Source organism: Poecile atricapillus, chromosome Z, assembly GCF_030490865.1.
Source record: "Poecile atricapillus isolate bPoeAtr1 chromosome Z, bPoeAtr1.hap1, whole genome shotgun sequence".
Classification (NCBI taxonomy): domain Eukaryota; kingdom Metazoa; phylum Chordata; class Aves; order Passeriformes; family Paridae; genus Poecile; species Poecile atricapillus.
Genome location: NC_081289.1, coordinates 39,139,242 through 39,261,137, shown reverse-complemented (window position 1 = coordinate 39,261,137; position 121,896 = coordinate 39,139,242). Strand labels below are relative to the sequence as shown.

General features: G+C 40.2%; 5 protein-coding genes across 6 annotated transcripts; 2 read left to right on the top strand and 3 right to left on the bottom strand.

The window, feature by feature from the left end:
- Positions 1-8,007: 8,007 nt before the first annotated feature.
- On the bottom strand, positions 8,008-37,640 carry LOC131573709 (calcyphosin-2-like). The gene is made up of 19 exons (XM_058827911.1): positions 37,368-37,640; positions 36,945-37,055; positions 34,596-34,642; positions 33,010-33,055; positions 32,774-32,884; positions 29,851-30,006; positions 27,409-27,528; positions 22,802-22,869; positions 20,361-20,480; positions 19,172-19,246; positions 17,542-17,637; positions 17,347-17,440; positions 16,013-16,128; positions 13,889-13,965; positions 12,144-12,298; positions 11,471-11,594; positions 11,341-11,368; positions 10,364-10,434; positions 8,008-9,087 (listed from the first exon to the last, which is right to left on the bottom strand). Exons 2-19 carry the CDS (start codon positions 37,020-37,022, stop codon positions 8,912-8,914), a joined length of 1,758 nt encoding a protein of 585 aa, XP_058683894.1. The 5' UTR covers positions 37,023-37,055; positions 37,368-37,640; the 3' UTR covers positions 8,008-8,911.
- A 2,113-nt stretch (positions 37,641-39,753) lies between these two features.
- LOC131572683 (uncharacterized) lies at positions 39,754-47,543 on the bottom strand. The gene is made up of 6 exons (XM_058825946.1): positions 47,410-47,543; positions 44,717-44,922; positions 43,485-43,551; positions 42,123-42,213; positions 40,897-41,006; positions 39,754-40,260 (listed from the first exon to the last, which is right to left on the bottom strand). Exons 1-6 carry the CDS (start codon positions 47,510-47,512, stop codon positions 39,968-39,970), a joined length of 870 nt encoding a protein of 289 aa, XP_058681929.1. The 5' UTR covers positions 47,513-47,543; the 3' UTR covers positions 39,754-39,967.
- Positions 47,544-52,848: 5,305 nt separating this feature from the next.
- Positions 52,849-59,394, top strand: LOC131573007 (glioma pathogenesis-related protein 1-like). The gene is made up of 6 exons (XM_058826559.1): positions 52,849-53,104; positions 55,262-55,507; positions 55,948-56,060; positions 56,774-56,856; positions 58,624-58,650; positions 58,735-59,394. The coding sequence occupies exons 1-6, from the start codon at positions 52,925-52,927 to the stop codon at positions 58,959-58,961; spliced, it is 876 nt and encodes a 291-aa protein (XP_058682542.1). The 5' UTR covers positions 52,849-52,924; the 3' UTR covers positions 58,962-59,394.
- Positions 59,395-60,930: 1,536 nt separating this feature from the next.
- On the top strand, positions 60,931-69,645 carry LOC131572795 (glioma pathogenesis-related protein 1-like). Its single transcript, XM_058826154.1, has 6 exons — positions 60,931-61,239; positions 65,887-66,132; positions 67,137-67,246; positions 67,443-67,525; positions 68,650-68,676; positions 68,759-69,645. Exons 1-6 carry the CDS (start codon positions 61,060-61,062, stop codon positions 68,917-68,919), a joined length of 807 nt encoding a protein of 268 aa, XP_058682137.1. The 5' UTR covers positions 60,931-61,059; the 3' UTR covers positions 68,920-69,645.
- Positions 69,646-73,031: 3,386 nt separating this feature from the next.
- On the bottom strand, positions 73,032-78,768 carry LOC131573485 (KRR1 small subunit processome component homolog). 2 transcript variants are annotated; one of them, XM_058827483.1, is made up of 10 exons: positions 78,648-78,768; positions 78,161-78,342; positions 77,554-77,688; positions 77,157-77,282; positions 76,972-77,055; positions 76,335-76,391; positions 75,665-75,835; positions 75,417-75,494; positions 75,194-75,287; positions 73,032-73,680 (listed from the first exon to the last, which is right to left on the bottom strand). In XM_058827483.1, the coding sequence occupies exons 1-10, from the start codon at positions 78,739-78,741 to the stop codon at positions 73,538-73,540; spliced, it is 1,164 nt and encodes a 387-aa protein (XP_058683466.1). In that variant the 5' UTR covers positions 78,742-78,768; the 3' UTR covers positions 73,032-73,537. The 2 variants fall into 2 exon arrangements, with proteins under 2 accessions (XP_058683466.1, XP_058683467.1); XM_058827484.1 differs by having other exon boundaries at positions 78,161-78,339; positions 78,648-78,741.
- Positions 78,769-121,896: the final 43,128 nt, after the last annotated feature.

The following is a 121,896-nucleotide window of genomic DNA, read 5'->3' as shown; positions in this document are numbered from 1 at the left end:
TCACAGTATTTTAAACTCCTACCTATCTAGGCACCTACCTTTGTGTTCCTGCTAGCCTGTGCAGAGTTGAAGATTTGCTCTGACTTTTCAATAATATTTTCATACTACAAATTGCTGCCATAAGTACTTGTTAAGCAAGATACAATTTGATATGCTTACTTTTGTATTAAAAGTGAGCTGTTTGTATCATTAACACAGGATTCCCTGCCTCCCATCCTCATATCTTCCCAGTCTCATATATTTTTTTCCAACTTATATTTTACATTTTCTGAGGCAAGGATTATATCCCAATGTAGTTGTGTGCACTGTGCCTAGCTCAGGCATGACATCTTTTATGCTCTTCAAAGCTAGAAAGCACATTAAGGAAACAGTCACTGACATGTCCCAGCTCAAAAAGATTCAACAGCAAAAGGGGAGGCAGAGTAGAAGAAAAAATGCAAAAAGAGATGCTCTGAGAGCAGAGATGCTGACTTAAATATACATTTAAGTTTCTCCCACTACTGTGACTAAAATATTGCTACTCCTCCTTCCATAAAAGGAAGCTCTAGTTTAAAATCTAGCAGTATCATGATTAATGTGAATATTATGCTAATCTTGGGGGGGGAGGGGGGAAAGACCACTGCTTATCAGGTTCATTTACATTTTTTAATAACTCCTTGGCTTAGGCTTTTAATATTAATTTTGAAAATTTCTTAGGAGGTTCCATGTGCCAGCTCCCTACACCCTAGAGCCACCCAGCCCTTCCCTTAGGTAAAATGTATCAAGAATACAGATAGGCAAGAAGTCCTATGGTTCATCATCTCTCCTAAAGGGAAAAGCATCTCCACATCCTGTCTTGGCAACAGGACAGTCAGCTTCATGGTATGAAGTGGACACAAGGCATTTCCAGAAGCACAGATATGACTGCAGCCTCCATTTACATTATATTAGACCACTAAATTGATACCAACTATGCCAATTCTTGTTTGATGCTTCTGAACACTTTTTATCAAGACAGATACTAGAAACCATCAATTAAAACTCAGTCTAAACTATCATGACGTTGTCCTCATTCTGGGTTGATTTTTTAGGCATCAAAACCGTCTTTTTCCACCTTTAAATTGCTCACAGATATGAGTTAAGAATTCACAGCCTACATTCATGCTGCTATCAAATAGTCTCTACAGCCCAAGAGTAAAATTCAGTCTAACAAATTATCAAAAAGACTGTCTTTGAAGTCGAAATGCAAAGGAAGAGTTTGTAGTCCATGTTTATTTGGAACTAATACAGCTGCAGTTTTAGTACTCTTTTCATTTTAGTGAGAGAAAAATACAATTAAACCAAAAAGAATACTATAAAGTTAGTAATTGTGCCATAATCCTGACTGGTGACTAAAGCAACCTTGTAGACTGCTCCTTCGGGGTGAGAGGCAGTTCATGGGTTTATGTATTTTTTATGGTAGTAGCTTTACGGGGGAGGAGGAGGAAGGCACTGCAGACATTAATATAGTAGCAAGTTGACAAGGGAGCCGAAGAAAAATCACCTGGAAACAGCAGTCCTCCACTCTGTTTACTGATAACACCTTTCACTTCACCAGGTTAGAGGCAGCCTAACTTAAGGAAAAGAGGAAAAGAGAGGAGCAGGAACTAATAGACATCCTACATCCTGAACACTGTTGTAGAGAAGCTAGCTTTGGCTTGTCTTACCTGCATTCTAATGCAATAGGGAGTACTACACACCTCAAAGTCTAATAAAGATATTTTCACTTGACACAAAGATTTTCCATATATTCCATTTCCATATGGTATCAAAAATAAGCAATGGTTAAATACCTGCATACAGTCATATTACATTTATTAAATGGGTATTAAATATGACTATTTATATACAGTGGCTGACAAAAGCTTCGGTTAAACACTTTACATTTTGGTTCAGCTTCCCTTTACCCCTGCTCTTAAAAAAATAAAATTTTTCAGTTCTTTTTTATTTTCCATTAAAGTTTCCATGTTTATGCTGTGGAGTTCACTAACATAAAACAAAACTGGGATGGAGAAATAATACTTCTAGTTAGGTAAAGCTGATGCAAACCTGTTAGGAGCCTGAAAAAAGTGTAAGCACAAAGCTCCCACAAAACCGAGACACTCACTCCAGATTTTCCAGCAGGAACATCTCCCCGTATCTCAAAGCATGGTAGAACTTCACGGTTTCACTTCAACTGAAATGATACAAGAAAAATCACTTATTGAGAAGAAAATTTGTAAGTTAAAATCACAATGTCAGCAAGACTTAATAACATCAGGTTGTGAAAGGAAAGAGAGAGGGAGGAAAGACATTTGATATAAAAGTAAGCTACATAATGCAAGTGCCTCACTAGCAAGACCTTAACCAGAGCACTGCACCTCATGTAGAACATTGAAATCAACACAAGGAAAATGCCAATTGGCACTGATGGAAGAAAAATGAGAGTGGTCTTCAATCTGTCCAGTTAATGCAATTTTCCTAAACAGCTACATTTAGGAATTAATATGCAATATTTAGCAGACTTCAGATCAAAGGGGATGTAATAATAGTTTTCAAAGCTGTTACATAAGGGAAGGATGGGATAGCAGAAACAGTAATCAGCTTAAACCATAGCAAGAAATATTCAGGTCAATCTGCAAGCAACTTGTAACAGCAATAGAACAGATTACCTGAGAATGTGGTGGAGTCTCCATCACAAATAAGAAAGCAGCACAACTGGGATTTTTTTCCAGATAATACAGAATAATGGAGTAGACAACCTTGTAAAATCTCTTCCAGACAGATTTCTTCTGACTTTATGTGAAGGAATAGTATTATAATATAATATAATAAATATTAAAGACTAGGAATGCCATTGCAGCTACTGTTTGCTTTTATCAGCCCTGTCTCCTATCCTTTTCCCCAGAGATTTTTCTTGCTGGATGTTAGTTCATATTTTGATTTATTTCTGAACATATTTTAGTATTATGGCAGTTACTGAGGAAGCTCATCCAAGAAGGATGCTCCCAAAAGAAAAGTTTGGAGGCATACCAAGCTAAACTGGAAAGAGAACTTAGAAATCACATAGTCTCAAACAAGGGGCAAAGTATCAAAAAATAAACACAAAGAATATGGAAAGTTAATTATCTGGCACTAACAACTGATTCACTTCTCACTGCTGAATTTTTGGAGTGCCTATTTCCTGTGGTTACTTGGGTCTATGCAACAATAATATCTAGAACAGATATATCTCAAAAGCATATTAAACCTGTAAAAAGCAGAATATTATATATTGGTTTAAACTGTATTGCTACATCAGGCACTTCCAAAATGATTGTTCTAAGAGAAAAATAAAAGCACTGGTTTGACTTCTGTTGCCGTTTCCTTTGGTCATGAAACATTGACAACAGAGAAGAAATCAAGAATGTCTAGAGGATGAAAACAACTGCAGTATTCACAACTGAAGCCTGCAGTTAATCACTGCATCTGCAAGGCAAATGCTATTGTCAAAAGAAATTACTTCAGGGGAATAATTTTACCACTGTGAGTGCAGGATTTAATTCATGCCAAGACAAATCATAGGATCCCAGAATTAGACACAGGAGTGATTAAGTGTTCACTTACTCAACACAAGTTGTAAGAAAAAAAGGAATATTGCTTTAACATAAATCTCTGAAGCTGTCATTTCAGCTTGATATTGATATTAACCCGTGCTTTTCTGCAGCAGAATGGGGTTTACTATAGCAGAATGGGATTTACTATAGCAGAATGGGTGTGAAGTATCCAGCAGTGTAAAGCAGTTATCATCCATTCTGACAGTGGCAGAAAATGTTGATACTGAAGCTTCTGTGCACATATCCAATTAATTCCATCCAAAATGTAGCACATGAGAGAGAAGAAAAAAAAAATACCCAGAAAAGAGGTAGTCAGATATCCTAACTCCCAGGTAAATACAACAGATGCTCTAATAAACATTAAGAAACCTTCGATAAACAGATCTAGTTTTTTTTTCTCAAAGGTATTTTTTTATCAGCTTTAGACCTCAGGTTCCTCACAGTCAAAAAGGGACACCACGAAAGTACAGGAGTCACAAAATACAAATATTTCATAAGGTCATCATGCAAGCAATGCAAGTCTTCCCACATTTCTTTCCTAAGAACCTTCCAATCTGGTTAACATTTTGAAATGTCCCCTGTAGAACAAATAACCTAAGTAGACCTCTTGCATCACTGGAGATGTCTGATGCTTACAACAGAGTAGTTCTGACTCAACTTCTCAAAGACAAGATGGTTAACAACACGAAAAGCAAGTACTGAACTATCTCAGTCTGAATTGCTAAGTATGAAGAAGGAGGATAAACTTTAGAGTAATATCAAGGAAAAAAAGCATATGATTTTCTACTTTCTTCTTTCCTGCCACAGAAACGAACCTGTTTCCTTCAACACATCAGAAATCAGTTCTAGGCTTTTTTACTGTGTAGAGATAGCATGCTCCAAACCAAACAAAAAATAAAACTAATAAAAAACCACAAAAAACACACACACAAAAAACTCCCTCATACAATAAAAAACCAAAATGCACAAACTAAAATAACCCAACCAACAAATTAAATAACCAATGCCCATAAAAACAAAAACTCAAAACTCCAAAAGTAAACAGCATATCTCTACAAACACACTGTGGTAGATACATTTTTAATGTTTTTGTTGTTCTGGCCACAAAGATGCACAAAATTTGATCACCTGGCAGTAACTTATGGAGGAGAAATTAGTTTTTGAGTGTGAATCAGTAAAAATGCCTCCTCTCAGCAACAAAGCCACCCCTGGTGAGGATGCTGTATTTCTATTAGCAGGCAAAGGTTTCCTCTGTGTGCCTGTGCTGCAATTTTTCAAAGTGCTCTTAAACATTCCAGGTTACAGTGTCAGTGCATATTCATTTCATGAAGTAGTTACAGACCTTAAGAAAAGGAGTTAAATCACTTAACTAATTTCTACTTGTCTTCTGGGAGCCTGCACATTTAATAGGACAAAATACGTTCACACCATAATGCACTGCTGATGTTCTCAATTGCAGCAAATTGCTAGAAGTTTTTAGCAGAAGTGTAAAGCATGGTGGCATGAAGACAACTAATTTATTAAGCAGTGAGTTTCAGTGAAGATTCTTCTTTGAGAGCCCCACTTTAAATAAGAACCCCACTCTAATTTTGGAAACATGGGCAATTCCTAAAAAGATAGCAAATGTAGAAAGTTTTGTTTGAAGCACATTTAAAGGCAGTAAACCCAGTAGACATTTCCAGATGATTTTAAGGCTACAAAGCATTGATTAAAGAAAAGGATTCAGGTTCATTAAATGTTCACAAGTAAATAAGAGCAAGTCAGAGCACAATTAATCAGGCCATTGAGACAACTCTTAATGAAAAATCAGACACCACAGACCTTGGTTTGAATAGTTACTGTGTTTTTCTACTCACGGCAAGCATGGTGGGCAAACCTTTTGAATTTGGTTTGAATTCTTTGCCACCATCTGAAGTTTAGACAATGAGAAACTGTGGGCAGATAAAAGTGACTTTTGTGAATACCATTAAAAATTCACCATAGACATCACATCTGATGAGGCTACAACTGATCACAGAATCAGTAAGGTTGGAAAAGACCTTCAAGATCACAGAGTCCAACCTTTGACCAAACACTACCATGCTCATTTCTTGAACACTTACAGGAATGGTTACTCCACCACCTCTCTGGGTAGCCTGTTCCAATGCTTAATCACTTTTTTGGGGAAATTCTTTTCCTGATGTCCAATCTTAACTTCCTCTCATTGCAACTTGAGGCCATTTTCTCTTGTCCTGTTGCTGGTGATCTCGTAGAAGAGGCCAACCCCCACCTGGCTACACACTCCTTTCAGGCGGTTATAGAGAGCAATAAGGTCTCTTCTGAGACTCCTCTTCTCTGCACTAAACAACTCCAGCTCCCTCAGCTGCCCCTCATATGACTTACTCCTTAGACCCTTCACCAGCACTGTTGCCCGTCTCTGGACATGCTCCAGCACCTCAACGTCCTTCTTGCAGTGAGGCCCCCAAAACTGGTGAGGTGTGGCCTCACCAGTGCCCAGTACAGGGGGACAATCCCTGCCCTGCTCCTGCTGGCCACACCATTGCTGATCCAGGCCAGGAGGCCACTGGCCTTCTTGGCCACCTGGGCACACACTGGCTCATGTTGGTTGCTGTCACCAGCACCCCCAGGTCCTTTTCTACCAGGCCACTTTCCAGCCACTGTGTCCCCAGCCTGTAGTCCTGCTTGGGGTTGTTGTGACCCAAGTGCAGGACCTGGCATTTGGCCTTGTTGCCCAAGTGTAGGACCTCATACAGTTGGCCTCAGCCTATTGATCCAGCCCAGATCCCTCTGCTGAGCCTTTCTACCCTCCCACACAGTCTGCAAACTTACCAAGGGGGTACTTGATTCTCTCCTACAGATCATCAATAAAGGTATTAAACAGGACTATCCCCACTACTGAGCCCTGGGGAAAACCACCAGTGACCGGTCACCAGCTGGATGTATCTCCACTCACCACCACCCCCTTGGACCAGCCATCCAGCCAGTTTTTTACCCAGCAAACTGTGCACCTGGCCAAGCCAGGAGCAGCCAGTTTCTCCAGAACACTGTGGGAAATGCTGTCAAGGACTTTACTGAAGCCTAAAGCTCCCAAAACCTTTCCCTCATACACTAGGTAGGTCACTTGATCATAAAAGGAGGTTGAGTTGGTCAAGTAGGACCTGTGTAAATGACCTTGTAGCTAATAGAAATTATACAAATAGCAGATTTCACATAATTACCACAGTACTGCTTTAATTTTCTGGAAAATTTTGACCTTTAGAATTTATCTTAGATTATCCTGTTAGGGATCTATCTTCAGATAAAAAAAAAAATAAAAAATAAATGCAGGACTACCAAAGCTATCTTCTTTTAACAGCACCTCATTTCCATGATAACAAAATAAATTTGTGGCAGATATGAGCTATACAGCTTCTTCTGACCAGCAGCCCCACTTAGTATATATCTATTTGTCTTGAATTTTTCCATTCCATAGGAAAATGTGGAACAATTTTCCTAAAAGCTTCACAATAAAATTAAACATTGCATAAAGAAATATGTCAATACCTCATTTCACAATCACTTCCATTCATTAAACTGAGCTACAGTTTTATCTGTTGGTACAATTCTCCTAAGTGAAAAAGTCTAAATAGAGCACATGATTTCTTTAAAAAACTAACAAAAATGTGACTTGGTATTTTTGCAGCTATTTGAATGGACATGTTAATAAGCAGATCCCTCTACTACCACCTAAAGCTTCCCTTCTCAGAACTACCTGCCATTCTCAGGTATGAGATCACCAGTTCCAAGAACACTAATTAAAAAAAACCTTTCCAGTGAGAGAAATTCCAGCAGGAACGGGGAACAAGAAAATCATAATGAGTCAGAATTCTTGCTTATAATACGTATTAACAAAATCTGCCTTTCCCTGTAAAAATACATACAGACTTTTACAGCTCCAACAGAACCCCCCAAAATCCCTCATTTGATGATTTAGAGTAGAACCTCCAGTACTTGTTACATCTGAGGCCAGGTCAAACCATCCAGACATAAAAACACACAAGTTATTAGAACAAGGAAATACTGTATCTAAACTATGCTAGTCAGCCACAAGGGACCAAAGTCTCTCATTTCAGCATCCATCCCAGCACTGCCCTTTAATTCCTATGAAACACAAATTCTGTCTCAGAGGAAGATTCTTTTAACCACAGACTATAAATTCAAAACCAGGCAGACAAGCTTAGAGGAAAGTTATAAATTTTAATTGCATAGGTTTAAGAAATGCAGTTCAACATACAGTTAATTTCAGTGACAGGTCTATGAAAACCAAAGTCTTTCTCTCATTAACGATATATTCTTATTTCTTAACACAAAGAATTTTACAGAATTAGCAAGATGTATTACATTGAGAATTCTACCTGTCAGAACATCTGAAACAGCAAAGAATATTTTAATATATGATTTAATTTTTGTGATGGCAGAGGTGGTTTTTTTTGGGCCTTTTAAAAAATACTTTACTCTTTCATATTTTCAGAGTAAATAGAAAATGCTATATATCAGTTTGACAAAATATTTAATTGCTATGTTTTAGTTTAAAAATCCCAGCAATATAAAGAAAACAGATATTTAAATATAGATTATTTGTTTTGAAAACCACTTAGCAAAATACAGGAAAGGAAGATAAGCATTACAAAATACATGTGTGATTACTAAAACCTTTGAGATTCAATGCTCAGCTTCGGATGCCTGACCAAAATGACAAAGCAAGATCAGTCAAGACACTGCACAGGCCAAGGGACTAATGCTGTGAACATCTCTGCACTTTCAGTACATCCTCAAAATTGGAAAAGGATGACCTGCTCTCTTTCAAGCTAAGTACCTGCATAAGAAAAAATAAGCGAGACAAAGAATGCTATAAGAAAATTTCTGAAGAAAAGCTACAATTCATATTTATGCAGTCAAATCTAAAGCTTTTCACAATGCATCATAAAACAAATTTTTCTCTTGCACATACCCCTTCAGGCATTTTACTATTCTAATTCTCTTATTTTAAAATAGGACACTTTATTTTAATATAAAAAAATATGGCTTTTGGTATGGGAAACAGCCTTAATAATTTCCAGTGAAACGTCATGAACAGCATTTTTATTAGAAGAGTGGCTACCACAACTCAACACACACTCCATGAAATTTGCCACAAATTATTCTGAAAGCATCTTAAGTTTTCTGTCACTGAAATCAGTTTAAGACACTAATTATAAAGGACATCAAGACTTAATCTTCTCTGATTCAGCCATTCCTTGTTTAGAAAAGTCCCTTCTTCTTTTTTGTCATCTTCCACTCTAAATTCCCCATGAATTCCTTAAGATATTAGCAAAATCATCATCATCCACAATTCCAAAACTTAATCCTTCATAGTAATCTTCAAACTCAGAATAGGACACTTCATTGGGGTTGCTGCAGGACTCTCCTAATGCTTCTAGAAATGAAGATTTCATTTCTTCTTCTGCAGTTTTGCCTATAAAAGTTTTTATATTAAATACATTTTAAAGAAGAGTGAATATGTAGCATTTAATATACTTAAGGCACGAAAGTTTCAAATTTTAGCTTGCAAATAATTTTTTCATGCACAAATTCAATATTCTGATTTCAGAATTAAGTCATTGGCTTACTTATTACCACCTGAAGAAATTACCTTACTTTAATAGCATGATAGAATTAAGTATCAACAGAAAACATGGGGTTAACCAGTCACAATGAATTATGAGATCAGGAAATTTTTTTTTCTTCAAATGATTGCAAGAGCTGCATAATGCATTTGCAAACTAAAATTCTGAAGTTATCTTGTAAGAAAGCATGTTTACTGTAATAAAACTTGAAAGTTCTGGGAAAACTTTAAGATGGAAATAGGTGTTTGAAAAGTGTTCTGCAATTTACATCTGTGTCCTAGCAATTTTATAGAGATAATACTCAGGATAATTTCATAGCATTGAGAAGAAAAGTACAAAAAATATGGCATTACAGCATTGGAAAAAAAATCACATATTGTATTCCATACCCCCATGTGACTTCATGCGTTACTATTAAAATCACTGGCAATATAAAAAAAATCCTCTCTTCTACAGACAAAAAAGAAAGGGTCATGACAGCATGGAGACTTTCACAGCTCCCAGTTTGGTATATGGGGTGTTGTTTTTTAAAACTGACAAACAAATATTTAAAGTCTTATTTTTCAATGGCAGACTTTAAAAATTTTTGAGAATCCTGAAGAAATAATGAATAAACCAGCATTTCCTCTGCAAAGGATGGCAAACCTGTCCCAGAAATAAATTAAGTTCCTTCTGAATAAATCATTCAAGTGCTGAGTACATTCTGTGTCAGTTGGAATCCTTGCATATTTTGATGGAAAACAGTAATGTGAAAATAAGAGTATTCTACTAAGTGAAAATTATTGGTATCATATTTGGCACTGAAAACTTACAGATGAAAGCTGAGAAATAACTGCTTACAGAGGCAGGGAAAAGAACTACTCTGCACACAGGCAGTATTATCAGCTTGATAGAGAGCAAGTATTAAAACTGTACATGAACTCCATTACTACTTATTGTCATGCTCTGGAGAGACTAATTTTAAGTCCTCAGATGAAGAAAGTTCCCCTTTAACAGCTCAAGTCTAAGAAAATATGAAAACAGTTCTTATTTCCAACCAGTTTCTGGATCTGCTGTCTCTGGTAACAAGACGACTTCTGTAGTTTGAGATTTTGGTTTGTTTGTTAGTTTGTTCATGTGAATTACCTGTCAATGCTACAGGATGTTTCTTTGCACAGTAACATTTTCTGACATCTACCATAGGCACACATATAAGCCTATAGGGGGGAAAAAAGTTTCATATAAGCATCTCAGGGGAAAAAAAATGGAAAGATTAAAAGATCAAATACACTTAACTATCTAGGTACACACTTTTGGATCTTGCACAATGGATTATGTCAGTTTACCTATTTTATGTAAGGTACCAGATACCAGAAAAACATTCTAGATTATGAAGTTTCATGATTATTTTACCTCAACACTTTTCATATCAAATGTGTGTCCCCTGGTCAAAGAAAAATAATTGTCTTCTCTCCCTAATTTCTATCTCATCCTCAGAATGAGAAGTTTAGCTGCTTTCCTCCTGCCTCCTCCAATTATTAAGATTCTGCATCATTCTGACAGAAGCCTCCTCAGAGCCTCTCTAGCACTGCTAAGAGCAGCTTCATTTTCATTTGTTTACTCAAATACATAGGCTTGATACATAAGGCTAGGAGATTTGGATCCTCCATGATTGAAAGCATGAAAGTATATGTCATTTTTCTTGACTTTGATATCCACTTGCTACTCCTTTGGCTGGTTTGTGGTAAATATCTGATACTGCAAACAGCTCTACATTACATTACAGACAAATAACAAGTTGCATTTCACACATAACATGTCTCACAAATATGACTCTTACTGTAGGTCTCAAAGGAGGCAAGTATTAATGCCTCCTATTTCAGGCACTGCAGGAAGAAAGCCTACTCATGCAGATTTGCCAAAATTTGTCTTTTGCAAAAATAAGGAAACAGACTTTTGGAAGAGATCATCTAAAGGTGTCAGATGCTTTATACTCTGGACTGAACTATATGAATAGCACATATGCGTGAAAACTCAAAATAAAGGAATTATTCCTAGAATTTAAAATGAACTATTTTAACAGTCCACTAATTTACCTTTCTGTTGTTAAACTGAACCGAAGCTTTAAGAAGTCAATTTCCAGGTACAGAACTTAAGAAAAATAATAACAAAACTCAACAACTAGAATATGATGAGTAACTAACTCCAAAGTTAGACCACGTAATATTTACACTTAAATATCTGCAATAAAACTTACTTTTCTTACAAATGCTTTCCTATATTCATTCATTTCTCCAAAGATGGCATGGGTGAATTCTCCATAGTCGACCTTATCACTCTTGCTATCATCAAGAATAAGCCATAAGGATTCAAAGTCCTGCAATTTAAAAATATTTTGCCAAAGTTCTTCACTATATCCTGAAATATGACAATTGTCATAATGGAAAGTTACAGTATTCTCACAAAAACCCCCAAACCTCTAGATCCAAACTCACTCAAAGATTTGTAAAAATAATGCATGTCATCAGTGGTCACTGATGACCATAATTCATGTTATTCACAGTTCTGATAGCTGTGAGCTACTTTTACAACAAAATATATAAAACAAAGAAAAAACCTAAGTAAAGAGCATAAACTAAATTATCTTTTTAAAGCCTACAGAGAAAAAATGGATTGCAATCACACTTGCTTCTTCATGTCATGATGTAAAAAGATTGCATGTTTTTAAATATATTATTTTTTATTTTGAAGAACTTCACATAGAACTGAATGCAGAAATGCCAATATACTATAAGGGAAATTAGAAAACCACCAAAGGAAAACATGCACAACCCAGGCATTAAACTATAGATTTAAGCAAGGAAAAGCAGCAATTACATAAATTAAGACAGATAATACCCATGTTTACAGTTTCAGCTAGACTCACCCCTTCAGGTATTTCCAAATGGAATACTTTTAGAGCTTCTTTCAAGGTTGCTCGAGAAAGAAAGCCATTTCTGTTCTTGTCTATTTGTCGGAAATACTTTCCTAAGCCTGTTATAACCCGAACTCCTCTTTTACTTAATGTTTCTCTGAATGTACCTGAGGATTTTGAGAAATCAAGGACACAACATTTACCTGAAGTTGTCCACTTGCTATGGAGACAACACAGAAGTAAGGAACACCATGTCTACATATGATGGTGCTTGTTAGAAAGACATACCTGTGCATTGGGGCTCCCTTGTCTCTGATGAAAGAATGCCCGTCCAAAAGGAAACCATCAGTTATTTAACATTTGAGTGGAAGTCATATAAAGTATGTCTAACAAGCAATATCCAACAAACCTTTTTCAAAGAGACTACATAAGGAAAAGAGAAATGGCTATTGCCCTCTATATGTTAAGACTTCTGTGAGAACGGATTACATGCCATGATTTACCATACAAAGTAACTTTGGAACAACTACTTTAGAACAATACAAAAATTCTATCATGCGACACAGAGTTGTTTCTTTATTCTACAAACTTGTTAAGTGCATGTAGAAACGAGAACAAAAATTACCAATTTGGCAAAATCATTCCCAAATTATATGCAATTTCTCTGGTAAGATTTATGAAAGTCTTCAGCTAGCAATTTCACTTAGGGATGTCTGAGTTTCTCAGCTTTGTTAACAGAAGTCTCATGCTATTACCTTCAAATTAGTTGTATCTACAATTTTAAAGAAAAAAAGGGGCCAGGTGAAAGCAGGAAATTTTTTCCAGTGATGCTGAAACTCAGACATATGTTAAAAGGTGCCTTGAAGTATACACACACAGCATTTTCCAGGGAACACCAGCAAACCTTAGATGTAGTCAGATAACTGAAAAGTTAGCTTGTGTCAGTTATTGCAAGGGGAAAATGGAAGATTAAAAAATAACCCTAATAACCCTAATTATTATTCCAACAATTTTTTTGTAAAAGTCAATGTCCAAGCAGATTCTAGTGACCAAGGAGTGCCTACTTAAAGCAGGTTAATGACAGTAGTCAGCGGAGATTACACAAGCTGTGAGCTGCTCAGATCAACCATTTTTATTGACAGGGTTACAAAAATAATACACAACACTGTACAAACATCTTTCCACAATCTTCAGCAAAAAGCTATGCATTTGTCCTAAAGACTGTAGATAGAAACATGGTACAATTTATTTATATATTCCAGACTACACTACACAATTATACTCATGATTTTTAAAAAGCAAAATAATAGAGAATATCAAAATGCAACTTATCAATGTATAGAAGCAATGGCCAAAAGAAGTATCTAGCACAAAATTGATGGAAGAAATGAGATGGTGTTTGTACACTTGGCCAATAACAAATTTAATGACAGTGTAACATAGCATCAGTGTTATTTTTCAGAATTTTTTCAGGGATTAGGTCAACATAGAGATTAACTTTTTATTGATTACATTCATAATTACTCTGTACATTCTGCACAATCTTTACCCAGACTGTTTATCTGAAGAGATAGCAGAAAGCTTTCTTATGAGTGATTTGTGCTGGTAATAGATTCTAATAATATTCTGATAAATATCTAACTTTTGTTTAATTTAATTTACACAAAATCTTCGTAACATCGCTATTGTTCATTGCACTGAGCTGCAAAGACAGAGATATGGATATTAAAATTAAATGGGTTCTGGTAGATACAAACCTTGAATCTTCTTGAAAACTTTGCTGTCATCAACCACTTGCCTGGAACACTCTTCTTTGAGTTCCACAGAAGAAGCTCTAAAGAAGTCAAAATTAATATTGATTGGTGAAATTACATGTAATGTGACTATATTCAAAACAGATGTAGTAAAAAATCCCAACACATTCAACTTTAATTCATATATGACCCTAATAAGCACAATATCCAATTGCTTGAGTTTGAGAGGGCCTTCACAAAAGTCCTTGCTGACTAGCTGCAGATATGCAGAAATTCTTTTCTGACAGTATTAACTGGCATTTCCTCTACTAATTCATTAACCATGGATAATTCTTCCCATGCATAAAATCTCAAGAAATTTAGTTCAATCTTAATTTCATACCACTGGAAGAGTTTGTTAAAGCAACCACATTTAATCACCAACAGGAAAATAACATGAAATACTGTTCAAATCTCTCTTTAGAACACAAATAGCAAAGGTGTAGACCAAAAGCATATCTAGAAATTAAGGTTACATTTTGTGGGTTTATTTCTGCTAAGCTCCCTTCTGAGAAGGGCTTCCCACAAGTCTTCATCAGAAATTACTATAAAGGTTGTTAAAACTGCAGAAGAACCTACTGGAAGAAAAAAAAATAAATAAACCAAAAAAGTCTTACAATTATTTTAATCAGAATATTAAAAAAAAATGGAAAACTGCTTGCTCACCAGTGTTTTGCCATGACATACTCCTCCTCCTGCTTTCTGAGGCCAAAGATTTATCTCTCTGTTATCTAGTAGGACTCTTCATCTCCACTTTGAGTACCCCTCATTATGAAGTCCCTAAAAGCTTACCTACACCAGATCACCTAAACTGGAAAGTCAAGAAGCACCTGCAGAGGACAATGTACTCCCCTCTAGAACACATGTAAACCAAATGATTCATGGTTTGTGACAGAAGGGCATAGCTGCTTCTGGGAACCTGCAGTAGACCTTTTGGACTGTAGCTGAACAGGATTTTCTGTCAGTAGAGTAATGAAGGTAAGAGAACTCAATTCAAGCATTTTGCACCAGAGAATAGAGAGCTCAGTAACATCCTCATAGAGAAGAAAAAGATAGACTGAAATTTAGTTACTAATGAAAAGAATACAGAGAGAGTATAAAAAAGGAAATAGTCTATTCCACACACATAGCACAAAATCCAAAATTACAACGCATTGAGCAGGTCTTCTTTTTGGTTCTTCTATTCAGAGATAACATTGGTTCAACTCCAAATTTCACAGGTATAAGATCAGCAACAAATGAAAGAAGAAGTTGTTTACTTGAATGATAGGTTTCTGAGATGTAAAATGTCTTACATAAACTATCTGAAATTAAATTATATTGTGTTTTATTTCACTGAAACTTTGCCAAGAGGGAACAATTAGCAGTAAGCATCATACAACTATACAGTTCTAGAACCAATTGAATTTGAATTTACTGTTCTATGCACTGTTAGCTTACTATGGCTCCTTTGCAAAGCTTTCAGTCTAAAGGGACTTTAAGTGAATATTACCATATCTGAGAACAAGCTTCATGTGTCTAAACACTTGCAGAAAGAAAGTAACAGTCAAGTTCTAACAAAGTAGTCCTCACATATTGAGCATATTTAATTGAGATTAACATTAGTCTCTTCCTAATCAGGAAGGGATCAAAGTATAAGATATATGAGGAGAGGCTGGGAGAGCTGGAACTCTTTAGCCTGGAGAATAGAAGCCTTGAGTGATCTTACCCTCAAATATATATAAATACCTGACAGAAATAAGTAAAGAAAACTGTGACAGGCTCTGCTCAGTGGTGCTTGTCGACAAGAGGCAATGGGCACAAACTGAAACACAGGAGGCATATGATTTGCATATAAAAACGTGACCTCAAGCAAAGAAAATAGAACAGCTTCACATTTCAATTCTTACTTTAAAATTACTCCTTACCATTCTAGGAAGTTACAGAACTAGGCAAAATCCTCTAACATCTATTACTAATTTCTCTTAAGAACAGCCTGAATATGGATTCTGTTTTTAGCAGTGCAAGTAATAAGGTATTAGGAGCTTAATTTTTTTATTTTTGCTTAAGGAAGGTAAGGTAATTTGAAAAGTAGTTAGCAGCACTTACTTTAGATTATCCATAGCTGCTTCATCAATACTTATCACACGAAGGGTGAAGACGGGGTTCTGCTTAACACTTTCTGGAAGGTTATGATCAACACTTCGGAAAGTCAGATTGGCTCCCTGTTGGTAAAGCACACAATGATTTAAAAATAGGTTGTGTATTTTGTAAATAGAGGGGAAAGGGAAAGAAAGCAAAGCAGGAAACTAAAAGCAAAGAATGCTGAGAAGAATAAAAAAAATGCAGTAGCTCTGACTGTAATATCTGGACAGTCTTGGTTTATAAAGTCTCCAAAACTCATGAATTTGGGAGGAGACAGAGACACTGATATTGTGCAGGTGTCTCAAGCACTTGGACTTTGTGAGAGATCTGCATATCTTAATGTCAGCCCAGAAAGCAAGATTGCAGATACGGAGATTCACAGACGCAGCATCATTCCAAAGAGCTACTGAACTCGACGCAAGTGCACTTTCAGGATGACTTTATGATGAACCTTTACTCAGAACACATTTCCATCTGCAGGCTGCAAATATACACATGACAATAAAATATTAAAATCCCAACAAGTAGCTTTATCTTCCATATCATAAACTCATCTATTTCATCTTTGAAATTCTTAGGTGGCTGTGTAAACAGTTAGGATAGGCAGATGATTAGACAAAACACACTAAAAACTAATGTTGACTACTTTCTACAATCACGGTTTTCCCTCTAAGCTTCAGATTTGAAGGAGGAGCACGTGAAGAATTTGGTGAAAACAGCCTATACTTGAAAACTTGCTCAAGTATTTATAAACCATGAACACTTCACCCAGTACAGAAGTAGAGCAGTACAGAAGGTTCTATATGATTTTCAGTCAGTCATCAGATTAGCTGGTAGACAAAGTTTAACATTGTTTCATACACTTGCTCTAAACAGCTGGTTGTTTACATTTCAAACTGTAGGCCAAAAACAATTAACCTGCAATTTCTTCATTTAATAAATATTTAATCATTGCTTCGAGTTTAAAATGCCAGCAGACCTTGCAAAGATTATTTACTTTTAACAAGTATTTTGGTCTACTTCCTCTTCAGGACTCTCCTTGCCGAGTGGATCATTTGTCCAAAAAAGGTCCACACTGTCAGCAGTCTTGTGCCCTCTAGGGGGAAAACTGCAAGCTACAGCTTAATCTGAAACCTAAATTGGCAACTTCTAAAACGTGGGACAACAAAACAATCCAGACTTCTGAGAATAATTCAAGGGGAAGGCTTTCAGTCTTCTCAGAAGGCTAGATCACAATTTATAATTCAAATATTCAAATATTGCCTCCAAAAAAAGTTATTCAGCAGGAGAATACTTACAATGTAGAAGTCACTAAGATCATAAGCTTTTCCCTTTCTTTGTCCACGTTGATGTTGATAAACTCCCTTCTGAATGAAAGGCAAGGCATTTGTCCTGTGAAATAATTCAAAACTAGTACTAAAACAAATTTATTTAAGCTTCTTAGATACAGTGAAATGTTTTATAAAACCCTTTAAAAAAGTAATTCATCCTACCTGTTTTTTCCAAACTGTCGAAATTCATACACAGTAAGGGATTTGTCACATGCAAAAAAAATTCCAATCAACTCCCTACAAGCATCGTGACCATTTCTAGAAGGAAAATTGAAAAGCACCTTTATGTTTTTCATCTATACAAATCCAATTCAACCCAAAAATAAGTAACATTTATTTAGGAATCAGAATGGTTTGAGTTGGAGGAGACCTTAAATATCATCTAATTCCAAAACCCCTGGCATGGACCAGGACACCTTTCACTAGACCCCTCTGCTCAGAGCTCCATCCAGTTTGGCCTTGAATGCCTGCAGGAATGGGGCATCCACAGCTTCTCTGTGCAATCTCTTCCAGCGCCTCACCACCCTCACAGTGAAGAGTTTCTTCCTATTATCTAACTCAAACCTGCTTGCTTTTAGTTTGAAGCCATTCCCCCTTGTCCTGTTACTACACACTCTTTAAAAAAGTCCCTCTCCATCTTTCCTGCAGCCTTCCTGTAGGCACTGGAAGGCTGCAAGAGGGTCTCCCTGGAGGCTTCCCTTTTCCTGACTGGACAATTCAACTCTCTCAACCTATCTTCATAAGACAGGTGCTCCATCCCTCTGATTTTATTTATGACATTCCTGTGGATCACTCCAACAGGTCCTTCTCATGCTGGGGATCCCAGAGATGGACACAGCACTGCAGGTGGGGTCTGATGGGACAGAAGAAGAACAGTAGAATCCCCTCCCTTGCCCTGCTGGCTACATTTCTTTTGGCGCAGCCCAAGACACAGGTGGTTTAAGCGCACACTGCCAGATCAAGTGTGCAAGAAGCACACTGCTTCTCATTGGTCAGCACCCCCAAGTTATTCTCCTGCTCTCAGTATTCATTTTATTTCCAATGTCGCATGTAAAATTTATTTTTTTAAAGAGTTCTTTGACTTTTTTCTCTAAGTCACCATGAAATTCAGCTTGTGCATTTGGTCACATATTTTAATTCAATATTCCATTCTCCATAATGCTAAAAACACCTCTCAAGGCTTCATATTTTAGTATGCCAGTATAATTTTCACTGATTAACTAAAGGATTACATACACCAGGACTACTGCATACATTGAGGTATATGAACGTATGTTGCTGAATACCCAGCTATGTCTAACAAATATACAGCTCCCAGCTGCAGAAAAGCATCACTTTCAAAACTGAAAAATATGTTTATGCTACCACTACTCAAATCAGAACAGTGTAAAGACATTCTAAAGTTTAATACATAAGGAGCTATGAACAAGTTGCAAAGCCATTACTACTTATAGCAGTTGCCACATCTAAGATAACGCTAAAATAATTTTAATCAACTGAGATGCAACAGCTAAAAGCACTATTTCACACAGCCCCTGTGGTAACTGTCCTGAATAGAGCTATGGGTATGATGGTAACACAACATTGCTTACAGATCTTAACATTGTACAGTGAGACTACAAAGCCACTATGCATTACTTATGTCAAAATTTTTAGTATACATGGACATCCACACGTACTTTTTTTCTTCAGCACAAGGAGCAGAAACGTTCAGTGCAATTAATCAGTTCAAGAGAGTAATCCTCTTTCACAAATTCTGAGCACTGAAAAGCTTCACAAAATTTGTGATTACCTCGATATAATCCTACTATCAAAGCGTAGCTTGTTGGAAAGCATGTTCTCAGTTAGTCCTGATTTGGTCCTTACTCTGTGAAAATAATGCAGCATGTTAATGATACCTATATGCCCACAGATAAATGTTACATAAAACTCAACCATTTCCAAACAGCTGAAACTATGTAATACGGTATCCTTGGCAACTGGCTGAGGAGATGATCCTTTGTAGTTGAATTAGAAAGCAACTCAGAGCTGTAAAGTGCTCTGTTATTATATAACATTAGAGTACATTCACAGAGAACATAGATGTGAATGGGAAATTGTGTTTACATACATTTATAAAGAATTAACCTTTATCTCTACTACTCACCATATTTCCATGAACCAATGTGTTCTGTTGCAAAAATACCCAGGTTGGGGCTTTTGTACCCCTAAATATTTTATATTGGCCCTATTACTAGTTCCAGAAATGGAGATTTGTCTATGTGATGAATGTAAGAAATTGAGACTCATTTTAGTTGCCTTTTTTCCTTTTTTTAAGAATACAAAGATGACATTTGACGAGAAAGACTTTAGAGCAGGATGTTAAAATGCCCTAAGCAGAAATGCTTGTCTGAATGTTGAGAAAAATTAACAGAACAAAACTCAAGACCTGCAGATTCATTTAATTTTATGTATCACAGTGTTTCCTCAGGTTTTTTTAAGTCCTTGGAGCAACTAGTTCAATGCTGATAGTCCAGGAACGTCATTTAAATGCCAATAGGGTTAATTATTGCAGCAGAAATCAAAACATGCAAGAAAAGTATGATTATATTGTGAAGATCTACATTAGCATTTACAGATGCATATTTATGCAATTTATGCACCTAAGGATAGGAATCTCTAAAAGGATACTGAGAGGATTGCAAGCATCCAACCACTTGGAAAAGGCTGGCAAATCCTTGTAATGAATAATATCAATACAATACTTAACAGTGTTCTCACAGGTTTTATAAATTCTATGGATCAAACATAATACACAGAGAATTCATATAAAAAGGTCCCTATTATCTCACTAGGCAATATCAAGCACAGGAAAGCTACAAAAAAGGCCTTGCATGAAGCTTGTGGATTCAAGCCAAAACCAGAACATCTGCAAAGGCAAACAGAACTCACATAGCTAAACAAAAATATATACAGCAGAAAATTTATTTTTATAAACTTACTTGGTTTCATGGAGTGTCCTTTTCCTAAAACGCATCGGTACTATGTCAGCTCCCAGAAGTCCTTGAGCTTCCTCACAAGCATCAGAATGTGTGGACTGCTCTGGATCACTTATGACAGCTCTGACCACAAAGAGCAAGGAGAAGCCCTCTGACTATTTGTATGGCTGAATTTAAGGTCTTATATATTTTAATGCAGAAAAGAAAATACCCAAGAATAATACAGTAATACAATCTTGGAGTTATCCATTAAGCTTGCATAAATTTGTGGGCCTACTTTTTTGTTTGTTTTTACAAATTCTTAAGTCTATTTCATAAAATCAAATATACGCATTAATATTCTGGCAGTGCAGTGCTACACAACAATGTTGCATGCAGATACATATTATTTAAAGTATACTTTATGTATCTTTATATAAAATAAATGTTATTATTATGAAGGCTTGTGGGGTTTTTCATCATTTCCACTATTTCTGTAAATATTCCATCAGTGATGTTTTCTAACCACTGCTCCCTCCAGTATCAGTGATAACAGTTACTAGCACAGGCCAGTGACATCACCTCAGAACCAAAAAACAGCCCAGGTTGGAAGGCAACATAACAATCATCTACCTCCAACCCCCATGCTGTGGGCAGGACACCTTTCACTGGACCAGGTTGCTCAGAGTCCCATCCAATGTGTCATCCAATAAAAACATTGGCGCTTCCTTCCTCAAAGTGCTAACTACACAGCTGAGAGGATTTCAACATTCCAACAAGCAGAAAAGAAATAGATGAACTGGGTTTTGAACATTTTGATATTCTCTGTATCAGTTCAACAAGTAAACAAAAGAAGAGACCCTTTAAAAATAAATGAGATGCTTGTTATGCTATTGAAATGGTTATCAGAAGGGAAATAATAATTTTGTATGGCTATTATAGTTTTCTGAACTTGCTCTCTGATCTATACAGATACATCTTTGTACACATCAGTTACACTGATTGAACTTCAAGATTTGCCTATTAAAAAAAATATTCAAAACACCTTTGTATTTCTTTAAATAGCTTTTTTTCATGCAACAGTTTTGAGATAATCTTTTCTGATCAACATCCTGATATCTGATACCAATTTGTTTGGAAGTACAGGCAGAGTTATATTTGGAATATAAACAGAGAGATTTTTTAAATTAAAACTTGATGCAGCTGCAGCACTACTGAATATTGTTTTGACATTATCAACAGAAGATTTCAGAGTAGAAGAAGGAATACATGGAAAAAATAATGTAAAGCAGCAAAAGGAAGTTAAACACAGAATGGGCATCCATGATCCAAGATGCACAAAGCTGTTCATTTAATGCAAGATCAGTAGTACTGAAACAACATAACCAGCATATTTTTAAGATCACCTCAGTAATAATCTTTAAAGGGAAATAACACAGGCCCAGCACTTATCTGAAAATCAGGGGTTTCTACCCTGTATAGTTCCATAATTTTAATCCTGCTAAATGAGGATTAAAATTGGAATTTAACATTGTGTTTCATGATAGTCTTATTTCCCTCAGGCAGCCTTCTTGTCATGTCAGCTTTTAAATAGTGTAAAAGTGTAATAGACTTTTAAACAATATAGGTAATTTAAACAGTCATTGTAACAGAAACAAAGTAAAACTAAAATGGTGAACTGCAACAACATTTCAGCCTCAAAATCCTAGGATTTGATGGGCTGGAACACCACGGCAGATGACTCCAGAGATTGTAAACTATGCACAGAATGCAAAATAATCTAGACATACCCACAGATAATTTTTAGGAAGTGTAAAATAACATGAAACTATATTAAACAAGCTTGCATCTTATACTGTCATAACCAGACAGCTTGCATAAAGCCCTGAATTATTAAAGCATGCTTAAAATAGAGGGATCTTTCTGCACAGAAGTGATGCTTTCTTGAAGCTAAAGGGACAGCAATGAAGGCAGGAGATCTTACTGTACAACCTCAACTTATAATAGTGCCTTTTTTTTTCTACATGCCCAGCATTGGTACAATATTTCTTTATTCCTGAAAGGTGCTGTGTCAGTATTTATAAATTAATAAATATTACTAAAGCTAGTATTTTTAGAAAGGACAATAAATATTGAGGATGTGTAATTTATAACATCAGGCATCCATATATTTTCTTGAGGTGCAAGAGGGCTATTTTCGAGAGCTAGTGCTATTGTAAAGACCTTAAAATACGTTAAAGTATAAAATTAAAAATTATTTCCAGAAAAAAAAATAACATACGCATTGGCACTTTAAACTGATAGTTTAAGTTGTATTAAAAATACTTTCCATTTAAAGAATTTTTGCAAATAATACTACTACATTAGACTCCATAAGATGACCAAAACACCTCTTAAGCCAACCACAAACAGGTCTAAATTCTTCTGCAGGGAAAATTGAAGTTTTACATTATAAATTCATTTACCTACATAACTGATCCACCATAACTTGTTCTACAACAGCCTGTTTTCTCCTCTCTGCAGCAACATCCTCCTGCAATGAAAAACTGGCTGAGAACAAATGAAATATATAACAATAGGAACTTCAAATAAGTTACCCTTTAAGACAGCATTCAGAGGTCACAAACTTACCCATGCCACAATTAATATTTTTTTTTACATTTTTAATAGGGTTAGGGTTCTATTTGCATAAAAAATAGACATATAATATTCTCTAGTACACACTCAATTTATCTATGCATATTAGTTGTAATAAATAGGAGACTTCTCGTATTTAAGTTGACAGACAAAATCCTTATTTCTGTATTGTTTCCAATACATTTTGTAAGTACAATAGGAGACCGAGGAGACTCCCATTATTCCAGTTTTTATGGGTGACAGAGATTCCAACTAAGAGAATAAAACTTTACCTCCAGCAATATTAGTCAAAAAATTTCTTTTAAGACTTAGTCTCAGTTGCAAGATTTTTCTTTCCTGCATGCCACAACAATTTTCTGCTGAGACAGGTCAATCTGAAAAACCTTTCAGGAAATATCCTAAAGGGAAAAGGGGATTTAACATGATCTTATTATTATTTTTCTTAGAGTAACACTGAACCATAACCTTGTGCCTTTCACTGTAATGTGTGCAGGCACTGATCGTAACCTGTTACACAGAGAGAAACCAAAGCAGGATCCATCCAAAAGGGGATAGCCCAGCAGAGTATGGAGGCCACCAGCAATAACCAAGCCTCAGCACATCTCTTTATCTTCCACATTTCTGAACTTTTTTACAAATTTAAATTTGCCTTTTATTAAAAAACAAATAATTTTATATATTAGAAAATAGAGATTATTGTTACTAAGGGGTTTTATTCTTATATATTTTAGATATTCTGAAACTAAATAATTAAGATATTTTTTCTAATTGGTATTGTGTGTAAAGCAAATTCTAGAGAAATCTAGCCTTTGTGTGAATGAAGAAATGTTCAGAAAGAATGAAGAAAAGTTTCCAGGTACCTATAAAATAAAAATAATTTTAAAATAATAAATATAGATAACAAACAAACAAACAAATAAGAGATGTTATGGGTAGAATTCACAATCTTCAAATAAATACTGACTGGCACTAGTGAATAAAAAGAAAAATAAATCAAAAAAACCCAAATAACTAATGCAACACCAAACCAGTGGTTGGTTATTCCAAACTGATTTTAAGCCTTAGAAGATTTTGGAATTATAAGAGATGGAGGATTTTTCAGTTTGCTTTCATGTTTCATTTTTACACCTATAAGAAATACAGGGTGCTTTATTCTGAATTATTCATTCTTTACCCATTAACTGTTGCAACAGATATATGAAAAAGAATGATGTGAAAGAGGACACAGTGACAGTATAGAGCAGTATTTGTTGTAATATATTCCATGGACCCTGGCTTATAGATCCAAACCAGTTAGCATGCTGAAAAGAATCTGATTTAAAAAAAAAAACCAAAAACAAAACAAAAAAAAACCTTACATCTTACACTTCAACTGAATATTAGATTACTGCATGTAATCTTTCATGAAGCATCTTCCATTCTGCTCTTAGATAAAAGCTCTACTATGAAATTACAAAAATGTGGAGGGCAGAGGCAAACATTGAACTTGCAGCAGCTCTCAGTGATAAAAAAGTAGTAACTGCTGTTCCCTAAATATAAGCATTCAGAGATAACCAACCTTCTTCAGAGGTTATACATGATATTTATTGGCAATGGACTCTTTTGTGAATCACAAAATCACAGAACAAACTGAACTGGAAGGGGCCTACAAAGAACATTGAGTCCAACTCCTAGCCCTGCACAGAACATTCCTGAGTCACACCATATGCCCAAGAGCATTGTCCAAACACATCTTGAACTGTCAGGTTTGGGGCTGTGACCAGTTCCCTGGGGAGCCTGTTCCAGTGCCCAGCCACACTCTGGGTGAAAGAACCTTTTCTTGATATCCAGCCTAAACCTCCCCTGACACAACTTCAGGCCATTCCCTCAGGTCCTGTCACTGGTCACAAGAGTGAAGAGATTGGTACCTGTTGCTACTCTTCCCCTCATGAGAACATTGAAGACCACACTGAGACCACCCCTCAGTTTCCTTCAAGCTGAAAAGACCAAGTGACATCATTTGCTCCTCATACAGCTTCCCCTCAGGACCCTTCACCATCTTAGTTGCCCTCCTATGGACGCTCTCCAGTATTTTAATATATTTCTTATATTGTGGCACCCAAACCTGCCCCCAGCACTCAAAGTGAGTTCACCCCAGCTCAGAGCAGAGCAGGACAATCCCCTCCTTTGCCTGGCTGACCATGCTGTGCCTGATGCCCCCAGGACAGGGTTGGCCCTCCTGGCTGCCAGGGCACTGCTGGCTCAGGTTCAGCTTTCCATCCACCAGGAAGGTCCTTTTCCCTGGCACTGCTCTCTGGCCTCTCATTCCCCAGTCTGTCTGTCCATCCAGGGCTGTCCTGTCCCAGGAGCAGAATCCAGCACTTTTCCATGTTGAACTTCATGTGTTTGGTGATTGCCCAGCCCTCTGGTATGCCAAGGTCTCTGTGCAGGGCCCTCCTGCCTTTGAGGGAGTCAGCAGCTCCTCCCAGTTTTGTATTATCTGTGAATTTTTTTTCAGTATCCCAGTCCTGTGTCCAATTATTTATGAAGGTATTGAAGAGTACAGGGCCTAACATGGAGCCCTGCAAAACCCCGCTAGTGAACTTTCATCCCAAACCACAGAAAAATCAAGAGAAGTTCTACTTTAACATTTGACTTTTTGGTAATGATTACAGTAAAAGGACATGTTAACATTGTGTATCCTTAAGCAAAATTTTCAAGTACCTTAAAATGAAATGCCAACAATTGAGGCAACATATACAAAATGGAATTAATACACAGGCAGTTACTACTGGCAGTTTTTTCCAGTATTGTAACACTATCAGAAGCTGGACCTAGGAGAGCCTGAGATGGTCCTCAAAAGAGAGTCAGCTGGTGCTAAGCATGAGTGCTAACTCAGAATAACAAAAGGTCTTCTGAAGGTCACAGTAACACCTTGCTCAGACACCTGCTGGCTTTCTTTTAAAGCATGGCAGCTATAGAATGTCTTCTGTTTTGTGATTCTGCACTGCTCCCTTTCTCAGGGCTTTCACAGTACTTGCTTTAGCATTAAGTAGTTTTTCTTGGGATAATTCAAGACTTTTTTCCATTAACTTTAGATGATAGTTTAGATTTTTAAATTTAATCTAAAAATAAAAGCTTAAGTACTTTCTCAAAAGACTTTCTTATCATGAAAATTAACAGTGACTTCAGTAGAGCAACATCTGCATTCACTTCAATAAGACTAGAAATCAAATAAATGCTTGCAATGGTGCAAAATTCAGTGCATAGTGACAAGCAAATAAAATGAATTAAAATTACTATTTATTTTTAAAAAGTCATAAAATTTCTCATGACTTTAAATTCTATGAGAAAGTTAGAATGCAAAACCCTTTTCAGCAATACCTTCAAAAACCAGTTATAAAAGCCATCACTCTGCATATGCAAATACTGAATCATGCAATATCAAATTAAGGCTCTTCATCACTGTAAATGATCCTAAATTCAAGGCTCAGCTTCAAATGGGCAAGACTCTTACTGTTCGGTCCCAATAAGAGTAAAATTCATGGCTATGTAAGAAATTAAAGAAGTGTATTGGGTACATCCATGTAAGGAAAGTTTTAATTCTCCCCTCTGCATGCTAGTAAGTCCATGCTGGTTTCTAGACTTCAGGGCTCCCTCCTTCCTTCAGAAAGGATCTGACAAAAGATCAGAGCAAAAACAATTGAAAGGAGAGGCTAAGGGAGCTTGAGTTTGTTTAGTTTGCAGAACCAGCAGCTATGAGGCATTCTGAAGAGAAGTTACAAAAATAAGAGAACCAAACTTTATTTGACAGAAGCCAACAGTATAACAGGATGTAAAGGTTGCACACTGAGCCTTGGGAAGATTGGTGTGGACAATAGAAGGAATTTCTTCACACAGAGAATAGCATGACACATGAAGATATTGCTTAGAGACACTGTAGAAGCTCCATCCCTAGAGCCTGAAGACACAGCCAAAGTTGCTGACTCAGTGTAATACTAGCTGATGGAATTATGGAATCCATGAACCATTGAACACAGGCTCAGCTAAAAGCTACAGATCAGAGGACATAATAGATTATCCTGAGCTGGAAGAGACCCACAGGGATCATCGAAGTCCAACTTCTGACACTGAATGTAACATCATGTTTAGGTTCACTCAACCACCTTAGTTATTCTTAGTTGTATGAATGTATCTATATACATTACTCATAATTTGTGTTCTCATTTATATAGATTACCGCATAAAATACAAGCACTGCAGATAAGATTTTAAAAATGCTCATTGGATTGCTCAGTTCAACTATCATTAAAAGAAAGTTTAAACTCACATGATTTTAATGAGTGCAATTACATACTAGACCCAAATCCCCAAAGGCATAAATTCTCTTGAACATCTGAGAAGCCATTCTCCACATCTAGGTGGTTAGCAGGATAACACCAGTCAAAATACTTACAGCTTCTGATTTCCTTACATTGTGCTGCATTTTATAAGGCTTGTTTGTATAGCATTGTTGCAGGAGAGCTTTCTTATCAATAGTTACAAAATCATCTTGTCCATCATCAAGCTGTGTACCCTACACAAAAATACATTCTTTTTATAATGAAATGTAATAAAAACAAACTAAAAAACCCACACATTTTCCTCAACAATTTATTTTAAAGTACTATTTTCTTCTTTACTTTTTAAAATGTCTACTTCTTCTACTTCATGCTAATTAAAAGAGAATTTTTTTAAGCCTAGCTTTTTACAGAAACTGAATTTTATAAGGAAAGACTAGAGAGCAAGATTTGTATCTTTTGATTAATTACCAGTTTTCATTCATACTGAAATAAATAATAAATTTAAATATCTCAAAAATACTTTGTTCCTACAAGCTTTGTGAAAAAACACAGCAAGTCAGAGAAAGCAGACTTTAGTATCTCTGAGGAGAAGACAAGAACTCATCATTTTTCTGTTCTGCTCAGGAACAACCAAGTGGAAGCAGAGGATTTGCTGTTAGGCATAAAGCTCAAAGCTCATTGTAGAGTTTTGTGACCAGTGAAGAAGTTAAATACAGCCTAGACAGGGAAAAGCCAAAGCACGCTACTGATTCTAACAGACTTGTAAACCAGTCCCAGGGTATTACAGAATATTTCCTACATGGACAATATGAAAAAAAGGGATACAGGAAGTTTTTACAGAACTCAGGCAGGAGGTAGCATAGGAAAGAAATCAAAAGAGTGGGTTTTGTTAGCAATCTCCTCCAGGAGCACCTTCTTTTCAGAAAAGGTAAGTTGTTACAAGTTCCACTAATCAATCAAAACAAGTGTGTTGAAATATTTTGATTTATTCATCTAATCAGGTAGTGTTAATATCTAACACAAAACAAATTGTTCTGATAGACATTATATTAAAATCTGTGAGAAGAATTAACACACATGCTTCTAGTGCTTAGAAAGTATCTTTCTAGAATACAAAATCACCAGAAAAAAAAGCCAGTCCAAATTTTTTTCTCCTTGCATACATTTGCGATCTATTTCTTCATTTTCATATTAACTTGGCTGCTCCTGTAAATACCCATTCGATGTGCTCGCATAAAGGAGTCACTCCTTGAAAAGCAGATTATGAGTGCCATCTTAGAGTGGAATCATTAGGGGAAAAAAAAAAAAAAAACAAACCCAAATTATAACAAATCTCCAGAACAGAAAATCTTACCTGCCACCAAACATAAAACTAAACCACAAAATACCTCAACTTCTTTTTCATTCACCACTTATTCACAGAATGTTTAATAGGTTTTTTCATTTCTCTTTTATCTGATCACTAGAAGCACAACTATGAAGAGAAAGCTCTTTTAAAGCTGTCTACAATAGGTGAAACAATCTTTCTTTTGAAAAACCTTCCCTTTTTATTCTATTGAAGGTTAACAAAGTAATTTCAGTAAACTCCTTGTTATTCATCACAAACCTTTTCTCTGAAAACCAATGAGCACAATATGTTCCATCAACATTTGCATACTTAACTCTTAACTTTCCATTAAGATTCTTAAATGGCCATCTACCCTCAGCAGAATCTAGCACTCAAGCAAGTCCTCACAGCTGTTGCTTACTTAGGTTTCCTGCTTCCTTACACCTACAATGATGCATCTTTCCCTGTTCAACCACTCTGCCATCTCTTCCAAACAAGATTAAAGCTGGGTTTTTTCAACCCTTTGTTTCCCAGTTTCTCTCCACTGATCTTCCCTTCTTTGCACCTTAATTTAAAAACATGAAATGAACCTGGTAGAACTAGTACAGCTTGCAGTCCAACTGCACTGAATCTTATACAACATCAATATCAAAGCAAAAAGTACAGGTATCTTTCAATATTTTAACCCCATATTCCTTTGCATTTTCAATGTTAATAGTTCTCTAAGGAACAGATTAAATCTTTACTTTCTCCTTAAAATTTTAAGTCCTACATACAGTCCCAATTTATAGAATAGTAATTAAAATACTTTTAGATTTATAAAATAAAGAAGCTTGAATGAATTTCTGGTTTTGGAAAGAACACTTTACCAAGATCTTCCTGCTGTCTCTCCTCTTCTTATAGGCTTTAAGTTCTTCTCTATCAATCATGCTATCTTCAGGCTCAGACTAGAGATGCACTAGGAAGGCCAGTGTTACTTTCCTTACCAGAGAACACAACCATACATAAATTCTCAGAGCACTTCAGTTTCTTGCTCTGCAACAACTGAAACAACCTTCCTACAGTGTATTTCTTCCTCAACATCAGATGCTTAAATTACGTGGTTTTTATTTCCTTACAATAAAAACATGAAATTAATTACATACATGTGAAAACCTTTCTAAATAGTGTATTTAAATAATGATGTACATTTTCTATTTAAAAATGCAATTTCTACTTTGCCAGCTACCTTTATTGAAGTGTCTGGACACTGGAAGTGGTCTTTTTTCTTTTCTGCAGTTCTCTGAGAATGTTGCTTATATTCTTCCTTCATACCTGCTTCATACTGGCCATGCTTTGGTTTGGATCTGTCTCTGGCAGATGTCAAATTTTCTGGTCTTGTCTTCTGCTCCAAAACAGAATGTTAAAGCAATGAGTAATCAATATAACAGCCTCTGGCTGGTCTATTGAATGAAAACAGCATTTTTTTAGCTCCTATCCAGTATAAGGTACAAAACTTTTTGACATGATGCTTCAAATTAAGAAAAAATGCAAACAGGATGGCATATTCAGGCTTAATTTTCATTGAGTTCTTCAAATTCTACCATTTTTAAATCTAAAAAATACACACTCAAATGGTTTTACATCACTTTTAAAGAAAGAAGTCAGATTCAGTGGTACCGCCTTATAACATTACTAAAACGGAAATTCTGACATTTGATTTTTGGATGGCTGAAAACAAATGGATGGATGTTTTTTGGTCAGAAGTTCTAATAGTCTTGTATGGCAGATGAGAACTGGGACAGTGTTCCTTAGAACAACATCAGCTCCACAGATAAGTACCTTTCTAACCTTACACTCATTTCAGGGCCCTCCACAACAGAGGATGGGATCCGTAGAAAGGGCAGCAATGACACAAGTCCAAGATTCCAATTCTCTTCTGTCCCCAAGTAACTAACATCTTCAATATTTAAGTTATATTCCTCCAGTGCTAACAAAAGTAAGGTGGCCTTCTCTAGCATCTCTACCCAATCCTTGTAACTCATTTTGCTACAACAGTGTTACAGTCCTGCTGTAGAAAAGCATTTCTCAAAACTCAAAAAGATTCAGGTTTTTGAAGAGCCAACTTTCTCCTTTCAAAAGAGGATTCACATCCCTTCCCTGGTTAATTCCTGAATTATAAGAGTATATTTAAATTTTTCTTCCAAAAGTGACCTATTTTAGGAAGATTTACTTACACAGTTACTGAAGAAGCTGGAATCTATCTGGTTCAAGGAAAGCTTGGTCAGAGCCCCAGAAGCAAGAAGTGCAGAAATAAAGGCCACTCAGAGGAATATATTAAAATATTTTTAAACAGCTTGAAAATCTTCTCCACAAAAAAAAGATGTGGAGCAAGTCAGGCAAAAAAGGGAGAGAGGAAGAGGGAGAAAGAGAGACAGAGGGAGACAGAGAGAAAGGGTAAGTTAATAGAAGATACATTCCAATACATTGAGCACTCAGTATTCAAAACACAATGAAGGCAGAAAGGAATTAACAAGAGATAAAGAAAAGCAGAAAAGAAAGGGATAAAGACCCTGAGAAACAAAGCCACATCAACCTTCCATTAGCACTCTTGCAGCTTGACAGTTATACATATGAGTTTCGTTTAAAAAAAAATGGTAAAGCAAGAAGTGTAATCATAAATAGCCAGAGCCAAAAAGGCTGTAACAACTGAAGCATGTTTACAAGGCAGTAGAAAGGAAAACAACCTACCTGTAGTTACATCTGTTGTAAAACAACAGTTTTACAGTTACATCCTGAGACATGTATAAATACCTATGTTGGGCACGTATTCTCAAAACTAGCACATTCTTAGTACAGTATTTTAAAAAGACCAAAAAAACACTTATTATTTCAGTTTTTACTTGAATGAAATTGTTTTACAAGTAGAGAAACCATTTGTTTATATAGGGAAACATACAAAATAGTGATCTTGGCAGATTCACCTTGAACCCCAGCCAATCTGGAGTTATGCCCTTCAAGTTACTATATTATTTGTTTCAAGGAGCAAAGGTTAAGCACAAATTAATTTAAAATTGGTTTTCCTTCTAGTTAAAATCCTGAGGCTTTTTTTAAAAAACTCACTTGGATATTTCTTAGGTTTACATAAGTTAAATATTTTTGAAATAATGGACTTCTAATCAGTGTATTTTTTAGTAGTTTCTCCAATAAGCTAGTTCCTGTCACATAAAAGAAATTAAAACATATTACATTTTCAGACCATATAGGATAGTACTGAACTGATAAGACTTTTTGCTAGTCTGTATTTTTTCAACTTCTTTACCTCCATTTTGTTCTGACACAATTTCTAGACACCTGTTTAAAGGAAAACAGGAAATAATATATATCATGATCAAATAAAAAATTGTCACATTTATTTTGTTCATATTTAATTCAGATATAGGTGTTCAAAAGAACTCTGCATTCAACTTTCCTGCATTCAGGAAAGTGTACTAACTGAGTAATTAAATTAATTCTTAAAATGTTTATACTGGATATTGATCCTGAACAATGTTGCCCTGTACTGTAAACCAGAATATTTGCATCTGGGCTACTGTTTACCTTCAAAAGCACCTAAGACTAGGGGAGATTAAGTTTCTTAGTTATTCAGGGGGAAAAAAAAGCCAACATGATGAGGAAATTTTAACAATAAAAAGAGTGCAAACAAATTTGACATAATTCCAAAGTTTATGTCATAGTTCTGTTTTAAAGACAACAGCCCTAAGAAAAAAAACATTAAATGGCTGCAAGTAATTCCAAAAGTTTTCACCAGAAGTAACTACTGTTCCATAGAAATAATACTTAGTGCTTGTAAACATGGACTTTGTCTTCAATCATACATTTACTACTACTAATCTTTGTTATTACTACTAGTAATATATCTCTTAAAAAATAAGTACAACAAAAGGGAAGTGTATCTATGCTATGTAATTACAATGCTATATAATAAAATCGTTTTTTCTAAAGAATCCCAGTAAAAGGACTTTGCTAAAAATATTTTGGACCAACAGCACTTGGAGATATGAGCTTAATCAAAAGAAAAAAAAAAAACTTACATAAAAAAATACACGCATGCTTTTCTAAATTACTGCTAAAGGGGCATATCATAAAGATATTTGTAGTGACAGACTGACATGTTGATGCTGTACATATGGAGTTTGTAGTGACGTTCTCCATCCCGAAGATGAATCTAGTTGGCACCTATGAGAAGACCTTCCAGTGTACGGTATGTAAGAGTCCCCATCCTAAAATCACAGGCAAAAAAAGGAAAAGCAATCATAACTGTTTTATAATCAGAGTGATACTTTTATAAATTCCTGAAAAATGTGAATTTTAAAAACTTTTTGAGAAAAAAATAATTTACAATTACCTCTTCTTCAGAATCTCCAAGCCTCGTTAGATCTAGGCATGGCACCCTGAAGGGAGTTAAAACAATTTTAGCAGCAATACAATCCCTTATTTTTCTAACTGTAATAAAAGCACTGCCTATTAGTTATTACTAACTCCTTCACAAAAATTTCCCTGCAACTGGATATGGCCTACTCAGCAAATCTCTTGCTTCAGCTCAGCACTGAGCTTCTCTTCCCCAGCAGCAGAGCACCCTGGCAGCCAAAAAGGACCCTTCTTTACTCCCACATTGGCCTCTCTTCACTCTCCAACAGGAGCTACTGCAACAAGATCATAAATCAGGGATACCTTACTCTTATCTTCCACAGCACATCCATGTCAACATTCCTCTATAATCAGTCAACAGAGAGGCAACAGGGAAGCAATTGCAACATGAAATGCAAATCTTCTGAACTTTTCATGAGAGATTAACACAGTAGAAGACAACCATACTTCAGTATTTTGTTCTGCTTAAAGAAATGAAAACATCTCCAATTCATCAAAGCATCTCTGTTCCTTCTGCCTTTACCCCAGGTATATTGCAGAGCACTATGAATACGTGTGTTTTATATTTTACCACCAATAAATATTTCCAAGCAACTCTATTGTAACTTCTTGAAATAAGAGTGTTCCTTATTTTACAGACTTTTTTTATTCGACAGTGACAGACGGTACAGAGAAATTGGAATTTTTTTACTTTGGCTGGAAGAATCAAAGGTTATAGTCACATACACTTATAAAATAATTATGCACATTGGCTTTAAGGCATTTCAGTAAACAAAACTGGCTAAACTATCAATCAAGGTCCTTGAAAGAGTAGGTATTCCTTATGTGCCAAAGTCACTACAGGGTTTTAAATTTTAAAAGCACTAACAAAATTTCCCATTGCTTATAAAAGCCCTTCACAACAGTTTCTCTGTATTTTTTACTGTAATACTTGTAAAAGTGGTCAGTAGTTAAAATACCATTTTTCTCCTTTTGCAGACACATTAAAAACATTCAAGAAAAACTATGTATAAATATGTAAGCTCTGAGTGACATCCTCTGAAAATTATGGAGCCAAGTTCTTCTTGGTGGTGCCCAGGAATAGGACAAGAGGCAATGAGCAGAAACTGATGCACAGGAAGTTCCACCCAAAAAAAACTTCTTCACCACAGGTGACTGAGCACTGGAACAGGTTGCCCAGAGAGGTTGTAGAGCCTCCCTCACTGGAAATACTAAAGAACCATCTGGATGCAATCCTGAGCAATGTGCTCTGGGATGACCCTGCTTGAGCAGGGAGGTTGGACCAGATGGACCAGTGGGTTAGACCCAATGTGGTCTCTTCCATCTTTACACATTCTGTAATTACACCTCCACTCAGCCAAATTTAAACCAACTTAATTCCAAATTAAATAATGCATCAAATATTCTACTCCAAATATAAATAACAGAAAAAAAAACCTATGATGATAAATTTCATGCACTAAGTTGTACGTCACTACAAATGCAAATGCATTGTGTTAATAATACACATAATTAAATAAGCTGATCAGAATAAAAAAAAAAAAAAAATAGAAGCAGACTTACTCTGGTGGGTGAGGACTGTGTGTAGCCTGTCTATTTGGTCTCCAGCCCTAAAAGAATGACATATTATTACATACCTAGGGGATCCAGACTAAAATACATAGTTGTCCCTTTCAATTTCCTGTGAAGTATTTGAATTTAGAGCCTCAAAGTATCTGTCCAACATACTTGACTAAGACACTAATAACAAGGGGGAAAAACCCAAAACTTCTCATTGAAAGCTAATTCTTACACATCATGAGACTAAAAGACTGAATATTCATCATGACAAAGATTTCAAGCCATTAAGAATCTAGATAACATCCACATCAGCTATTAATAATACATTAAAAATAATCCATGTTCCTGAGGCTTTGTTCCGTCACTGCTCACAAGGCTTTAGGTCACATTGTCCTTGTCGGTTGGGAACCAACCCTTAAACCAAAACCACAAGACTGACAGCCAGCTGGCTCACAAGGAGCTAGCTCAGACCCCAAAGAGCTCCTGATATTTGGTGTAACTGTTTCATCTCAGCTTTACTATAGTAATAGTGATGACGATTAGGCAGTTCACTTTATCTATTTTGCAAGTCTGCGTAGCACACAGATCTCCAAACTCCACCGAGCAAGAACACAGCAAGAAAAACGACTGTCTCCTATCCCCCTACTGCTTTTGAAAACAGCTAGCAGCAAATCCATAGGGAAGGCTGCTTGGGGCAAGCAAAAAGTAACAATTCACCTAACTGGCCTCCAAATCTGAAAAAAAAAAAAAAATCAAGAACGTTCAGAACCAGGACTAACATTTTTGTTTTCACACTTTTCAGCTCATAAATCTCAGCATCACAGCCGAAGCTGAGCAGAATCCTATTTCCAGTGCCCAAGCATCCTTCACGATCTGAGAGCAAGCACAAAACTGTAACTCCTTTCTTGCCATACAGCCTTGTAGCTGCTCCCGAAACAGAATTTCGGCAACACTACCCTCTAGTGACTCCAGAACGAGTCCGGGTTTCCAGCTTTGAGAGCTCTCTGTACGTAATGAGCACCGCCACCGTGTGGTCACCTACGTAGGACCGTCAAGACACCAAAAAACAAAGCATTATATCTCATATTTATCTTTTTTCTGTACCATTCAACTGTGGTGAGGTAAAGAACACAGCTAATTCTAAATGTTAAAGCCTTAATATAATTCCTTTTCTAGAAGTCAACAAATCAGGAAGAAAGCAAACAAAAAACATTGTGAACACTGGGGTGAAGCACATGATTTCAGCATAATTTCAATTAAAGATTTGATTCTGAAAACTACCAAAAAATCATGTGAACTAGAGAGTCTAAATTTGGAAACTTAGTTGCATGAGAAAGAACAAAAAAAAGGGGGGGCAGATGAGAGATTAGAGAAAAAATTACATTTCTTTTCTTTTACAGCCTACACTAAATGCCCCAAATGTTCCTGTTGTCCACAGGTATTTAATTTTAAAAAACCTGGTTAAAACATTAACAGTAACATTATAACATTAATGTGTTATCATTTACAAAAGGTCTTTTTTCATTCCAAATCAAACTGAAAAGAAGACCAGCAACTTGGCAGTCAAACTCCAAGAATTCCTAACGGGGTCATGCAACAAATAAGGAAGTAAAATGAGTGCTCGGGGGCTGAGGGAGGATTAGCAATTAACTTTAGTTCATGGACATAAAATACGCATTATCTGTGAGAAAAATCAACTGTTACTAACAATATTAATATTTAGCTTAGCAGTAAGGAAAAAATGGCCCTCAGAATCCAAGATCATATTTGTAGGGACTATCAAAAGCTAGCCCTAAAGTTTCTACTACAGTGAGCCTGTGAGGATTGCACACCTACCCTATCCCAAAGCGTAGACTATTAGGAATACCTGGAAAACGTAATTTCCCTTCACACTGAACACAGAGCACTGAGATTAATTTTTCATGTCGACCTAAAATTATGCCTTTTCAAATTATATTTTGGGGGCTGCTTTACTGCTGTCTTGCAAAACAAAAACACAGACACACCTGTTGCCAGTTTCACCAACAGAATGAGACAGCACACAGTACACGTTCCAGCCTCTGTTGCTACTAACTGTAAGTACTAGTTCATTCTTAAATTCCCCACATTCAAATTAAGTACTCAGAGTAGCAGTTATTCTAGGATAGCTGTTTATATTGGAATTTCTCACCTTCATTTCAGAAGCTGTCGCACTAAACTACCCCTTTCCAACAAAAATAATTTCTTTAAAAGGTGTCTTCTCTATAGAATGGATTTTAACCTCAAACGAATAACCTTCTGAAGTATGATTAAAATATTTTTTTAAGTGTCCAAGTAAGGAAGAAAAACAATCACAAGCCTCCCATTGACTACCTGACATTTCTTCACCCTCAATGACAACTCAGCCTTCCTTCGAGGGGATGCAGCAACTCCTTTAACTTCCAAATCCATGCAAATTCAATGCCAGCTTTCAGAAAAAAAACCCTGAAAACCAGAAAATACTATTGAGAAAATATGTATTTTTATCCAAGTACATCTGGAGAGAAAAAAAAAAAGTTACTGCATTTGAAATAATTTTGGTATTGTCTTTAGCAAGCAATGAAATGCTGTTGGGTTCTCTTCTACACCGCCTCTTAATTTCAGTCTTTTATTACTAGTGCTTAACCAGATTCCTGTTCAAATTTATGTTATTGTCTCAAGCTTAACTCCCTCTTTCCCTTATACTTATTGATACCTTCTGATTCCATAACTAATTTGTTACCCCTTGGCAACAGCAAACCTTTTGCACTCCACTTAAACTGCTGCCTGGCTCTCCATCGCTCAATGCCCTGGGAACATTTCAGTAGCCCCGGCACACTGCCAGGCTCCGAGAGCTCCAGGGTGACATTCCACCAACCATTCCTGCTCTGCTGGCTTCCCCTTCCAGGCAGCCACTTTTGAACCAAAAGCCCACCATGTAGTTCCCATCAATCAGACATTTCCAAACGCAAGGCTGGCGGCAGTGAGCCGTTCCCGCTGCCAAGCACCCTTTCTCCCGCAGGGCTGCAGGGCCTGCAGCCGCCCAGCCCCTTCCCCGGGGCACGGGGAACGGAGATCCTCGCACCCGCGGCCGCACAGGGGAGAAGGCGCTGTTGTACTCGATGGTTCACACGCTGAGATTACTTTTATCAAACAGCAATGCTGTAAAAGGCGGAACAAACATTATGAGCTCAGCAGCTCCACGGAAATGATGCACTTTCCCAGGAGAGGCGCGGGACCCCGGCGGGCAGAGGCCGTGTCTCACCGGGGCGGTGCCAGGGCGCACGGCTGGCGGAGCGGGCCCGTCCCCACGGCTGGGTACAGCGGCGCGGAGGGGCCAATCCGAGCCAGGCCTCGCACCAGGGCTGCGCAAGGAGCGCCTCGGCGGAGCGGGGAAGCGCAATTCCCGATTGCTCCTGCGGAAATACCCTGCCCGGGGCCCGGCCGTGCCCCCCTCCCCGCGCCCACGGGCGGGTCTGCCCGCCCTGCGGCCCCCGCAGCCCCGCCGGGACAGGCGCTTACACATCACACGGGCTCTGCCCCCGGCAGCCGGAATCCGAGACCTCGGAACTGCGGCGAGAGAGCGCACGGTGCGTGTTTGTAGCCTGAGTCAGGAACACAGCCGTCACCCCGAGGTAGCTCGGAGCCTTTCGGACAAGGGCTTCAAGTGTGAGCAGCATCCAGCCTCGCGGAGGTGAAAGGCACAGCCGCGATGATTCAAACGCTGCCCCAGGCGGGGAAACGCCGCGGCAAAAGACAGCGGCACCGGTACCTGGGAGGAGCAGGACCGACCCTGCACACCTGGCTCCCACTCCATCGTTCCCTCAGGTCAATGGCTTTGACATTCGTTCACTTTCATTTATGAGGTATTCCAAAGAAAAGCCTCAACGAAACTGGTTTTTATTCCAAACAGTTTCAGTGGTCCTGAATGACAAGAGCAACATTATTTATTTTTTAAAATCAAATTGTACCCAAGTACCAGTTCTGATTCACCCGTTCTGTCTTGGGTAAAAAAATCTGCCACGTCGTGAGAAAACCTGGCTCTGTAGTTGATGAAGTTTTCCACAGTAAGGCAAAATCTCACTTAGTGCAAAACTACTAACACACTGATGTTAAGGATGTATTTCTGGATGCTGCTACTTCCAAGCCTGTGTGATCCAGTTTTAGAACCAAACACATACCATGTTTTTACACCAGAATGAACAATTCATTCCATTTCACTGAGTGACACGATAATAAATTTAGTCCCTTTAAGTACAGTACATTTCCTCCATAAAAACAAATTCACGTGCTCTTTTCCTGAAAGAATAAGGATGCCAGAAGAGTTCAGGCATCATAACTGGCCTACATAAAAGCTATGCAATTATAAAACAAAATGTAACAGTGCTGTACTGTCAGACCTACCTCTAAGGCAATTCCTGTCATTAAAGGCTGGCAGTATCATAGGTGGGTGCATTAAGTGAACAAAAAAATGAGTAACTAATGAAAGCGTGGACAAAAATGATTCTGGCAAATGAAAACAAATGCTTTTCCTAATACTGACCTAAAAAGGATATCAGGTTGGCATAAAGAGATCCCATGTCCTACAGTTCTTGAAAAGTACATAGCAACACATCTGTCAATTCTGATGTAAAAAAATAGGCATTAAAATGAATCAAAAGGTCAGACTCTATGGTACTAAAACAAATGTGAAACAAAAATACGGTACTAATGAGTATTCATCAGTTATTAGACTCAGCTGCTGAGTTTAACCAGTGACAAGTGAGGAAGAAATTAGGTGATCCAGTGTAATACATTAGGGATTAAGCTGACATACAAAACTAAACATCATTACCCAGGAGACTGCAAATTCAGACACCATTATTTTCATATAGTGTCCATGGCTAAATTTCTCTCTCCAAATAAAGAAACTTAACTATGAATGAGTATCAAAGACTTAACCCATACTGGTTTTCACACTCCCAGAGAAAATTTTTCCACAAAGAACTGAATTCATCAGTGCATGCTCTTTAATAAACTCAAGGAAGTCACAGTTCAAGTGGCATAATGCTTTCTAATTACAAAACATTTATGAAACATCTATTCTTTATAGTCTCAATTACAAGTTATTATAATACTTTAGTGAAGCATCAGATATAATTACAGTGCACTATATACAGAGTACAGAAATATTTTTATAGGGAAAAAATAAATAGAAAAATATGTAAACATCCTGAGTAAAATTCTGCTGCCACTGAAGTCTGTTATAGAATTGTCATAGATACAAGCAAAGGCAGCATTTCACCCCTCTTTTTAAAGCATATAGCAGTGCACATAACTTCATTTCAGTTTAAAGTGCATACAACATTAGAAAAAGAATTCATAAGCTTTTGGAAGTTTTACATATGCAGATTCCATTCATATCTATTGCGTCTCCTCAGTCCCATCTCTTCTTGAGATTCAATGGCATCTCTGTTTATCATTTCTTCATCTTCTACAACATCTGGCTCCAACTGATGTATTTCACATTCACTGTGTAATTCATGCTCTTCTATTTTGTAATCATTATCAATATCCTCAAGCAAATCTTCATTACAGTCATCTTCTCTGTTGTTCATTTCTTTTTCTTGAGAATGTTCAGAAAATGACTGAATGAGATCTTCAAGTTTCTCATTACAAATGTGTCCAAGATCTTAAAATTCCCAAAAAATAATCAAAATTAAAATTTACTGGTAAGGCTCTGAATTTCAGAGTCAGTTTAGAAGTAGAGTTTTTATTTTAATTTTTGATTAATTTAATTTAATTTTTTAATTTTTTTTCCCCCCTCTTTTATTAAAGCCCAAATAATGCAAAATTTCCCCAAATCTCTAATGGACCATTCTTAACATTTAAGATTTCTCTTGGGCTACTATGCAGCTCTTGGAAGTCTCCAATTGAAACTAACATACGATTTGCTGTTTAGTGTTTTATGTAAGCATTACAGCTTCAGAGGTCCCCATCTGGAAATCCTTTACCTAAACTTAGTTCCAGTACTAACAGACTGCTTAGGAACTGATGTTCCAAAAGCCTGTTTCATCAAAACATCAAAACAGAATGTGTGGTCCATCCCAGTTCAATGTCTTGAGCACCTAGTCTTAAATAAATCATGATGTATCAAAAATTTAGAATCGGATATATCTCAAATAGGAAAAATGGTATTCCTCCAGAATCAAACTAATTCCACACAAATTATCTAAGGTGTAGAAGCTGAACATTATTATAGTAAGATATATTTATTCTTTTAAAGTATAAGCTCCTTAATTATCTATCTGTCTGAAAGTTAAATTACCTTTCATCTTGTTTTCTGATTTATCCAATCCACTTTCTTTCATCAGTCGTCTAATTGATTGGAGCTGTGTCATTATTTCATCTTTCTGTTCACAAGCTAAAGCATTGACACTAGAAAAAAAAGACAAATGTTAACAGCTGAAAGATTACCTTGGAAGGGAGTGCTTGATAATAATTATTTCAATATTTCTTTCTGTGCATAAATACCATAGTTAAGTTTGTGAAATGTTTAGGTCAAGCTTTCCTTTGAGAACCGTCTCTTGAGAAGTGGGGAGGTCATGACACCATACAACGACTGAATGTCACTGAACTCTAACACTGGAGCCCCAACAGCCAAGGTCAAGTAATGACCACTGAAAGTAACAATTATCCAAAGTACTGTTATTAGCAGTACAACAATGCCTAATACAGAACTTTAGGCTTTGAAGGCTTTTCTCATTCAATGTTTTTTAACTTTCCTCCCCATCACTACTAGAAATTTGTTAGGCAAACTGGCCAGTGAATTTGCTGCTTAATAGTTTCAGCACATATCAAGTTCAGAAGTACATTAAAGAAACAATCAGGAAATTCTGCATGTTTTAACCTGTGTTTCATGAAGGATGGCAGTCTGTGAACACTTTTATTTCTAGTAGGTAAGTTAGCTAGTCTAGCTAACTTAACTAGTTAAGTCTAGCCTCTTAAGGACAGAACTTCTCTAAAACTACAAGGAGTTTTTATATTACTGTTTCCCTTGTCATACTAAAATAGACAAGTTCAATTTCACTGAAATACACACACTTCACAGATTCATTTCAAAACACAAAAATAAGCAGCTATACCTTAATAACTATTTTCTTCTTTTAATTACATCTAATAGAAGAAACTCACTCTGCTACCAAAATCTAATTCCCACAAGGGCTTTCAAGTGCTACTGAGTTTAAGTATATTTTCACTATTAGTCTCCTTTATTCAGTATTAAAGTTCATCTTGTTAAGCCACAGTAATGTGATCATATGTCTTCTGCATTTATGTTCGGTGAACAAGAGATGGGAAGTATCTGTGAAAAAGTTCACAAACGGCAGCATTGGTATTACCTGCAAAAGGCTACAGAAACAATAAATAATCAAAGAAGGTTCCTAAAACTGTTCCTAACCTATATATAAGGATCATTTTTAAGAACTCTTCGTTAACATTCTAGTGAATTTCAGTATACAGGAAACAACACTGAGATTTTTTAGAAACACTCACCAGTTTGAAAGTGGATCCAACTGAGTCAATAAGGAATTTAACATTTTCTCTGTCTGTGCTAGATGTTGCTCCAGTTCTAAAAGCTGATGCTCTAACAAAAACAAAAAAAACAATACAACAAAAAAAGAGGGAGAGGGAAGGAGAGGGGAGGCAGGAGAGAAAGAACATTGTAAAAAATGTCTTTGCAATACAAGGGAAAGAAATGTCAGGTAGTCAATGGGAGGCTTGTGACTGTTTTTCTTCCTTACTTTGACATTTAAAAATATTTTAATCATACTTCAGAAGGTTCTTAGTTTGAGGTTAAAATTAATTCTGTAGAGAAGACACCTTTTAAAGAAATTATTTTTGTCAGAAAGGGATAGTTTAGTACAACATTAGGACATTAATTTATATTTTTCATTGGACAGATTCAAAACCAGAAAGTTTCTTTCATCTATAAAATTCTACAATATTAAAAGGGAGTGGTGGGGATAAGAACAGAAGCCTTATTATGTGTGAACAGAAGTCCTTTCTACCCAGTAACCTATCTCCAATAGTGCCCAAACAGAGGACACCTTTGTAGAAACTGAGCAAGAATGTGGAGCTCACCTTCCCAGTCTCAAAAACTATGCAGCTGCAAGACTTTCTGAGATATAAGTACTATATTTATACTTAATATGTTTTCATGCGTTTGTCTATTCACACCTTACAAATACATTTAATGCTTAATGCACTAGAATCAAAAGGAGTCACTCCTCCCAAAATACAACTAAACTTTGAAGAAAGAAGAATGCAACACACAAGGATGATGAGTATAGCAAATCACTGCAGACCTGGTGTACACAGACACCAAAATATGCTGCTAGTTGTCTAATTCACTAAAACTGTGTCTATACAAGGGAGGAAAAGGTATGAAACAGCATCAACTTTGAATGTTTGTGACAAGTTTATCATTTGGCCTAGAAATCATAAATAGGCTCTATAATTGTTTAACCACACTGCTCCACTTCAATACAGTTCAGTTCTAAACCAGATCATTATATTATTTTTAAATACCCCATTTATTTAATTATATTCCATTGAAACTGAAGAAAACTGAACAGATCTTAAATGAGATAAACATCAGACATTTTAAAGGCTGTGAATCATACTGCATTACCACAGCTGTTTTAAAGAGCATTACATCTGGAGAATTTAAACAAACCTCAAACAAGCATTTCAAACATACAAAATGACAAAGTGGGTTTTTGTAGATTCCTAACTACTCTCAGTAACTTGAAAGATTGTCTTCATTTAGCCAGACTGTATCAATGAAAACATGTTTTGTTCCAGTAGGACATAAGCATTTCTGTTGACCATATGCATTGTGAATGAGTATCTTACCTGTTTCCTTTGCCTTGTCTTCTGTACTTTTTTCCTTTTTGGAGTGACTTTCTTCATGTGACTTCATCTTTAAAAAATACAATCAAGTTAAACAACTTCATCACTATTTGTGTACTAAAAACAAAACTGCATTTAGAACTTTAGTGAAAGTAAACAGCAACCATGAAAATGTGCTACATTAAAGAAACCTTTCTTCTGTGATACCTCCCTCCTGTCTTAAAATAACACTTCTGATTTTAAGCAAATACAACTGGCAAAAGCTGTAAAAGAAAGCAGTTTCAAAAAGAAGCAGAAGTAACCTTCTAGGTTACTGGATCCAGTTATAATTAATTATGATATAGTATTTATTTCTTACAGTAATAAAGATACTATCATAAAAATATTTACATTTTAATCCCACAAGCCCAAGTGTCAAGAATTGTAACACACAAAATACGGTTTTCATGATTTTTAGATCTTACACTAAACCGGGCAGCCTCTATACTCATTTTTCTAAGCTGTGATATTTTTGTCATACACAAGATTAACATGAACTGACTCCAGAAATGAGGATGTTGTCTTCACTCTTACTCCTGTTCATTTTTATTTTCCCGGAGGGCAAGCAACAATATTCCAGGTGCACTCTCAGCTTTGTAAGTCCTGTAGTAGCTCTTACTATAAATAATACATTTCAAGACTGATGCCTTTTGAAAAACAACCGATCATGTGTTCTCCTTTTTGAATTTACAAACAGTAGAAAAAGTATCCCATAATGCAAATAAACCTGCATGTTGCAACTCCATGATCAAATAAGAAGTCCAAACAAAAGGTTAAGTCTACTTATTATTCTGTCTAACTGCTAATCTATCTAAGACTACTGCTCTGCAGGAATTGTCTGCCTTCTTCCCATACTCAATCTCATGCTGAAGAATGAAAAGGAAGTGAAACACAGACGAGACTTAGGTTACAGACTCAGGTAGCAGCATGGCATAGGTTCTCACATTCTCATTTGAGGCTGCACGACGAATAAGAGTCTCACTTCCTCAAGCATCTAACAATACACAAGCCAGAAGTCCTCAAACAGAATTAGATATGCTAAAATTTTAACTTTGGACTTCACATTCAAAGTCAAACAGAGCAAGAAATGGCTTTTGGACAACCATATACATGGGCTCAAAATTAGGAAAACAAACAAGCCAAGCAGTTACATTTCCTCCCAACTACAATAATTTAATACTTTTCCTATGGCTTACCTTAAGAAGTTTGTATGCTGCAAACATTCCCACTCCAAGAGCATACAGTGGCATGAGGGTGAATGCTAACTCTCGACCATTTCCTCTTGTTCTCTCATTTTTTATCTCTTTTTCCATTGCATTTCTCATCTGTTGAATACTCTGGTAAGTATTACTGTCAGAATTCCCTGGATTCCGGTGAACTTGATAAACTGTCTGAGGACTACCTTAAAAATTAAAATGAGAGAAAAACAACAAAGTAAGAAATATAATCAGGAGTCCACAACTGGAATTAAATTGTTTTCTTCTTGTGTAATCACCTTTGTCCATCACTCTTCTAAGATGGTGTGGATAGCCTTGTATCCATTTAAAAAATTAAAAATTATTCTTACATTAACAAGATTCACAGTTAAATCTAGGCTGCAAAAACTCTCAAGCCAAGCTTGGTTTCTTTAATGTACAATTTTTAAGCTTCTTCACAGCAGCATTGGCAAACCCTTAGCAAATCACAGAAAGATATAACAAGAAGTAATTTAAATCTTGAAATGAAAGCATACTCAGACAAACTATTGATAATGCTGAAAACAGTAATAAATATTTTTTCCTTTGCACCAGAAGAACAGAGTTAATTACAAACTGAACTGTCTGGCCTCAGAAAAAAAAGGTTTTGTTGAAATACGCTGTGCTGCTGCTTTCATTATTTTGGCAGTAAACTCAGTTTTACATGGATATTCCCACAGGCTTAGAAGTACTGTACCTCTGCAAATCAAATATTTAGCAGCACAAGATTATACAATAGCCAAGAGATGCAACCTTGGAAGCCAGAAGTATTTTTGCATGTAATTTGCCTGCCAGAACAGGGAGCAGATGAGAAAACATACAGTGTCATTGTTCAACTTAGGAAACAGATTATTTCGTAGTTAAATCAAGGGTTCATGGGACATGCACATATGGAACAGTACCATCAGCTAAAGAATGCAGATGCTTGCAGAGACAGACAGCAGGGGATTGGGGATTGTGAAGTTTTACACTGATGTCTCAACTGAGTGCCTAGACTTAAAATTTCAAACGTAACGTATCAGAACTGAGTATGGCTATGGCAAGGATCTCATTCCATAAAAACTCCCAAGCAAAAGACCATTATGCAAATCACTACTTATCAATTAATACTGTAACAGTGGCATTTCAGGAACTCACAGTAACATAACTCAAGTGTACAAAGCACAGCCATGATCAGATAGAGAAAAAATTAATGCTACACAAAACCTAAATGCTCTAGCTCAGACAATCAGAACTCAAACTACCTTCATCATTCAGTGCAAATTCAGCAGGCATCGTCCTTACAGGACAAGTAGATTTAGACTTGCTAAAATTGCATTAACTAATTTAGAAATTACATTTTTTATTATATATATTTTTCCACCTTTCAGAATGTTTCATATTGATTCCTAATTTTAGATTTACACTCACCTTTTTCCTTAAGTTCTATTTGTTTTAAAAGTAAATAAGAAGTTTTACTAAAATAGTTACTATCACAGATGAAAAAGATTTCTACAGATCATACAAATAAGAATGTGGCAACGGAAACACCTTGGTGGTGTCTGGTTTTCTCCACCTTGTTAGAGAAGAGGAATGTTGAATCCTGGTGAAGTCCAGTGTCCTGCACCAAGTTTATCCCACAGAAGAAATGGCAAAGTGAGTTACTAGCCAAGCAGGAAAAGAGAACCACCCAGAAGGTGAGAATAGGAGATCTGTCTGAAATTTATTTTACTCAGTGCTGGGCCAGTACTTCAGTAGAATCACAGGCATGTGAACGGTTTCTCTTTTTTTTAGGATTTGGTTTTAAAATAATTTGATCTATAGGGAATATACGGCTACCTTATAAATAAAAAATACTCAGGCAAAACAGGCCAGCAAGAGCTTATGAAGCACAGTGTTGGGGAGGATGAAACAGGTAGGAAGATGATGGTAGCAGCTCAAGCCTCCATTTTTCTGCCAGCTTTTTCTTCCAGACAGATTTGGAGGATTACAGCAACTAGGCATCTCTCGGTTTGAAACACCTTGGAAGGCATCGTCAATGAATCACACAGCTACCTCACAAAACCAGGCTTTTTGTGATTGTCAAAACAAAGGTGTATCCTTCGACCCTGAGCTAAATCGTGACATGCACTGGTATGACTTAATATACGTGGATATTCAGCTATAGCTGCTGCAAGCAGTAAACTCTGTAACCCATTCATTGATACCTTTTCTAAACAAGCATCTTGCACTCTTTTTTAATATACTGGCGGACAGATTTTGTATGACTCTGTGCGTATATTTACTAAAAGCAACACTCGGCTTCCTTATTGCAATAGATCTTTCCCTGTGACACCTCTCAGCTCGTGTGTTCGACTGCGCCCCTCCGGGCACTGCTCGTCACACCGCCCCTCACTTCCAATTATCGGGTGTGTTCTGCACTTAAGAGCAGTTTTGGTAAGACAACACAGACAAAACCCAAAGCACTGGCGAACCAGAACAGCAGAACACCGCAGGAGGTGGGGGTGTTTAAGGCGCACGCAGGCCAGCTCGATGCGGTCTGACCAGGCCCGTGTACCCCCGGTGCCTCCCGCCGGACGAGGGCACATCCCTCTCGGCTCCTGGGGTTCCCTTCAAGCCCGCCCGAGCCCGCGGCGGCTCCCGCACGGAACCCGCGGCATCGCCCCGGCTACTACCTCTGCCGTGCTGACGGGGATCGTAATGGCCGGGGCCGGCCTTGCCGCCCCGCGGAGACCGGCCGGGCCGCCCTCCGCCTCCTCCCCCGAACATCCTGGGCATGACGACGAAGACACAGAGCACAAGCACGGCCGAGACCAACACCTGCTGCACGGCCGACAGCGCCATGGCCGCCGCCTCCCCGCCGCCTTCCCGCGGCCGGGCCGCGCCCCACTCCCCACGGCCCGGCACAGCGCCCCCGGCGGCACGGCACGGCACAGCCCGGCCCCACGGCCCGGCACAGCGCCCCCGGCGGCACGGCACGGCACGGCACGGCACGGCACGGCACAGCCCGGCCCCACGGCCCGGCATAGCGCCCCCGGCGGCACGGCACGGCACGGCACGGCACGGCCCCACGGCACGGCACGGCACGGCACGGCACGGCACGGCCCCACGGCACGGCACGGCACGGCACGGCCCCACGGCACGGCACGGCCCCACGGCACGGCACGGCACGGCACGGCACGGCACGGCACGGCACGGCACGGCACGGCCCCACGGCACGGCACGGCACGGCACGGCACGGCACGGCACGGCACGGCACGGCCCCACGGCACGGCCCCACAGCGGCAGCGACCGAGTCAGGCGGGCTCCCTTTCAAAGGCACACACGTGAGCTGTATTCCCAGGGCTGAGGGGCAGGTCCCTGGCAAATGAAAACTTTTGGTGGAAAGCGTTAAACAGAAGCGAAGAAAACGCAGAAAAAGCAGATGTTTGATGCTTAGTCCGCTTAGCGCCACAAGAGGAACATGTTAGCAAAGGGCAGCTAAATGACGTCCTGAACACACTTGGGAGCACACATTTATTCAGCAAAGAATGCCCTTTGCTTGGGTAGGTTTTAAGATAAAGGCAGATAAGGGGAGGGGTCGTGATTTTGGAAGTGATGAAGTTTTTGCAAAAGATGACACACAGTTTTAAATGCTCAGGAACATAAAAACCTTGAAAAGTTATGACTGAAAGTATGGCTTGAAAAAAACCAAAGGCCTTAGGGAGGAAAGAGTATCAGCAGCCAGTGTAGTTAACTGTGAAGTCCAAAAAGAAACTAAGAGTGAACTGAAACATATGGACAGCAGTAAACCTAAGCCATGATTCACAGCATCTTCTATTAAGATATAAAATCGGGTACTTTAATGGTAAACATTCTGAAAAACAGTCATGACTGGAAGACAAATACAGAAGATGGTTCATGTTCAGGAATCAGCTGCAAAGAAGTAAGAGGTAATAGAATGAGTTACTGGCCAAGAATTGGCACATTTACTTCATTAAACTGTCTTTGTAAAATGCCCTGATGTGTATTTAAAGCCATACCATAGGAAGAGTAAATATTTGTTTCCAGAGGCTCTCTTAAAAATACTTAAAATATTTGTACTATTGAATCTACAGTATCTGTGCATTTTTACTTTGAATTAATTTTTATGTATCAAATCAAAATCCTTAATGACCTGTTCAACAATAAAACACAAAAGGTTTCCTGTTTAATTAACATGCCAGCAATTCCTTGCCTGAAGACAAAACTGCATTTCAAATATCTTTTCAGTTGCTAGCAAGTGCTGTTACAAAGTTAATTTTCAACAGTGAAGGGAGGAAAAACTTGTCTAATGAAAATAGTTCGTATTTCTGTGCTGCAATAGAAAAAGTCAATTAAAATAAAACAGAGGTACTTGCCTAAATAAGGGAAAGTATTTCTTTATGAAACTCCAGCATATGATATTTATCTGCTGATTGCTGACTGGTTTAATCTGATTGTTTAAGATTTTGTTGTGACTCAACATTGTGCAACTATTTCACCTTTCATCCTTTGTAGACTTGGGATGCAGCTTTGGCACAGACTGCAAGGGCATTAGACGAATGCATTTTTGAACATAACATATACTTAAGTAAGAAACATCTGTACCATTCTAATTTCACATTGTTATAAATTTGTATTGTGATATTGGCTTTCGCAGATGAATCTTATATGTTAAATACTTTTTAGCTATGTATGTACTTTTTTCTTACTAACAAGTCTTAAGCTTAAAAGAATTTCCTAGGTACAAGGCAAGGAAACCCCAGAGGGCAAGGACAGTGGGGCCCAAGCTGTTATCAGGAGAACAATAGAGTCCAAACTGTTATCAGCGAAAGATATGAAGCCCAGATACCCTCAGAGGAAGGATGACGGGGCCGGACTCTTATCAACAAGTGACCATTTGCAGGAGAAAGGAAATCAAACTCCAAAATAATGCTCATCAGCAAGAATAATGATGACCAGCAAAAATAGTGCTGACCAGCAGAAAATTAAGTTGTGCAAAAGCATGATCTAAGAAGGCAGAACCAGGGAGGGGACACACTTTGAATATGCATTAAACCCTCACAGCAGGGGGGGGATAAAAAGAGTGTTCCCAAGATACCAGGTGTGTTCCTGGCAACTCGCCAGGGCACCCGGCCGTTTTAACCCTTTGCTTTATTCCTTTTGTCTCCTAATTGTCTTTTTATTTATATTAAATTCTTTTTATAATTTATTAAGTGAATCTCGTTTTTAAGAACATCTACTGGGGAGAATATTTGTATTGAAGGTCATGAAGTTTCTGATGCTGCTGATGCCATTAAATTGGTATGGTGAGGTCAGATTGTTCATTTTCACAGTGCAGAACTGTACTGAGGTTTGTGGTTGTTACATTCAAGTAAGAGTTGTCTTTGGTAAAATGTGTATGGTTTAGTGCCTACCATATAAATCAGTACCATCTGTAAACAACACAAAGATGTACATACGGTAGCAACTGGCAGCCCAGTGTCTTTTTTAATATCAAGCAATTACTGCATTATCCCTGCACTGGCTCACCTCAGTACCTTGTACAATTATTCGCTCTTCTTGTCCACAGTATCAACCTCACTGAAAGCCTCACTTCTTATTTCATTGCATGATTACTACATTAACTTTATAAAATAATAATTTCAAGTTCTCTAGTTACCAAGCCACAAGGTTCAGAATTCTTTAAGTCTGGAGATGCTGTTCAAAGTAATCACAGTAATTGCAGAATATCTGCGGGTATTCCTTAGCAATAATGTCAGTACAAGGATAAAATCCAGCCAAAGAAAGTTTTATTCCTTACAGATCTCATAAAAAAGAAAAGAACAAATAATCAACAACTAATTTTATTTCTGATTTTAACTGAATTAAATACAGTTTGGTTAGTCACATGCAGAAGGTATTGGAAGGATCTCCTAAGAAAAAGCAGATGCCTAAACTGTAATGCCCATCTTCTCTTAAGTTTGGCAGGTAACACTCTTTGGTCTAAAAACATGTACTGCCAAAGCTACAAAGTTTACAAAGCTAAGTGTGAACTTAAGTTTCGCACGTAAGTTTACAGGAGTAATCATCCAGATCACTTCAAAATTACAGTAAAACTGTCTGCATTCTAGTCCCATACAAATTGCCTCCTCTGTTAATTGTAAAACTGTTTACAACCTCATTATTACAAAATAATTTTAGTATTTTTAGCTTTTAATGAATCCAACAAAATGGCTTCTTACAGAATAACTCTTGTAGAAATTCAACACCACCACTGCCCTGTCCTGTAATCTGTTTTCTGCCCTGAGGTGCCGTTGTGTAATAGCAGCAGCAATGCATGTCAGAATATTAGTTTATTAACAGGTCTGGAAGGCCTAATTGCAGCTGCCTAATCCTGTGGACAGAATAAGAAAACCCAGCAGATCCACCCCATTTGTTCAACTGAACCTAGTAAATCAAGGTCAGACCTTCTATCCCCAACACAAGGAACAGTACTCTGTGGGGAAGTTGAGGATTCGAGAACAAAATTAAATGTAATTCCACACGTTCCAAGGCATTGTGGATATATGTAATAGGATGTAATTCACCAGTTTTTAGTCCTCTGACTAAATAGAGCATTAAGGAAAAATTAAAAATCTGGTTTTATTTTTCCAGCCATTTTGAACTAAAAGTAGGTCAGAAGTGTGAAAGTGGGATGTAAACATGGGGGAATTTTTCAAAATCATGAGGCTGTAAAGCTTCTTGCATGTACCCAGCTCATGATGCTAAATTTCATTTGAGATCTGTGGAAGGTCAGGCAATGGCTTGTATTGTCCAGACTATATAAAGTGATATCCAAATCCCAAAACTTAATTGTTAAGATCCATTGCTTAATGCTGGCAAAAGTCAAAAACTCTCTTCTTGGGAAAATATCATAGATGCTCGAGGGCAGGCTGAACTTCTGCTTTAATTACAGATAGAGTCACTAGATGGAGCCAGAAATGCAAGAATGCATTTTATAACTTAGACTATACTAGACTCATCAAAACTTCCTACTGCATAAAATCTCAGTTCATTTTCCAAACACAGAATTTCAGCTGCATACATATGTAAGTGCAAGATCACTGTACTGTTAAATTAATGGTGCAGTTTTAGCATGGTGATTTTTTGGTGTAAATTGCATGTAGTTGTAATATAATCATGGTTTTATATTAAGTCTGACGGGCAAAACTGAGCAGGGAATGAGACCCATTAACGTATTTTGCAATCTGTTAGCAACAAATTTTCCCTGTAAACCTACCTAAAACTGGGCTACAAAACCTTAGTTCTTAAAACACATGGTTCTTCTTATGCTCTTGCATATTTGTACAATTTGGTTTAGGTTTGAAAAAAAAAAAATCAGCCAGCTTGTGGAACAGTTGGAGAGACAATAAAAATGCCAATACACACCATCCTACTGTCCTGAGCAGTGGTCAGAGGTGGAATGTTGTACCAGGAGTGATAATCCTGTGGCTGCTCCCTAGGAGCACAGGAAGACTTCTCCAGTGATTTCAGGCTAGCAGGTAATAGCAAATAACTAAGGAGGAGACAATCAGTACATACTCAAGCTTGGGATTTCCAAATTTTATTTTTGTTACATGCCAAACAAGACCAGAATGTCTGTTCTGCAGCAAGGTGCTGTTCAGGAACCCATTTTTTTTTCCTCCTGCTGAAGCACAGATTTCCTGATTCTGTTTATTTCTTGAGTAATTCTGATATGGAAGCAATGTCCTGCAACATAATTGTAACTAAGCTGGGATGACTAAGAAGTGCTATTGGAAAATCAGCTAAATAGCAGATTTCTGTTTTGTCAAAGCTGCATTTTTTTATGATTGATGCAGGTTTTAAGAAAGCTGCTCAGCAGCATCTCTTCAGATAAGACCAAGAATCACAGAATGGTTTGGCAGTCACCCAAGATGGAGCACACTCAAAGAAAAGACAGAAGCATATTTGGAGTGTTGGTCCTTGCTGATATGTATGGCAAATGCCTGTTTCACACTCTACTCTTTGACTGCCAGCTATGATGTCAGATAGAGTTGTTACCTGATTAAGCAATTGCTCTTTGCTTCCTGTTTGACACTTTCAAGTGCTTCCACACCCGGGGGACAGCCTCTGAAAAACTGCTTGCAAGTATCATCTCCAGCTAAGAGATTTTTCATTTTAAAGCTTAGGAAAAAACACTGGAGAATCATGAAAATCACATTTTTCTTTGCTGCATTGTTCTTACTGGATTTCTTCACTTTCATTCCTGCTAATCTGCAATATCCCTTGCCTGACATAGAAGATGCAAAGTTCATTGAAGATTGTGTGAGAACTCACAACACATTTCGATCCAAAGTGAATCCACCAGCCAGCAATATGTTTCGCATGGTAAGGTGGTGTTTGTGATCTTTTTGAAATTATTATAGATTGAGCTACTGATTTAGCCCATCTTTTTCTTCATTTGTATTGTGCTATTCTTTCTATTTCAGTTAACGATTTCTGTAACATACATGTTGGTTCTTTGTATGAAATAGAAAATACATTATTTTTCACAGTATTATTCAATTTTAATAATTTGAAGGTAATTTCATTTTTAGTACAAGATTTAGCTACTCTCATCTTCAGACAGAGAAAAGGGCTGTGTTGCAAAAAACAGTGTTCAGTTCTTAGTATGTCATCTTCCTTTTTCTAAGAGAGATAGTAATCTGTTTTATGTCAGGTCAGGTTTCACACGATGAAGCTGTTTGGCTTTTAAAAAGTTTCTGAGTAGGCAGTCTGCAACAGGATTTGTTGAAAATCTATAATCTCCTGTTGTTTCTTCTAATCTAGAACATGTGTCGAATAAAGGGATTTTCCAGGATATCCATTTAGATACCTGATCTTCATTTGCTGTAGCAGGATTTGAAGAGTAGGGATAGTGATATCTAGGATGAAAAGCAGCTTGCTAGAAATGCAGTGAATAGCAGAACAGGTTATGGATAGGTCACAACATAGGCTCTTCAGTGGAATATATAAAGAAAAATGTGTGTAGCTAGCTGAGGGAGATAACCCCAGTCAGTGCATGTCACTTCTCTGAGCCCTCCAGCAGTGCTGCATAGCTGGAAAGGAAGTTAAATGCATAACCACATGCAGAGTATGAGTTATTTCAACAAATGGAAGCTCATAGTAAAGGGATGAGAGTACCAACAACTTCAATTTCTTGCCATGTTAAAAATGATGTTTAATTAGAAAAGCCAGTGCACAAGACCAAACTTACCTGCTCAGACCAAAGACCCAGCAACTCTGGAATAACAGCAGGATGTATATATTTAAACCTATTGAAGTAAAGGTGTACTTACACTGTGTCCAATGATGGTACTTACAAGCTCTTGTAAAATGGATTTTTTTTTTTTTTTCAGCCTTGAGGTCATAAAAGTTTTTACCAGTTCTAGCATCTCATAGCACAGCCTAACCACAGGTTGTGTGTTGCTATTTCCTGGTGTTTGATTTGGGCCTGTTAATGCCTAGCTTCATTTAATAGTGTGTGGTCTTCCTATTGCAAGACGCAAGCTAATGGTGCTTATTTACCTGTTTCACACAGATGTCCAGATGTCTCTGACTGAAGCTGCAGAGCACTCTCTGTTGCTATATGAAAGCCCTCTGAACTTGAAGATGATTGTCTTTCTCCAGGTTCTCTCTGGCCTTTCTAGTTCTAGTGTACCTTTCTTGAGGTGGAGTGCTGTGCTGCACACAGCATTTAACAGAACTTCTGCAGAATTGTGATTATATATGTGGTTTTATTCTCCGTTCCTTTGCAAAGAGTTTCTAATACTTTGTTTGCTTTTTAGTCTACTACTTTCAAGTGGTAGTAGCCATCTCCAAACCTCTTATTAGGAACGCAAACTCAATTTTTTCTCACATCCCTGAACTTGAATTTCCCCGTGCTGAACTTGACCTGCCAGCATGAAATCTGAAAGCCTGCCAGGCTGGTTTGTTAAATTATCATTTGTGCCTCTTTGGATTGGGAGTGTTTCTTCTCAGTCCAACAGAGGTGAGTGAGTCTTTTATTTGCTTTGTCCATCTGCTGAGGAGGGAGAAAAGAGGAAGAAGGAACTGAGGAAGGGAGCAGCTGTGACTCTCCCTTCTGTCCTGGCCAGCAGAACAGAACTCCTATCTGGCCTGGTAATAATTGCCAAGTGAAAATCCCTGGACAGCCAACATCTCCTAGGCACAAAGTCCCCCAAGCCTCTCTACAGCTGGAAGTTTCACACAGTGACCCCTTCCAGGTGTAGCAGCTTAAAGACTAGACTCCAGCTCTAAATATGTTAACAAGTCAGATACAACAGGACAGTGGATAGATCCTGAGTGTCTTGAAATAGCTAAGGGAGAAAGAAGATGAAAATTTGTTATGCAAGTAGAAATGTCAAGTAAAAGAAAGAAACTGAAGGCAGGGATAGGAAGCAGAAAAGGGGAAAAGAATTTGTAACAAGTTTCTGTTTAAAAATGTCTGAATTCAGCTAAGTGACTGCAATGCAGGTTATAGTACATTTTCTTCCTTTTCTACAGTCCTGGGATGCTGCTTTAGCTAAGAGTGCCAAAGCATGGGCAAAGAAGTGCAAGTTTAACCATAATATACACCTTGACATGCCAGGAAAAATGCATCCCACCTTCCCATTTGTTGGAGAAAACATCTGGACTGGTACAGACCGCATCTTCTCTGTGGATGCAGCTCTCAGGTCCTGGTTTAATGAAGTCAGCAGCTATGATTTCAGCACAAATACATGTAGTGACAAGTGTGGTCACTACACTCAGGTGAGTCTTACATGCCCAGTGCTTTATAGTCTAACATATGGATAGTCTAATATATATATGTAGTCTAATTTCACTAAAGATCTGAGTACAGGATTGGAACAGATTGCTTTAGAACAGGAATTACAGCAGGGCTTTGCACCCCCCCAGTTTATTGTTGCATGAGATTGGAAATAAATATTAGGAGCCCCAGGGATGTCAAGTTCTACTTCCAATAATGGTGGGAAGGGATTATCCCCTGGCAATTTCATTTTACAGGGGAGCCAGATAAGTGCAAAAATGGCTATTCATCCGTCATTTGTCCCAGCTGCCCTTCGGGTTAAGTTGTTCCTGTGTCAGCTGATTTAAATACCCCTGTGATACTTCCCTTCTCCTTCTTCCCTTAATGCTGTTGCTTTGGCAGTATTTGAACAGTGTGTTACGTGTTTCCTTTTGTCCTGTAGGTTATCTGGGCAGAGAGCTACAAAGTTGGCTGCGCAGTTCACTTCTGCAATACAGTTGAAAATTTTCCAGGACTGTTCAAAGCAGCACATTTTGTTTGTAACTATGGGCCAGCGTAAGTTATTTGTGCCATTTGGGGTTTTCTGGTTTGTTTTTGGTTTTTGTTTTTAAATATCCCAACGGATCTGGCATCAGATGCCAACAATGATGGGTGCAGTTGTAACAAATTTCAGAATAAGCTACATCCTCATGTCAATATCCAAGGAAAACTTTCCCTGGCCAGTGGGAACAGAACCTACTGGACATAGCTGGGACTGCCAAAAATCTCATTCTAAAAAAAGCAGGACTGCAGATTAGAGCTCAGACCACTCACCATAATGCAGATGGTGGAAGAAAATCTATTTTGACTTCAACCTGCAGGAAAAATGGGGAAGGTGTAATCTTCCTGCTTCAGAAAGATTACATCTTTCTCTGTCCCTATGCAAATTTCAAACAAGACAGTAATTTAAGAAATATAAGGAAGACAATCCTCTAGTTTATCTGGTATCTTGCAGTGTTTCTACTTACTTTTTACATGTTTGGTTTTTTAACCCAGGTGGGTAATGAGGGACTAGAGGCAAATTCTTGTATGCTTGCAATATTACAGTATTGCCTGAGAATTCTCAATTTCCAGTGGCAGGAGTCAACTTCTTCCTATGCCAGTGAGAGTTTTAATCCAATCTAGAAGGAATTTCAAACAATTACAATGACCAGTTTTTTGATTAGAGTATTCCCTCCCCTGGACAGCTTTTCAGTGGCAGCTAACAAAATACTGTTCCTGTCTTGCAGGGGGAATTACCCAAGAAAACCATATAAAGAAGGACAGCCATGCAGTAGATGCAGTAATGACAAGTGTGTAGACAAGCTCTGTGGTAAGACCAAAGTGATCAAGTAAGAAAATTGCATAGAAATAAAAGTGACATAATTAGCAGTGGAAAAACAACAACGAGTCAATTTGCACTAAGTGCATAGTGGGTCTGTAGCACACCATATAGCAACAGTACCAGACTCTGGGAGGAATAGGGTAAGAAGAAAATAACTGAAATACTTTGCTGTTGAAGGCTCTCAGAAGTAGAAGCCAGAGTTTCTGATGCAGGGAAATATCAGACTGTTTTCTCCCTTATATCTGGTCAGGAATTCAAATCCAAAATTTTAGCCTCAACAAACATTCACTGTCTAGTTCTTCTCTCCTACCAGACACAGGAAACCTATCTTCTGTTCTTTTGCATGTTTAGCGTGTCCTAACACATTTTCCAGACAACTGTATTTCTGAACTAATAATAAGACTGTACCAGGAAGCAGTTATTTCTAACTTCCACAATTTTCTTAAAAACAGCAGTGAGATCTTGCTTGTAAATCTTTTCCCTGCTATGCTCAGTGTTATCGGAGTGCTGGTGGAAACTAATTAAATGAACAGTTGTAACAGAGCTCAGAAGGCTCAGGGGATGAGGATTTTAATCAAATCTCAAGGAACAATTAATACAGGACTGGTAACCCCTTTGAAGCAGACCTGTGGCAGCTGTGGCATGTCTGACCAGTGTTGGGAGCCAGTGTAGAGCTGAACCCGCACAGCCCACTCCAAAACCCTGCAAAGATGCAACAATGAAAGAAAGGAGTATGGTTGGAGTAAAAACCTCTCTGGAGTGGAGGTGTTCCCTGAAACATCCTACCTGGGCCTGGAAGAGAAGTGAGCAATGGCAAGGAGCTCAGCCTGCTCCCTCCTCCCTTTCGCCCCTCTAATGAGCCAGAGCAACTGTGCTGGATCTGTCTCTTCAGTGTCAGGGTGTGGGCAAAGCAGGGAAGCACACAGCCTGAGCCCCGTCACTCTGAGTCTGCTCCAAACAGCAATGGACCTTTATGTCAATTCATCTAGTCCCAAACTGGGCAATGTTTTAAATAAGCAGGATAAAGGAGATGCAGCAATGTCTTAAATCAAATATAAATTTTATACAGTGGTTTAATGGGCCTGGTCTTTACTAGCCAGGCTCTAGACAGCTTTAGCTGTAGAAATTATTGAGCATTTGGTACTCTTACTTCCTCCTGTAATATCCTGGCTGACTCATCTGAATGTCTCAGACTGACACATCAGAAAAAAACCCAGAAATATCTCAAAGACTAGGGGGAGGGACAGGAGAAACAAAGTATTTAAAAGGTAAGTGTTAGATCCTACCACCTGCTTTTACCTTTTCCTCCTATAGGACAAATGAGGAATTTCAGTAGGATACACATAGGCAATCCTGCAAATGCATCAAGACTTTTAGTAAAAGTGTAGTTCTGTGATAAATCAGTAGTTATATTTCTCTGTCTGTAACTACTTAAATTGGTATGTGTAACAATTTTAAATATTAAATATTAAATATTCCATGTTTTGCTATTTTTCATTCCCTCATCTCCATGACAAAAATTCTTCCTGATACAGCTGGTTTTTCTGCTTCTCTTTCAATTCAATAAAAAAATATAAACTCCATACCAGTTGGGAGCCTGCTTTTGCTGGCCTGCTTCCCCCTTGCAGGATGTTTTTGGCATTAACTGGCATCATCAGTGCAATCAGCCGGGCACCAGCAAAGGCTTACCTCTTTACATTTAGAGCCACCATTGAATGGTACTCACATTATTTTCCTCTTCTGATCTCTTTGCAGAAAATGCGAAACGTGAGAAGCTGATAAGTACGTATCAAATAATTCTTAATGGCTTTCCTGTAAGTATGGCTAAGACTAGGTCTTAATATCAGTTTCTTCACTGACATTTAGGTTATGCCAACTGGTATCCCGACTGGGATACACAGCCCCAGCCACCACGGCCCCGGCCCCCCAGGCCTCCTGTGCCATCAGACGTCCCACCTGCTGAGCATCCACAGCCTTCTTGTGACCAATACTGCCTTAGTGTTTTAATTTTAAGGCCACTGTTTCTCGTATTGAGTGCTGGTGCTGTACTTCTAGTACAACAGAAATTTCCACACATGTTTTTTTATAAGTAATGATCAATTAAGATACTGATTGTGATCCTACCGCTGTATTACTCTCACATAATTGGCACACATTTAAAAAAAACATTTGGTCATCTCTCATTATCCAGCATAGGAAAGGCTTCTTCACTCCAGGCAAGATATAAGTGGCTATGCATAGAGGTAGTATAATTTATTGGAAGTAGCTGAAACATGCTCCTATGTCTGTACAAGCCTCTTAGCTCTAGGGGTAGGTTGCTAGAGGGACCACAGAAACTAGATATTATTCCATGCGCTAACAATCCTTCTGGAAGCCTGGGGCATCACAAAGACATGTCTGAAGTGGCACACTTTATCCAAAAGAAGCAATAATTCATCTTCATTAACCTTCAGTTATCCCAGATGCAATTTCCCCCAGATAATGGAGATTTAACTGTATATATTACTTTTTGTGAACAGGAATAAAGCTTGCCCTTTGCTATATTTAGCCTATGTGTGGCAGTGTCCATTACTCTATTGTTAGTTGTACTGTTTAGTTCTTCTCTCAGAGTTAATCCTTGTTCGTAAGGAGAAGAATACCAGGGAAAGTTGACAGAGTAAGAATTAAAGTGGTGTGTCAATGGGGAAAGCCTAATTTTAGGATGTGAGATGGTGAAAATATCTTAAATGCAGAGTAGATTACAGCCATCGTGAGCTTTCAGGCAGCAGGAAACAGAGATGGAAGATTAAATGGGCCCAGGATAGATTCTGGTTTAGAAATGGAATATCTCAGCCTCATTTAAAATGTCCAAACCCCTGATGGATTCAGCTTGTTTTAAGAGACATTTAGCCCTCAACCTGACTCCCATTGTTCCAATATATGTTTGTTAGTGAGGGGAATCTTTCAAGCCAGGAGATACTGACTGATATTAGCAATGCATAACTGTGCTATCAATATTTGAAGCTGTTTTTTTTCCTCCTTTGCTCTAAGAACAGTGACTCAAATTCCGAGCCACATTGCAGCTTGTCATCCCGCAGAATAAAAATGGGCCCAAATCAAGGTTCTTGTTAATAGATTCCTTGGGGTAGATTAGAGTGAAATGACACTGAATGGCCAGTATATAAATAAACAAATAAATATATGGATAAATAAATAAGGCAGCTTTATTTTATAACAATCTGGTTGTAGTGGAAAGGAAGAAAACATATAAGGAAAAGAGAAAAAAGCAACAGTCTTAATAGCATGTAGTTTCATCAAAAGAAGAAAATTTATCCAAAACTTTTCTGCAATACATAGTGATTGCTATTAATAGGATTACTGGGACCAAAGAAATCGTAACAAAGAAACCTGAAGGAGAGGAGAGACGACTGCCCACCACAATTAAAGAAAGAAGGAAAAAAAGAGACAAGGCTGCTACACCTCTAATCTGAACTTGTAGCTTGATTTCCTTATTCTCATAGCAGTGTTCTTGAAATATGACTCGTTTCCTGTGACTAACTGTGCTCAATAACCATGGCTAAGGTAAGTCCAGCCCACGAATCTTCTAAGCAAAATGCTGCTGGTAGAGCTAAAACCACTTCGTACAGCCAAAACACTCTGCTTTTAAAGAGCATCTGCTGGAAGAGCAGATGTTGAGAAGCACGACTGTAAGGAAGGGCTAATGACATTTGCAGTGTATGCCTTAAGCAAGTGCTCGGTGACGGAACCGGTTGAAGAAAACTTCCTCAGTGCCTGTGCACAAACCGCAGAAATGAACTGACTTTCCGCGCTGGCCCTGCGGGGGCAGGACCGGCGCTGATACTTTTCCCGGCGGCGTTCCATTGCGGTGTGCTGTAGAGCGAGTGAGTAGCAGTACAAGCACAGGCAGCGGGGTCTCAAACAGGACACTCGGCTTTGGGGGTGCCCGCCCGAGCCCAGAGCAGCCGCGGCCCTCAGCCCACAGCCCGCGCCCGCCTCGCCCCGCCCCGCCCCGCCCGCTGAGGAGGGCCAGGCCACGCCCCGCTGCCCTCAGGCTGAGGAGCTCTCCGGAGAGGGGAGCAGGGACGGGGATCGCCGGCTCTCGGCAGCGCGCCCCGGCACCGTCCCCGGGATGCCCTAGATCCCCTGCGGTGACTTTCTGCTTGCACCAGCTCTCTTCTTCTCCCTTTCCCAATGACAAGCAGATTTGCTTCTTGTGTGCTGGCTTTACTGCTCTTTTGTTATTCTTCTGATTCTTACGAACCAACGACGTTGCCTGATCCTCGGGATCCAAAGTTTATTCTGGAATGTGTGCAAACCCATAACACACTGAGGTCGCAAGTGGATCCACCAGCCAGCAACATGCTCTACATGGTAAGGGAATCTTCATGACTTATACGCAAATTTATAGAATTGCGATGCCGTTTATGATTCTCAAAGATTGCTTTTGTGATCAAATGCAAAAAATCAGAAAACAACCCCACAAAAACCGGGGGTCATAAGACCGACCGCTTTTCAAAGCAGAGAAGAAGGTTCTGATTATCAGGTGGCTTTTTGCAATTGGGTATGTGCACAGTTCTGCTCTGACTGAAATTCCTCATTGGAAGCCCAGGTCCCAGCCCTCAGGCGAGCGGTGTCGTTGTGTTGTGTGAGGAGCCTCCTGGTTGCGAGGCACCACACGCAGCTCGGCAGCCCGAGGTGTGGGGTTTTGTGCGCATCTAAGCACAGCTTTCATGCTCGAGTCGGCGAGGGCAGATCCTGTTGCCAAACAGCGCTGGACAGCTTTCTCTGAGCATTCTCTGAGCATTCTCTGCAAGGCTCTCACGGACTGAGCCAGCAGAGCGGCGGTTCCGAGGGGCTGGGCCTGCAGGGAAAGCCAAAAAACACCAAGTGCAGCAGGATCGAGTGCTGGAGACAATCGTGTCCCCCACTGCTCTGCCCCCCACCCGCTCCCCGGCCACCTCAGGAGCAACATCTGCAGCTGCCATGCAAAACACAGCCTGTCTTTCAGTGGACCACAGCCATTATCCTAATTCTGAGCTCTTTCTTTTTGCCCCGCTTCCTTACTATCTTCCATGGTCACCACCAGAAGAGGACATGGCCACAGCTATCATTAGCAACACCCCAACTGAACTTATATATATAAAAAAAGTTCATTTTCCATTTCAGACATTAAAAGATAAGTCACCCCAGGACACCCATTTGGGAGGGGTAACTGCACAGTAGTCAAACTTGAATTGCAAACATGACAGGAAACGTATTTAGTTTCTCCTCTAGATTAATCTTTTACATCATCTCTCTTCAGCTGTGCATCTTGACCTTCAGAACATGTTGGACTGTATTTTCTACATTGCTTTACTAGCCCTAAACAAACAAAATATTGTTAGGATGTGTTAAAAGTGCAGTATTCATATTTTTAAATCGTGTTTAATTTTTTCTTTTAAAAAAGTAATTAACTGAAATCTGAAAAAAATTTAAAAAAAGCAGTATAAGAGAGACAAATAAATTGCATCTAAAACAGAAACTGAATCATGGTAAGTTTATTTCAAAACACTGCAAAACCCCTAATCTTAAATGTGACCTCTCACAGAAACTATTTAATGTGGAGATAGCAGTTCAAAACATGATAAAATCTAGTACAAAAGTAAAAGCATCGGATTGGAAACAGTATTTTTGAGTGGCTTTTGGCACTTCAGAAGGGCAGAGAAGAAGATGGTGCTTTTATTTCACAGGGAACTTCTCTTTTGCTGGAGGTAACTGTCCACCTAGATATGTAAAAACTAAGATTGAATTCAGGGCATTCCCGTATTTTGGAAAACTAGTTTATAAAGAAAATGCAAAATGGAATCTCCTTTAATTGCAAGTTACAAAGCTCAACCATTGATATTTATAATACATGCATTATAAAATGAGAACATTGATCTAAATTTTTTTTTTTTTTGCCTCACAGATGTGAGCCCTTTCTCATCCACTCAAAGCACTGCTTAGTTCTGTTATAAGGTTCCTCAAAAACAGCAGTCTCAACAGTTTCATCAGGGCTTCACAATAGTCTCCTTTGAATAAGTGCTGCCTTCCATCACTTTTCACATTTTATACATTAAACTTTTCCTCCTTAAGTCAGTAAGCAACTTGTTACAAAATGAAAATTGAGAAGCAGTTCATAGAGGGAAAAAAATGTAAGTATTGTTTCTTTAAAAAGCAGTGATATCTATGTGCAGATCTCCCTCTCCTGTGCATTTTCTTCCCATGCCATTTAGTCCAATCTTTGTTTAAATGCAATATTATAAGCAAATAAGGAGCGTAACTGCAGTTAAAGATCATTGTGAACATTTCTGTACATTGCTTTTCATCTGTCAGCTAGTTTAAGCATTCACACAAAATAGAAAGTATATTTAAACTTACTATGCAACCTTAAACATAGTATTATGCATACCTTTATAAAACTTTAAACCTTTTACTACTATAGGATGAAGGAGAGGAGGTGCATGGCCTCTTAAAAAGCAGAATGTGAAAAAAAGAGACCATGAAGCACTAAGGTGCATCTCTCACTGTTGTACATCTTTCATCACGATCATCTCAGAGCCTTGACAAGACGTAAAATGAAGCTTCTGTCTTAACTGGCAGAGTTATCTTGCAGGACTGGAAGATAAGTTCTTTACAATGCCAGATTTTTTTCCTTAAAAGTATCTAAGGGAATGCCAATTGCTCACTTGAAATAAGACTCCCTGCCCCAAATTTAATACTTGATATACTGAGTTCCTATCTAAATTATTTATGTCCAAGTTTTGTGGGTGTATTTGGTTTGCACTGACAGGTTTTGAAGGTAGAGGGGGCATACAGGGGTGGCTTCTATGAGAACCTGCCAGAAGCTTCCTGCATGTGCCAGAGAGCCACTTCCCCACTGCTGGCCAAGGCCAAGTCCATCCACCACAGTGGTAGTGCCTCTAGGAAAATACATTCAAGAAGAGGAAAGGTTGTGCACAAGCAATTTCAGCCAGAGAAGAGTAAGAACATGTGAAAGGAGCAGCTCTGCAGACACCAAGGTCAGTGCAGAAGGAGGAGCAGGAGGTGTTCCGGGCACTGGAGCAGAGATTTCCCTGCAGCCCATGGTGCAGCCCATGGTAAGGCAGGATGTGACCCTCCAGTCCGTGGAGGTCCGTGGAGGAACAGAGATCCAACTGCAGCCTGTGGAGGACTCCACACTGGAGCAGGTGGAGGCTGAGGGGGGCTGTGACCCTGTGGGAAACCTGTGCTGGAGCAGGGTCCTGGCTGCAGCTGTGGCCCCATGGAGAGAGGAGCCCCCACTGAGCAGGTTTGCTGGCAGGACTGGAGACCCCGTGGAGGAGCCACTCTGGAGCAGTGTGTTCCTGAAGGACTGCACCCTGTGAAAGGGCCATGCTGGAGCAGTTTGTGAGGAGCTATACCCCGTGAGAAGGAAGAGAAGTTTGTGAAGGACTATCTCCTGTTGGAGGGACCCCACACTGGAGCAGGAGAGACAGTGTTTGATGGACAGAGCATAACCTTCAATTCATGTCTCTGTGTGCTGCTGGGGGGAAGGAGGAAGTGGAAAATCAGGACTGAAGTTATATCCTGGAAGAAGGGAGAGGTGGGAGGAAAGTGTTTCAAATTGTAATAAATACAATTAATTTCCCCAAGCTGGATCTGTTTTGCCCATGACGGTAACTCATGAATAATCTCTCCTTGTCTTATCTCAATCCAGGAACCTTTGGTTGCATTTTCTCTCCCCTGCCCAGCTGAGGAGGGCAGTGATAGAGTGGCTTTGGTGTGGCAGTGATAGAGTGGCTTAACACCTGGCCAGTGTCCACCCCACCACAGTGAGAAAATACACCCTCCACAAACGTTAAGCAAAGGAAGAAATGGAAGACATGGCTTAAAAAATATTTTCAAATCTCTGTAGATGCATTTTGGTGTGATCTTGTGATTTTCAGTTACTAACTGGCAGTCTAAACAATACATATTGTTTCAGACTTAGATGTGGTACAAAAAATGGTTACTTAGGTAAAAAATAGAATTAAAATCTAACAACCTACCTTTGTTAGATTCTACCAAAAAATCTACAAAAAGGTAGATTGTAAAATACACCTTTTCCTTCATCATTTTTGATCCATTCAAAACAATTTTCTTAGAGTTTCCATCATTTGATTAATTTAAGCTAATTAGTTCAGAGAAGGACAAAAAAGTTTCTGGTTTTTTATTTTTAAAAAAAAACTTCAATACAAAATAGTTCAGTGCTGGGTAACTTCATTTACATAACATAAAGTATAACTAGGACTACGAGCATACACTTGTGGTACAGTATCTACCAGGAGGTACAATGCTGTAATCGCTTAATCAAGGTGTGTGCACAAGAAAACTCAGCAGGAGCAGACACCACCTCCAGTGCAAACAAATGACATTTACATAGTTGCTTAAATAACCACTTTCTCTAAAATTGAATAGCAAGTGAATGAGTCATTCCACAAATATGAATTCAGCACTAATGTTTCAAGTCACCAAACACAATGATGCTCATGGGAGGGTTGAGTTTAAACTGTCCCCAAAATCCCAGTGTGCTTGTGAACTGACCTACAAGCCATGGCCTTAGGCAAATACAAGGCTACACAGGACTTTAGCATTATTGATACGGTAAGCACAACCCTCATTTTCCAGATCCCATGTAAATTCAGTTTAATTTACATTAATGTTCTGTCATGGCCAGCACAGCCTTGAAATGTCCATTGTGCCACAAACACTGTATTTGGTCTTGGTGTCCAGCAAACCAGTCAGCTAAGATCATATACCACCTCAAAAATTTCCTCAAGCTTAATCAGCAATTTAAGTTCTAATCAGAAACAAACCTGCAAGCTGATCTACCGTGTAGCTCTGTAAGTCTTAACAGAAGCCAAAAATGAATTAACCAAAAGCAGCTACACTACTGAGACCCAGCTTTTCCTAAGAGCTGCTCTTAATTACTGCACTGCCAATATAACAAAGTGATTTTTGATTGTCTTTATTTTGCAGAGTTGGGATCCAGATTTGGCAAAGACTGCAAAAGCCTGGGCAAAGAAATGTGTATTCGAACATAATATACACCTCAAAGAGCAAGGGAAAACTCACCCCAGATTTAATTATGTTGGAGAAAACATCTGGACTGGCTCACTTCATGTCTTTACCGTGAAAGCAGCCCTTGCCTCTTGGTTCCACGAGGTCGAATACTACGATTACACCACCAAGAGGTGCAGTAAAGTATGTGGCCACTATACACAGGTAGGCATTGCATTTCTGCATCTAAACCATGAATCAGCTTTGCCATTTTGATACAAAAGCTCTATATTTCTGTTGAAGATTCAGTGAATTTTTCCAGGTTCTGTAATCTTAAATATGTCTGTGCACACAAGCACTGCACTGAGAAGACCTGCAGGAGCCGGAGGATTGTCCCCTCTTCCCAGGGCTGGTACCAAACAGGCATAAACAGAAAGGGCCAGACCTCCCCTCTAAGTCAGTGGAAGCACAAATGTATTTACGTTCTAAGTTGCCAGGATCCTCCAATATTGCTCACGTAGTCTGTCATCACTGCTGTTTTATCACCCTCAAGTACTGCTGTGCCCTTGTCTCCCCTCTCCTGCTGTCATGGGACTTACTTTTTCAGGACTGCAGCACTTGGCTGCACTCTGATAGGATCCCAAAGAAAAGCTTCTGGTAGAGAGAGGATCAGTAAATAAAATAGTGGCCTTGCCTCTAGATTACCTTAGTCACGGCCATGATGTTAAAAGGCAGGACTGCAGCCCAGACGCAATCCTCCTCCCAAAGCACCAATGCCTTCTGGCAATTTGCTTTATGTCCACACGGGATTTAATAAAGGGGCAGCCAGCCCTCATAACAGCTATAGCAGATCATGCAGTCTTTTCTTCACAGGTGTGAACTCAGCTCCTGCAGCAGGAAACACAGAAAGTTAATGGATTAAGTTGGAACAAAGGGGATGAACTTTACCTTTCTCCATCGCATAAAGGAAAACAACCTGTTACAACCAGTTGTCTTCTTTCAGCATAGTTTTAACAAATACACGGTGAATTGGGTAAAATAATCAGTCTTTTTTCAGTACAAACTATGATTTTGAGATCCATCACTGCTGCTTTTCCCTGTGAAGCTTGCCAAATAAGTCCTCCTCATCCCATTTGTATGTGATAAAACAGAAGAGAGCAGGTCTTCTCCTAACTCGTCAGGTGCTGAATCAAAGCCTTTGTCACCAGTGTATCCATCTGTCTTTGCAGGTAGTTTGGGCTACAAGCTACAAGGTTGGCTGTGCTGTCCACTTCTGTCCCAAGGTGACCTACACCTCCATAACCAACGCAGCACACTTCGTCTGCAACTATGGGCCACCGTAAGGTTTTTTGTCATGAATATTTCACAAGGTTTGGGTCCTACCCTTTCCCTTCCACAACATACAAATTTATTAGATCAGTCCATTTGATCCTGTTTTTTTGTGGGGAAAATAGTGTCCAAAATAGAGAAGAATGTACACCTTTGTCCAGCCAGCTTTTTTTCATTTGCAAGAGCAGTGTTATTTTCCTTCACAGTGGTAATTACCCAGTGCATCCATACAAGACAGGAGAAGCATGCAGCGAGTGCGGTGGTGAGCAGTGTGAATACCAACTGTGTCGTAAGTAGAAGACAACCAGACATCCTCCCCAAGCACATGTAGAAGGGGAAAGAGCACACAAAAGATACTGGCAGGATTCAGGAACAGCACTTTCCTGTTCCTATAGGCTGGAAAACTGCATTCAGAAGCCAAGCGGGTAGTGATGCACGAAGAGAGGAGGAGAGCAGAAGAAGCCTGTTAAATACCCTGGGGAGTATGGGATGGGGTCTGCTCGTCAGGTCCTGGAGGGTGTGTTACAGGAGATATGGTGGCTGCAGTTAAGATGTTATTGCCCCTGCTAGAAAGTTACTGCTTGCAGAAACAGAAAGCAAAGAATGGGATACTGTCCTGTCCTGGGGGCTCCAGGTTATTATGTGATGTGTGAACTGTGGCTTGAGCTGGTGCAGGTCCAAGCAAGCTTTGTCCCTGCCATGCTGCAGTGGGTGGGGAGGGCAGCCATGGCACTGCCAAAGCTGCTCACTCCAGTGAACGTCAGCCAGGCCATCTGCTTTCCCCTAAGCACTGGGAGAGAACAAGGCTGACATGCTAGAGCTTTCATGGAGATGCAGTGCTCAGCCCAAGTCTGGCAGCCTTCCTGATATGCCTGCACTTGTAACAGCTGCATGGAGTCAGGAGGGAAGGAGAATTTCTGTAAAGATAAGGCCCTGTGCTGTGGCCATTGGCCATTCTCCTGCAGAGAGCTGAGGGTATGGTCACACTTCCTCAGCACTCAACCATTGGTGAACTAAAGGAGTGGGAAGATGACATTAAAACACTAGTACCTAAGGGATGTAAGGAAGTCCTGGATTCACAGGGCTCTTTAATGTTGGCTGCAGGCTCTCAAAACACAGGGCACAGGGCAAAAGCCAAAATTACCTTGGGACGCACACCTGTGGGGGGGCCTTCTCTACACCAGCCACCAGCAGTAGAAGTCAAAAAAGTGTGATAAACCGCTCCTCACCAGTGTCCTGAGAGTCATTGCAGAGCTCTCCTAGAGTCAGCAGGTCTTTGCTTCTTCCTGAGAAGAAACACATCAGCTGTATTTATAACATTTATATTGTGATGGTCACATTTTGTTCCCTTTTGGTTAGAGTCAAACTGCTTCTAAATTATATGAGTGCTTATTACTTCTTTTCTCTCTCCAGGAAATGCAGAGCGTGACAAAGTCATTGGTAAGTACCACTGGAATTACTGCTTCCTTTTGTTGCCCTTGTTGCAGTTGTACTTGAAAACAAGTGAATCATCTTGTTTCAGAGGATCCCAAGTGGTTTCCAGACTGGGACAGACCTGCATGTGATGAGTTCTGCATCTCCGTTATTGCTTTAAGATCAATACTACTTATACTGACAATTGTGGCCGCCTGGCTCTTACCAAAATATTGGTCTCTATTACCTGCCACTGTAGAATACATGTAGAAGATCACAAGAGCACTTAACTCATCTCTTCCATTCACATAAGTTACAGACAGCACAAACATTGGTAGAGACATTGTTTGTGTACACAGGTGATTTAGAGGTACAAAAATAACATCTTCATTGCAAGTTGTAGTTACAAGCACTCATAAGCAGCTTTCTCATTGCTGAGAACCAGTTAAAAGTTAAAATGGATTTAGATGTTAAAATTGCTTTAAAAGTTAAAAAGTTAAATTTTTTTAAAATTGGAGCAGTGTGCATGTGATCTGGTGGGTACAGGAGCATATTGTCCAGGCAGCACATCTAGTTGCAGGCAGCTGCCCAACACACCTTAGGAAGGGCTGGAAAGTGTCCAGCCCAAGAGCCAGGCCCCAGCCCACAGTAAAGGCACAGGCAGAGCATGCACCTCTTATTCCTATTTCACTCATCATCTTGCACTCCTACAGCAAGATGAAGAGTGGCCTGTATAATTTAATATTTTTTAAGGAATTTTTGGATCCCTATGAGCTCTGGCATTTGCATCCTGTGGCAGGCTGTGCACTTTCCAGTCTCACAGAGCACTTGTCATTGGTACTTCGCTTTGCTTAGAATTTGTTTTTAAACTCATGGCATCTGTGCCTAAACAGTTTCACCTGTGTTTACATGGTTATATATCACTGAAATCTTTCCTGTTGTATTTTTTTTTGAACATAGGTGTTTTACTGCTGTTTCAAACAATAAATTGTTATTTCCTGCTTCCTGTGTATGGCAATCATGAATTTACAACAAACATGAGCTAAAGCTTAACTGCTGGTGCACAAAATAACCCCAGATTCAGCTCCAACTTGCACAACACTGGAAACAGTGCTGGGAAAGATAGAACTCCAAATAAAATCACACTATGCCCATAGTTACAACTTTGGTTCAACAGCTGCCAAAGAACAAATCTCCTGGAACCTGCACATCTGGAGCAGGCAGAAGGCTGCAGGGACAGCTGCTGTGTTCAGCCTGATGTGTCCTCTATCAACCACAGTCCCTCAGCTGAAGAAAAATCTGGAAGCAGCAGAGCTGCACAAACTCACAGCTGGACCACAGCAATCCCTGTCTATACATTATATACTATCTATTTAGAAGTTTCTACACTGTGTCCCTCTGCACACACTGCTGTAGAGGAAGCTGGGAAGTTCCCCTCATCCCTCCATTTCTCTCACCACAATACCTGTCAGTGTTTCTGCATGCCCACTCCTGACCCTGACTCCTGATCTTACTACTGCCATGGATTTTAACTGAGAACATTGAAACTGGGGCCCAACATTTCTTCCATTACACTTGCAGATGGTTATCTGCTAGTACTGCTTGTACTAGAATAATTTCAATACAGCAGCATTTTTCAAAATCATTTTTCAAAATGAAAATATGGCTGGGGACAAAATCATGAATTTCATGCTTGATGTATCTTTATATGTGTACATCCTAGTTTGTTGCCTGCTGGAGCCTCCATAGCCAAGACAGCAGAGTCAGACACTCTTGTGTGAAACCCAAGCCTCAAGCTCCACATACTGCAAAGTCCCATCTGAAAACTGGCTGGAGTGTGGGCAGCAGGACATCATGTGTGGGTGCTCTCCTGCATGGGGCTCCACAGCATGGTCTCTGCCCCCCAGGTGGGGTAATATCCTTCTACGAGAAAGAGAAATGCAGGGAAGGGAACCATGTACACTGCTGTGTCCCGGGAGCTTAATATGAGCTCAGCAGGAGTTCTCCCCTGCTTAGTTTAAGTAATGTGTGGAGAAGAAACAGAAGCAACACAGAGACCTTAAAGTTCAAAATGTTAACACTTTCAATTAACTATATACTTCAGCTCTTAGGAAATCCTGAGAAAGACCTTCCTTAAAAAAACTGGGTTTAGGGGGAATTAAACACCCAAACTTTACAATGTGTCATCTTTCAAACAAACAAACAAAAAAATTAAAATCAAGAAGTGAAGAAGGAAAAAACAGCTTTGCCATTTTTAGGGATATCAAAAAATCCAGGTATTTAGCTCTGGTTGATCAAACCACTTTGAATTGTCCATTCGGCATATGCCCATTAATTCCATATGATAAATGCAAAACACTGATATGGAAATCTAGACCTCAGGTACATTTTTGCAAGTCTGCAAACTCTAAAATCAGTTTAAGAACATAATTTGCAATAGTTCAAGCTGTTCTAAAAATACAAAAAAAACCTTCACTCTTCCAAGCCCACTTTATTTTCTATTTATTTACATTTTACACAAGTAAATGACTTGTAAAATGACAAGTAAAAGTTATAACTGTACTGCCATACTCTGTCAGAAAAGACGTGCACAAAGCACCAGCAAGTGACACCATGCAGCCTCTTTCCATTCAGATATGGACTCTTGGGCAGACAAATCCTTTGGCTTGCCTACAGGAATATGAATAAGCTTTCCTGATTTTTCATTTATTCAAGTAAATCATGTCCTACCAACAATCCTTAAAACTTGTCAACAGTAAAAACCAAGAAATACTAAATACCCCATAACAAAAGGACAAGATTTCCTGAAGTGTGCTAAGAATTTTACTGGAGGGAAAGATGTCACCTAAAAGCTACATAAATGACTCAGCTGGGGGTCCTAATTTTAAAAAAGCACACCTCCTTGGAAGTAAACATAATTTAAAGCCATTCTGCCCCAAGCTGAGCTACATTTTCCTGCACTGCAACTCAGGCACCAAGAAGTTAGCTGATCCAGCTGAAAACTCCCTTTTTTAGGATAATTTCACAGCCACATTCCTGAAATTATATGCCAGTCTAAAAGAACAGTGTGAGACAAACAGCAATACACTTTAAAAACTTTTTTAAAGTTTTTAACTTTTTAAACAACAGGCAGGGGAATGTGTGCCACTCCTCTGTCATGAAAGGGGCCTGATGCAGTTCAGAACTGAGGCCTCTCCCTCCCCTAATACACTCATGCTCCTTCTCTGGCTTGTCAAACACCTCCTTACTGGGTCCATGCTCTGCACTCTTCTGCTGAAGCACGTTTGTGAGAGTGGGAATTTAAACTCAAGCATTGCAGTGTCTCCTGTTGAAATCAGTCCTCCCATTACATGAAGGTCTGAACTACCCACCAAGCCCAGAGCTTTGGTCTCCCCTTTACTCTGTCAACTGCCAAACACCAGCTGGTGTTTCTAAAAACCTTTTTGTAGTGCTGCTATCACTGAACCCATCAGATCACTACAGTTTCTGAGAGGGATGGCTTGTGGCTTATACATCATGCACTCAGTGAAAGATGCTTAAATATCATTTTCCTGCTTGATTCCAAAAGAAACTGCCACTTATGAATAATGCAGTCCCAAAGAAGAAGAGGAGTATTTTTTCCTTAACAATTAAATGCCAAGAACTGCTCACATAATTGAAAGGGCCACTTTGGGTGATGTGCCCTACCCTAGAGGTCAGGCACTATAGCTATGTCCCAATATACATGTACTGGCTATCTAACCAAATATATTCTCAATTCTTGTGTAAAAAAAAAAGGATGTGTTTTCACCTACTTGTTTCAAATAAAAGGTCACTAACCTAAAAGGCATTCAGCTCCATCCCTCTAGGAGAATCATTTCCACTGCATGTGCAGTGATCAAAATTCCAAAACCCAGCAAAAGCACTCACGAGTCATGAAATTAGTGTGGCTCAATCTCCTCCTCATTACATTTGTTTCTTTAATCTCAGATGTATGAAATGTGCACCAGCAGAGCAGCTGTTGCATTTTATTTCATCATATTTCAGTTTCAGGTAATCGAAAAACCTCTAAACTTCCTTTAAAATAGGGGAAGTACCTCAAAAAAATAAAAACACAGGAACATAATTTTCAAGACATTCTTGTAAGAAGGCAATAACTAAGAATATATTTAAAGGTAAATAACACAACTTTTTGCTTTCCCTGCAGCACAATCCCTATGTAAAGTCACTCATTTTGTACCATATTCTGTGTAAAAACCCATCAGGATAATGCTAATAAATGAGTCTATTAATGGTATGCAATGAAGATTATGGTTTGTCTAATTTTCAGATGAAACTGTGAGTTTGTTTCCTGGACAACACAATGGATGTTATGCAGTAGATTAACCAAGAATTTAAGAACATTGTATTAAAATAGTTTATTAACACTGAGACAAGACACACAAAATAATCAGCTTTTACAAAAATAAAAGCGTAATATAGTAATAAATCTTGCCCGCTTAGCAAAAGTTATCACCACAAATTGAGGCTGCATATTGTCTGGTAGTCTTTCACATAATTAACTTGAGCTTTCACCTTCCCAGAGCTCTCCGACCCAAATGTTTAACAGTCCACATCAAACTCCTCAATGTTTCTATTGTGAAACATTCCCTTTAGACAGATGGACATTATCCAAATACATTCTCTTACTTTCTCAAACAACACAGTAGCACAGATTTTCTGCACCAGCCTCAACAAGTCTGTACAGCTACTGTAGGTCCACTAATTAAACTGTACTTAGGAAAAGAGAATGATCTTTTTACTTATTCTTTTCTTGTCCACATTATACCAACAGCAAAAAATCTCCCATCTTCCAAGTGTAAAAATGTTCATTATCAGAGGTGACAAGTAAACAGCTTGGGGGGGTGAATTACTTCTTTTTCTTTTTTTTCTTTTCATCTGCTGCCATTTTTAACTTTACTTCTTCCTCAGAGAGCGCTCCTAATTTCTTCTTCTTCGCATTCTTTACCTTTTCTTTGATAGCTTCAATATCAATCTTTTTCTCAGTGGAGGCTATATGATAAGAAATACAAAGGTAACAGACATGAATTTTACTTCTGAAAAACATTAAAAGTCCACAAGACTTTACACATAAAGTATAAATGCAGTAAACTGCATCCTGTGGCATTGGTTAGAACTCATGTTACCTAATGATTTTATAGAGTATTCAAATAAAAAATTTGTTTAAACTAGTATTATCTACAAACATATTCAGTAGAATTTGAAGAACAATTATATAAAAAAATCCTATACAGCAGAATTTGAACACAGATGCCACACCCTACAGACATACAAACTATTACCATCCACTCCTTAGAACATAGATGTACTCCTCTGAAATTAGCACAGAGACACTGTCGTAGACATAGGCTTGATTGATCTTACAAAAGAAAAGAAATTAACTGCTGAGTGCTTACATGCAGAGAAGTTTTTATGGCATTTTGTCTTTCTGCAAGTAACTGAAGTGCTAAGATCCCAAACATGCCCGTCCCATCCTTATACTGTCTCTGTGGCCATTCAGTAATGGCCACTGTAAGACAAAGGATGAGGAAGGGTGGCTTGGGGAAATATGATGCAGATTTTTGACCTCTGCATGAAAACCTTTATTAAAAACTTCTACAGGGAGTGCCAGAATACTGAAGTTAAATACGTAGTGCTGAGCAATGTGGATAACGTACTCTCTTATATTCACACAGATAACGGTATTTTCTCTTTCGAGCACTAGTCATGAATTTAGATCTAACTTTCCTATCTCACACAGTTAATTGCTAAATCTAATGGTGGGTACCATACAAACTACTCTTGTCTTCTGTTCTTGGAAGACTGAAGGATTTCAGCTCAAAACACACAGCAGCCATAAAAGCACCATATTTGAGACATAGTGCAAACAACAGGATCACTGGAAATTTGCTGCCATCACAACAAAAAAAGTACTGTATCAATGCTACAAAACACATGCTTCTCAAGAAACACAAACTTTAAAGTTCATAAGAAATTGTGTAATATATTGTGTAATATGTAGGTAGTATAGCTAATAGTATATCTAATACTGTGAATATGAAGCATAATCAGTGAGAATTAAAGACTTGTTTCTCTAGTCCATTAAAAAAATAAATAATTTGAAAACATAAGCTCTTACTCTGTACACAGTGTGGTTTTACTTTAACCTTTAGGAAAGCTATTTACCCTATTTTGTACCAAAACTCAAAGTTTTTGAAGTAAGTATTGCTTTCTCTTTACTTGAATGTAAAAGTCATGGCAGCTTCACTGTAGAACTGAAAGACAAAAATTTTTGAAGCTAGTACAACCAATTGAGATTGACTCTTCAACTGAGAACTGCCATTTTATAGGTACAGAATTATTAGCTAGATGATCTTTCTACTGTCCCTGGCAATTCTAGGCACGGATCTTACCACCAGGATTTTTTTGCATGACCTTTCTTTTCCCTAGGCTGTATTTGCAAAATCACTCAGCCTAGAAATTGACAACTGAAGGTTTTAGAACAGGAAAAAAAACAAACGGTTACCTTTCTTTGTTTTCACAACTGGCTTTTCCTTTGGTGGGATAAAAGCTTTATTTCTTTCTTCTTGTCTTCTCTTGATTGCATCTGCTTGCTTTGCCTGAAGTTACCAATAAAAAGGTCAAGTAGCAATAGAGCAGGGCAAAAAGAGGAGGGAAAAAAAAAAAATCAGATTCCAAGTCAGCAATCAAATGCTTTTTAACTAGACTCTGGATTAGTACAACTTTACCTTTATCTCTTCCATTTTCTTGCGTTTCTTCTGTCTTTCTTTCAAAAAGTATTCACCACTTGCCAATTCTTTATCGATCTGTGTAAGACAAGTAGCAAGAAGCCTTAGTTAATTATGCATTATAAGCCAGATGTGTAATATCAGGGAATCAGAACATGACAGAAAAATCCTCCCCATCTCTTTTAACGAAGAACACAATTTCAGGTGCACTATACTCCTGCATAACCTGAAATAAAGTTTCAACTGACCTGGCTTTCTGGCTGTGGAGGTGGGAACGGTGTGTACTCCTTCTTGGTATTTTTCTTCTTGGGCTCCTTGCGTTTTTTCAAGTTCTTCCGCTTGAATTTTGGCAAAAACCTTTCCCAACTTTGTGTTCTTAGTTCAGGATCTTTTGCCAATTCCCTTTTGATCATCAAAGTCTTCAGTAATTTCAGAACATCACAAAGAAGCAATTAAAAAGAAAGAGTATTACAGTAGAAGCCAAGAAATTAAAAATAGAAGTTTGGCTAGACTTTCTCACAGGGAATATGCTACATTCAAACCTCCCACATCTCACTTCATTAAGAGCAGAGGGGCTTAATTATGAACAGCAGAACCAGAAAGATGTCCCAAAACAGGGGCAGGATGCACTGGAGAATAAGGTGCTTCCATTTAAATGAGGAAGTATCAAGCCAACAATCAAAGCAGAAAGTTTATACACACTTTTCCTTTGACGTTGCAGATACTGCCATAATGATGTTATGGCAACATATCCTAGTAAAATGGAGGATATCAAGAGTCAGTACTTTTATAAAGCAGCAGACTACAGAAATTCTCAAAAAGAGATTACCACACAAACATAGAAGTTATTAACATACAACTCTCTGGGAAGAAATAGTATTTTCTTGTAAACAAAGATGAACAGTGGACCACACTAACCTTGATGTTATATATGGGATGTATATTCTTCATTGTGTCCAGAACAACTTTTCTAACCTGTATTGAATGCAAAAGGAAAAGAACAGAAAGCTCAGCAAGTATTACACATGCTAATCAATTAAAATATCAGCTATAAAATATCATGCTTCCTCTCCCCACTTCTGCCTCCCCCAAAGTAGTAAGACTTAAAATTACAGAAACATTAAGGTTGGAGAAGACCTCAAAGATCATTGATTCCAGCCTTTAAAAAGCTAAAGCACAGGGTTAACTGGAAGGAACAGCAGTTCAAAAATGCCAGTAATACTGTATACACTTCTAAGAGATTCCAGCAGGCCCCACAGACATTATTTTAATGTTAGCATGGATCTTACACTGTCATGAGGAACTTGCTTTTGACAAGCATTCTTCTCCCACATTGAGAGATGCTTTTTCATCCAAGACAGAAAGATCTTAGCATCTAAACAAAATTCAGCAGCTGGTAATACTATGGACATTCATATAAATGTGGCTTACTAACACACATCTGAAAAGTCAGTGAGACACTGCCGAGGTTGATGGATTTTGTGTATTGCCCACTCTTGAGCTGGGCACAGAAGTTTGTGTTTGCTACACAAAAGACTCATCGACCTCATCTTACCTCTTTTAGCCCACTAAAGGGTCCAAGAGCTGAAACAGTGTTGCCTTGCACCATAATATAACAGTTTGTTAACAGTTCCAGGGCCTACACCAAAAAAAAAAAAAAATTAAATTAGTAAAGTATGAAGACCTGACACAAATTTGGGGGTCTTGGTATTGTCTGGTTACTACACCTATTAGAAATACCTTCAGAGTTGATCCTTTTGGCCCAAGAAGCCGTGCTCTTCTTTTTATAAATGTCTCTCTCTTCCTCACCAGAGAGCCTATCTTAATGATGTCACATGCAACATCATCCTGAAGGATACGAACTGCCTAGAAAGATGCAGGCAATGTCATCTAAATTCAAATGTATTATTCATAAGAGTCAAGAGAATACTTCAGTTTATTCTTCTCCCTTTGCTTTCAGATATATTTGCTTCAAATATATATATTATATTTTACTTGACTCACTTGAAATTCCCACATTTTTAAAATGTAGTATTTTATAAATACTATGATAGGATTTAAGTACAATATTATGGTAGAATTTAAGATAAAACTTAAGCATTATGATAGATAAAAACTTTCAGGATTTATTACAGACCTGCTCAAATGGAACACTTCTTGCCAGAAGTTTTATTAAGTCTCTAGCTCTAATGATTGCATAAGGATCAAAAGTCTTTTTAGTGGTAGTGACAGTCATGCTTCCTTCAATTAGATCCAGCGCTGCATTCACATACTGCAATATTTGAAAAAAAACACCAGTTCAATATCATAATTCAGCTTTGGCAGTAAGCCTTTAACTAACAGAATACAGATCTATTTTTCAAAATTTCTTAAGTGACTTAGCTTAAGAAAATTCACACTCACAGAGATAAAACCCAGACTGAATATATGTCACAAGGCCCAAAGCACCACCTCTCTCATCTCCCCGAATTCAAGCACAACAAAGGTGTCACTCCCTGGATGAAGAGATATTGGCAGCTGCAAATACTCTGCTGACAGCATTTGTAAAGAACTGCAAGTCTGACTACACAATTCTTCACCGATTTTGATGAGAAAAAATGACACTGCTAATTCAAAATGCAAGCACAGTAGAAATTTACAAATATGGTATGAGAAAAGCAACTTGCACTGTTTTAATTAGCTTAAGTAAGACCTGTATGCCTCAAAAGGTCAAGTGCAGTATCACAATTATTAAGATTTCATACATGTTCACCCAAGGCTTTCTGGACAAGGGGCCAGCACTCCTTCAAGTAGGCCTCTCGATACTTCGGGAACAGTGTTGCAAAACTGCTTTCTTCCAGCAGCCCTTTGGGATTATCCTCTCTTGTAAAGGCTGGCTCTTTCCATCCATCTGGCACAGTGAGAAGTTCAGATTCATCAACTGCTACTAAAGAGAAAAAAAATGCTATTATTTTAACGAGATTGATTTCATACACTGCTGAGTGCGGTTTGCTTCCCTTCTGACCTTAGAAAAATTACTGCTTTAAACTATTAAAAAAAAAAAAAAAAAAAAAAAAAAAAGAAGAAAAACCTCGAGGGGAGGGCGGGCACACCACAACACGGCACGGCCGCTGCCGGCCCCCAGCACCCACCAGCCGCCTCTACCCTCCGCGGCGCCCCACGGAGGGACCCTCAGCCCGCGGCCCTCCCGGCGAGCCGCCAGCCCCGCACGGTCCCGCATCCCGCCCCCACCTGACGCCGCTTTCTTCTTGTTCCTGCCCTTCTGCTTTTCTCTCCGCTTCGGCCCCGGCCCGGGCCCGGCCTCCTCCTCCGGCACGGCCGCCATATTCGCGCGCGCCGGAAGGGGCGGGGCCAGGAGCGGAACTTCCCCGCCTCTGTGTGGGACAGCCCGGCCGGCGGCGGCACCCGGAAACACGGACGGAAATACCCTTCGGGAATCCTGACCAGGGAAAAGGGACTCCTGACGAGACCTGATTGTTCAGCTGAATAACTTACCATTCAGTTGATGAATCTGGATAATAAATTTAAGGTTTTCTGGGGGATGCTCTGCATCCTCCTCCCTGCCCCTTCCGGTACCTGTAAGTGAGCATTTCCTTCAATGAAAGAGCAAGGATGTGCCTTCTCTCTCTTTTATGGAGGCTGTGAAAAGCCAACGGGGTGAAAAACTGGAGGAGACCTTTAAGAGCAAGAGCACTCTGAGGCAGGACAGTGTTGTCTTTGGCAGGCGTTCGGTGCATCTGTTCACATAAACCTGCACTCTACGAGGTTTAATTACCGAAATGATGAGAAAGAGATTTCTATCACCTGATCTATACCTAAGTAAAATACTAATTTAAAAATCACTTTTGACCCTCCCAAAACCTTCTCTTCGGCCCTGGCTGCTGTTTTTCCTCGCCTGCTCCATCTGCCAGCCCTTTACACACCCCTATCTCCCACAACGACCAGGACTTCCAAGGTCCTTTCTGTCTGCAAGTCTGACATGGAGTTGATGCAAGCTTTTAGCCATTTATTTTAATTTCTGTCTGTCGACATCCTTCAAACAGGGAGCGAGAGCGGTTCCCAATGAAGGGACAGAAGCTGACAGGGGATCCCGTGAGGCAGAGGGTGCTGGTGGCGCTTTGGGAAGGCTGGCTGTCCATTGCCGATCCCGCTAGATGGCACTGGCCGCTAAGCGGAGCATCCCGAACCGAGCTGCCGCTTGTCCTGTGCCTCCCGCGGGAGCGACAGGACCGGCAGGGAGGGATGGAGGAATGGAGGGAGGGATGGAGGTGGTGGGGAATGTGCTCCCGCGCAGCCCTGCCCCGTCCGGCACCGAGCTTTGCACACCGAATGCCACTGACCTTGAAAGGTTTCGTGCCCCTGGACAAGCACAGGGAGGCAAATCTGCCTCTCTCAGCTCTTGGACACAGAAGCTTTCTGGGGCTGCTTGCCGGGCTGGTATTCCTCAGCGCTGCAAAGCCTTTGGGCACAGGACGGGGTCAGCACCCGGGCGGTGCGGAGGAGGGGCTGGGGGTCCTGGGGAGGAGGCGCAGTGAAGTGCATGAAGCGCACAGTGCGCCTCTGTCTCACCTGAAACCTGGCCACGTGTTGTGAAGGCGCCGCAAAGCAGATTTGGAAAGACTTTGAGGGAGGATAAATAGTTTAGTTCTGCTCTTGTTTAGTGTCTGACTACTGCTGTGGTGCGCCCCACCAAAAAAATCATGAGAGTGATCTGTGGAAGGGGCATGCCCTCAGCGTTTGGCAGTGGGAATGAGCCTCCTGGTGGGATGAGAGGAGAGAGGTAGAGAGGCTGCAGTCCATAGAGTGTTGAGAGTGTGAAGAAAAATTACAGCCTTCAGCCTCCAGCCTGCCAACCTCCTGAGTAGTGCACTTGCTCCACGTGTACATCCCACACCTCTGAGTGTCAGCGACAGCCTACTCGTGTGCCCTCTCCTCTCCTGCATCCCAGACCCTTGGCCACCTGCTGCAGGAGGGGGGCCACCGACCCCCTGAGCCTGTGTGCTGGAGGAGAAGTGAACGCTGCTTGGGGTAAGGGGCAAGAGACTGGAGCCTTGTGACTTCTAATGATGGGCAACCCTCTCTGGTCCAGTGCTGCACTGAAGCATGTCTTCGCCTGATCAAGACAGACACACTGAAAATAACAGAAAATAGAGGCAGTAATGTTAACAGGCTTGGAAGATGTGATTTTAGAAGGGCCCTCAGGTCCCCTCCTGTCTGATTCTTTGAAGAAGACAATAATTTCTCATCTTCCCTCTTACCTCAGCATCTGCAGCCTGGCTGGATACAAGGAAGCCACTTCCCTAAATTCCTAATTGGAACAGGATGCTCCCACAGACCTGCTCTGCTTCTCCGGACAACGACATGTGTATATAATTTTTACTATTCACAGCTCAAATGCAATAATCATCTATTGCTCATATGGTGGCGTTAGGAAGCTGAGGACAGCTAGCTACATGGACAATGGCTCCTGAGGGGACAGGGACTGACACTGCTGTCCAGATGACAGGGATTCTGCAACCCCACAGGGGCAGGGTCCTCTGCACACTGGTTTGAAGCTGAGCTCCCAGGCAGGAGGGGCAGTGTGAGCCACTGCAGTGGTGGGGCACAGTTACCACATGTGGGGTGCAGTGCTGCTGTAAATCCCTGCCCTCCACCACCCCCTCCCCAGGGTGTGCGTGCCCTCCCAGCTCTTCCAGGAGCAGCATCTTTTCCAAAAGCACCTTTCACTGGCAGCACTACCATTTTCAGTGTTCTACCCAGCCCAGTGTGGGATGGAGAGGTGCAAAGGGCTTCTTTGGAGATCTTTGAATAGTACAGATCCTAGTTAGCAAGACCCCTACACTTGCTGGAGCCACTGGTGTGCTTGTGAGGACCTGGCTCAGCTCTGTGTGTGTTTGTGTGTCTATGGGCAAGTGTTTTTTCCTCTTAAAAATAAAGTGAAGGAATAAAACAGCCCAGCCTCCCTTACACACGTTTCCTATGATACAATAGAAAGGGTAGAGCACTGCTGTTAGAATGAAGGTGCCTCTTTATTATGCAGAGAAGTAATTATTTCCCAGTCAGTAGATGGGACTCCAGCCACTTGGCACTTTCTTACGTGCCATTTTCCAACCCAAAAGAGCAACATGGGATTTTGTGATAATTCAAGCAATCAGATGAGCTCATGCACATGGCTTTCATTTGCTAGAAACGCCACACAGATCCCATTCAGCCTTAGCACTCATAAATCCATGTGACACTTTTATCTATTTATAAACTTTTAACAGCAGGTTATGATTGTTATGCAAGCCATTTTCCAGGGATTAATAGGCAGCTTTTGTTGATGGCAGCAAGAAGGGCCATTAACTGCTCTGGGACAGTCATTAATCTATAGTAAATGCTAAGCATCTGGACCATTTCTATGTAATTAAATAATCAATACTGCCTTTTGATTCAAGTAACTGGAGAATTGTATTTCAAATTTATCTTGGCTTAGAGTGTTCTTAATTCTTTTACTTTACAACAGGGCAGGAAATAGGTGCATGAGCGAGCAAGATTTCTTCTGGTGTAACAGGCTCTTAAATTATCAGGTATTTCATATAAAACCTGTCAAGTGGTCAAAATAGCATTCAAACTGGCCACCAAAACAAATTTATTGGATTGGATTGGATTGGATTGGATTGGATTGGATTGGATTGGATGGAGAAAAAAATAATCACGTGTTGTCCTTTTCCATAACAGAGTACTTCCATTATTGGAATAAAATTAGGTGACCTGACCCTGGGAGGTAGCCTGGAAGAATTAAAATAATCAAACAGAAACTCTCCCTGCCCAGCCACCCTCAGAAAAGTCCATTTTATTTCATTCCCTGGCTACCATGACCTCTGTGCCCCCAGGCAGATGAGGTTGTGGTGTCGTTTCTCTGTCACCCTCTCTCTCTTCCATTATCTCTCTTGGCACTGGTGTGAGTCACTTCTCTGGGTTTGTTTTGCTCTTGTCTTTGCTGTGGAATCCACTGATCTGCAGAGGTGCTCACAGATGATGGTATTGGTGTCCATTGCAAACCTGGCCAGGCAAGAACACACTGCAGTGGGGCTGCTGCCTTCTCCGTGGGGAGCTTGGGAAGTGCCCCAGCAAGCAGAATTCATCTTTCCCTTTGAAAGAGAGCAGAGAGGACAGTACCTGCTGAACCCTAAGAGTAACAAGGAGCTGGAAAATGACAGGGCTGTAAACCATAAATGCATCTTAAAGGGCTGGCTGGAATAGCAAGGCAAAGATAATTTGTGGCAGAAAGAAGAACCCAGAATAAGAAGGAAGAACCTATGGGTAAAAGAGACTGTATCTTTCTCTGGGAAATTACTTCCTTGCAAAAAAATTTCTGTCAGTTTAGAGGCAAGAAAAGGATTAGAGCCAAACTGGGAAAGGAATTTAGTGTCATGAAATCAAAGCAGCAGGTTTAGACCAAAAGGTCTTTGGAGCAGGGAATGTGCCTAATCATGTATTCATACAGCGACTGAAAGAATGAGGCTTTTGTCTTGACTTGAGCCTCTGGGAATTGCCAGAAAGCAAACACCAGACCAAGGCAATCTGCACCAGGACCTCTGAGATATACACAGGAGGGTAAAAATGAGAGTGAAGGTGAGTGCTGGTCAGGGGTAGGTGTATTAGAAATTGGAGAGGACAAAGGCAGGGGCCTGAGGAGGGCAGTGGAAGAAAATGCCTAAATCATTATACTGGTCCAAAGCCTCAGAGAGAAACAAGTGGGGGTGAGAAAGCGACTGGTCCCATCAGCTTTAGAAAGTCTCTCACATAGTGTGGAGAACAATCACAGGTTCCCAAAGGCTCAGTAGGGACAGCTAACAGATTTTTCCAGTTGTTGCAGTGTCCAGCCTATTTAGGTAATGCCTGACATGGGCTGTGCCTGCCAGGGCATAGCTGCTCTAATGCCTCTTGACTCCCCAAAGAGGAGGTGTCCCTCATCACCTGTGGATGGTCATGGCAGTAGAGCGCCAAGTGGAGACAGGTGCCCAGAGGCTTGGGTCTGCTGCAGCATTGAAGGGTCCCCTCTGCCAGTGCCTCTCCCAGCCCCTCCACATGGGGAAAGGGGATGATCCTTTCTGAATGAGGGCAGGAGAAGCAGCCCAAAGCCCCCATCCTCCCTGACAAAGGCTGTGCCAGGACCCAGCCAGAACAGCACAAGAGGATCTGCTGTACTGCTCTCTGTAAGCATGCAAAGAGCAAACCTGTTCTTAGAGGCGTACAATACCCCAGGGCTGTGGATTGAGGCTGAAAATTCACCGCCCCCCTCCAAAGGTTTTTAATAAAATTTTAAAGTCATACCTGAGAAAACAGAGTCTGAGCATGGTTTTTATTTAGGAATTTGCCTGCTCATGTGCCTTATTCTGAAACACTCCCGCAGTCTATTTTTCTCTTGCACTAGAATCTGGACATTATTATGCAGATTTCCACTATAGCAATATTACAGCAGAATAAATAGCTCTGCTATACACGAAGGGGAATCCTATTACATCTTCAGTAACTCTCAGTAAGCATTATCGCTATTATACCAATTGAAGAGACAGAAAACAATTTTTAATTAAAAATATTTATAGCAGGCATAATACCAACTGCCAGTTTCACTATCCAGTGAATGCATTTTGCAGCTGGTACTAATTCTCTCTTATTTCTATGAGGTTAGCCAATATCAGCTGTTCATTAAGCAGAGGACATTTCAGGAATATCCGTATTATATGTTGTAACTAACTAAGAAGTTCTTCCTTTGACAGATATTAGGAAATCAAGATTGCTTGGCTATGTTATTCTGGGAATTCATAATAGAGAGGTCGTTTCCCAGTGATCTGAGTGGGCTGCATCATCAGTTTTATTCAAATCAATCCTACAAAACTGCTTTCCAGCAGATTAGAACATTTTAATTAGCAATATATCTTTTGTCTTCTATCTGCAGTGGAATAGGGGGTGGGAAATTGATTTCAGAACACCCTTTCTTTTACTGGGAAAGCAGCATAATCAGAAGGTGTCAGCAGAACCACAGGCAAATTAATTTTGAGATACAGAGCTTTCTATAGCCAACCACACTGCTTCTCCTTGCACTGAGTTGGACCAGGCTGTGTGGGCGAGTTCACTGCTGCTGCTGTCGGTGCCAGACCCTCCAGGGGGCAAAGTCTGATAAGGCTCTCTTGGGTGAAGGGCATGACAACAACCCACTGGCTCACCCTGAACATTCTCACACTTTCTGTGCCACATAAAACCTCAGTTCTCATCCTCGTTAGATGTATGTATCGGTAAATGTGCATATTTGTAGCGGTAGGTGATGGACAGCTGTCCCTAGAGGCTGTAAAAGCACCTATCTGCTGCAGCAGTAACTCAGGCTCAAAGGAAACCAGCAGGCAGAGGATGAGCAGCAGAGGAGCCCTATTCCCACATATCTTCCGTCCTCCTACCTCTCTGTGCCATAGGACGTGTGTCTGAAATATGGAGTTGGAACATTGCCTCCACCAGTTTTGTGTCCATGGAGAGGTTTTTCCCCATAAATGAGGGATTCATGAGAGCCAGTTTGTCCTTGGTTCACATTCATGTGGTTCAGGGGGATTGTGGCATGCTGAAGGTTCCGGCCCATAAAATTTAATACAAAACTGCTTGTTCCCTGTATTCACCCCAGGATAGCTGGCAGCCCAGTCAGTGAGGAAATCCCCTGGTGATTTTTCAAAGGAGCAGCTGGGAACTGACAAACCAAGCAGCTCATCATAACCTGGCATGCGAATTGCTAAATCCCATATGGTTATTGTTTTCCGCTTTAAAATATTAGCAGTGAGTTTCAAAACACAGAATTTAGCAAGCTGTGTTTCATCACTGGAAAGATCAAACCCCATTTGAGTCTGTGAAGCCATTTACAACATGCTTATCCTTCCACCTGCAATAGATTTCACAGCAATTTCCCCTGGTCTGTGTCCACAGTGACAGCAGAGGAGCCCTGGGGACACAGCTGGAAAGATGAATGATGTGAAATGGTGGAGATGGGCATCTGTGAGGGGAGCAGAGGCTCTCCCAGGAGGTGATGCAGAACACAATTTTAATGTAGGGATGTGCTTTCAGTCACTTCCAGGGGAGCTTCCCTCTGCCCACTGCCTGCAGACCGACCTGTGAAGAGCAGCTGCTGTTGCTTAATTAGCCTTTGTGAATATTCTGCTTTAATCCATCTTTAAAGCTCACAAAACCCTATCGTGTCTGTGTGCTGCTCTTGCTCTAGGCTAGACTGTACCAGTTATCAACAGCTTCAAGAAGCTGAGATTCACCAGCAACATATGGGAATGTCCAAGCTATTACATCCATTTTCTTTTACCTAGAGGGAAATAAGTATTTCAGTCAACTAAAGAACAAACACTTTCCTCTTTGCACAGATGGCCATAAGGGCTTCCAGAGCACTTTGGACTGGGTGTGTGGAATGCAGCAGTCCTAGATGTGCCTTCCTCACTAGTTCTAGGCCAGCTCTGATTTCAGCCATTCCCCTTGGTATTTCATGGAAGTGTGCAGTGTGTATTTGAGCAAAGTGCCATTTGGCTTCTAAAAGTAGCAAGCAAAGTATCAGTTAAAAAAACTACACTAGTAGTTTTTAGGCAGTCTGAACAAGTGGAACAGCAGAGCATGAAGCATTCCTTCTTTTTCCTTAGTTTTCATGAAATGGAACGTGGAAAGACATAATGTTATTTCTCAAAAATGTTTTTTTCTGGGTTAAAGCTGAATTTGTAGGTTGAATAACAGTGAGTTTGTACCAGTCCTGGAAAAGGGGAATCCATCAGTTTAGTAAGCCCTACAGTGTGCCTGAGAACCTGGTTATCCATTTCCAGAGCTGCTACTATACTTGGAAAACCATTTTCCTTGCCTACACTGTAAATTTTCAAGGATGTAAACTCCTTCTGTGTTTGTGCAGCAGGGCAATTCGAGATAATCCTGTGTGAGGTACCACCACAATGCAGACTGCTGGCTGCTCAGCGCTGAGTTTGTCATTAAGTCATATCCAATTCGGAAGGAAATACAATGGAGCTGCTGGGTGGCAAAGTAGCTGTTAAAACAACCATTCCAAATAAAATGTCACAGACTGAAGTTTGATGGATAAAATTTCAGTTTTGCATGCCACTGGGTGGAAGAAAAGAGCCCATCTGCTCTCCAAGCATTGCACATTGTTAAGCAAACTACTCGCAGCTTGGCAGATCAGAAGAAAAAAAATTTTAGAAAAGCCAGCCATAGATGAGCATGAATACAAGATGAGTCATTGAAGTTTGCCCAAAAGCAACATAAAAAAGATGGTTCTTGCCAGGGTATTCTCACGGGCTTGGCTCGCCGGGATGGGCAGAGAAAGAGGCAGGGAATAGGGGTGCATTCTTCCGCTGCCGAGGCTGGCGAGGGCCGCTTGGCTGCTCGCTGCAGGGAGAATGTGTGTGTTTGTCTTAGCAGACAAGGGGCACCATTATCACATACCTCAGCAGGGTTGTAGATGTCAACCAAACAATTGCTTTTATTTAGAATATGACATCCAACTGGTGAATAAAGCATTTTGGGTGTCCTGGAAAGATTTTATATACAAACCAGCTGGAATCCCATTGACAGGAACAGCCTCTTCCTTTCCCTCCCCCCCCCCCCCCCATTATTTTGAGTCAGACAGAGCTGGAAGTGACTGAGAGGAACTCCAAGAAGCCTGTGCCTTTGAGCAATAAAGTCTACTGGTGCTAAACATCTGACACTTGTTCATTAAGAGAGACCCAGGCAAGCATTTCATCATTGAGATGAGTATTTAATACATGAATGGGTAATGAGAAAACATATTTGTGGCCAATTCAAAAGGCTGTCATACAAGGAGACTCCAAGTCTGAGCAGGTTGGGAAATCTGCAGGGTGCTTTGGAATTCTCTCAAGTGAACTCACACTTGTAAAGCACAGAGTTGCTGCTGCAGCCTCCGAAGAAAAGTGGAAGTAGAATGGGCAAAAATTGTGGGGCAGGCTCTGGCCTTCCTTTAGCACAACCACTAGGTTATAGGGAAGAGACAACCTTACACAGCTTCCCATACAGAGCATCACAGCTGCACCTAACCCAGCGTTCATCCCATCATTCCAGAGCTGCATGGGTTATGTGCTAGGGTGTTCCCAAACTCAGGGAAAGTCCATCATGGTAACCCCTTGTACATGTGACTTACGAACAAGGCTGGATACATGCATCTTCTTACTGTGGCAACCTACCATTTGTTCAAGGAAAATTATTCAAGGTACATATACTCAAAACAAGAACATAAAATGACTGAAGGCCTCCAATAGCTGAAGATTAAAATACATTTCAAATGAGACAAAAAAGGACAGAAACATTCAGTAAAATACTTTTTCTTGGCTTTTGAAAGATGTAGAATGCTGGTTCCCATAACAGGAGCAAAGCATGTCTTGCACATCCCAGGTGCCCCAAAAGATGGGGGAATGATTTTTTCAGTAATTTCTGAAGTACTGGGGGCATTATAGAAAATTTGAAACAAGATTGTGATGTGCTAATTAAACAGGATAAGTAGGAAGTCACTGGTTGAAGGATTTTCATCCTGAATGAAACTTTGGAGAAGCTTGATGTGCAATTCAGTGATCAAGATGTACTTTTAGTCACTGAAGCCATTGTTTCATAAGAACAAGCTGACTTTGTTTAATATATATCTTACTTTTCCAGTTTATAAGTTTGTCTGAAAAGGCAATTGTGGACATGACAGACTGCTAATCCATACTTGTTGTAACAAGCTAGCTGGGTGTTATCTCAGAAAAACCCCACCAGTATCAACAAAAACTCCCCACTACATAATGCAGGAGAGACCCAGTGGATCAAGCCCTCGGTGATTAACAGTGAGGAACAGTCATGAAATGGACTGCCATGTTTCTGGGTCAGGCAGCCTGGGACAAAGGCACTGGTTTTGTTCAGCACCTGAGAGTGATTCAAGAACCCTGCCAAGCCAGTGTATGGAAGATGCCCAGGCAGCAAAGGAAATCTGTCATGACATGGCAGTCATACAGAGTGACCTGAAACACTTGCTCAGCTCAAATCACCCAAAGAAGAATGATTTTAAGACCAGGCAAGGAAAAACCACACATCTAGGGGTGAGGAGTGATGGATCTGTGTGGTGGGAGATAGGATGCTGGAAAGAAATTACTCTGTAGAGTTTGTGAATTAAAAGAGGTCAAGCAATGCAATTGAAGTGCTCAGAACAATGCTGTGAAAAAATAAATAAAAAAGATATATGGACAAGAAAATAGCAAGCAACACAGTGACGCTTAAATACAGCCTTGGTGAAGTGATCCTGAACACCTGCGTCAAGTTAGTGACTACATTTCTTACAAAATTAAATTAACTTGCAGAAGAGACCTACCAAAGAATTGGAACACAGGAAAATTGCCAAGAGCTCTGTGAAAAAATATCATTTATTTGTCAAAATCTCTAGACAGTGCTTCAATAGTGTCTTAAAATGACTAGTATTAAGAACGTATTAATATTTCAGATAAATTATTCAGTGGTAATATTTAAATTATTAATAAATAATAAATATCAGGTTTAGGTAGCAGAAATAAGAAATGCATTTGTTACACAAGTACATTTTTAAACAAGTACAAGTGTGGTTAAAAAGGGGCTGAGATGTAAATTGTTTCTCCACTTCTTGATGCCATCAGCTGATGACTTTCTGCCTTTCTGAGTGATATGCTTTAGTCTAACACAAGGTATGGATCTCAATATATGAACACCCAAAATTAAATTATCTTTTCCTTGCATGTCATTGTACTAAATTTCATGGCTTAAGATTTGTGACCATCCCAGTTCTCTCCCCACATTGTTCTGCACATTAAGGTTTGCACCATGGAAACCACAAATAAATTAGAAAATGTAAAAACTTGTAAAACACTGTGGTTAAGCTGCAGCTTTTACTTAGTATTTGAGACCATTTACAAATCAGGAGAGAGGGAACAAAGGGAGCCACCAAGGTAGACAAGACATGCCAATTGCAGTACTAAGTGCCAGGATTATTACGGTTGTGGGTACACAACAAGCTTGCTGGAACCAAAGGATATCCTGTCCCGTGGGTCAGGTGGCCCCACTTCAGCGTGTGCTGGACTTCGAATCCTGCTTAAATGTTCCCAAAGCCTTTCACTGTAGGTTTGGGCTGTGTGCTGATCCTGTTATCAGGTCTAAGAGCAGGAACTGTGGTCCTGCCAAAATTAGACAAGGGTTACAAAAAAAGAGAAAAGGGCACCAACAGACACTGCTATCAAACAGAGCGCTTGCTTGTGCTCTTACACTGCTGGAAATCATTTGCAAATTAGGAATAAAAGGAACATGCAGGTGGTATGTTCCCAGCTGAAATGCCATAAATGTCACAGCATTTGTATTGACACCATTGACTGCTTCATCACTAAAAAAAAAAAAAAACTTTGAAAAAATAAAAAGAGGAGGAAAGAAAGATAATATTACAAAGAAGGTAGTTTTTTAAATGAAGATAGTCAAATGTACTTAGTTAAATCTACCCTGCAGGAATCTAATAATCACTATAATTGAATGATGGTCAAAAGATAATAGACTAAACAGTAACTTTACATCACTGATAAAAACTATTTAAAACATATTAAATGTCTTATGCCAAAGAATAAATGGGAATGACACAAAGATGTGAAAGAGTTTGAGCTGTTCAAGTTCATGTTTATGCATCATGTTTCGGAGCAGACCCTGGGTGATGCACAGAGACTCAGGAGTCATTGAGACTGCAAAAAAAATAGAGAGGGAGAAACACCATGGGAAATACTGTCAGCTCAGATGAAATTGTGCTCTTGAGAGCCAGCAGTATTCTGCAATCACTTGAAAGCCTCCAGAGTACTTTAGCATCTCTTGGCCTTTGGTGAGTAAGAAAAGCAGGATGGGGCTGGTTTCTGCATACAGCAATGCCAGCTGGAAATGGGACACCGAGTTGGTTAAGGGATTTTATGAAATCTCAGCGAGGCAACACCTGCCCATTTGACAATGCTCTTCATAGTTAGAATGACTCCTCTGATGTTTTGAATACCACAATGCATCATTTATTCATTTTCATATAGGAGGAACCTTCTCTCCTTGAAACCCATGAGACTGTGTTTGGTAACAGCCAGCCTGTGACATCTCTCTGGGGAATGAGGAACCTTAGAGCAGATACCACCCCATGAATAATTCGTGTGGCACACGAGAAAGACCGGCAAGAACATTTCACATATCCCTTCAATCATGCCTTCCCTGAGGCACCATAAGGCTGACCTCTGCCTTGGAGAAGTAAAGTCAGGGCATACATTACAACAGGACAAGATTTTAGTTCAGGAACATTTTCATACCAGGTCCTTGAGCTGGGAGAAGAGAGCATGACTATGCTTACCCACTTCTACAGCAAGAACATTTCCTCTCATGACACTCAGTTTGGCTGCCTTGCCTAGCCATCAAGTCCTGCTTCAGATTTGGTCTTCATATTATTCCACTTGCATCAGAGGGCTCAAGGGTAACTGGTTTTTCCTCAAAGTTTCTCTCCAGCAAGATCAACGATTCCTAGTCAAAGGAAAGAGTGAAGGCATCTTCTGACAACAGTGCATGTGAATAGACTCATCTCAGCCAAAGGGGTTATAATCAGTATCTTTAATTACAATATAAATTTACAGCAAGACACTTTCCCTTAAATAATTACTTTCAATCTTGTTACATTTCTTCTCCTTGATTCTTTTGCAAGGGAGAGGTAGACCTTGCTGATTACTAGCCACAAAGATGTGTTGATTTGAAGTATACAGTATTTTCAGAGAATTTGGCTTTTCTTTGTTGTTATTATCCAGAGGGACACATGGTGAACATATTTAAGCCATGACATAACTTAACATACCCTGCTTAGGTCCTTCATTCTGTGTAACAGAGAACAGCAAATGAAAGCTGAAAAAGCTAACTCTTTTTTTGCATCTTGCTGTTTCTGGATGGAAGGCGAGATTTAATAAAAGTACAGAAAAGTGAAACTATGGTAAATTGTTTTCATATGTTTCAGTAACTCTTCTCAAACTACATTTTGCACTGGAATTAATAGCTTGGTTACTGAAAGCCTTATCCATAGTCATGGATTTCAAACAACTAAAGCAAAACAAAGTGGATATTCCTTCTGTACCTGGAGAAGCAGCTGCTGAGAGTTGGTGCATCTCCTTGGTGAAACTGGTTCAACATGATCAGCTCCTGTCCTAGATCTCCAACTGTCTCAAGGGCTTTGAGAACAAACAAGTGGTGTTTGAATATTATCTACCAGTGTTTATTCAGTTCAAGCTATTTTAATACCCTACAATAACCTTAAAATGGACCATCATGATTGTGAATTAAATATCAATATATAATTACTTCACGGAGAAGTTTAAAATAATATGTGAGTTGGTCCATATAAATTTAAATTTATATTTAAGAATATTTGTTAAGGAATATGCTGTATTTGTTCAAATAATAAGTAATTTTATTTGTTATCCCTCTACAGTATGTATTACAGGGCTGTGTGTCTCCACTGCACCAGATGACGCAGTGTAAAGAAATTGACCCAGAATGCTCAGGAATTGGAGGAGGACCAGGCTTGGCTAGGAGAGAGCTGGATCCACAGTTATAGTAAGGATAGGGACCATGTGAAGGATGCTGAATGAGTGTGGGTATTTATCACATCATGGGGGCAGCAACTTTCCCACTTGTCCCACTTCTGGAGGGGGAGTGAGGTGCTTCAGGGCAGTGATTCTCCCTTCCTGTAAAGTGCTGGGGCACTTCAGGGAATACTAGCTGCATCCAAGGCCACTGCTACCCACTGAGAAGCCTTATGGCCCAGGGTTTCTCCTGGCCATATCTTCTTATGCCAGAAGATACCAATTCATATATTTATGAAATCTAGGGCAGACTCACTGCTTTAGTACTGAGAAATTTTATTATATTGTGGTATTAGCATTTTGTTCCTAACATTTACAGTCCCATTTCACCAGCTCTTTAGGTTATAACTGCGCTGCAGCAGCACATGGGATTGTGAAAGCATTGTGCCATAACAGCATTTAATTCTGACAGTCTTTTACCCTCAGCTGTAGCCAGAACTGTGAGCAGGAGTTAGATCTATACCCCATCCAGGTCATTTTATATGCATCACTGTTCTATTAGAGGAGGGGTTTTAGGTATCCCTGCTTCTAAAACTGTCAGCTTTACTGCTGCATTCACTCAACCTCCCCCCAAACACCAGCTTCAAAACCTCAGTTCTTTCTCAGCACCATTAGGCTTTCAAATACAAAAAAATATTGCTTTTTGCTAAAAAGATATGCTTTGTTCCTTTTGTTGGGTAAGCAGAATGTTCCGGCAGCCTCAGCACTTCATCATTAACTGCAGACCATAATTCACACCCAGCCTGGGAGAGAACTGGAGCAAAAAGAAAAATGGTTTTGCCTCTCTGCCCCTGACCCCATGCCACCGTGTTATTTGTCACAAGATTGCTAAGCCGTTCACGAGTATAAATCAGTATCATTCAAAAACCAGTGTTAAGGAAAACAATGAAAATCCCAGGATTTTATGAATGGGAGGGATTGTCCTGTGCTGCCAGACTTGGATCAGTGCAAAGCTGGCAGGGGACGCCAGTGCAAAGCAATAAACGCTGCCATCTGTTACCTCTGAGTTCCTGGAGCATGGAAAAGGCACCAGTGAAAATCAGCCCTGCCCTGACACAAGATGATCGGGCAGTTCCTTCCCACCCACAAAGGCAACAGGCAAAGCTGGCATCTGGTGAAGCTTTGCCTCACTGGTGTCACCACAGGGAAAGGCACCTAGGGAAGCTGGGACTGTTGGGGGCATCCCCACAGTGGAAAGCCTCCAGGAGCTTTCAGACTCTTGTCTCCCCCACAGCATGGGCATAGATCACTGCCTTGGTGGCACTGGAGCCCCCCTTCTCTGCCCAGGAAGGTCCTGTGTGCAGCACACTATGGAGAGCTTTGTGAGGTTTGTTGTGCATAAAGCAGCCATTCCCACCAAAGGACCTCGTCCCGGGTCTGGAGGTGATTCAGGGGAGCGTGTTGGGCAAGGGTGCTGCTCCCCTGCTCCCCAGCCCCCTGCAAGCACCGGTCTATCTCCAAGTGCACAGGACGTGTTTGTCAGGTTCTGTCACCCCTCCACAAGCAAATGCCTGCCAGCATTTACCATGGGAGCAAGTGCCTTCCCACATTCACCCTGATGCTGACTGCTTGGCTGAGCAGCAGTGTGTTGTTTCTGCACACTCGGGCATGATGTGGTTGGGGTTATTTATACCCAAGATACCTACAGCTGAGCTCTTAAATACAGAGACACCCCAAATGATAGCAGGCTGTTGTTCTCTGCTCTGCAGAGAAATCTGTGAAGCCTAATGACAGAAACAGAAAGGGAGACACCCACATGCAAAAGCAACCTGCTCAAAAACTACCCAGTTAATTTTGGTGCAGAGTACTACTACTAATGTTTGCAGACACATTTTTTCCCACACCCTGTGTTCATGCAGAACAGGGGATAAAGGTCTGCAATAGCTCATAATTTCCATTTGCTTTACATTCAGATAACATATTTCCAAATGTAAAAATTGGGTGGACAATACTGGCTACCCAAGGAACACTACTGGAAACAGTGCTTGTGTGCTTATGTTTGAAAATCTGGCCCCTGGGTGCTGTGTTAATTTCTCTCATTATTTTAGCTGGGCCTCTCTGAAGCCCTTCCCCTCCCAGTCGCATAGTTGCTTGGAGCTGAGGCCACATGCCCTACAAACACATTGGGACCTGCTGACCATACCACAAATTCACTGGGATGCTACAGGGGGACCATCTGTGCCTGATTATGGACAGCAAAACAGCCATACCACAGCAGGGACAAGCATGAAGATGAACCTCTCAAAAGATTTAATTATGTAAGTAATTTCTATTTTGAAATCCTACAGGATTTCTATTTTGAAAATTAACTACTAGAAAAAATTCTTGCTCTGTCTATTTGTGTCAAAATATTTGTGCCCCTCCCACCCTGCTTCCTAGTTCGTTTTGTACTTACAAGAAACATTTCACGGACTGTGATACCGCACATGTTTTGAGCATCATTTTTCCTCAAAATCAGATTCAGTGACCATGATTAAACTGAGATGTGCCTGAGTTTCTGCAGAGCATGAATAAATGGCAGTTAGCTCCTTACCTCTGAGCTTATCAAACAAGAGTGATTAGAAATATTCCATTTGGCTGGAAAAAAACAACATAGAAACCTGTGAAGCTATACAGAACAGCCTCATAAGCTGATTTTTAGCTTAACTGGTTTTCATCTGGCAAGAACATGACCAGGAGGAAAGTAAGACTAGTCAGACAAGAAAAAAAGTTCACTTTAAAACCCCAATTCATTTGCCAATTAGGTCTCAAAACACTATGAGCAATGACTGGGAGGTGCCTGGAACCAAGCTACCCTTCCTAAGCAATCACTTATGTGGTGCTATGGCCCAGCAATTATTTACTATATTAGCAGGTAACCATGTTTGATCAGAGCTATTAACTAATTTAGATAACTCACATGCAGTCACTACCCTGTATGAGGGAGTGAAGGGATCCACAGCCCCTTGGTTTGACAGGGGACCCTCCAATTCCAAATCTGTGTGAAATACAGATGTTGTAGACTTCTGGTCACACCATGTGGGCAGACGTTTAGAAATGCTCTTTTCCCCCCAGTTCCACTGTGGTTGAGGTGGTTCCATGAAGAGGTGGGTTTATGGGATCAGAATTCAGCTACTGCTGGCTGATGCCTTCCCCATCCAACCCAAACCCGTGTTTGCTGCGGGCTGGTAGCTGGAAGAGGGCACAATGTGGGTATGTGGGGCAATGGGAAGTGAGCTGCCTGCAGCCTGTGCCACTGGTGGGGACATGTCTGAGCCAAGAACAACTACATCTGTCCAGAGATGGGCAGTCAGGGCTCAGCCTCTAAGCTGTTCAAATACTGGAGAATTTTGGGGTTGGGGGATGGCTCACAAGTTGCACGAGCCAACCTGCATGATAAGATCTATCCTGGTACTGGTGGGGGAAGCACAGAGAAGGTGAACCAGCTGCTGCAAGGAATCCATTTAGCTGTATGCACCTTCCCAAGGCCCTGTTAGTCCCTCTTTGTTACCAGATGTTAATGTGGTTTTCAAATCTGACCACTGGGAGCAGTCCCAAAGCAGAGATCGTTGGCTTTTTTTACTGAACATGGAAGAATGAGCAATAGATTTGACTCCTGCTGGGTGCTCCCCTAATCCCAGCCCTTCAAGGGAAGAGGCCAACCTCCCCTTTCATTTCGTTTTTGTGTGTGATCCTTCAGCAACTTGCAGATGTGGTATCTCTCAGTTTTGCCTCCCTGATTACATGTGTTTCTATAGAGGAATGAAGACATGTGACACAACTGTGCAGGACAGGCAGGAAAAGCTTGGATCAGACAGATAGTGTATCCTGCCAAACAGGCAGCACAGCTTCCCAGCCACTGCAGAGGGCAGGCTGCAATGCTGTGGCACCCCAGGCTAGCTGGGAGCTCTGCTGTGATCCCAGTGTGTCTGACCTCTCATCATGACATTGCCACATTCTGGTCAGGAAAGGACAGTCTGTGTCTTGGGCAAAGTGTGTCATACAGCATCATAGAGGACAAATACCCCAGTGGTGCCAGCTCAGCCTCCCTGAATGCCTTTTGTCACGGTTCTTAAGGTTGCTTACAGCAATCCTGTCTCTCATCTTTGGTAGTAGCTAGCAAGGCTGCATCTCAAACCATAAAAATCTACCAGAAAACACAGGTTTGGATAATTTCCCTAACATAAATTCTGTCCTTTTCTTTTTGTGCACATCCTGAAGATGCTGAGCAGGGGCCAGATTTTCAACTCACAAAATGATGATGTAAGCACAAATGTGTGGCCAAAAGACTGGAAGCAGGCCAGAGAGCAAAATATTTGACTCAGGCAAGTGGGTGCCAAGGCTTCTGGTCCTGAGCGTCTCTGGTGAGGATTAGAGGATCACGGGATGACTCAGGTAGGAAGGGACCTCAGCAGCTTGTGGGTGTAGCCCAGCCTCCTGCCCAGAGCAGGAGAAGCCCATTTTTCCATCTGCCTTTGTCTCTCCTTAGTTCTACTCCATCACAGCTGACCCCAGGGATTGTCTTGCAGCAGATGCAGCCAGGTCTCTGCAGGGGTGTATCCAGCTGGGGCTGCTGCTTCCTTTCCTGGGCAGTGAGGAGCAGACTGGGCTGCTGGGGAACATGGCATGCAGGGGAAGGACCACCTTCAGCCACTGCCTCGGGTGCTTTGATGGAATGAAGGATGACCTGAAACCACTCTGCAATTTTCAATGGTCGTAACAATGCAGATTATTGTTCTATCAAACATTGCACAATCTAGTATCCTTATTGATTCAAGCTGAATATATGTGTATATATAAATAGATATTTACACACAGTGTGCTGCAGAACGTTGTAGAAAGCCTATTTCCATAAGGCTGCCCACAGAGGTCGGTAGTGGGGACCAAGAGATCGGACAAACAAATGGGAAGCAAAAGGCAGCCCTTTATTTGGATGTGGGGCTGACAGAGGGCTTGTCTCTGGATTAGTAACGGTGAACTGCCACTACAGGAACCTGTTTTGTTACTAGGACACGTTACAAGTCAGCAGACAGCCACATTTTTCTGACTCATCAGCTGATACTAATTAATGACTTGGGAGCACACCAAAAATCCCCATTGGCCTTCCCTCCTTCCTTGAAAGGCTGTGATTGTCTTTCTCCCCTTCCCTCCAGCTTTAGGAAAAAAATCACATCAAAAAGCTATACATTTTAAATATTGAAAATGACCAAAATAGCTCACCAGTCCCAGCATCACCCCAAATAAAGGTGCAAACCCTCCAGAGGGAAGTATGCAAATCTAGTAAGGAATATAAAAGATAACACAAGTATTTTTTTTTCTTTTTTTATATGAAAATCAACATTCTATGTTACCAGAACTGTCTGTGACAAAGCAAATACCCATGTCTGTGGGCTGCTGCTTCTCTCTGACAGCCAGGCTAGCAGTGGTGAGCAGCAGAATTTCAGGTATACACATTGACATGTCTTTGCTTCTCTGAACAAAATAACAAGGCAAAACTCCACAAACCCCAACACCGTCCTCCTTCAAAGGTGGTAGGTATGTAGGGATACAGCCACATTTGCTTATGCCACATCTGCATCCTCAGTGGGGCCAGCATCAGTTAAAACACAGTTCCTAAAAGCCAGGTTTACAGACTGACTCCCAGCACCTGTATTTCTCTGTCCTAAAAAACAGAACCACTGATCTTATATTTTTCTGGAATCCTTCATCCCTTACTTAATGTCAGTTAAATAATCTGCGTTGATTTGAAACCAATTTTTCCCAAATCCCCCATAAATATTAATCCTCAGGGGAATGTATTTCGACAAATATGTAAATAGTTTTCTTCGTGCAATTTTGCTTGGACAGAGCAACTGCCACCAAGATATTGTGTGATCTCCAGGGTACCGTGAATAGTGCTTTCATACTTTTCTGTCACTGGGGTGTAATTAAAAGATCTCTTCTTTTTTCTTTTTTTTTTTGTCTCGAGTCATTACTACATAAATAAAGCCTCCTTGTGAATTACCTCAGTCTCCTTCAATGCAAGAAGAGCACAGAGCAAAGCTGTGGTTTTGAACTCTGTCTGTTTTTAACAGATATAACCCTCTTAGAGCTTAACCATGCGTTTACAGACACAGATGCTCGATTACATCTTTACTTTTGTTTTTATGCTCCTATACTGTTCTGTGAAGTGTGACGGAGCATTAGATGCACTTGCCATGATTCCTAGAGGACATTTAATTGGGTGGATGTCCAGATGAAATAATTCCACTTTTGTCATGTACATATCTAACTCCAAATGAAATACTAACAAGTCTGAGAAAGATAAAGATGAATAAAAGGGTCTAAAATACTTCCCACAAGTACCCTCACAGTACATTAAAGTGTCTCCAACAAAAAGTTTAATGAGTGCAATCTTGAGTGACTTGCACACCTGCAGAACTCAGTCCTGTGCAAAGTTGTACCTCAAAAATACATTCTACAATATCCCTCTTTTTATCTCTAAGGGCTTCTCAGAACAGACTTCCCTGGGATGATATCTTTGTTAGCCTCTGCTGTTCTCCTGCTTTCACACTTCTGTGGCTGGAACATACAAAAACCATCCCGGCATTTTCTTCTGTCCCTGAATGCAAGGGGCCCAATGTTTGTTTGGGTCTAAGGTCTCACACACATTGAAAGCAGGTACTATCAGCACATTATGAAGATTATAAGAGTGGCTGACATAAAGCTGCCTGCTGCAACAGGGACGGAAAAGGGCTACTGACTGCCCAAGGCCAGAAGCGAGGAGGCCGGCTGGAAGGCAGGCTGAGAAACAAATCACACCTCCCCAAGTTTAATATTCAAAAATATGAACAGCTTCTCATTCAGAGCTCAGAATTTACAAGCTGATAAATTACAGAATGAACACAGGCATCTATTTATCCTTTATCCTTGTTAATTCTGCAGTGCAGCCTTGCTCATACAAAACTTAGTAATAATTTAGTGTCAAAAATTCAAAACATTTGAGTGTCCAGGCTACAAAAAGTTTGCTAGTAAATTGGCTTGCCTATGAATTGATAAGAGCACAGAATTATCTTTTTATCTTTTATCTATGTTTAATTTATTTAAATAAAAGTTTGGGGGTGATTTTTTTGGTTGGATTTTTTTGTTGTTGTTGTTAACATTCTCAATGGGTCATTTATATCAGAGGAAGGAGGATCTGATGAAAAACTCCAGATCTTTATTTGCCTTCCTCACAGGGCAGCCATGACTTCCTCCTCTTTCCCGCTGATGACCTGTAGTGGGGAGTGTTGCTTTGAAATACAGACAAGGATGAGGAATCTCTTAAAGAAAGGGAAGAAGAAAAAGAAACAAAAGCAAGGAAATAGAAGCATTACCACAACCACATCTGTTTTCCTGTGACAGGACTAAAGTACCCTAGCTGGACCTAAAAAAACAAAGGCTACTGACCTAACAAAACAATGTTGATTCTGTGCCTTTTTCCAGCAAAGATTCCATCTTAACTCCCACATGTCTGTACACCAAATTTGCCTCAGATTCTGACTCTGGGATGTACGTGTTTTGAACATGTGAGGCTTTAGGCTTCACACAGAAACTGAAATGCAAGTCTGAGCCAAGGCTTTGTAGTGATTTTTAAAGCAAGCATGGAAACAGTGTCTGAGGGTTTCTTAGCTGAATTTATCTGTGCTTTCTGGTGCTTCAAATTATTTATATGCAGAGGGTTTGAATTAACTGCATGTTTGTACATGGTAAATCTGAAAACTTTAATAATGAAATTGATAGCACTGAAACATGGAATCTAAAACCCTGTAAATAGCAAATCTTTTTGTGGCTACCCATGAAGTCCAGGCAGTAATCCATGCTGTTTACATTGGATTTTCCACTTTGCTTCCTCCATTTTGGTAAAAACACAAATAAAAAGTTAGCTGGCTAAATGTGTAAGCTTTTTCCTCATTCATATTAATGGAGAAAATATGTTCATTTGAGTTCAGTGTCCCAGCCAATCCACTTGATCTGGGTTATCACTATTAGACTAGTTAATATTAGACTTATTAGACTAGTTAAAATATATTTAGACATATTAGACTAGTTAAAATGAAACTAGAAGAACTTTGGACCACTCCACATCAAGAGCAGAAAAGTGAGTTGCACACATTAAACTAACCCTAACAAAAATATTCCATTCCTCAAATTTTGCATGCAGCATCTGGCAACATTTTCTCCTTAAACACAGCTGCTTTTCTTTTTTTTTATTTTTTTAGCATATGCTATGGCTAATTCCTAAATGAATTGTGATAAAAATGCCACATGTGTTGTGTCTATATGCCATGGCTTTGTAAACTCTTTGGGTAATACCAACAATAAAAATTTTGAAAGTATCATTGTAATAAAATTGTGACAATGGTACACTAAAACCAGCGGATGAGCTAACTCAGAAATTCCTCAAAAAGGGAAACTTTTGTTCTCTTAAACACAAGGCACAGTCAAGGTGTTGCATGCAGTACAATATCTGAGTTCAGATACTTGTCCTGCTCTTCTGGCCCCCAGAAAACAAATATAAAATATTCATCCTATAGCTCAGTATCTGGTAACACCCACCTGGTTTGGACTTTACAGCCTACAAGCCTAGGCAAAACTACATTAGAGAGATGCATTTCAGCAAGCACTGCATTTAAACAAGGTGTCACCAGGCCTCACTCAAACTAGCAATGCAAGACTTATTTTTTAAATTATCTAGCTCTGAATACTTATCTACAATACACAAGTACAATAAAATATGGTTATAGGAAATACATAGGGTTCAACCAGGGGTTTTTTCAGTCTCCACTTTGCAAGCCCTTGGCAAAAAAACCTGACTGTTCTTCGGATTTTGGCTGAAATTCCCTCAGGACAGAGAATCAGATTCATAATTGAATAATTTATTTTAATAACTGGGTGCTATGTTATGGAATGCTCCTATGAAGCTTTGGCTATTGTAGCCCAGTTGTTATCTGCCAGCAATGTTTATGCACACAGAGCTAAAGATCAGCCAAAATTTCATTACAGGAAATAAAAAACACTGGAAGACAAATGCAAAAACCATTTGGTAGAAATCGTAGATACTGGAATGAAACCTTTTTCCCGTATTGAATTAGGAACAGAATATATTACAGTATTCAAAGGCAAAGCTGGAAGAGATGGCTGAGATCATTTGGTGAGATTTTGCAGAACATCAAGCTCAGATTTCTCTGTTAACCCCTGTTGTATCCAGAACATCTTTCAGCAGGAAAATAATGTAATCTACGGTAGATATTAACTAGCTTAGTGGTTAATTACTCCTTTTGTTAAACACTTACATCTTATTTTTAATCTGAAGTGCTTCTGTCTTTGACTCCTCTTGATGGACAGTGCTCTATATTTGTTGGGCTGAAGAGTTATCTGCTAATAAATTTTTCTTTCCTCTGCAGATATTCACAGGCTGCACTAGCCTTATTTTGATAAGATAAACAGACTTCTCTCCTTGAGACTTCCTCATGTTTTCCTTTTTTTTTTTTTTTTTGACATTCTGGTAGTTCATACTTGAATTCTCTCCAATTTTCAATATCCTCCTTGAATTGCTGACACTAGAAACAGACTCATTTGGCCAATGTGCTGGTGCCAAACATGGAGGTAATATATCCTACTTACTCCCACTCAGTATTCCCATGTCTTTAATCATTTGGCAGAAGGGCTGGGTTAGCAGCTCATATTCATCGTGGTCTCCAGCTCACTCTTTTCCAGTCTGTCATAGTTTCCTTGGAGGAAGCACTGCCCTTTCCCCAGAAGGATGCTCTGCACTATCTCCCTGGGTGTCTGGATTTGAACTTGGCTGCAATTTTTAAGTGCATATATTTTAACTAGTTTACCAGACTATCAGATCATGCAGTCTCTTGTGTGCCACTGCCCTGTCTGTACCTCATTTGCTATTTCTCCTATCAGTACTTCACTGTTAACCTTCAGGAAGATGACAAAGCTTTAAGATCTATTTCATATTCCTTCAAAGCAAGGTAACATATTTCTGTCAAAGACACAAGCAGGTGCTCTGTGTTCAGGGATCTCTTCTCTCCCATTTAATTTCTGTCTAAATCCTGTCTAAGCAGGTCCATTGGCACCAAACTGTATACTGTCACCAAATGGCAATAAGCAAATGCACCAGGTTACTTTTGCAGTTTAGTTAATGAGAATACTTAATCACAAAGAAGTGTCTAACAATCACCGGCCAGGAAATTAATGCATAAAAACACCACACTGCTTTGCTTCTCAAGGGTTGTTTACTGCTTCTTGACATTTCATAGGGAAGTACTGTTGCAGCCCCTCAGTGTGAATGCAGCACATGAGCCTGTATGTGCTTATTAATAATAACTTTCTCCTGGTTTCTTCTTATTCTTCTGGCACTCTTCTATAAGCTCTATAAATGTGACTTTACAAACTTCAAAGGGCAGTTTAAAACTTGTCATTTGCCCGTGGATGCTGTAATTACACTCAAGTATGCCTGCTCACCGCAAACCTACGAATCACATCCATGCTGGCACCGAACTTCAGTACCCTTCTAAATCCCACTGGAGATCCCAGTGGGGATCAGAAGGATCCCACTGAGGAACCAGGAGCCTGGTACCAGCCTGACACACTGCCCAGCACGGCACTGCCAGCCCTCCTGCCGCACAGCCCTCGTGGGCATGGCAGAAACCCAAGGGGGAGACTGTCACCTCTTCTGGCCAAAACCCAGAGCCAGCTCACCCTGTGCCACCACGCTGTTGTGCCACTGCCACCCAAGCCCTCTGCCACATTCCCCAAAGAGAGGATGCCTGAATATTGGCGGCCTGCTGCCCCTCCAGCTGGAGGCAAGAGAAGTCTTACAGAGTGGGATGAGCCCAGTGGACTGCAGCTCTCAGCACAGCCAGTGAAAACAATTCAATAGCAGTGCTAAGAAAAGCAGGGCTCACTGTGGCGCATGCCAGAAGGGAGTCCCTGCTGGAACTTGCCTGGCCCTTACAGGGAGGATACAGGACCACGGCAGCGTGGGCAGGACAGACCAGCTGGCAGCACCTTGAATGCATTGCAAACACATTCTCTGTGCATTGGGAACACAGGGGGAATCTCTCTCACACAGCCATGGCCATGGGCAGAGGGCAGCTCCATCAGCACACGGAGCAGCTGCACCCAGATTCAATGGTTTCTCTTCCTGTTTGTCTGACTGACAGCGAGCAGAAGGGCTGTTTAGGGGCAATTTGTATCAGATGTTTAGGCAGCAGTGGTGCATTGTATCCCTGCAGTGCCTTTGCTCTCCCCCCTTGCTAGCCCCTGGGCACCTGACATCACAGCAGCAAGCTGCTGTACAGCAGGACTTTTCCAGCTGGTGCTGGTTTAAAAGCATTAACTGATCCTATTAACTGTCTTTGGAGGAACCCACCTTGCAACTGCAATGAGATCACGACACCCCTGACGCCTCTGGAGGCTAGATGTTCCATTACACGATGACTAATGGAGCAAAAGGCTTTTCTTTGCACTTGTAGATAAAATCCCTGGAGCCCACCCCTCCTCCTCTACCCCTCTCCCTGCCTTCCCTCCCCTCCCACCATATTATACTGTTTTTTAAACAACGGATTCCTCGGGAAAAAAGTAAGTCTCATTTCAAGCTTCTGTGGAAACCAACCAGCATCCAGAGGAGATGCTCAAAGATCCACTGGGGCTCTGGTGCTGAGCATGGCACAGGAGCAGGCTCCAGAGTGGACTCAGATCTCTGCAGCCACAGGAAGTGAAGCAGCTGTGCCCCTGCACCGCCTGGGTAAGGAGAGCAGGAGGCAGCTGCTGGGCTCTTCATCCAACATGGTGAGAGAAGAAGGAGCATTCTATCTCAAGCCAGGAGGCGGATTTAGGCAGGATGTGTGACTCAGCACAGCCTGCCCATGGTCAGTCCCACCCCAGCATGGAGGACTGCTCTGTGGGGAGCTCCATGGCACCACACCTCTGTAGTGGTCATATCCACGCAGTCCAGAGGTCTCTTCTCATGGCTGCACCAAGATTAAGACCATCCCCAGCTGATGCCAAGCTAAAGGGGAAGATGAAGTGGCATAAATGCAAGATATATTCTTCTCCTTGGGCACCACCAGGGTGTGGCTGGGCTTCATTAGCTCAGCTCCAGAAGCCCACAGTGCAGCGGTTCACCTGTGGGGGTTTTCAGAAGTCAGGATGTCTGTATCTTCCTCGTTTCTGCTTGGCCTGTGTCCACACAGTGACATGGAAAGGCAGAAACAATCTGGGATTCATGGCCACGTGTGCCATATCTCATGGAAAAAAGAAGGGAAAGCAAAGGAAAAATTAACTGATTGGGGTGTCATGGGACTCAAATTGGTTACATAAAAATGGGGCTGAACAAAGCATTTGAGCACATGCTACTGGGAGCAGCCCTGGCGATGATCAAAGAGATCAATGTGTCAGCTAAGCCCATCTGGAACTTTCCAGAATCACTTCTTACACTTCATATTTGCTACAGAGCTGAGCTAATAAATGCACAAGCTCTCTCCTGGTCTTTCTGACAAGCTTATTTAATACACATATACTTCTACTTCTCATAATTCTTGATGGCATCCCTGTGAATGCTGAATTATTAATATTTAAAACAATTAAGTAGCTGTGAAACTGCATTATAAAGCAGATTTATTCTTATTCAAGTGATACTGGTGCAATACTGCAGGGCTCCTTCATCATAAGCTTTGAGATCAATGTCCAGAGAGTCCTGGACAAGAAGGGTTACTCCAGTTAGTGACAGTGTGAAGGGTGCCAGGGAGCCTCTAGTGACTTTTCTTGTCCCCTCAAAGGTGAATATGTTGCTCTAAATACACAGTAGTTTTTAGCACAGCTGGCCTGCACGTGCAAAAGAGTCATGGACACTCCCAATAAGCCTCTGTTCAAAACCTGAAAAGACCAGGAAGTGTTTTAATGTAGTTATTCTCTGCTTTTAAAAAAGCACACAGAGGAAAGCAGGCTGCTTTCTTCCATTCCTTGGCTGGAAAGAGCTTTAACAACCCCCCTGTCTAAAATAAAGGAAACTGAACAGCAGGTTGAACAAGATGAAAGGGACTGAAATATTACTAGAACTACAGAAATCTTTCTGTTCTTATAATTGTTTACATTCTTTCTCCTTTGCCACTGTCCTTTACTAAAAGCATCTATTGATTTTTGTTATCTGTTCCTCTGCCTGCTCTCCCCCGAGTCATTTAGATGCTTACAGGAATTTAAATAGACTTTCAGAAATGGTGCTTCCACTTCTGAAGGTTATTTAAAAGGGCACTGTCAAGACATTTCCTTTGTTTTCATTTTTAAAATTTGTTGAGTCAAAATTTGAAGATATTTTGTTTTGACGGGATTAATGTTTATCCAAGCATAGGTCAAATTCAGATTTCCTTTATTACCTGGGCTCTAACTGAGCTAATATTTTTCCTTCATCAGAGAACTGCTACCAACATAAACATTCCTCACACTGTAACATAATAACCTCATGTCTACTGTAGAAGAAGCTAAAAATAGAAAAAAGGATTGTGGCATTAAGTTGCTGCTTTATGTTGTTACAGGAATTAATGCTGGAGCATCTTTTTTGGGGGGGTTAATCCTTTGATACCAAGATGCTTGGGAAAAGGGAAAAATCATCATCAAATTAATTTTCATTTCCAGCACTTATTTAAACAAATCCATGGGTTTTTTCTCCTGTGAATCTGTACAATGGCAGAGTCACAATGGAGGGAGATGAGAGCAGCAGGGCTGGACACCTCCTGCAGACTGTGGCTCAGCTGCACAGTGTGGCTGCAGCCCCTGAGCCCCTGCAAGGGGCACACAGCACTGACACTGAGGTCCCCAGGGTGCCAGTGAGGATGGAGATTCCCAGTTCTACCCCTCCATTCTTCTTCCAAGCTAGGAACCTCCAGGCTCTCTCCCAGAGAGGATGAAGCAGCTGGCTTGCAGGGGTTTTCCATGCTTTCCAAGATTTCAACAGAGAAAGGGAATAATTTTCCCTGGGAGTCCCTAGACTGTGTCCTCTGCCAGCCATAAGGGACATCTCTTCCATCCAGGTGGTTTCTTCCTTTTGGGGTGTAGGGAATGAATCACACACACTTTCCTTGATCCCATTCAAAGTAATTTAAATATCTCAGTAAGGCCTCAGCTGGTCCTTCTCTCCTTTCATCAGAGAGCACAAGTATCTTAAGCATGGGCTTAGCAAAGCATCAGACAAAGGGCTTTGGAGCAGGCTCGTACTTTTCTTTGTGGCTCAAAAGACCTAAGCATCAAACAAAATGCAAAAACCTCACTGGTGGTGGGCCCTTAGTCAGGCTCAGGAAAATTAATGTTCATGCTTGAGGACAGATGACTTAGAATTACTACCAGAGGAAAAAAAACGTGGAAACAAATAGGTTTTGAGGTATTTGTGCTCTTGCCCTGTTGTTGAAGAAGTTGTTATTAGTTACACACAGGCACCTCTAGAAAAAAATCCTTCAAAAGTGGCTGCTCTATCAACACGGTGAAATTCCCATACCAAAGGGTAACTTCTCCAGGCAGAAGCTTGCCCTGGGCAGAGAAACCACACATTTTGCTGTAAACATGCATCCACAGCAAATGTCTGTGTCTGGAGCAGCAATTACCCCTCTGCCCTTTCCATCCCCAAAAGAAATTAAAGTGCTCACTGCTGATAATCATGTAGGAATTGTCCAAAACCACTTTGTGTTGATTTGTAATTTTCCAGACATGAAACACTTCCCTCAGCTGGAAACAGAAAGTAAAAGAGACTCTGGCCTAATATGTCTGTAAGGAAATCAGGGATATTTTGGATGAAGCCATAACTGGCCAAGAATCATGAGCATGAACTATACAGCAAGTAGCTGTGGATTCATTCACATTTCCATCCTAGAAAAAGCAGTCATAGACAAGTCAGTAAAATAAATTGGTTGAGAGAAAGGAGGGAGAACCAAAATGATTTTAACTAACACCAGTCAGCAGTGGAGTTTGCTTGTGAAATGCCTCAAAGAATGCAGTGAGTGTCCACCTCTATTTCTCTCTCTCTCTCTCACTGATGGACTCATGCAAGGTTTTGTTGATTTTATGCCTGCTTCTAAATCTTGCAGCATAAAGAGCACTCTTAAGATGTTAGCATTTGATCATGAACAGAATAAGGTGGGGAGCTTTTCTTAAAGGACTTCACTTAGACAACTTGGTATCTCCTTGCTGCTGTGGTTGGGCACTGAAGTACTGTTATTGAAGAGAAAATCTTTGAAGTTATCCTTTCAAACTAACTGGGAAGACTAGATAAAATCTGTTCTGCAGAGAAATCTATACAATTGCTGCAGCTTTTGCTTTTATAGATCAATTTTTTTCCCTTCTGAGCCTACTCCTTTTGAACTTTACTTCAGTAACAAGCCTTCTTGAACACAGTCTGAAGCAACCACAAAAACAATCTTTAAAAATCACTTCTATGCAGCTGAAAGACACTAAATTCCCTTCCACTGGCTTAAATAACCTTATTCTAAATTCAGTGAAATAAGAGCTGATCCAGTGTCTCAGCAGTGGTATTTTATAATCAGCATGTTCTTTTCTCAATCTCCCAAGAGTAACAAACCCCCCCACCATGTTTATAACTTTTATTTGGAAGAGTCTCTTACACTGTGTGCAATGCCAAGACTCAGGGATCTTCCAGGACTGGGAACCCACAGACCCTAAGCTAATACAAACAAGGAATTACCATTGCAAAATCTAACTTGCCATTAATTCAGCTGAAAGATTACTCAGGCTGGTGTACAGCAGCTATTCTGTTCACTGGTCTGAATTATTACGGGGTTTTTTATCTGTTGATGGTAACAATTGTCCTAGTTTACAATATAATATGCTTGAGTAACACAAGTGTTGGTTCAATTCTTGCTAAGCAGTCAAAAGGCAGTTGAGTAAAACTTTTAATTTTCTCCCTTCCTTTTGGGAGATATTTGCCTGAAAAATGCCACTAAGTGTGGATCCTTCTAATACACAATGTCTTCCAGAAATAGTTTGGAACTTAATTTCCACCTTAGATGCAGCTGAACATGCCAGCTGGCATTTTGGGGAAAATCAGGGTGGGTCAGAGACAGATGGAAAATTAAAGATAACTTAAAAGGAAACAAAGGCAACATGCATAACTTTAAGATGCTTTAGAAACATAAATGCTCACACAACCACTGCAAAGCCAGCAATGGAATCCAGTTTCCTTGAGTAACAACAAAAACATTTACTCCTGTGAAGAAATATAATAAAACATTTTCCTCACTTTTGCAAGACATTATCTCATAAGGTTTTGTATTTCAGCAATGTATAAAGCAAAAAATGAGAAAAATAATGTGAGGGTTTTTTTGGCATTTAAATTAAAAACTTCCAGAGCTCATTGAAAAGGGATGACTTCCTTGTGGTTTCAATCAGTTCCAGTGAAGACTGAGAAAGAGGAATTTTCTACACCCCTTCTTTTTTCTGCAGCTTGAAGCAGTAGAGGCAGATGATACACTCAAGAGATGTGCACATTTACAATTTAGGAGCCATTTGTCATCTTTCTTCTAGGCAATTTACTCAGTGCCTGTACCCATGTTAGTAAATGGAGGTGTGTGTAATGGCTCAGTGGGGATCTGGGACTTTAAGGGACATTCCTAGTGGGAGGCTTCAAAGAGAATTCCATCTACTTTATTCCCTCTAAAGGAAATGGGTTCATGGGATGGGTTTAAATGCCAGCATACACCACCCCGTGCTATCAAAGAGAAAATTAAGATAATGTCTTCATCAGCTGGCTTTTGTAAATACTCTGCTGATATTACATTTGCTGCTGAGGTAATTTTTATTAAAAAGTTGGGGCAGAGGGACTGTAGCTCAGAGACACTGCCTGCACACTCTTGGCAGTGGCTGAACTCAACACAAATGCTTCTCTGTGTGCTCAGTGAGGGAAACATCCTCACATGCCTGGAAGGCTGTGGAGGTGAGAGCCAGCCTGCCCAGCTCCCAGCATGACCACAGCACCCTGCATCAGAGGGAAAAGCCTGTGTTTCATCAGAAATTCTGTTTTCTGGGTGATGCTTTTATTTGCAGAAATCGATATGCTCTGATCTAAAAAAAAACAAAACAAAAAAGGATTTCCTTGAACCTTTTGTGCAGTTTTAAAATCTCTCAATTGCATCTGAAGTGCAGGGGTTTTAGTTCTGGTAAGCAGATACTGTTTTGGCTAGTTCAGAAGACTGTTCTGTAACTTCATCTTCACTACTGAACTAGATGTTCCCTGAGTGGGAGGAACTGATATCTGAATTTCAAAGCAGTTAATAGTCTTACTTGCACTTTTTCAGTATTTGGAAAATTGTAATTAACCAGCTTCGCTAATTTACGTTTTTAATATTTAAATGTTGCTTGTTACACAGAAGCTGATTGCTGTAGTAGCTTCATTCTGAAAGCTCATTAGAACTGCTAAAATGTTTAAATACACACAGCTGAAGAAATACATGCATTTTTATAAGGCAGGTATTATGGCAATACTTTGAATTGGCCTGAGCGAATGTGCCAGACTTCTGCAGCATTTTTTAATCGAGCTTATTTGCATTTGCTTGAAAAGTACATTGCTGTTTTTCTGAACCAAATACTTAAATGGCGTTAGCTAGCAGTAGTTTTAAGTTTGTGTTTTGCGCTGTCATTAACCTTCCACTATGACACAGCCAAGGAAAATCAGACAGGGAGTCTTTTGTGCTCTGTGTGATTCATGCAGGATGTAGATAAGACATGGACAGGAGGAGCAAGACTGGCATCTGGAATTTTCTTTTAAAGCATACCAATATTATTTAAGCACAATATATCTTTACTTAAGGATGTTCCTTTTCCTGAGCTGGGATGAAATTAATTCCTGTGGGATATGAAGACCAAGTATTACCTGCTCATTGCAAAAGGAAATGCAGATGAAAGTGTAAGAAGGGACAACCAGAGAGGAAGGATGCGGCAGGAGCATGTTTCTGCAGGGTGGTGTGGCATGACCTGACATGAGAATAAGACTTAGATCCGAGACAAAAAAGCCTCTTGCTATTTTCAGGCTTATGTTCCAGTCCAGTCCCAGCCAAACCAGGGATGCAGATCACCGTGGCACTAGGTCTGTATTGCATTGTAAATGCTTATTGTCATCATGCGTGATAAAGCTCTTAGCTCCTTTAGTAATACAGTGGAATTTTTCCTTCTATTTCCTATCCCTTCTGTCATGATTTCCCTTTTGTGGTTATTTTTCCTGCTCTAGTAGCTCCCTTTTCCCAAAATATAACTGATTCCTGTCCAGAAATATCCCACAAATGTGTGGAGTGCCAGATTATGATGAGGAAACCATCAGTGGGCACATCTGAATGTCTAAATACCCCGCTGCTGTAAGGGTTTTTCTGTCTCTTCAGCTATTTGGGAAAAGCACCTCAGAAGCCAAAAGCTATATATATATATGTATCAATATAGATAGATAGATACACATGCAGAATCCTCCAGTCAGCAGATCTTGTAAATGAACTGGCATTACCCCACCAGCATAAACTCTGGCATGCTTAGTGCAGTAAGCTGAAGCACAGGGAAAGCCTTGTTCTTAATCCTCTTCACATTTTTCTGGCACTACCAAATTCCTGCTGCTGTCCTCTCATCCTTTTCCCATGTCTCCCCAAGCCTGACTTCACCTTCTGCCTCTTCCTCTCAACCTGGAATTTCTCTGGAGGCCCTGGTACAGAGCCCAAGACCATGAAGTGCTTGTGTGAGTGGGGAGCACTCTGCTGATAGCTGCACCTCTGGACTTGCAGATGCTGGTCTTGCAGTCCTTCAGGTGATAAGCAGAGGACTATAAGACAGAGCTTCACTATTTACTGCATCCCTCAGGAAAATGTGGGAGGAAGCTTCAAGTGCAGAAGCTGTGGTTGGGAGAACAGAGATGTCGCATGAGGCGGTGCTGCCACAAGCCAGAGGTGGGCATGTTTTCCATCTCAGGAAAGCTATTCTGAAAAATAAATAGATTGGCAGATTTCTTCAAGTGCTGTCCTCACTTCTGAAGGGATCCAGACATGCCCACTATTGGGCTGAGCTGAGTCTACCCTAGGTGTGCCCAGGATTGTGAGCCTTACTGAAAGGGGGCCTGAAAATGTGGTGCTGCAAGGCAGGCAGAAGAAACCTGAGGTTCACCTTTTTGCAGGCAGGTGCTCTTTTCTGTCTTTCTAACTTTCCTCACCTGCAATCAGAACCCCAGCTGACCATAAGCTGGAGCTAGAAAAACAGACAGCCTCTCTTCCCATCCAGTTCCCCAGCAATGACAGACCACTCAGGAGTCAAGCAGCTGTACCATGCCATTGCTGCTTGGCTTCCACACCTGAGAGTTTCCAGTTTCACTACTCCTTTGGGTAAGGAGGATACAAAAGCTTTTAGTCCCTAGTGCAGCTGAAGGGCTTGTTTCTTAGGTTACTCATGCCTCTTGATTTTCTCTTCATGGGATGAGAAGAGTAAGACAGCTCCTGCAAAGCACAGGGGCACTCAACACAGCCCTGGTGTTTCTATCCTGGTCAGCTGCAGAAGCCAGGCCGGCCATAGGCACAAATGCTGCCTCCTGGCTCTTGATGGTAGCCACACTTTCGGCAGGTGGGTAGACTGTGACCTCCACGTCCCCCAAGGCACCCCCAAGTTAGCAGTGCTCTCAGACCATGGCAGAGGGACTGCTTCAGATCAGGACTGACAAAGCATCTGAAGAGAAAAGGGGTTAATGTTTCTTTGTCTGAATTGCTTGCCACAGCTGCTGCAGCACTGCAGCCAGGCTCCAGAAAACTGTCTGTCACACACATGGAGCATAATACTGGTAGTAGCTCGGATGAGTTTTCTCTTTCCCAGCTGCTCCCAAGGGTGCTGCTCATCCCAGGAATGGGATGCCTAGTTCCTGCTCACTGACCACAACACTGTGCAAGCAAAGTCACAGCTGTGTGGTGACCCTCACAAGCCATTCTGCATGTGTGCATGGAAAGCAGACACACTTTCCTTCTCACAGGGCTCAAGTAGCATGTAATAACTGCTTAAACCAAAGGCACTTACTCACAGTCGCTTCCTCCTCTCCTGCTCTGGTGCAAAAAAGATCAAGTTACTTATCAGGGGCTCTCAGTTCTTTCCACTTCTTTCCCACCAAATGTCTCTCCCATCTAGCCAGAAGCATGCTGATACCTTCCTCCGTTTAAATTTGGATGGAATCAAGCAGGGAATGAAGCCTCTTGAAGGGCTGCTTGGGTGAGAGCTGTTCTACTGCAATGGAAATGGGTGCCATGGGATCAGAGTGGCACCAGCCTTCATAGGATAATATGTACAACAAATAAATATTGAAAAACCCAGAGCTGCTGACAGCTAACCTCATAGCTTTCAATAGCTAGAAAGATCTAAGGACAAAAATTTGGCCCTGCTGAAAGAGGGGTTTCACTGATCTCAAAGGTGACAAGTTTTCAATAAAAGTTCATATTTCTGATGCTCACTTACCTATATTCATTTTCTATGTATTCTAGAGGCATTCACTGAAGTACAAGCCAAACATGAGGAAATCGATCTCTGTCCCCAGTTTGTGACAGTGCATTACAGGAAAGAGACCTTTATAATAAGTAATGGAAAAAGTTTAATAAAAAGGGTGGATTTTCACCAAAATCTGCATAGTAGCATAACTACCATCTAAAGTATGTGAAAATACCATAATGCAGTATTCAGGTCTGAGGGGAAATCTCTTTCAGAGTCTCAGTCTCAATAACTGAATAAAGAAAATTTAAAAACAGTATTCACTGCATCTGTTCTCTGTCACATGCCCTGCACAAGCAGCCTTTTACTAAATTACAGGCATAGTTAATCTATTAAGCGTAGCAAGAAAGAATCCATATAGCATCATATTTTCCCTTCTAGCATACTAATTGCCATTTTTTTTTTCTCATTATAAAGGTCATTTTATAGTTTTTCTTGATGCTATTGGGAGGGGCAGGAGGGTAATCCTGAGCCAGAGGCAAGCAACATGCTCTGTTTTGAGTATTGCAGAGACATGCTGACATCTTTTACAGGAGGAAGAATGTGTGTGTGTGTGTGTGTGTGTGTGTGTGTGTGTGTGTGTGTGTGTGTGTTTGTGTGTCTGTCTGTGTGTGTGTCTGTCTGTGTCTGTGTGTGTGTGTGTGTGTGTGTGTGTGTGTGTGTGTGTGTCTGGAGAACACCACTGCTCACATGCAATCTGGTGCAGCTTGGCAAGCTGCAAGCACTGTGCCCACATTTCTTCTGTGCAAATGGTGTTAATTCCTGTGGACATCCCTCACAATTAAAACTGTGGCAGCTGATAAACAGCAATGTTTGCGGAAGATAAGTCCCAGTAATGCTTTCAAAATAAACGCTAGAAACCTGGACCAGCATCAAAAGCAGAGTGATCCTGTGCTTTAAGGTGGACAGAAAAAGGTCTAACCTTCCACAAGTAATTACTCACATGGCTGTTGTGTTGCAACATTCACTGATTTCATGGCCTGTGTATTTCATTTCACAAATAGCCTACTGGTAATACATCTGAAAATAGAGTCCTGTTAAATGAAGCAGGGAAAAGAGTAGAAGTAGCTCAACTCATCCTATTGAGCTCCTACCCTCAGTAGAGGAATATGGCTCAACTACCTGCCAACTGTTTTGGCTGGGGATTGGTATATTTTTCTGCTACTTTAATTTTCATCATCACCACTGATAAGTTTGGTTAAGAGAGTGATAGGCAGGTAAAAAAAAAAAGGGAGAGTGTGAAGGCCAGGAGAGATGAGTGTGGGGAAGGGCGTGTTGGAATGATGCTGAGGTGAGAGGAGGGGAAGGAGAGGCTGGGAGCCAAAAGCCATGTAACCTTGAGGATGCTTCCCACCTCCACAATGAAAGCAGTGCCAGCTTGATTGTGAGGACATCACTGAGTGGAGGGGTTTGGCAACATAATTTATGAGTCCTGCTGCTAGAGATTCCTCCTTGTAATTTTCTCCTTAGTGCGTTGTGCATACCAAACACTTCCCCCACAAAAGCAGATAAAATGCTTGAATGCTGCAGAGATTGAGATACAGCACCTCCTGCTTCGCCTCTGCTGCTTCCAAAGATTACCTGGAAAACCATTTTCTAGTATTTTAATTTGTAAGCTATATTTTAAATACTGTCTCAACAAATCAATTTTCATGAAGCAAGAGGACTTTAAAAACAGAGGGCTCAAAAAATGTGTACGAGTGCTTATTCTCAATGTACCATATAAAATTACAGTTCCATCAGCTGTAACTGCACAAGTCTAAGATATAATTTCACATCTCTAAACAATTTTTTCATGTAACATGGTAGTTATGTCAATTAATAAGTTATTCAATAAATATTTTAATTGATGTTTAATTAACCCACTGTGGAATGCAAGTATATTTATAGCTGCTGGTAAAAACACATTTCTAAACAGTAAAATAATGCTATTTTACAGAAATCGGGTACATAATAGCAGAGCAATTATACTCCTAGCTGAAATGTGCATAATTTGTGATCTTTTAGGTTAATTCTGCCGGGCTGCACTCCAGTACTGAGAAGCAGCAGGCTATGAGCAGCAGTATCTCCCTGAGCCAGTGGCTCCCTCTTGCCCCTATGCACACTCCTTCAGCCAAGGACACTCACAACAAAGCACAAGTACACCTAAAAGGACAATCCCAAGTTGCTTGGAGGGTACAACTGTGTGAAAACAACCAAAAACCCCAGTTATGGCACTCAGCTGAGGGCTAAAAGGGAGTGTCAGGCACAGAAGTCCAAAAATGTGATGCCAGATTGCAGCTGCTGCCTAGTTCTGACAGTGCCAGCATCTCTGAACATTTGGCTTTTTTTCCTTAAAAAAAGAACTGCTGCTGTGCTGGGAACTCTTGGGGCTGGATGAAGCAGGGCAGTCAGCCTCCAGAAGTGTGTGTGTTGAGCTCCCTCCTCTCCCTTGGGAGCACCAAAACCTCCTCCTGCTTCCGACCTGACCGAACCACCCGAACCACCACACTACCCTGAGAGGAGACATGGGTGAAAAGCAGGTCACCTCTCAAGGAAGGAGTGTTCTGGAGCTGAGGACTCTGTAGGGTCTGAGCACAACCTGGGCTGGGAGATCAGCAATGGGCAGGTTGGAAACACAGGGCTCCCCCATGTGGGTTCAGCCAAAAAAAGAAGAGAAGGATCATAAAACTATAGTGCTGTGGGGAACTGGGTGAAAGCTGTTCCTTCTTTGATGTACTGACACACTGAGTATTTGCAGTTCTGTCAGCTTCTGCTCAGCATTAGGGCTCAATGAAGCAAACCCAGATGAAAGTGTCTGAGGGTAAGAGGGAGAGGAAGGGAAACTGCTCCCCCTGAGGAGGCAGAGGTTGAGAGTGGAGCCTGTTCCACTAAAAAAGTCAGCCATGAGACAGAAGGGAAACTCGTGGGAAGCTTGGTGATCATTCTCCAGCATCATTATGGAGGAACATGCCTTGCCCTATCTAGTGTTGTCTGGAGATGGCCAATTAAATACTGTAATAAAGACAATTCCCATTTGTTCTATATAACGAGACTGTCCATCTGTGCTGCATACTCAGTAATAACCTCACTAAAGCTGTATGCCTGAGCAGTGAAGATCATTCCATATTGCTTGGCTTGGGGAAAATCATACAGGACTTATTTTCAAAGGTAATATTTTTTGAATATTTCATCATATTTTGGGTAAACATAAACTGGGAAACGCAACAGACACACAACTGTATGCATAATGTCATTGTTAATTTTTCCCCTGTATTCTCTCTGGAGCTATTCATATTTGCTGTTGGACTTTAAAGCTGTGTTGCTACCTGGTTACAATAATTCTGTCTCACTGGTGGCTTGCAATGTAGCTGTCTGCACTCTCCCAAGGCTGCTGCCAGCTATGAATCCCCAGGTGCGCTGTCTGTGAAGCTGAAAACCCAGAGTTATGACCCTTTGTTATTCCATGGCCATGAAAGTGAGCATTGCATGTGCTGACATCTATTGTGTTCTGCTGCAGAGAAATAAAGGAAAAAAGGACCCCCAAAACCTCACTGGCTCCAGTGTTGAGATTAGCGTTTTGAATAGCAAACAACAAAATCTAACTGAACAGGTTGGGTGTCTGCTCTGATGGCTCCTGGACTCCCTGTGTCCAGCATTTAAGTACAACAATTTAAGCAGGCAACAAAGGAGGCAGAATGTGTGTGTGAGGCAAAAGAGAATCGGGTTAAATTGCACAGGATGACACAGAGGATGGTTACAATGAAAATATCTATGCACTGCCAGCTGGGTATCAGCTGGTACCACATCCCTTCAGGGGGATGCAGTACCTCCAGTGTGATGGAGCCCTAACAGAAGAACTGCAGGAACCTCACACAGTGGATAAAGGATGTGTGCCCATCTGGGTATTCCTGTGAAGAGAAGCCCTACAATGGCTGTGTGGTGATTTGTAGCTCTGACAGAAGCAGCCAGAGGAGAGGGAGCTTCAGCACTGCAAGCAGCATAGATGACAGCTTGATCCAGAGAAGGGACTTCTTATCCATCTGGTCCTGAAGGCCACAAACACAACCTGGCTCCAAACAAATCATCTCTGCAAAAGCACTGCAGTGAACAGGACTTGGCTTCCATGTGCATGAACCTTCAGGTGATAATTGGCATCTCCTTGGTTAATCTGAAGGTGAGCCCTCGGAGGGAGGAGGTAGCATGCAGAAAAATGCTTTAGGGGGGTCCAGGAATGTCCTTCCCCAATTCAGTGGGTACTGCTTGATGTGCCCCATCAGGCAAAGCAGCACCAGCACAGCCCCCAAGCCGACAGCGCACCCACTGCGGCTGCTCGGCAACAGCAGTCTGGAGGTAAAGATGAGACAACTGCCCTTTAATTTATAGCCCAAAGAAGAAGAAACTCCATTGATTCTAATGGAGTTCAACATGGGGCTGAATTTCACTCATTGTTCACCATGCTTGAGATACAAACAGGCTTTTCTTGGACATCCATAATTTCTTGAACCACTGAATTGTAAATATGTTTATTGTGGGGAATGGTAAGAAAACAAGTCACCATTTATAATCGAATTTCCTCCTATCCCGTTTGCTGTAACAACCTTAGGTATTCATGGGCTGGGACATGTACAGTGAATGCTTACATCTTTGTTCTCCCAAGGCAGCACGGCCACACCACAGCTGGTCTGACTTGTGCTATGTTGTGCCAGTAATTGTGCCTCCCAGGAAAAGTCTCTCCCACTGTCCACCAGCAACAGAAAGGACAAAGTAAAACAATTATTTGTCATTTACTATTCTGTTGTAAAACCTTTCAAACAAGAAGATCCTCTACTGTATTAGAAGGGAGTAGAGAGGCATGCTATATATTCTTTAACAGAGGGGTTATATATATGTGGTCATGACAGAGATATTGAAAGACTGGGAAAGTAAAAATGCACTCAGGACTGAAGGAAAAAGAAAATATAGCTGTGGAAGAGATAAAGTCTGAATAAAAAAATGAAAAACAAGTTAGTTTTGTTGATGAAAGCACATGGAGATCATCAAAAGAAAAGAAAGATTAAATTTAGCCATATAAATTTTGTCCTTGTGGACAAGAAAAGGGGACCTATTTTGCACACAGCTTTTTAGCTTTGGAATTATTAGTTTATTTTGTAATTGCATTTTTGACCTACTTAGGGAATATCAAATATGAAATTTCAAGAAAGCCACTCAATTTTTTCTGAAAGGCAGAAGGTGATACTTTAACCTTGTCTTTGTCCATATTCTGCTGACTGTGTAGCTCTAATTAGATTCACAGCTCATATTAATACTGTGGAACCAACTGCTCAGGAGTCACATCAATATTTCTCAAACTTTCTGTATGAAAACTATTCATAATTCAGTGTTCATTGATTTTTAAGACTGATGACATTTGAGTTGCCGAGCAAGTAAATGGGGTTCATTTGGGGTCATGTCCTTAATCTCTGCATGTAAGTAATATCTGGCTTCTCCTGCTCCTTCCCTCAACTCAGAGATTAGCAATGAAACTTAGCAGGACCTAATTGCAACTGCAGTCCAGGGAGCCAGAGAAATAACACGCATAATTTCTTAAAGGAGTTCTTATACATGTGTGTCCACAAAAGCCTCAACCTGCATATATTGCACTGGGAAGAGATAGTGGGTGAGTGGAGAAAGTCTCTGGAGGTGTTATGTTTGCTGGCTGAACTGAGGACACCCCTTGCTGCACACTGGCTACAGCCAAGAAATGCAGAGGCACAGCTGTGTAGCAGCCTGGCTTCCCCGTGCTTCCCAGTGCACTCCATTCCCACGAGCCAGCCCCGTGTGAGGAACCAGCAGGAGAAGGGACTCTCCCCAGTCTCAGCCCCGCTGTGCCCCGGGCACAGGGACACCTCTGGGTTTGGAGCTTTTACACAGCTCACACCACCTTGCAGATTTTGGAGTTACTGTCAAATAATGACTGACTTCAATTCGACACTGTGTATGGATGTAAGGAAAAGGGGTTTAAAAGAAAAAAGCCAAAAGCACTTGCAAACAAAAAATACAATTCTTCTGGTTATAGGAGTTTTCATTTTGGTGGGTTCATGGAAGTGACTCCATAAATCACTGTTAGGGAAGAGAAGATGACATTTCTAAATCAGGGGACCTCCTTTCACTTCCCTAAAGCACTTCTTTGAGCTCAAATTTGATTTTCAGACATGGTGAGTCTTCCCTAATACTGTCTAAATTTAATCTGAGTGCAGGCAACTTGCATCCTTGATTACACACTCTTTTAGGTCCTTAATGTAGTTCTCCAAAGATGTCATTCTTCTTGGGAGACATGAAAGAGCTCCACTGAGCCTCATCTTAACAAATTGCAATTGTGCATAGCATGTCAAGACTGGTTATCCTGAGCTTGGTCCTCCCTGGGACCAGCTGCTTCTTCCAGGCCACTGGAAAGATTGTCCTCAGCAGGAAAATGCCAGGCAAAGCTGAGTAAATACATTCCACCCTGAAAGACTCTTTTCTTTAAGGGTAGACCAGCTAGGGAAAACCAGACCCTTCTACTTCTTGCTGTAGTTATCTCTGAGGAGGGAAATAATTCTCTAGCAATCTTAATTGCTCAGGAAATAATTTCCTAGCACTCTGAATCTCTCACCAGGTGTTATTCTTTAAATGTTTAAATGTGCTACTATCTTCCCAACAACTCAAATTATGCCAGGAGTACTGTGCTACAGGCAGTGGGTGTTAAACCTGCCTACAATAATACAATTTTAGATTACACTGGGAAATAAGAATTGGGAAACATGACTGACATGAAGAAGCAGAGGGAGGCTTGCAGGGTTTCCATGGACTGACTGTGTACACAGTTTTAGGTATCTAAACAAATACTCAGTTCAACAAGAAGGGTGAGAAATCCAATTTAACCGTGTAAATATGCAATCGGATATTGTGTCTAGAGAAGCAAGTGATTTCTGATGCAAGCATTCATGCACAATTTTGAGTAATGAATGATTTTCATGTTATGTAAATCGGATTTTCTAGATATTACTCTCTTGATAAGACATGGTTAAATTTAGTGTCAAAACTGAAAAGTATTCTCAAAGCTGTTTACATGGTGATGGATTATGCTCACGAAGGCATGATTTCTACTGTTCTGCTGGTTGCTTTCAATGTCTGGCTACGGAGAAAATGAATATTTCTGCATTGCTAAAATGTTTTGTAATTCATATTCAAAGGAGTAGCAAGCAAATAAAAAAAAAAAAAAAAGGAAAAAAAAAAAGATGTGCTAGACTCATGCTAATAAAGAAAAACACAATTATTATCTCCTGAATTTTTTCCTGCAATATTTATAAATTGTTCAAAATGAGACAACATGAGCTCTGTGCCAGTCTTCTGCTTCCTGATGAGAAGGTCTTGGTGGTCAGGACAAATAAACCCAGGGGGAATTAGGAAGTCTGCACTCAGATGCTTGACAGATCACCTAAGCAGACAGCTAACTAAAAACAGTAGCCTAATTTTACCAAACTGTGGCAGATAATGGGCAAATCTTACACCTGTTTAAGAGGTGAGAAAATAACATACCCAAACTGGTGACGCTGCAAAATCAGAAGGTTGGGAGGAAAGAGCTGAGATACCTATATTTCTGCAAAAATAACTGGCTTTCAAAGCATTTCTTATGGCATAGAGTGTAAAAAGGTTTCAAGAAACAGCATAAAATATGGAACGCAAAAGGCAAAACTCTGATAAACAAGTGTATTAGGAAGTGAACTGAAGTATTTGTAATCAATGAAAAAGCTCCGTCCTCACAAAATTGCAGGATCACAGAGGCTAAAAAAGCCTTCTAAAATGGGTTATATTCTTGTTTCCCCTCTAGTCATGGCAGTCATGACAGTCTTCAGTATATCTGGTGTGTCTTCCTGCAGACAAGAAGAGCAGGGGTGTACATGTCAGTCTGGGAGCTCAGCACAAGGAGTTATAATGACCTCTGGCTTTAAAAGTACCCCCTGAAGTTCCAGGAAGCTCCTTCTGAACACATGGAACAACAACTTAGTGGGTGATGAAGCACCAGCACAGGTTGCCCAGAGAGGCTGAGGAGTCTCCTTCCCTGGAGATATTCTAAAGCCATCTGGACACAGCCCTGAGTACTGTGCTCTAGGGGACCCTGCTCGAGCAAGGAGATTGAACCAGGTGTCTTCAGCGGCCCCTCTCAACCTTACCCATTCTCTGATTCTGTGAAAGCAAACAAGAATTAGAATGTGATAGTGGAAATATTCTTCTGGGAAAGTGCAACTTCAACTTTGTTGAACACGTTTACATGGTCAAAATATTCTTCAAAAGGAAACCTTCTGAGCAACCAACAACCTCTGTAAAGGAGACAAACGTCCAGCCAGTTGGGAGCATTTGCACCCAGCCATTCCTCCTGATGCTGAGTCTCAGAAATCCCTCTCAGCAGTGTGAGGGCACAGCATTAGCTCTGTGCAACTGGGGAGGCTTATGCTCAAAGTCCTGCAGACAGGGAAGCACTTTTCTCCTGCAAATTTTGAATTGACAAAGTATTTGAACAAATAAAATGTTCCTTTAATACAAATAAAAGTCAAGTAAGTTGATGCTTTTCTTTTCTAATACCAAAAATGAAGTTCAGGGTGCTTCAGGGCTCTCTGCTTATAAACATTATTACAGTTTATTCCCTTCAGCCTCATTGTTGGTTTGAATTATTCATGAAAATATACCTTCTACATCTGCAGATGTGGAAGATGACACATTTTCAAATGAAAGGCCTACTTTGTAATGCAAAAACACTGTTTGTGGCAGAGAGAATGAGTAAGCAGTTAGGGTGTGGGTTGGCACAGGTAACAGGATTTGCTCCAGTGTCTGAAACTGTCCCAACAGAGAGATTTTGCATATCAGGACAAAAGACCAGAGAACAACAATAAAAACCAGGAGAGATTTAGTACAGCTGGTCTAAATTGTCTGGCTTAGCACTCAGGATAAGTCATGTCATTATTATACACAAAACAGTAAAGTATGAAGCAGTAGCACAGGTATTGATCCGTGCTTGTGGAGTTTTTATGTAGCTTCCTAATCAGGCTGTATTTGAGATCAAAAATATACTGTAAAGCACAGATGATATAAAGAAAGTTGTAAGCAGAGATTACTGGAATCTTCATCCTGTGATTCTCCTTCCTACTCCCACTGTCCTGTTCTTAACATATCACCCAGTGAAGCCACAGCTGTCCAGATGCTGAGCTCTGGGAACCCTCACTCCAGGTCCCCACTGGCCTGAGGGCCACTTAGACACCAGGTCTCTGCCCTTGGAGGTGTTTGGCCACCTG

What these genes read in the sequence shown, in the direction of transcription:
- LOC131573709 (XM_058827911.1), bottom strand. Translation starts at nt 37,022, where the DNA reads ATGGATTTGGAAGTTAAAGGAGTTGCTGCATCCCCTCGAAGGAAGGCT. An exon ending in CATATGTACAGCATCAACAT is followed by an intron (nt 30,007 to 32,773) that starts GTCAGTCTGTCA and finishes GTTTTGGAGCAG; the next exon opens with AAGACAAGACCAGAAAATTT. An exon ending in AGTTTTCAAGAAGATTCAAG is followed by an intron (nt 12,299 to 13,888) that starts GTTTGTATCTAC and finishes CAAAATCCTCAG; the next exon opens with GTACATTCAGAGAAACATTA.
- LOC131572683 (XM_058825946.1), bottom strand. Translation starts at nt 47,512, where the DNA reads ATGCCCAGGATGTTCGGGGGAGGAGGCGGAGGGCGGCCCGGCCGGTCT. An exon ending in CAGCATACAAACTTCTTAAG is followed by an intron (nt 43,552 to 44,716) that starts GTAAGCCATAGG and finishes TATTTTTTAAAG; the next exon opens with ATGAAGTCACATGAAGAAAG. An exon ending in AGACAAGGCAAAGGAAACAG is followed by an intron (nt 42,214 to 43,484) that starts GTAAGATACTCA and finishes TGTTTTTGTTAG; the next exon opens with AGCATCAGCTTTTAGAACTG.
- LOC131573007 (XM_058826559.1), top strand. Translation starts at nt 52,925, where the DNA reads ATGAAAATCACATTTTTCTTTGCTGCATTGTTCTTACTGGATTTCTTC. An exon ending in AGTGTGGTCACTACACTCAG is followed by an intron (nt 55,508 to 55,947) that starts GTGAGTCTTACA and finishes TTTGTCCTGTAG; the next exon opens with GTTATCTGGGCAGAGAGCTA. An exon ending in GTGTGTAGACAAGCTCTGTG is followed by an intron (nt 56,857 to 58,623) that starts GTAAGACCAAAG and finishes ATCTCTTTGCAG; the next exon opens with AAAATGCGAAACGTGAGAAG.
- LOC131572795 (XM_058826154.1), top strand. Translation starts at nt 61,060, where the DNA reads ATGACAAGCAGATTTGCTTCTTGTGTGCTGGCTTTACTGCTCTTTTGT. An exon ending in CCAGCAACATGCTCTACATG is followed by an intron (nt 61,240 to 65,886) that starts GTAAGGGAATCT and finishes TTTATTTTGCAG; the next exon opens with AGTTGGGATCCAGATTTGGC. An exon ending in GTCTGCAACTATGGGCCACC is followed by an intron (nt 67,247 to 67,442) that starts GTAAGGTTTTTT and finishes TTTCCTTCACAG; the next exon opens with TGGTAATTACCCAGTGCATC.
- LOC131573485 (XM_058827483.1), bottom strand. Translation starts at nt 78,741, where the DNA reads ATGGCGGCCGTGCCGGAGGAGGAGGCCGGGCCCGGGCCGGGGCCGAAG. An exon ending in GAAGTGTTCCATTTGAGCAG is followed by an intron (nt 77,283 to 77,553) that starts GTCTGTAATAAA and finishes GCATCTTTCTAG; the next exon opens with GCAGTTCGTATCCTTCAGGA. An exon ending in AGAAAATGGAAGAGATAAAG is followed by an intron (nt 75,288 to 75,416) that starts GTAAAGTTGTAC and finishes TGGTAACTTCAG; the next exon opens with GCAAAGCAAGCAGATGCAAT.